The sequence below is a fragment of the Tachypleus tridentatus genome, chromosome 8 (genome assembly GCF_004210375.1).
Source record: "Tachypleus tridentatus isolate NWPU-2018 chromosome 8, ASM421037v1, whole genome shotgun sequence".
In the NCBI taxonomy this organism is placed as follows: Eukaryota; Metazoa; Arthropoda; class Merostomata; order Xiphosura; family Limulidae; genus Tachypleus; species Tachypleus tridentatus.
In genome coordinates, this window is record NC_134832.1 from 55703191 (window position 1) to 55847369 (window position 144179).

General features: G+C 35.4%; 1 protein-coding gene across 2 annotated transcripts; it reads left to right on the forward strand.

Moving 5' to 3' along the window:
• The first annotated feature begins 6253 nt into the window (after positions 1-6253).
• Positions 6254-114134, forward strand: LOC143222425 (lachesin-like). 2 transcript variants are annotated; one of them, XM_076448927.1, is made up of 9 exons: positions 6256-6539; positions 89064-89179; positions 90487-90694; positions 95073-95243; positions 95910-96038; positions 100502-100789; positions 102322-102387; positions 108303-108383; positions 111836-114134. In XM_076448927.1, exons 1-9 carry the CDS (start codon positions 6461-6463, stop codon positions 111931-111933), a joined length of 1236 nt encoding a protein of 411 aa, XP_076305042.1. In that variant the 5' UTR covers positions 6256-6460; the 3' UTR covers positions 111934-114134. The 2 variants fall into 2 exon arrangements, with proteins under 2 accessions (XP_076305043.1, XP_076305042.1); XM_076448928.1 differs by lacking the exon at positions 102322-102387 and having other exon boundaries at positions 6254-6539.
• Positions 114135-144179: the final 30045 nt, after the last annotated feature.

A 144179-nucleotide genomic window follows, 5' to 3' on the forward strand; every position in this document is an offset into this window, starting at 1 on the left:
AGAGTCAGATGATCGTGTACAAGGAAGAGAATTTGCCAACCACCTACTTTCGTAAACTACATTTTAGTCTTTTTTACATATTTACACGATTAATATTTGGAAGTCCTAAAAGACGTAAAACCAATTCTTATTCAATAAAAAAACAATCCTAATGGTACTCATAAACTTCCAGAGGACACAATAATGGTAAATGAAACAATAAAAGAAAAAAAAAGCACTCGTGTTGTTTTACTGTGATAGAGACATTAGAAACACTATTTAGTAAATAGAGCACGTTAGTTTAATACTGTATGTACAATCTGCGATCTAAGTTATAACGCTGCCACTAAATATTGAGTCATGCCTAAATGTAGCATGTTCTAATTTTGATTGATTTGACTTTGTTAACTTCCGATTGCGTGAATGGTGAAAAAACGCCAGAATATCAAAACACTCGAATTCGTTAAATATGCTAGCGAGAGTTTCCTGTGTAGTTAATATGAGTAAAAGAGCCTGGCGGTAACCAAAGAGAAAGTGGTTAAACAGTAATCAAAGCTGTTAAAACAGAGCCCACGAATACTTATAACTCGAAGTAATTAGGTCTTTTATATTTCGTAGTGTGTTGGCGTGTTGTGATACGAAAGTAACAAAGAATCATTGTTTGAATATATATATATATATATGTATATTTCTATCTTTCTCTCGTAACACCTGTGTTGTCCTGACTTCCTTCAAGTTCTGTTTTATAGTCCCTTCCAATGGTCTTTCTTTAGGTACATCAGTAATTGCTTGATGCGGATAGATTACATTTTCATTTGCAGAAGAAAAACTGAATGATTTTCGTGTTATATAATCATGTTATTGATTCATGTGATGAGACAACACATTATGACTATTTGAAAAATCATTTTTCAACACATGGACGTCTTGGTCATTATATAAAATCACCTTTCAACACATTAATGCCTTGACCCTTCTCTAAAATCATTTTTCAAAACATAGACGTCTTGGTCATTATATAAAATTACCTTTCAACACATTGATACCTTGTCCCTTCTCTAATATCATTTTTCAACACATAGACTTCTTGGTCATTATTTAAAATTACCTTTCAACACATTAATGCCTTGTCGTTTGTCTAAAATCATTTTTCAAAACATAGACGTCTTGGTCATTATTTAAAATTACCTTTCAACTCATTAATGCCTTGACCCTTCTCTAAAATCATTTTTCAAAACATAGACGTCTTGTTCATTATATAAAATTACCTTTCAACACATTAATGCGTTGTCCTTTGTCTAAAATCATTTTTCAACACATAAACGTCTTGGTCATTATTTAAAATTACCTTTCAACACATTAATGCCTTGTTCTTTTCTAAAACCATTTTTCAACACATGGATGCCTTGGTTATTCTCTATAATAATCTTTCAACACATTAATGTCTCAATAATGTTTTAAAAATTCATCCATCAAAGACGTTTCTGTTGAGGAAATTCTTCGAAACCACATGTTAAATTCATCGTACGTTATGCGTTACTGAGAGATCATCTTACAATAATTTACGTCTCAGTCAACCTGTGTTACCATTTTACAAGAGATATAGACAGTAATTATGTCATATCTGTTCATACAACTGTTAAGTTGTTATTAACGGTAGATTTCACATTGAAATGACAACCACAAAATTAAATAGCCAAACGTCCTAAAATATATTACACACTTTGTAGTTTATAATTAGCCACAATAATAATTTTTTACTAGTTAAAAGTGTGTTTTATTTCAAGTTTGGTTTGAATTTCGTGCAAGGCTACACGAGGGCTATCTGCGCTAGCCGTCCTTAATTTAGCAGTGTAAGACTAGAGGAAAGGCAGCTAGTCATCACCACCCACCGCCAACTCTTGGGCTACTCTTTTACCGACGAATAGTGGGATTGACTATCACATTATTATAATGCACCCACAGGATGAAAGGGCGAGCAGGTTTGGAGTGATGGGGATTCGAACCCGCCACCCTCGGACTACAAGTCGGGTGCTTTAACCACCTTCGTTTGGTTGATGTAAAGCTAAAATGGGTTCTTTATGTAATCTACTTCCTGTCTCCTATTCTAGAAAAAGTCTTAATTTTTGATTGACAGATTCATCGTGCGTTTCACTTGTATTAAAATTCCAAAATATACTCTCCCCACTGGCACAGCGACATATCTCTAGACGTACAACACCAGAATCCGAGTTTCGATACCTGTGGTGAGCAGAGGACAGATAAGCCCATTGTATTGCTTTGTGTTCAACTTCAAAACAAACAAACAAACGTCCCGGCATGACAAGCGTGTTAAGGCGTGCGACTCGAAATCTGAGGGTCACGGGTTCGCATCCCCGTCGCGCCAAATATGCTCGCCCTTTCAGCCATGGAGGCGTTATAATGTGATGGTCAATCCCACTATTCGTTGGTAAAATTAGGGACGGCTAGCAGAGATAGCCCTCGAGTAGCTTTGTGCGAAATTAAAAAACAAACAAACTAAATTTTGGTTGGAATTTAAATTTACTTAAAATAATAGTAAAAATATTCTTATTGTTTAAACTGAAGCAAGGAAACTCGGGAATATTTTGTGTCTCTTACTAGTTCATGTCCACTATTGGTATGGCAGAATGTATGCGGACTCATTCCACTGGAAACCAGGTTTAGATACTCGTGATGAGTATACCACAGATTATTATGTATATTTGTGCTTTTATTACAAACAAACATATACTAGTTCGAAAATCTGTTTTTGATCATTTGGAGGTGACAAATATTTAGAGAAAAACATTTCTGTGTACTCATGAGAAGATATGGAATACGACATGACCAGTTGCCTTCCCTCTAGACTTACAATACTAAATTAGTTACAGCCAGCGCAAATAGCCCTCGTGTCACTTTGAGCGAAATTCAAAACAAGCAACTAAAACACGGCCAGGTTTTTGAATACCCGTCACACCAAACATGCTCGCCCTTTCAGCCTGGGGCGTTATAATGTAACGTTCAATCCCACTATTCGTTGGTAAAAGAGTAGCCCAAGAGTTGGCGGTGGGTGGTGATGACTAGCTGCCTTATCTCTAGTCGTCCACCGTTAAAGTAGGGACGGCTAGCACAGATAGCCCTCGAGTAGCTTTGCGCGAAATTCAAAACAAACCAAACCTTTAAGACAAAGAACAATAGTTCTTACAATACGAAGTTAGCAACTGTTTTAGTTATAAGTTCAAAATTCTCAAAAAAAAACCTTCACATTACGTATATGAATATCTGTAGTTTAAGATAAAATACTTGTTACTTTTCCTTTAAACAAATGACGCAAATCTTTAAAAAAGCTATTTAACTTTTTAATCTGAAACAATTATCTTACAAAGTGTGGGTTTTCGTCCGCCTATAACTGTCAAACTCTTTACTCAACTGTCACTAAACCTGGCACGTCACTTAAAAACTACGAGGACTGACAAAAAAAAAGTTGGCCTTTAGATCCGATCTTCTCCATGTCACCCACGCATCCCCTGGGGACTCCTTTGTTTTCTCAGAGTGTTAAACAAGTGTGTTAGTTAATTATAAATAAAATAAAAATGTTTCAAAAGAAGAAAAAAATTTAACTGGTTGAAATAAGTGTCTTAGTTTTAATGTCCTGTAGGTCCGGCAAGGCTAAGCGTGTTAAGGCGTGCGACTCGTAATCTGAGGATCGCGGGTTCGCATCCCCGTCGCGCCAAACATGCTCGCTCTTTTAGCCGTGGGGGCGTTAAAAGTGGCGGTCAATCCCACTATTCGTTGATAAAAGAGTAGCCTAAGAGTTGGCGGTGGGTGGTGATGACCAGCTGCCTTCCCTCTAGTCTTACACTGCTAAATTAGGAATGGCTAGCACAGACAGTCCTCGAGTAGTTTTGTGCGAAATTCAATACGAACAATGTCCTGTATTGCTAAAGTTTCAGGAAAGCAATTGTCCTAGAAGCTGCTAGTTCGTACTAGCAAACTAATGTTGTCAAAAATTAAAACACTGTTTCCCCAAGTACTTATAAAAATAAGTTTTAACCATATAACTCTTGAAAATGTATTTTATAGCCTTGAATAATGGAATCACTTAAGCCTAAAAAGAACTTTAAGCTCAGGAAGTTTCAGACTCACTCATTTTTCTTAAGATAAAGGCTCTCCGATGTTATTGTTGTTTTGAATTAAGCACAAAGCTACACAATGGGCTATCTGTGCTCTGCCCACCACAGGTATCGAAACCCGGTTTTTAGCGTTGGAAATCCGCAGACAAACCGCTGAGCCACTGGGGGGCAAGACTCTCCGCAACGAATATTTTGATTAGGATTTGAAAAAAAAATTGTTTTTGTATCGGTTTTAAAGATAATTAAAAATATTGCTTCCAACTATAAGCAGAACGAACGTTAGCGATTAACTTGGAGCAGTTTAAACATTTCTCATCATAAAACAAAAGAAAATTAGAGATGATTTTGTCATAAAAGTATCCTATGAAAATTTTTTACTTGGAAAACTGTCAGATGTGAGAGACAAGGGCTCTATCATTCGTTCCTCTTTTCCCGTGTTTTCCTCTTGTTAACTTCCTTTAGCTTTTTAAGTAAGATCGAACTGATAATTATTCCAAAATGACATCTCTCTCCATCATTCCCGTGGGTTGTTTAGGTGTAGCGAGTGCATTTATCTGGATTCGAGGCTTAAAGGACAAAGCCTGATAGGAGATGTAACCCCAGTGGTGATTACACGTCCGAGTTAATCCTAGTATATAAAGAACTGGTGAGAAGCTCCGTAACTTGAGTGGAAAAAAAATTCTCTGGCTGAGAACATATCAAACAAGAGTTGAGGATGCGCCGTAGAAAAGAGGATATTAAATTTAGGTCAATTGAGACACAGGAATAAATAAATCCATTATATAGAACAGTATTACTTCTTTGTTTTTGTTTTCTGACGGATTAACGGTAAGTTTACAAGCTTATAACGCTGAAACCCAGGGTTTCATTTTTTGTAGTGGACAGAGTGCAGATAGCTCATTGAAAATAGCAACGGCTCTTCTTTAACTTTATCCTCTTACGGACAATACAGTCTGGGGAAAGTTTATCTTTATACTTATATCACTTCCTAAAAAACTTTAATATTCGCGACTGTTTTGCGCCAGATATGGTCAGTTTAACTCAAGAGAAGTGCATTGTATAAACATCCCATCCTGAAACTTACCATGTGGGTCCGGCATGGCCAGGTGGGTTAAGACGTGGGACTAGTAATCTGAGGGTCGCGGGTCCGCATCCCCGTCGCGCCAAACATGCTCACCTTTTCAGCAGTGGGGGCGTTATAATGTGGCGGTCAATCCCACTATTCGTTGGTAAAAGAGTAGCCCAAGAGTTGGCGGTGGGTGGTGATGACTAGCTGTCTTCCCTCTTGGCTTACATACACTGCTACATTAGGGACGGCTAGCACAGATAGCCCTCGAGTAGCTTAGCGCGAAATTAAAAAAACAACAACAAAAAGCTTACGCTGTGTATAACTAACATGCTATGTTTTGTGATTTTGCCATAAATTTACTCGAAATTTATTCCATACTGATAGATTAATCATAGGCATGTTTCTTACTTGAAATTACACAGAATTTCTTTCTAAGCTTCAACCTGTTTTGGGTCGCGAACAGAGGACTCGGACTTACATCTGCATCCTTTGTAATTGATAGCGATAGCCTATTCCGACATATATTATATTTATACTCATCATAATAGTTCTCCCCTTTAGAAAATAATGCTTTCATTCTATTAGAAAAAGTAAACTTATATCTTAGGCCTTGCCTCGTACCGATTATACAGAAATTAAAACTTGTCCTCCAATTCTGTGTCTGTATTCCAGAGATACTAACACAGCTTTCACAAACTTGGCCTTTAAAGAAGTGTAAAGAGATTCACTGTTAAACTTCTAAGATTAATTAATATCCTTACTATCAAAGTCTGATCACCTGGTTTTTACTTGGTTTGAATTCTTCAACTAGACTAATTGAAGGTTTTTTAAATTTATATTTTAACATATAAACAGATATGGTAGAGAGGTTTATCTTACACGATTTTATTGGTAAAGAGATTAAAAAAAAAAGGATTTATTGATTGAGAAACAGTCTTCAGTGTTTGGAAAGAAATAACGCATTCTTGTTCCCGCCCTCTCGTGGTGTGCTCTAGTACTAGGGAAGCTTCCTTATAACATAAACTGACATATCAAATTCTCATAAATCATTACCAGCCAGCAAGACTTAAGATAGAACGAACGTCACCAGATTTGATAGTGATGTCACTGCACTCGGTGGCGCCTGATATAAATAACGGATACACGAGAGGGCAGTTCACTTTGTGGCGGCCCATTGATTCAACGAATGTGCTTGGATTGAAAGCGCATATATATATCGACAAATCGCGTGAGCACGAGGTTAGCACACCTTCCATAATCTCAGAGACAGAAGTAAATCATGGGATCTCAACTATGGAAAGTTGTCTTGCTGCTAGGAACCTCTTTTCAACCCATAAAGACTGCTGTTAGGACCCCTGGTGAGTGATTCTATTTAATAACTATCACTTTGTTAGACTTCTAAACAGTTCTTTTCCAAGTCCGACAAATCATCGAGCAGTAAATATTCCAAATCAAGTGACAAAGTGATATAAATACATTCTTATTCACTCCTCACTGGACTTCGAAATTAGTCCTTCAAAAGTTCCATTAGCGATTTATAGTTTCCAATCTAAAGTTGATTTGTTTAGCAGTATATTTAATATATTATTATCTTCGAAATATCACTTTATTTTTGTCGTTTTCGTGGAATTGCCATAGTTGAAAAGTCTGTAATAAAATTCCAGTACAATATTTTATAAAGAGTTTGATAAAGTTAAGTGGTTTCCGCTATAGTTTGTAGTTTTTTATTTCTTATAGCGATAACTCTCGAGTTTCTTTTTCAACATGGTCTTATCAGTCGGGGGACATACACAATCAAATAAAGAAAAACACACTTTTCTATTTGCTAAATAAAAATAAACGCAACATACTGAATAATTACAACTATTATGTTGCATTAGTAACTTGATTTTATGTCCAACAAGATCAGTGAAACAAATCTTAAACCACAGGTGGAAAATACGCACGTAAGTCACGTCTTTTAATTAATTAGAGCCCAAATGACTTAAAATATTTTATCAAAATAACTGTCTTCGTCACAACGGTCAAGTTTTAAAAATTGCAAAAGCATAATCCGTTATCTAGAATCAGTCAGGTATAGAAACAAACACTCCGCTTACAGTAATTTCAGGCTCCCCAGTGGCTCAGCGGTATGTCTGCGGACTTATACCTCTAAAAACCGGGTTTCGATACCCGTGGTGGGCACAGCACAAATAGCCCATTGCGTAGCTTTGTGCTTGATTCAACAACAACAACAGTAATATCAGGGCATTTAACGTTAAAATGTGCTAATTAGTTGTTAAAAAAAAAAACTGAATCTAGTGGTTTGCCAGATAACGTGGAACGTTTCTTGGCATTATGTAAAACCTAAATAGTGATTTGTCATTGAAATGTGAAAACTAAAAGTGAGTGAAAATAGGAAGAGCATAATAAAATGTAAAAGGAAAATATGTTCATAATATGATGTGTAATATGATAAGAAAATAATTTGCATAGCAATTTAAAGTTTGTCTTAGCATCTGGCACTATAAGGATAACTAAAGTATCAGTGAGCGTTAAAATGTTTAATCTCTACTGTTGGTTGAACTTCGCACAAAGCTATTCGGGAGTTATCTGCGCTAGCCGTCCCTAATTTAACAGTGTAAATCTTGGGCTACTCTTTTACCAACGAATAGTGGAATTGACCGAAACTTTATAACGCCCTCACGGCTGAAAGGGCGAGCATGTTTGGTGTGATTGGGATTCAAACCCACGACCCTCGGATTACGAGTCGAGTACCTTAACCACATGGCCATGCCGGGCCCCTTACGTTAGTAAATTTGAACATGTGTTTAATAACTAGTGCGAACACGGTTTATAATGTGCTGTAGACAGTTTTTTTTTTTTTTTTGCAATTGAGAATAACTATATGCATGTTAGTGGCTTATAAGAAAGCCTTTAACAATTAGAGTTTACTTTGTTCGTGTGCGTTACAAAAAGCCTTTAACACCTACTGTTTAGTTAGTTTGTTTTAGCGAGTTACAAAAGCCTTTAATAACTACAGTTTACTTTGTTTGTGTGCATTACAAAGAGCCTTTAACGACTACACTTTACTTTGTTTTTGTGTGTTACGAAAAGCCTTTAACAGCTGCTGTTTGGTTAGTTTTTGCGAGTTATAAAAAAACCTTTAACAACTACCGTTTAATATGTTTGTACGTGTTACAAAAAGCCTTTAACAGCTACTTTTTAGTTGGTTCGTTTTAGCGAGTCACAAAAGTCTTTAAAAACTACAACTTATTTTGTTTATGTGTGTTACAAATGGCTTTTAACAGCTATTGTTCAGTTGGTTTGTTTTACGAATTACAAAAAGCCTTTAACAACTACAATTTACTTTGTTTGTACGTGTTACAAAAAAACCTTTAACAGTTACTGATTAGTTGGTTTGTTTCAGCGAGTTACAAAATGCTTTTTAAAAACTATAGTTTACTTTGTTTGTGTGCGTTACAAAAAGTCTTTAACAACTACTGTTTAGTTGATTTGGTTAAGTGAGTTATAAAATGCTTTTAAAAACTACAGTTTACTTTGTTTGTGTGTGTTACAAAAAAACCTTTAACAGGTACTGTTCAGTTGATTCGTTTTAGCGAGTTATAGAAAGCCTGTAGCAACTATAGTTGCTAAAAAATACACTTAAGCATATTTTTCCATTGTAAGTTATAGCATATGCTTAAGTGTTTTTCCATTGTAAGTTATAGAACATGTTTAAGTGCATTTTCCATTGTGAGTTATAGTATATGTTTCAAATTCTTCCGTGGTCAATCTATGCGAAATAAATACGTTTAAAAACGTCAAGTTTCGCAGATGTTTGCTGTGTAATAAAATGTTTTTGACACATTCGATGCTTTGTTTAGTTCTGAGAATTCTATCAACAAGTAGAGAAACAGGTGACGCGAGTATTCTCAGTATAAATTTTGTCTGTGTTAGTTTTTACTTGTACAATAACCCTCAGAACGACGGTCAAGTATTTGGTTTTATACCGTTAGATAAGAATGCAAACTGAGTGAAACACAATAATTCTATATATATATATATTCTGTGTAAGTGCTACGTATCCTATTAGTAAACTACGGGGTGTTCGGAAAGTCACTGTACACTTATATATTTATTAACAGACATGTTTCAATATAGAATACAGGAGGTAAATATGAATGACAATTATAAACAATGTTGAAAGTGACCCCGTTAGCATCAATACAGGCCTGGATCCTTCTTATTTTGTTTCTAAACACCGCTATCAGTTGCTGGTTCGAAATAGACTGAATAAAATATGATTACAAAACTGCACAGTGACTTTCGGAACACCCTGTATATTCTAATTCTAGAATTTAGCTAACGGTATTTTATAGTTACTTCAAAATTAAAACACGTGAGTTGGACTTCTTTGCATAGTTTATGTCAGCAAAGAATTTCGCACTCTTTGATTAGACGACTCGGTGTTAACTTCTCAGTTTTTCTTTCTTCTGCAATCAGCAGAAGTAGAAAGGAAGAGATCCAAGATAAAAAAAAAACAAAACAAAACTGTGGCTACACGTTTACAGAGTATTCTCAAAGCAGGTTGTTCCGATACAAAACGTTACAAGCTTTATAGAAGAGACTACACATATAGAAAGTAGTGAATATGGTCAAGACATATATATCTTTTGGTACGTTCATATGTTCTCGCATAATGAATTTGTTCCTTTGATCGATTACAGGTAAACATTTCTAATTCCTATTTCTATGTAAATCGGATAAATATTACCAAATCAAGAAGCTTACTGAATCTACGATTTTCTACATAAGTCTTAAAACGTAGTTAAGGAGCCATTTTGTATAACTTTCTTAACGTTGACTCGCGAAATAATTCGAATTTCTCCACGTGGATGAGCTACAAATATTGTCAATACGACTCCTATGAACAAAAAGTTTCAATTCATTTCAGTGCACGTGGTTAGGGAGAACCCTATTCATTCTGCGTACACGTTCCTTTGGAGGTATAATTTCATATAACTTACGCCATCTATTCGACAGTTTTTTTTTTCATTCGCATCTCCTGCAAAATATCAGTAGTATATTAAATTTGTAAAGCAGAATCATAACCTCTCTTTAGAATTTGCCAATATTGGAAACTGAGCAGAAGAGAAAAAAAGCTTGTTTTTGAATTTCGCGCAAAGCTACACGAGGTCTGTCTGCGCTAGCCGTCCCTAATTTATCAGTTAAGAGTAGAGGGTTTGGTTTGTTTTGAATTTCGCTCAAAGCTACACGAGGCCAATCCGTGCTAGCCGTCCCTAATTTATCAGTGTAAGACGAGAGGGAGGGCAGCTAATCATCACCACCCACCGCCAACAATTGGGCTACTCTTTTACCAACAAATAGTGGGATTGACTGTCACATTATAATGACCCCATGGCTGAAAGGGCGCGAATGTTTGGTGCGACGGGTATATGAACCCGGGATCCTCGGATTACGAGTCGAGTGCCCTAACCACCTAAGAAAAAAACACAAATGAATGAAATAGAAACGCAGTAATTATTACACTGTTTGCTGCATCTCCTTGAGTGGAAATGTTTCTAAAATATCGTTTGAAATTAAATAAGTGCCTGAAATAAAGAAATTTGTCAATGGTGTGTGGTCATCAATGTGGAGTGCACGTATGGTGTGTGGTCATCAATGTGGAGTGCACGCGTGGTGTGTGGTCATCAGTGTGGAGTGCACGTATGGTGTGTGGTCATCAATGTGGAGTGCATGTATGGTGTGTGGTCATCAGTGTGGAGTGCACGTATGGTGTGTGGTCATCAATGTGGAGTGCACGCGTGGTGTGTGGTCATCAGTGTGGAGTGCACGTATGGTGTGTGGTCATCAATGTGGAGTGCACGTATGGTGTGTGGTCATCAATGTGGAGTGCACGTATGGTGTGTGGTCATCAGTGTGGAGTGAACGTATGGTGTGTGGTCATCAATGTGGAGTGCACGTATGGTGTGTGGTCATCAGTGTGGAGTGCACGTATGTGTGGTCATCAATGTGGAGTGCACGCGTGTGGTCATCAGTGTGGAGTGTACGTATGGTGTGTGGTCATCAATGTGGAGTGCACGTATGGTGTGTGGTCATCAATGTGGAGTGCACGTATGATGTGTGGTCATCAGTGTGGAGTGAACGTATGGTGTGTGGTCATCAATGTGGAGTGCACGTATGGTGTGTGGTCATCAGTGTGGAGTGTACGTATGGTGTGTGGTCATCAGTGTGGAGTGCACGTATGGTGTGTGGTCATCAGTGTAGAGTGCACATTTTTGGTTTATTTTTTCAAGTCCTTAAAAAAAAAACTCTTGCTTTTCTAACTTCGAACTACAAAATCTCAAAACGTTTATCAATATGGAACCAGAAATCGGTCCAACATGAGCCCACTAAAGATCTTTCTTACTCAATTAGAGTGGAGCAGTTTGGAAACATAACCAAACACGGCGTGAATCGTAATGGTCGATCAATATACTTGATGTACCCTATTTAAGAGTCAGGCTATTATTCAACCAAACTGCACCGTGCAGATTTTTGTTGGGTATCGATGTAGCTGTATGGGATACAGCTAGAGTTGTCCTTCACGAGGTTAGTTTGTAGAGCGCTCATTTGGTTTGCTTCAAAAATGTATTTTCTACAGCAAGACAGAAATTTAGTCAGTTTGCATTTCTTTCGGTGTCTTTAAAAAATCGTAAACCGTACAGTCATATCTATTCTAATCTATATTCATCAGGTTTGAGTGAAAGTGTATTGCATTCCTTCAGATGTTTGCGGCGCCTAATAGAGGGGCATTCATGGGGTCTTATATAGGGGCATTTGAGTTCTTACTTTGTTTAGACTAGGATTAAGAGAAGAAGGCGTCAGTTGAATTTCATCGAGACAACCAGACTGACGCCTTTTGACCTTTAACGATTTGAATGTGCGTATAAGGTCATTATGTGACATTTGGGAAACTTTCAGTTTTAATTAACTTCTCCGTTATACTGAATATAAGATATTAAATAATGGTCAGTAAATATTTTATTCTTAAGTTCAACATAACTAAAAGCAGTACATAGAATAACAAATGATCTGTAGGCATTGTTTGTAACTTTTCAGTATGGAAATCTTCAACTTGCTAAACATCTCTGTATCGGGTTTTCAACGCTACTAGCAAGGTGTTTGTTGAGATGGTTTTCGTATTTGGTTTTACTTAACAAGCAATTTCTGACTCAGCGGCAGCAAAAATTGAAGGGCACTTTCTTGGAACCATGTCCAGTTTATTTGGTTTCATTTGTTTAAAGCTACAGGAATATACATTATTTTATTAGGAACCCAGAGATATACGCAAATCTATAACTGGATAACTTATATAGAAGTCCTTATTAGTTTTTGTCAGTGCAGTTGGGAGATCTTTTACCGTAGTTTCAAATAAATAGCTGTGACACATTTTCTATAGAACTTTCACCATTACCGAACATGTTTCTGTAAGGAACTGTTGAGTCAATGGTCTAGTTCTCTGCGAACTCTGGAAACGAGGTAGGAGATTCAAAGTTAACCTGAAAATTTAACTTAATATTTGAGATGCTATAGGTGTAACAGGTGTGAATGTGTTTACGATGACACGTCACTTTCTCAAAAAGTCAACAGTAAGACAAGCTTCGGCGGAGGGAGAGGCGCTGTAGTGGATTCATAACGAAGTGCGCCTGCGTACAGGAGTGTTAAACTTGAGGAGGTGTCCAACGACCTGCCCACAGCTGGGGATGACAACATGAGGAATACATTTCGAGATCAGGTGAGTACGAACAATGTTTCTCAGTGAAGTGCAGCAGTTTCACATGATCAAAGGAAAGTGTATTAATAAGAATGTTAGAAATAACCAACTGAAAACAAACAAACAAAAACAGTTTACCAAAATGATCCCTGAATACAGATCACTACATGTTGACTTTAGGCTTCCGGATTTCCAGATTTGAAGAGATATCACACCTATAATACAGTCGTATTTGTTTCATTGTTTCTTTGTTTTTTTTTAATTTCGCGCAAAGCTACTCGAGGGCTATCTGCACTAGCTGACCATAATTTAGCAGTGTAAGACTAGAGGGAAGGCAGCTAGTCATCACCACCCACCGCCAACTCTTGGACTACTCTGTTTACCAACAAATGGTGGGATTAACCGTCATATAATAACGCCCCTACGGCGGAAAGAGTAAGAATGTTGGGTGTGACGGGGATTCAAATCCGCGACCCTCAAATTAGGAGCTAGAAATGTTTTGTTTTTACACTGTTTGTAGTTTCAACACCAAATTCTTTGGTTGCGATGCTGGAGCTATTACGTATGGGTTAAGTATTTCTTGTCTTTCGTGGTGTTCAGTGTAAATGTGTTTGAAACAAAATAATTTGAAATAATTCACACAAGGGTCTTTTTATTTTTTTGGGAGTGGGGTGTGGGGCTTTGATCAATCTTCGTATTATTTATGCTCAATATAATTCCAAGCGAATGTCCCCCGCTGGTACAGCGGTAAGTCTATGAACTTACACCGCTAAAATCAGGGGTTCGATTCCCCTCCGTGGACTCAGTAGATAGCCTAATGCGACTTTGCTATAAGAAAATACCCAGATGTACACACACTCCATGTGAATACTTTTCTGGAGGCGCTTCAGTTTGCGCGGTGATCAAGTTCTTGGTCGCTTCCAAGACAAGCGATTTTATCATTGTATCTTGATTCCACTCGAAAAACCCACTGGGTAATTGGTATTGATTGTGGTTCGACGATAAAAGGACTTTACATTGATGATAATGGCTCGTGACATCACGCGCATACTACACTAAGAAACCAAAAACAAATAGAGGGGGTAGCCTTTCATGAAAATAATTTTTTAATTTATTTCAAAAGTTAAAATTCCATTTTTGTATTATCTACGTGAGACCAATAGAATCATGGGTGATAAAAGACGTAAAATAGGTTAAACTAGGTTAGATCCTTTCCATAGAGGTGTATTAGAGCAAACATTTTTAGAATGTTATCAATTGCTTTTATTAAAACAGCATTTATCTATCTCAATGACATATCCACCTTTTTCCACTAATATGTAAAGAACTTAGAAGCTTTTATATATAAAAGGTAACAACGTATAATTTATATTCAAGGATAAAACCTTTGACAGTTCTTTAAGTTGGAGATGAACGACACCAGCGAATGTCTTGGTTTTATTATAAGATACCAGGAAATTCAGCTGATATTATGTAAGTTTGCAATATTTATCTAAATCTCTGATTAGCAATATTTATCTTTTACAGATCCTTGATGTGTATCTATACTTATAATTGACATCTTAAGACTTACAACTTAAAATGACTCTTTTCATCACACGTATACGCTTTCGACCTGCGAGTAAATAGCCGTTATTTTGAACGATAAAACTCGAAACAATGACGTCAAGTCCCTAAGGTTAATTATAAAACCAGCGACTAGGGTGCTTGGCTCGAAATTTGCATTTCGTGGGATTATAACTCTATACAGAACATCCTCACGATTTCAGGCATGGAGACGTTATAATGTAACGACAAATCCCACTATTCGTTGATAAAGAGTTGTCCAAGAGTTGGCGGTGGGTGATGCTGACTAACTAATTGCCTCTTCTATACTCTTTCATTTCAAAATTAGAGGCTACTAGCGCAGATAGCTCTCGAATAGCTTCGCATATCGCATAGAACCCAACAACAACAACAACAAACAATAACCAGCTATTATCACAGAGTCTGGTATGGCCAGGTGGTTAAGGCACTCGACTCGTAATCAAAGGGTCGCAGGTTTGAATCTCCTTCACACCAAACATGCTCGTGGGGGCGTTATAATGTTACGGCCAATCCCACTATTCTTTGGTAAAAGAGTAGCCCAAGAGTTGGCGGTGAGTGGTGATGACCTGTTGCCTTCCCTCAATTCTTACACTGCTAAATTAGGGACGGCTATCGCAGATAGCCCTCGAGTAGCTTCGCGCGAAATTCAAAACAAACCAATTATCACAGATAAACCAATAACTCGTTTTATTGCTTACGATAATCAAAATAATCTCATACGGCCCTTTAAGTATCATATGGAAAGATATGAACCTCTCCTTCCTTATTTAAATTAATTAACAGAACTGACAATTAGCAATTAGCAGAACTGACAGCAAAACTTAAAGGTCCAGCGGGGCCTCCAGGACAAGGCAAACGTGGCCGTCCGGGTCCTCCAGGATTACAGAGACCACCAGGTATTAGATCATCTGACTGTATGCTTCTTCTTACGTAACATGTTTCTCTTCCATTTGCTTGGGCTACAAGGTAGTAATTAAACTATAGTGACTATGTTAGAGATGTAATGTGTGTACATGTTTGAATGACTGAACTCCCAGATAATACTGTTATTTTCGTCTCCCTGTCATGAAGTAAAAGTCATTGCTTACAGATAGCCAGATATCTCAATAATTTAACTAATTAATGCCAGTGCCACTAGATGAGTATTCATATATACCTTTATCGTCACATTTTTTGAAGAAAGTATTCACTTGAATATTGCCTGTTGGTGGATATATATGTATAACTATCAACTAAATTTAGTGATGTCGAGAAAACCCACTTGTAGAGAAATATATATGCGAAAACAGCTCGTTTGGGTTGAGAAAATATTTTACATAGAAGAGCGAATAACGTTTCGACCTTCTTCGGTCATCATCAGGTTCACACGACAATGATATGATATGAACCTGACGATGACCAAAGAAGGTCGAAACGTTGTTCGCTCTTCTATGTAAAATATTTTCTCAACCCAAACGAGCTGTTTTTGCATGTATATTTATCAACTAGATTCATTTTTCAATTCAAATCCCAATTAAATAAGTTGCTATTAAATATAAATTTCCACTCAGAGTTAAAGCATGTGTTGTTACACATTTATCAAGGAGTGCTGTCATTGCTGAATGGTATGAACTTTAAAAGTCTTCCATATCTACATCTAGTTTCTTTTTCATTTTTGTGTGTTTACATTAGTGTTTTATCAACATTTTATCAACACGAAAAAACTTAAAAAGTTTGGTTAAAAAATTAGTTTACCCTGAAAACAATCTTGCTTTCTAAATCTATAAAGCTTAACACCATTTTAATATTACTATATATCAGTTTAAAACAGCTTTTCTGTGTGATTTTTCCAAGGCCTAATATGTAATGTATACTACTTTATCTCTCATTTCTGTTACACACCTTGAAAGAACCTTGCTTGGTGATCATCCACAGCCTAACATGATTTAACTACTCTTAACTCTTAGTTTTATATTAAACAATTTGAAATAGCCTTGCTAATTGGTTCTTTAAGGCTTGGTGTAATCCTAACTTTTTAAACTATATGTTTGAAAGAACTTCACTAACTCTGAAGCTTCCTAAGATTTTAACTTCTTCAGGTGCATGTTTTATCTTTCCTTTGCAGCTTAAATAGGAACTTAACTAGAATGGTAGTAATGCTAACTCTGCTTAAGATGCTGAAAATTCTGTTACTGTACTAAAGAATATAATCAACTCAAGAAAAAAACCTTCTCTTCATGGAAGACCCGGATGAACAAGTGTGTCTGCCATATGGATATTACTGTCGCTGCTAAGTCTAACATAACAGTGAATTCTTGTGGTTGTTTTCTTCCTATGTTCCCCACAGAAAGGATGGATGAGCTAATCAGGGACCTAAGAGGTCCCCCAGGGTTCCCCGGCTATGGACGACTGGGAGCTTCGGGGCGACCTGGACACCAAGGAATCCCAGGTTGTTAACATTGCTTGCTGATCTATCATTCACTCTGTCATTGCCCTTTTCTAAATTTAAAACTTATAAATTTAAGCAAAAATTGTTATTGCATAGATATTAAATATCTATGATATTTAGATAAAAAGATATGAACCTCTCTTTCCTTATTTAAATTAATTTGAAGTCTCTTATGTAATAAACATACGATTTATTTACTTTAACTGAGTGTTATCAAGTCTTCGAGGATAAAATATATTTATCGGGTTATGCAAGCCCATGAACGTTATTTAAATTGCGGAGATAAAAAAAGAAGGTGTTTTCCGTTATATAAATTCATAATATATTTGATTAATTTTCAATGTTCAGTTTCTTCATCTTATTAAAATTTCAAAGCGTCCCCAAGCGGCTATATTTGCATTTCAAGCCTTAGAATGCAGTAGTCTTCACGGTTAAGCCTATTTTATTCCAGGACTGAGACGATGAGATTCAAATTACACGTTGAACACCCAGTTAAGCCCAGGCAAATTACGTGGCGTAACGAAATGACAGTGATAATCGTGCAGTAAGAAGGGAAGAAGCTGGGTGGTGCTGAGATACAGTCTTAAGGTGGTCACCACACCTTGCATGCATGTCGATCTACCGGCTGACATGTCGTGTAGCAAATTATTAAACAGTCTGATACTTGACACTTGCCGTTCATTTATTGTCTTATCTCGAGTGGTTTGCCACCACAACAATAAAACAAAATTGTAATAGCTGTGTTCTAAATATTTAGTTTTTACTAATGACCGTGAACTCCCGAGTTCGACAAATTGATTCTTATTTCGTTACAAAATTCAAACGTATAAATACGTACATATACAGGCTTCTGATACATCGGACTAGTTATAATTAGAATACAAACGATTTTTTTTTGTTTCTTTTGAATTTCGCGCAAAGCTACTCAAGGGCTATCTGCGCTAGCCGTCCCTAATTTTACAGTGTAAGACTAGAGGGAAAGCAGCTAGTCATCACCACCCACCGCCAACTCTTGGGCTACTCCTTTACCAACGAATAGTGAAATTGACCGTAACATTATAATGCCCCCACGGCTGAAAGGGCGAGCATGTTTGGTGCGACGTGGGTGAGCACAAACAAACAAACACTGACTTGCGTCTGCGTAAAACACATTAAAACAGGTTTTTTTTTTGGTGTGTATGGAAAATATGCAGTAAAATCAAAAGTATTCATTTAACGTATGGGAGTCAAACATGGATGACATATTTATGTTTTTAAAGTATTTCCAATCAACAATGATGTAATCTAAAAGAATTTAAGCGTATGAATAACGTTAGGCTTAGCTCTAGTTATTCCATATCATACAGTAGACCAACTATGTAATGATTATCTATATGTTACATATTCCCTTCTCACCAACGGTAAAATTGAAAAGAGACACCATGACGTCGAGACCTAATGCTCTCCTTGACTCGCCAGCAGAAACTACGGTTTCGCCTGTTCAAGGCTCATCAGAACAGCTCAATCAGGAAATCAATAATATAGAATAATGATTCAGGCACAACTCATAAAATTATTCACATATCTAAGTAATTTTAGGTAACTTCGTTGGTGGAATGGAAAGGGCTAAAAACCCACACATCTTATATAGGAATCGTTATTATAACAAGCCCAGGCACGTTTCTTTGGTTTGCTGGCCAAAGGTCGTACTGATAAGCAATAGCTAGGCGAAACTACAGCCCACAGCAGAGAGAATATCCAAGTGGGAAATGTATCAGGGTTCTGCGTAACAACGGTATGTCTGCAAACTTACAAAGTTAGAAACTGGGTTTCGATACCCGTTGTGGACAGAATACAGATAGTCTATTGTGTAGCTTTTCTGCTTACTTACAAACAAACACAGATTTTATTTTCAGTTTTACCTTCGGTGAAAAATAAAAGAAACTTGAAACATACAGACAATGTAAGTGAAGTTTGTTAAACAATGGAGAATTAAAAACTGTAATTGGACATGAGTGGATGTAAGGATGTAAAGTTATGGGCTGACCAGCCTCTAAGTCAAACATGTATGTCTTGATAAAACAAATTTAGTACCTATACAAGACGATAGGAGGACAACATTAGACATAGGACCGTGAGAAGACAACAAAATATATTTTCAGCATGTGTCAACACTGTAAAAACGAAATCAATATTTCAGAGACATTAGCTTCCGTCATAAGAATGTCTCCTAACATAAACATAATGCTCGCTATCATGTGTTTGCCTCTTACCTGTGGCCGAACAAAAACATGCCACAGACTACACCTGCACTTTGATACACTGAGAGAGCATTAGGACCAAAATCCACAATAACTAAACAAATACAACATAAACACGCGAGATAAAAAGTAGATTGAAATGAAACTGAGAGTACCTAATAAATGGAAAACAAACTGTGTTTTTGTGGATTTCGCACAAAGCTACTCGAGGGCTATCTGTGCTAACTGTAAGACGAGAGGAAAGGCAGCTAGTCATCACCACCCACCGCCAACTCTTGGACTACTCTTTTACCAACGAATAGTGGGATTGACCGTCACATTATAACGCCTCCACGGCTAAAAGGGCGAACATGTTTAGTGCGATCAGGATTCGAACCCGCGACCCTCGGATTACGAGTCGAACGCCTTAACTCACTTGGCCATGCCGGGCCCGGAAACCAAACTACCCGAAGAACTCCATACAAAAATAACATAACTCACAGATACATTCATCAAAGAAAGATATCTAGAACATCATTATAAAACTAAGGAGAGATACACAAGCGAACGTAAGGAAACAACCAATCAAACGTGTTCATACATTTCGTAGGAAAATTATTGGAAGCAAATTATAAAACTAAATCTCTAAAAAAATACAGTTATATATATATATACATACGTAGTAGAAAAATGCTTCATAAACTCGATTTGTTGTTGAATAATATTTAAAGAAACATTTGTCGAAATAATCCAAATTAAAAATGATTTATTGTTGTCTTTTATCCACAATCTTTAAGCCACAAAATTTAGAAGTAACGTTAGCTATTTATTTAAAAAAAGTAGATATGAGTTGTATAAATATTGTTAAGAATTCTTACAAGAACTATATAGATTTCCTATCGACACGAGTTTTCCGAGCTCGGGTTTTTATACAGTTTGTTTCACTCACGTGGAGCCGTTGTATTGTTCCTATTGTCACGATTGTTAAGGTTCAAACTAGATACACGATGAATCAAGTCGGTTAAACTGAGACGTCAAAATGCTTTTATTACCAAAAATAAAATAATCGTCAGCAGCTGATTTCTTCTCGAAGGAAATTTTTAACTACATCATTATTAATAAAAGAATCTTTAGTTTGTTTGTTTTGAATTTCGCACAAAGCTACACGAGGACTATCTGCCCTAGCCGTCTCTAATTTAGTAGTGTAAGACTAGAGGGAAGGCAGCTAGTCATCACCACCCACCGCCAACTCTTGGGCTACTCTTTTACCGACGAATAGTGTGATTGATCGTAACATTATAACGCTCCCACGGCTGAAAGGGCGAGCATGTTTTGTGCGACGGGGATGCGAATCCGCGACCCTCAGATTATGAGATTATTTTATTGCAAAATGATCAACAAATGTTCATATTTCAGAGCTTGTAAGATTTTATCCGAGTGTTTATACTCAGTAGTACGTTATTATTGGTATGTTTAACACAAATATAAATGTGCCAAACAAGACGAATTTCTTATTACAATTCCAGCAGTTATTCTTTGAACTATTTATTAACCTGTTCTGTGCCGTAGACGAGATAACTCGTCCAAGCCGATCAGTAACAAAGTGCCACGGACGAGTTAATTCATTCTCAATAATACATAACTTCAACGCTAGATGTCAGCACTATGCATTTATTTGACCTACTTACAAATTGTTCCACTTTCGATCCAAAATGGCGTCACGAGAAAGTTACAAAATGAAGAAGCATTAGAGTTGTATTGTGGCAGATGAAATAGATGGCAGTCAACAAATTAAACAACAACGTAATTTGGTTATTAAATCCACATATTTTGTTATTGTTTGTCACCGTTAAAAGCCATTTCGAGTCTATAAGCTATTTATACATTAGTCGGTTTGTTTTTATGTTAAAAAATTGCTTTTTTTTAATTTAGCTTAAACCTACACGAGGGCTATCTGCTCTAGCCATCCTTAATTTAGCAGTGTAAGACGAGAGGGTTGTTGTTGTTGTTTTGAACTAAGCACAAAGCTACACAATTGGCTATCTGTGCTCTGCCCACCACGGGTATCGAAACTCGATTTTTAGCGTTGTAAGTCCGCAGACTTACCGCTGAGCCACTGGAGGGCTAAGAAAAGAGGGAAAGTGGCTATTTAGAATCATCCACCGCTAACTTTGGGCTACTATTTTACCAACGAATAGTGAGATTGACTGTAACATTATAACGCACCCACGACTAAAAGTGTGAGCACGTGTGGTGTAATGCCGGTTCAAAGCCATGACCCTCAGATTGTGAGTCGTGCTGGGCAAAAATATGTACAGTGTATGCATAAAACTGACTTGTAATGCGTAAATATTCGTACTGATGAAAATATATCTCCCGGATTAAGTGTACTAATTCCCTTAATTTAGCATTGTATTCGATCCTATCTTTGGTCCAGTGGTTAAAATGCCGAGCTGTGTCTCTGAGGCCCTAAGGTTTATATTTTGTTACCATAAAAATAAAAAAAATTGCGGGGCTACAGCTTAGAACCACAAGTGCGTTATAAGTGTGACGGTCACCTACCATTATTTGATCCGGTAAAAATCATTATGAGAGTTGGCGGTAGGCGATGTTCACTTGATATCTTCCTCTATCCTATCAGGTCAAAATTAGGGACAACTAGTATAGTATATTATTGACTATCTTAAGGTGATTATAGGAAAAAAAAGAGAGTAAAGAATACCCTAACTTCGTAAGCCTAACATATGAATCGACCCCAGTTTATGACGCTAAAAATTGAGGTTTGATATCCGTGGTAGATACAGCGCTGACAGTTCAATGGCCAGTTTTATGTTTAAACTACAACCTAACAAACGTATTAACTAGATTATGTTTTAGGTTACAACAACAAACAAAGATCCGATAGCTCAAGTAGTAACCTTTGCTGCTTAGAACTAGAGAGAACTGTATGAATGCAGATATTCAAAATGTATTTTGAAGAAAACAAATGCAAAGGAACAATGTTGGTAAACTGGTGGACATGTTTGATGAATCACAATTTTACGTCGTATCTATTTGCGGTACTGCTAACTGGTGTCACAGGGCTCAACATACGTTCCGATTAAATGTTCGAGTTTTGTTAAATAATTAATGATAACTCACTTTTTCTTACTACGGGCAGCTCTTGAGGTGTGAAATATTTTAACGGAAGATGTTGGAACATCTACAGAAAATATTCACGAACTTATTTAGTCTATTCGCCCAGTTGAGGTAGTTACAACGCCAAAATTCTGGTTTCGATTACTGCAGATAGCCCACTGGGTAGCTTTGTGTTTGGCCCGGCATGGCCAAGCGTGTTAAGGCGTGCGACTCGTAATCTAAGGGTCGCGGGTTCGCATCCCGGTCGCGCCAAACATGCTCGCCCTTTCAGCCGTGGGGGCGTTATAATGTTACGGTCAATCGCACTATTCGTTGGTAAAAGAGCAGCCCAAGAGTTGGCGGTGGGTGGTGATGAGTAACTGCCTTCCCTCTAGTCTTACACTGCTAAATTAGGGACGGCTAGCACAGATAGCTCTCGTGTAGCTTTGTGCGAAATTCCAAAACAAACAAAAGCTTTGTGTTTAACAATGAAAACAAACAAACACTAATGAGATCCCACGTGCTTCACTGGAATTTATGATGTAATTTACATTTTCATGTATTAAGAAAAAATGAATTGAGTCAGTGGTTAACATTCGAAAGATGGCGTTTTTGGTTAAAAACGAACAATTGATGCTGTCACGTGTATGCAACCTCACCAAACTTTTCGTACCTTGGAAACAAACTGAATTTTAAAGCGATGTGACAAAGAAAACTGGATAATGCTCATATTTTTATCGCTTTTGTTTTACAAGAAAACTGTGGTAAAAATGTTTATAAGCGATTTTCACAGTTTGAATACGCAGTTATTTCAACGATCAAAGGATTTTTCGCGATGTCGCAGTAGAGTTATTTTAACGGCTAAAGCGTTTTTTTTTCTTATCTTTCGCAGTTCATTTAACGGTTAAGACATTTTCTATAGTGCGACTGCATATTGCAAGCTGATTGGTTGGTTTCACATTCAAATTTTTTTTTTTTTTTTTTTACAGCACAAGTATATAGTTACTTTTACTTAGGCCTGACATGGTCAGGTGTGTTAAGGCGTTCGACTTGTAATCTGAGGGTCGTGAGTTCGAATCCCCCTCACACCAAACGTGCTCGCCCTTTCAGCCGTGGGTGCGTTATAATCCCACTATTCGTTGATAAAAGAGTAGACTAAGAGTTGTCGGTGGATGGTGATGACTAGCTGCCTTCCTTCTAGTCTTACACCACTAAATTAGGGACGACTAGCGCAGATAGCCCTCGTGTAGCTTTGCGCGAAATTCAAAACACAAACAAACAAACAAACAAATTTTAATTTATAATTGAGCACTAAACTGATTTTAAACATTTAATGTTACACATTGATGGTACCACATTAGGGATACGGGTGATATGATGTGTGTTCCTATTTTCTTTCCTCTTGTCACACTTTATTGGATATCAAAATATGATATATACTAAGCTATGATATGAAGCTCCAATGCACTGTCGAATCGGACAATAAAAATGTATAACGCACCCTGAAAGGTCAATACGTTGTTGGTTATACCATAAACCAATACTTAGAACTATCAGATATATCTAAAAATTCTGAATATAACATTATACACATTAAGTTATACCTTCGTAGAAGACTTCAAAGCTGTTTTGACATTGTTAAATGAATTCGTAATTTCTAGGAGTAAGAGATAATTATAAATTTGCATGTAATACATTCGGTTTTTTTATTCCAATGTAAGCCACTATTGATCTTGGTACATAAATTCGGATTTCGTTTCAGAGAAACCCCGTACATGAGGGAGTGCAGTAACTGTGGTACTGATGATATAAGATAGTTTCGAGGGTGGGGCTTCACAAAGACTGAAAATGTAGAAATCACGTGGAAGATAGTCCCTTTCGCAACCAGTTACACACATGTTTAGACAGCAGCTTCGATGTCATTAGCTGGGAATTGTCCTCGTTGCGTGCCGAGGAAGACGAACGTATGTGGTTGAAAGTTGTGGAAAGTTATCTTTCACTTCTTCCCACTTCCACCAGGTTTCTTGTCACGCAACTTCGAGCACAGAAGACACACGCAGCTGCTTTGTACTTGACTTCATTTCCAAACCTTTACAAGAAACAGTTCACGAATTAGTCGGTGACGTAACGGTTACAATCTGCGGAACAAACTTTGTGCTTCGAAGAAGCCATTTTCGCCATAAGAGTACGTGTTACTGACTTCTAATTTACCTAATGAAATTGACCAGTTGCTAAAGCATTAAGTTAGCAGAGAGTCAGTTGGTTCCATTAAATGTTCTGGAAACTAAATAATATATTAAAAACGGACAAATTTCTCGACTGTACTTCACAAAGATCAACATTCATTATCTTGTAGGATGTTTTATTATCTTCCTTTGTGAATAATACGTATTTAATACGCAACGTTGTTATTTAGCGTTAGTAAGCTTCGTGGATGTTCCTTATTTTGTCTGTTCAATCGACTTTCACAAGAGATACAAAATCATCAGTAGACGAAAAAAATTATTGTTTTCACAAGCTGTTATGCTCCTTCAAAACGCTTTCTGTTTGGACAAGATAAACTCAATATCTGTGATAAAGGAGTTCATTGTATTTATTAGAATTAATATATATTTAGTATGGTTTCTGTTTGGACAAGATAAACTAAATATCTGTGATAAAGGAGTTTATTGTATTTATTAGAATTAATATATATTTAGTATGGTTTCTGTTTGGACAAGATAAACTCAATATCTGTGATAAAGGAGTTTATTGTATTTATTAGAATTAAGAGATCTTGACTGGGCTTTCTGTTTGGCCAAGGTAAACACAATATCTAAGATTAAGGAGTTTATTGTACTTATTAGAATTAATAGATCTCCAAGAGGTTTCTTGATCTTCAAAGGGTAATTTTATTTTATGATGTTTTTATAAGAGTCGGGGAGGGAAAAAGTAAATTAGCAGAGAGTCAGTTACTGACAACATTCAGCAATATCAGGGAGCTTAACTGTGGAGCTGAATGTTGTCCAGTAATATCAGGGAGCTTGACTGTAGAGCTGAATGTTGTCCAGTAATATCAGAGAGCTTGATTGTGGAGCTGAATGTTGTCTAGTAATATCAGGGAGCTTGACTGTGGAGCTGAATGTTGTCCAGTAATATCAGAGAGCTTGACTGTGGAGCTGAATGTTGTCCAGTAATATCAGGGAGCTTGACTGTGGAGCTGAATGTTGTCCAGGGAGCTTGACTGTGGAGCTGAATGTTGTCCAGTAATATCAGGGAGCTTGACTGTGGAGCTGAATGTTGTCCAGTAATATCAGGGAGCTTGACTGTGGAGCTGAATGTTGTCCAGTAATATCAGGGAGCTTGACTGTGGAGCTGAAATTTGCGCCTCGTTTCCATCTCCACCCTCACCCCAACCCCAAAAATCAATCTCCAAGCTTTAGGGCCTTAGGTTAGTTTTAAAAATATGGGTGAAATCCCATTATTCAATTTGTGTAACCTTCGATTTGGTGATGGGTGAACTTGACTTGCCGCCTTCTCTCTGGTTTACCAGTTAAAACAAATTTGCGCTTTGCGCGAAATAAAAACAACAACAATAATCCTCACAGTGTCGTGTTAATGAGATCTTTGGTTGTCAGAAATGACTTAATTATGATTTATTTGGCAAGCGCCAGACGTTACTTTTAATTATTTCGTAAATTAGAATATGGATAATGAAATCATTCACATAAATTCTAACAAAAAAGGGAAAGAAAACAAGACAGGCATCATTTACACTTGTTTAAACAGATAATAGAACTTTGATATCTTCTACTTGTTGTCCAAAAACGGAAGCTCAATACATTTTAATGAAATACGCCACACAAGGATGTGTAAGGTGTTTCCTTATCAATCCCCGATAGTACAGCGGTATGTCTCCGCATTTACAACGTTAAAGTCAAGGGTTCGATTCCGCTCGGTGAGCTCAGCAGATAGCCCAATGTGACTTTACTATAAGAAAACAAACAAACAAATTTTAAGCCCCCAGTAGTTCAGCGGTATGTCTGCGGACTTCCAACGCTAAAAACTGGGTTTCGATACCCGTGGTGGGCAGAGCACAGATAGCTCATTGTGTAGCTTTGTGCTTAATTCAAAAGAACAACAACAATAATTTGTCCCCCAGTACCTCAGCGGTATGTCTGCGGACTTACAACGCTAAAAAACGGGTTTCGATACCTGTGATGGGCAGAGCGCAAATAGCCCATTATGTAGCTTTGTGTTTAATTCAAAACAATATTTCCTTATCTTTAATTTTCTTTAAATGCTCAAAGGCATTTCGAGCATGTTAAAATTCAATTGTTTAGACTTGAGGGTAGGTGGCCAAGTGACAAGTGCAAAATTTAAAGATAAGAATGCACAGTTTTTTTTTTTTTAGCATAACGTGGGGACAACATGTCGACTTCTTGCTGTACTAATTTCTCTCTTGGAATTCCAATATTGTCCTTCTCTGGTTCACCCTGTAAACATCTTCGTGTTTTAAATTATGGAAACTATTTTCTTAACCCTATTTCGAAAGCTCTCGGGTTATCGGGTAATGAACACCCTATAATTCTCTAAAGACAGTACTAGAATAAATATTAATATATGAAATATTTATACTATTTACTAACTACTGTAGCGTTAGCAAATATATATTTATTATAGATATAAAAGCAACAGGTGTGATTCAATTTAGCAACTGTTAATCGCCTAAGTCATTGTTAAGATACTAATAAAAACATTTTGACACTAAAGGTATTAAAATCAAAGAATCTTTGCAAATCCAGCCATAGAGTGAGTGAAAGTTTTTATTTTAATGACACTAATTGGTATCAAAATCAAATAATCTTTGCAAATTCAGCCATAGAGTGAGTGAAAGTTTTTATTTTAATGACACTAATTGGTATTAAAATTAAAGAATCTTTGCAAATCTAGCCACAGAGTGTGTGAAAGTTATTTTAATGACACTAATTGGTATTAAAATTAAAGAATCTTTGCAAATCTAGCCATAGAGTGTGTGAAAGTTTTTGTTTTAATGACACTAATTGGTATTAAAATCAAAGAGTATTTGCCATAGGGTGCGAAAGTAATTAAGAAAATAGCTTATGAAATAGCACCGATCATAGAAATCCAAAAATCTTTCGTCAAACAATAACCTTAACTAAATCAAATATCCATTTTTCATATCACGTTAAATAGTGTGTGTGTGTCTTTCTTTACAGCAAAGCCAAATTCACTGAGGGAAATCGAGCCACTAATTTTAGCGCTGTTAATCCGAAGAGTTAAATTTGTCCCACCGAAAGACAGCGTTAATGAGATTTTAAACAAGATAATCTCAGCGACTGTATTTTTCGTCTTCCAAAAGTTAACCGGAATTTATTATTCCTGCTCTTGGAACTACTTTTTTCGTTGTGATCGTGCTCAGCCGGATGTAACCTGATTACGCACTAATATTTAACTCCGCAATTTTCATTATAACAAACTTATGCGGAGGATGGTCACGTCAATATTAAACTATACGCCTTAGTCAATGCTTCACAGGTCCTAGCTGTGCATCGTCGTCGACTTCAAGACCGCATTGAAGTCAATTAAATGCACATAATTTAATGGGCGTGCAGTTAGGTTTATTTCATAGATGTATTAGAGATGGGAATAGAATGAATGTGGTTTCTTTCATGGAACCGATACTGTGGCCTTAAACGAATGACTTGACGCTTCATTCTGATATGGTAATACCTTCTCGGTGTCCTGGTCACATTGCGCAGAAACTTTCCCTTTTGCTTTACTGTGTACTTTGTAAACCTTAGGATTTTCCATTATGTAAAACAAACAAACAAACAACAAAAACACAAAAAATCTCGGTAACCATAAAGCTCTAAGAGAAAAAACAACCTTCCTTTACACTTAGCACACTTACTATACACTTAGCACACTTACTATGTTGGATACTTCTGTTTCTTCTTCCAAACTTTGAAGTACACCGAGTCCTCGCTTATTATAACAACTGTTTATTTCTTACGTACAACGTAAAGTACACCGAGTCCTCGTTTGTTGTAACAATGTTTCATTTCTTATGTACAAGGTAAAGTACACCGAGTCCTCGCTTATTTTAACAACTTTTCATTTCTTATGTACAAGGTGAAGTACACCGAGTCCTCGTTTATTGTAACAATGTTTCATTTCTTATGTACAAGGTAAAGTACACCGAATCCTCGTTTATTGGTAACAATGTTTCATTTCTTACGTACAAGGTAAAGTACACCGAATCCTCGTTTATTGGTAACAATGTTTCATTTCTTACGTACAAGGTAAAGTACACCGAATCCTCGTTTATTGTAACAATGTTTCATTTCTTACGTACAAGGTAAAGTACACCGAATCCTCGTTTATTGTAACAATGTTTCATTTTTTATGTACAAGGTAAAGTACACCGAGTCCTCGCTTATTTTAACAACTTTTTATTTCTTATGTACAAGGTAAAGCACACCGAGTCCTCGAAAATAATCTCCCACTTACACCAACGCACCTGTGGAATAACTTGTATATTAGTAGTGGTATATGTTTCCTTAGGATTGTTGATTGGAATTGTTGCATATTAAGGGCATTCACTTTATGGATATTAATGGTATTGAAAACCAATCTGCAAGTTCTGGCTATGATAACTTATTTCTTCATTTGTTGTTATCAACATTCGGTTTCTTGGCGTTGAGGGTACTGAAAACCTCTTAGCAAATCCTAATCATGGTAGTTTAATTGTTGTTATTTGCATTCAGTTTCTTGGTAGTGGTGGTTGTGAGGGTATTGTAGGCCTGTCAGTAAACTTTGGTTATGAGAGTTTGTTTGTTTATTTGTTGTTATTAACATTCGGTTTCTTGGTGTTGAGGGTACTGGAAACCTTTTAGCAAACTCTGACCATGGTAGTTTGGACCATGGTAGTTTGGACCATGGTAGTTTGTTTGTTTATTTGTTGTTAAGTGCAAAGGTACACAATGTTCACCATAGCAGGGAAAACCCTGAATATTACCGTTATAAGTCCTCAACTTGCTGCCAAGCTGATGCAGAGAGAAACAACTGGATGAGTTAGTTATGGTAGCAACAGTGTGTGTGTGTGTGTGTGTAGAATAACTAGTGTTTGTGTAGTTACATGTTGTTTAATTGTTGTTAACAACAACATGTTTTATTCATTATGTAATAGAAATCATGCATTTACGATATGTATATACGAATATGATGCCTTGTAGATATCTCCTGACATAGATTCACCTGCTTCCAAGAATTGCAGTATCAAATGTTCGGAAATTATTCTTGAACCATTAGTTCATACAAAGCACTATGACTCAAAGAATAACCTGTGTTGTGTAACGTCTAACGAAATGTTAGAATGCGACATATAGATATTCCAAACATACAATCCTTAATAGTGGTATATAAGAGAACTTCAAAGGGGAACACGCGATGAAGTATTCTGTACACCACAAGGGGTTGAAACGCTCAACTTCACTTACATTATGTAGTATTAATCCGCATAAAGGAAAGCCGTGATAAGAATGCAATTTAGCTAAGCATATTACTAAACACTTCTTACAAAAAACCTTAGAGCCATCTTTGCTTTCTTAATATGTGTAGACGAGTCTGTAATATTCAAACTTTGATTTTCATTATCAGACTCCAGATGACTGGATAACACTCCATCCTCTCTATCAGATAGGATTGTGATGGTCAGATATCAATATAAATCGCTGTCATAGCTAATAGCCTAGATTAATTTCATTATTAGACTCCAGATGACTGGATAACAGGCCATCCTCTGTATCATGATAGGGTTGTGATGGTCAGATATCAATACCAATTGCTGTCATGGCTAATAGCCTAGATTAATTTCATTATTAGACTCTAGATGACTGGATAACAGGCCATCCTCTGTATCATGATAGGGTTGTGATGGTCAGATATCAATACCAATCGCTGTCATGGCTAATAGCCTAGATTAATTTCATTATTAGACTCCAGATGACTGGATAACACGCCATCCTCTCTATCAGGATAGGATTGTGAGGGTCAGATATCAATATAAATCGCTGTCATAGCTAATAGCCTAGATTAATTTCATTATTAGACTCCAGATGACTGGATAACAGGCCATCCTCTCTATCAGGATAGGATTGTGAGGGTCAGATATCAATATAAATCGCTGTCATAGCTAATAGCCTAGATTAATTTCATTATTAGACTCCAGATGACTGGATAACACGCCATCCTCTCTATCAAGAAGATCCAGAATCGAATTCCGTTTGCTACGATTACAGAAAAAAATAATTTTTCTTAGGACCTCATTGAAGAAGGCAGCAGATTAGCCACCGAAGCTTAGGATAAATTCTGGTTTGTAATCAGTATCTAGTAATTAATAAAAAACAGTAACTATTTCGTAGTAGACCGAGGCTACGATTATGCATGAATAAATATATATTATACTATAAAATATTCAAGTTATAAACCAAAACACATTAACATGAATTTTGTAATTAATTTATGTTAAAAAATGCGCTGCACATTAAAAAGAGGGGATCCTGGGATAAAAGCTACAACGTGGGATTATAAAATGTATCCTAGATTTTGGAGGTGAGTGAGAAAGTAGGACCTACATTGCGGTGGGGATACACCGTCTATCAGTATTAACTTCCAATTCGCTGGTCTCACATAAGAAAATTAGAAATTAGGAGAACAAGATATTTCACATTTATATCACCCTTCACTGCCTGTAGACACTCGTGGGAAGGTGTCTGTTCTCCCAAGTTAGAATAAGAAAAAGATGAACATAAAAAGATGGAAAAAATTAAAAAAATGAGATAAATAAATAAATAAAAACGAAAATAAGGTACTACTATTCCCTTGGCTGTTATTTAGCTAATGTTTATATGTTTTGGTTTATGGCTTGAATATTTTGTGGTTATAATATAATTAATCAGAGTTTGGGATTTACTGTTTTTATTGTAGTCCTTACTCACGATTTTGTTTATTGAGTTAACTTCATTTAGATATAAATTATTTAATTTCACAATATATACATATATATAATGTTTGGTTATTTACGAAACAGAATATTTATTTGTGATTTATAACTCACAATGCTTATGTTTTCTTTCAATTTTCGGATTCTACACTCGTTTTTCGTTGTAGCATCTTGTTGCCGGCTAGACGATTAACGTCGCGATAAACCTTGTGGTGTTTTTCGTTATTCCCAGTGAAGAAGATTTATTGGTTGTGTTAGCTGGTAATTCTGTGATATGAAATACTGTCTGTCGAGAATAACATACATCTGTCCGGTCTTCTGCTAACTAGATACTGATTTGTTTGTTGTTTTTTGAAACCATTTTGAAGATGAGTCTAGAGCAGTGTACGAACATTTTGTCAAGTTGGAAAGTCTGTCTTCAGAGGTACGACATGAGACAAGAAACTACATTAGCTTGCCATACAGCTGCACATATTTGTAAGTGGACGGACACCAATTTCTTATACGAATCTGTAGAAGGATTTTGCGATTATTCTTTTGATAAGTAAGTCGTTTGGCGATAAATCTTACGGTGGACTAACCAACTAACCCGAGACAAACTTCCCGCCTTCTACTTTGATTTATTGCTACATTGGACAAGGAGCTAACATGTCCTCTTTATCGCGACGCGTTTCGGGTAGAATAGAACTGTGCTAGTAGTTCTCAGGCTGGTTGATGGTTGAGTCACGTTTCTAGTGGCGACACAGCAGAGTTGGGCTCTGGCGTCATTCAGTGAGAAATAACATGTCTTGAAGAAAGGACGTAAATAACATAAAAACGTAACTAATTACTTTCAATTGATATCTTACATCTCATAAATAAGATAAATCTTCATTCACGAAAAAGAGTCGTAATTCGTGTAAAAACTAGCAATTACACTTCTTCATTCAGCGTCCATCTTTTTTGGTTCAAATTGCTTTTATGATACGTAAAGATTCTGGTTTACTTCCAAGATTTCGCCTTGATTTGGTTTGTTTTGAATTTCGCGCAAAGTTACACGAGAATTATCTGCGCTAGTCGTCCCTAATTTAGCAGTGTAAGTCTAGAGGGAAGGCAGCTAGTCATCACCACCCGCCGCCAACTCTTGGTTTACTCTTTTACCAACGAATAGTGAGATTGGCCGTCACATTATAACTCTTCCACGGCCGAAAGGGCAAGCATGTTAGGTGTGACGGGGCCCGGCATGGCCTAGCGCGTAAGGCGTGCGACTCGTAATCCGAGGGTCGCGGGTTCGAGCCCGCGTCGCGCTAAACATGCTCGCCCTCCCAGCCGTGAGGGCGTATAATGTGACGGTCAATCCCACTATTCGTTGGTAGAAGAGTAGCTCAAGAGTTGTTGGTGGGTGGTGATGACTAGCTGCCTTCCCTCTAGTCTTACACTGCTAAATTAGGGACGGCTAGCACAGATAGCCTTCGAGTAGCTTTGTGCGAAATTCCCAAAAAAACAAACAAACAAAAGGTGTGACGGGGATTCGAACCCGCGACCCTGGGATTACGAGTCGAGTACCTTAATCATCTGCCCATGCTGGGCCAAGTACGTTTTGTAAATTCATATGCTCGAGTACCATTGACGTCTACTCAGTGTTCAATAGTCATAACTTGTAGTGGCAAGTTTGCTTCGAAAATTTTAAAAAGTATTAAATTTATACCCGAAATTATCTTGACAATCACATGTATTGCTTAAAATCAATATATTGTACTCAGTACCGTTCCGTTCCAGGTTCATGTCGACATAATACCACAGATTTACTATAGATACGCTCCCTTTTTATGAGTTCCTAATCAAGAATAATTATTACGATGAATAATTATGTTTTAAAGCAGCCGTTTCCTCATCAATTATGAATTATTTCAGGCCTGATGCGTTGAAAAAAGTTGTATGTGATATCTAATGGGTTATACAACTTACACTATACTCTTACAGACTAATTAGTGAAAGGATGTGGATGAATCAATACACTCGAGGTGAATCGGACGATGTATTTGAAGCTCCGAGGAAAAAAAAACGCCGACCAGAAAATACACATATAATGTGAAATTTGATTACAGATATATATATATCTATCACACTATGAATGCACGTGCAATTAAACTGACATCTTTGCCATGCTAGCAAAGAGGACTGCAACTTCTAGAATAAACACCCAGCACTTTGCTGTGGAGTTCAAAGGTAAACCAGTGATTCAAAAAAGCACCAGTGGGCGAACCCGCCACACAAAGTTACTTATATAGCTACCCCAAAGTGATGTACACTCTAAACAATCCACATCAGGACGATTGCCTTTGGTGTTTTGTTTACGATAATTTGTTTTTCGGGGTATGAATACAGTTTCAAAACTGGCACTCTCAGCAACATGAAGAGACCAAAAACACAAAATTTGACGCCAAATTCTAATTCAGCAACCCTAGGAACCTACTTCTGCACCTCCATCCATCATATCTGAGTGACCTTTCGAACGCGTTTTTGGATTCGTTTTTGGAGGACTCCATCATTAAGGTATACGACTTAGCCTCACACACTTAACCCGTTAGCTCCCAAAACTGTGAATCCCCCGAAAGTGGCACAGCGGTATCTTTGCGGACTCGTAAGCTAAAATCATGGTTTCGATACCCATTCGGGCATATCACAGATATCCTTTCGTGTAGCTTTTGCCGAATATTAAACAGCAACAAAAACTGTAGGGGGAATTCGCGGATGAACAAAGAAATTCACAAACACACACCGTGAAATAATATATTTTTTCCTTTCTTACTTTTATTAGGTTTAACGATTAAAATCAATTGCACATTGTTTATACGACAATTTTCTCACGATGATGAAGATAATGGAAATTGCGTGTAAGATAACGAATACTGTAAAAAGCTTATGTATAATAACACAAAGCATTTCAAGCATTTTCCCCACTCTTCTCGTTAAGCCTAATTTTACACACATGTTGATTTATTACTGAGTTTCGGTTTTTGGAAAAAAAGTTTTAATAAAAGCTGCATTAGTACTCTTTAACTTGGCGCATTAATACACTTATTTTCACTTATAGATGTTATTAGTCTGCGTTTTAAATTCCTCTGAAAAAAGAAAGTTAAGACAATGCAAAAATGATTTTGTTTTTTAGAAATTCCTATGATATTAACACACTGAAAAACTATATATATATATATATAAACACACACACGGGCTGGATATACTGTCAGATATACTTCTAAATACCCATAAATATATATATATACTTAAAATGAATATTTTTTTAAATTTTAAATACAAAATTGTATTAAGGGCTATCTATGCTGCTGTCACCGAATGAAAGGAACGCCAAGTGTTGTAAGTCCTCAAGCTGACTGATGACCTATTTAAGGACATTGAAAAAATTAAGTTGGGGTTGATCTTTACTAGAATTCTGTTTAACATATTTAATTATTAAGCTGGTAGTAAACAACAATATAAAAACGTATAGCTTGCCCTATGGCAAAAGTACAATTGTAAACAGTATTTGTCCAATTTTGTTTCATAATTTTGATTATTATAATAATTATTAACGAAACTGTTGGTAGAGTTAAATCACTGTTTAGGATAAATAACTGATCTTTCTAGCTAAAACTGTTCAGTTGCATAAATCAGCTAAAAATGTGCAATTTTGCATATAACGTTATTAATTAATTGTAAGAACTAATTACTGATTACTTACAAGAAATTCTGGTTTTCGAACGAGGGTGCCACCTGGTGGCTCAGCGGTAAGTATCAAATGGCTTACAACGTAAGACAAAGCAGTACAGCTGACTTGTCATTATTCTCTGCAAAATGCTTGTCGTAAAATACTGTAAATAGATAAGAAGTCAGAGAGGATTGAGGAGATAATTCACTCAGTGATTAATCGTTGAAAGAGATATTCTTTATATATATTATGCAACTATCTCGCATTAATTTCTTTAGTAATCTCCTACAAGTTTGTGATAAGAATCACGTAAACTGAAGACTTTTTGACATTCGTATTAATTTATTGCTTTTGGTTTGTTTTGAATTTAGCGCAAAGCTACACGAAGGCTATCTGCGTTAGCCGTCCCTAATTTTGCAGTGTAAGACTAGAGGGAAGGCAGCTAGCTATCGCAACTCACCGCCAACTCTTGGGCTACTCTGTTACTAACGAATATTGGGATTGACCGTCACATTATAACGCCCCCACGGTTGAAAGGGCGAGCATGTTTAGTGTGACAGGGATTCGAACCCGCGGCCATCGGATTACGAGTCGAGTGCTTTAACCACCCGGCCATGCAGGGGCCCTATCACCATTCAAAATAATAGGTATGAGAGGAATAGCATTTCAGATCCATATTTTGTTTGCTACAAGTTTCTGTTCAATAAGCGCTTCGGGCAGTGAAAGATCCCATCACTTGAACTTGTTGATGAAAGACAAAAGATTTTTTGAAACACAATTTATGTATGCAGTATAATACTTTGAAAAAATATGGTCTAAACTTCAAAAGGCAGTGAAACATTCAAAAGCTAAGCAACTAGCCAAACAGTTGTTATAAAAGTAAGTTAACTGCAGGTATTTTTAAAGATTTCTTTTTAGATTTGTCCATTCCGTCTCGAAACCATAGGTGTTTGTTTCCTATAAGCATTATACCACAAAATTAATAGTATTTTATTTATATACTTTGTTTCCTATAAGCTTTATACCACATACTTAATAACATTTGAAAAAAATCTCTCATTTCTCATCATTCGCCCCATCTGACGAGTTATGGTAGTGAGGAAAGGTTATTGGGCAGTGAAATAGGGAAAAAAGAAGACAAAGGCTTTTTCGTGTTGTTGTTTTTTTAGAGCAAAGCCACATTGGGCTATATGTTGAGTTCACGGAGGGGAATCGAACCCCTGATTTTAGTAGCGTTATATATCCATAGGCTTACCGCTGTACTAGCGGAAGAGGGTCTGAAAAGAAAGGTGAATGAAACATTTACAATCAAGTCGTTTTTATAAACATTTTAGGCTTACGGTTTTTCAATATTTCAATGGCTTTCGGGGTTTAAATCTCAATGTTTCTTCTTAATTAGTTACGAATGTTTTGACGAATTTCGAAATATATTTAAATATGTCAACATCGATCAATTTACTTACACTATGTAGAATATTCTACCCGATTATGAATACAAAGTTAGACTTATGCCCTGTTGCTATAGTAGTTAACATTTGGTAGGCCTATTATAAGTTAAGCCTTTATAGTTTTACTCGCAATATACGTAGTTAAAAACATTAAAATTTTTCGTAATTTTTAACCATTGGCATAGCAGCTCATAGAATGGCTATGAGTTTCTCAAGTACAAACTTTTAGCTCATAGCTCAGTTATTTCTTGACCGATTGGAGATCTGATTGCAGTTTTATGATTAAGAAAGCCAAATCCTTTCGATTAATGTTCTTTCTCACGCCAAAGGTCCCACAGCGTAACTTACTCTAATCCTATCCAAAAGAATTTCGATTTCAGGGTGGGCTTGTAGAGATTCTGATGAGGCCCGGCATGGCCAGGTGGGTTAAGGCGTTCGACTCGTAATCTGAGGGTTGCAGGTTCGAATCCCCATCCAACCAAATATGCTCGCCCTTTCAGCCGTTGGGGCGTTGTAAAGTGACGGTCAATAACTATTCGTTGGTAAAAGAGTAGCCCAAGAGTTGGCGGTGGGTTGTGACGACTAACTGCCTTCTCTCTACTCTTACACTGTTAAATTAGGGACGGCTAGCGCTGATAGTCCCCGAGTAGCTTTTTGCGAAATTGAAACAAACAAACAAGTTTCTGATGAGTAATAAAATCGAATCGGGTACACTTGAACCCCACGCTTGGTACTGTTGGCGCACAAAATTATTCCGACAAAAAAAAGTCTCATAGTTTACTTTACTCTATCACTGTCCAAAAGAATTTCAAGTCTGTTGAGAATTCCCTCTTGTTTTATAAATATTATAATTCACTTTAAGTTATTTTAATAATTTTAAAGTGAGATTAATTTTAGTTTGTACAGTTACGAACCAGGTCATCGATATTATAATGCAGATGTGTTTGTTTGCTCTGATGCTGTATTATCGAGCAGTAATTAACACTCTTGGTATACATTTCTTTATATTAATTACAACGCAATTCGTTGTTATTTAAATTGAAAACTTGATGCAACTCACATGCGACATAACGGTAAAGAATTACCAAATAAACTAAACATTGATTAATCAATAAATACTATTTAAGAAAATAAAGGCTGTTGCCAACTGGCTGTCTCACGAACGTTCGAAGAAAAGAACGGTGCCACACTGCTTGGACGATGCACTAATAAATGTGATTCAACAGGACCTTAATATTGAAGAAAGGAGAGAGCGTATGTGTTAACCGGTTATAAGTCCTTCTCCAACGGATACCCACACTTATAATACCATTGGATCTCTCGTAATTCCAAATTTATATCGTAAGTTTTGATAAAAAGTGCAACGTATTTACTTTCACACATTTAGTTTAATATCAGTGTTTGTTTCAGTTTGAGGTATGTGGGTTGCACAAGTCCTGCCTTTTCTCTAAATCTGTAAAAGATTCTCTGGAGAAAACACTAGCGTATCTCCGAATATTGTTGAACTTTCGAGAATTTCGCTTGATGAATATAAAGCACGTCATCGCAAGACGCCGAGAGACACTAATAGAATATTGTTGGTCAGCCACAGTCACTATACTCTAAGTCTGGGAAAGTGTAATGGTGATTAACGCTTATTAATGGAACAAATACAGAATTTGATCAGAAATGTTCATAGATATCGAACATTACGAACCGTTCAACTTCAGAATATTAGCTCCGGGCGTTCGATTCGTAATCCGAGGGTCGCGGGTTCGAATCCCGGTCGCACCAAACATGCTCGCCATTTGAGCCGTGAGGGCGTTATAATGTTATGGTCAATCCCTATTCATTGGTAAAAGAGTAGCCCAAGAGTTGACGGTGGGTGGTGATGACTAACTGCCTTCCCTCTAGTCTTACACTGCTAAATTAGGGACGGCTAACACAGATAGCCCTCGAGTAGCTTTGCGCGAAATTAAAAAAAAACAAAACAAACAATGATCTTCCCTGCTTACTATAGTGACTTATGACTTATAAATAAATTTCTAGAACTCGATATGGTAAGAAATTTTCATGTTAATATCAATGGGAAATATGTTTTCTTATTAATAAAATATTAGAAACTAGCTGGAGTAAACGGCCGCTGGACGAAAGTTTTATAAATTCATGATTGATGGATGGTTATCTTAGGTTATCTTATATTGAATAATAAAAACAAAACTTGCAAAACAAAAAAATATTAAATCGTAATTTTCCGTGTATCTCTGCATGAACTCAACATCTCTTTACGTTTGTTGAAGATTTATCAACAGGTGCCAAATCAATGAAAAAAACCCAACAAACTGCAAAATACAAAACTGAAAATTTGTATGTATCTCTCCACGGACCCAATGAACCTTCATATTAGTTTTAATGAAGGTCCAATCCGTACCTTGCGAAGTAATTACATGGACATACAACAGACCACGGACAGTACTATTATACTGATTTCGATAAACACTATCATTAGAAAAAAAGTTAAATAACCTCTTTCTCTTACAAATCCAAGACAAATCCAACTTTTTTTACTACTGTTTTTATGATTTATTTTTGAAATATATTTCAAGAAATTCTTAACATTTTGAACGATTTCCAAACTAGATTCATTCCATTATTCCCAAAGGCAGCAGAGCCGGGTGGATAAAGCACTCGACTTATAATCTGATGAGGCTCGCGGGTTTAACTCCCCGTCACACCAAACAGGTCCACACGTTCAGCCGTAGTGCGTTACAATTTTGCGATCAATCCCACTATTCGTTACAAAGAGAGTAGCTCAAAATTTGGCGGTATCTTCCCTCTAGTCATTCTCTGCTAAATTACGGATAGCTAGCGCAGATAGCCCTCGTTTAGCGAAATTCAAATCGTTATTTCCACCACAAAATACATTGGTGAATGACACATGAAGATTGCCCTGATAGGGGCCTGAGCAAGTGGGGGTAACTCTGGCCCTCATGTAATACTTATCCATACATTAAACAGTTAAGATAAACAAAGTAAAGGAAGGAGGAAGAGGTCAAGTGCAACTGACCTTTCTGGGTATATAAATACCCAAACAAAGAGAGAGATTTTCACCACAAGTGTCTGATCCCTTTGAGAGGAAACATATCTTGAACTCAATAGACTAGTGAATGAAGGCACTTCCAGTATCGAAATCAATTTAAAGTAATAAAATTTATCGTTTCAATGACGACGCTTGATTGCATTATTATGTACACTGTATGGAATATTATAATCCATTTGTGTCCAACAACTCATCATGGAAGTAAGTGGTACAACAAGATCTTACAAATAGTTTTGAAAGACGTTCCTTTTTCTCTCACTTAATTACATTTAACGTTAATATTTTATATTTTATAACATTATTGATTCTTTTTAAATGTGAGTTTAACATCATTTTGAAGGTAAGAAATTTATATGACGTGAGACGTTTCATGAAAGACAAGTTGGTTTGGTTTGAATTTCATGCAAAGCTACACAAGGGCTATCTGCGCTAGCCATCCCTAATTTAGCAGTGTAAGACTAGAGGGAAGGCAGCTAGTCAACACCACTTTATAAATCAGTTACAGAACATCTTATAGAATTATCTAGAGAATTAACCTTTTATGATCAGTTAAAGAACGTATTACAAGATAACCTACAGGGCTATAACCTCAGTTACTGAGTGTTTTATAGGACTTTCCACAGGATTAACCTTTTACATCTTTTGATAATACAGCTAATGTTTTATTGTCATCCAGTTAAATTCGAGATCAAATCTTAAAACGTGCAGATGTTGGAATGTCATGCAGCTATAGGTTTAACACAACTGTGGTTTGGGATCCTTTTAGATTTCTTTTCTGTTGTTGATAAAATTACGTTTAATCTGTAAAAGTTTCAATTTTCAGCGTAACATTAAAGTAGTGTATTTTTACTTTACTTCGATAACACTGTTTTTGTTAAAGCGATTCTATCAATTCTGAAATGCATGAATGACAAAACAAATCAATTTCTGGTGATTTTTTTTTATTATAACAGAGCTTGGTTTGTTTTGTTTTTGAATTTTGCGCTAGATATCCCTAATTTAGCAGTGTAAGACTAGAGGGAAGGCAGCTAGTCATCACCACCCACCGCCAACGCTTGGACTACTCTTTTACCAACGAATGGTGGGATTGACCATAACATTATAACGCCCTCATGGCTGTAAGAGCGAGCAGGTTTGGAGTGAATGGGATTCGAACCCGTGACTCTAGGATTACCAGTTGAGTGCCTTATCTACCTGGCCATGCTGGGCCAAGACAAGTTTTGTGACGATTTTGCAGTTGTTGAAAGACGAAAAAAGTAAGTTGTGTAATTTGCAATAATATACAACGTTGTATCCATGATATCTCTAACACTCGCGTGTGTGTGTTGTTTTTGTTTCTTTTGTTCTGAATTTTGCACAAAGCTACTCGAGGGCTATCTGCGTTAGCCGTCCCTAATTTAGTAGTGTAAGACCAGAGGGAAAGAACCAATCATCGCCGCCCACTGCCAACTGTTGGGCTACTCTTTTATCAACGATTAGTGGGATTGACCGTACCTTTATAACGTTCCCACGGCTGAAAGAGCGAACATGTTTTGTGTAAATGGCCACCTGGCCATGCCGAGCTTGTTCCCGTGATATCTCTAACCCTTGTATGTTTGTTTTGCTCTTTGATAACGGAGTACTCACGTTATCGGAATAATGTGATATGATCGTGTGGCATAAATTCACGCTTAACACTTATTTTAGATTCATTTCATGTATTTGATAATAAACGAATTCATTTAGTAGTAGAAGATATAACCGTTTATTATTCGACCTAATAGCGCCACCTGGTGAAAATAACCTAATATTCACGATAACCGCCATTAACGAATATTATAATTATTTTGTATTTGTTCTCTACTATGTATACGTAGATCTATCTAAAGACAAGTAACCATTTTTTTCGAAATGGTTATAACAACAGCAGTCTGTTGTTAAAGACAAAGGAAATGAATAGGACACTTTCAGTCGATAAAACAAAATATTCTGAGTGCGTCACTGATTATACTTGTTACTTTGATAATAACACATTGTCTTAACGCAGTGTAGAAATACATAGTGTAATGGCCCACGAAAAATTTCGCACAGTATCTCCTGTCTACTATTTCAGGTGGACAGGTTCGTCACGACATTCAGATATTTAGTTCTTGGGGGCGGTCACTGCGCACGCTCTGGTTGTATGGACGTAAAAAAATAGTTTGACAGAACCTCCTTCTTGAGATAGTAAAACGAACAATACATCTATATAAAGAGTTAACCCTAGTTGGTCTCCACTCAGTCACCAAGAAAACCTAGCGTTGAAGTTACCATAACACTAATTTTGACGTTTAAGATTTTAGTATTAAATAACAACTGCGTATTTATTTTTCACACAGAAGAATTTTGTTTCAACCGTTACGCTATTCAATAAAGCGAATATGTTACTGAAATGGTGATACATCTCACCAAACGTGATATCTAGGAGAAAAAAAATGACAGTTAATTATTTAAAGTACAAATATTCTAAAATGTGAAAATTACGTTGATATACAAAAGATACGAACGTAAAAAAGTACAGGTAGTGTAGTGAATCACTGTTATACGAAGTTTCCATGGAAACAGTTTATTACAAGCATTAAGAATTACTAAGAACTTTATAGTTCCACGAGCCACACTCTCAGAGATCAATAACCCTTAGTTTAGATTATTATCAATCATATACTTGAAGATCTTTATATATTAAAATCATTCATAGTGTAAGCGATCATTGAAAGTTAATCTGTATTTTCATCAGTTACAGTATTAAGGATAACTAAAAACTCTTGTGTATTTTCATCAGTTATAGTGTTAAGGACAACTAAGAATTGTTCTGTATTTCCATCAGTTACAGTGTTAACGATAACTAAGAACAGCTATGTATTTTCATCAGTTATGGTGTTAAGGACAACTAAGAACTGTTCTGTATTTCCATCGGTTATAGTGTTAAGGACAACTAAGAATTGTTCTGTATTTCCATCAGTTACAGTGTTAACGATAACTAAAAACTCTTGTGTATTTTCATCAGTTATAGTGTTAAGGACAACTAAGAACTGTTCTGTATTTCCATCAGTTACAGTGTTAACGATAACTAAGAACAGCTATGTATTTTCATCAGTTATGGTGTTAAGGATAACTAAGAACTGTTCTGTATTTCCATCGGTTATAGTGTTAAGGACAACTAAGAATTGTTCTGTATTTCCATCAGTTACAGTGTTAACGATAACTAAGAACAGCTATGTATTTTCATCAGTTATGGTGTTAAGGACAACTAAGAACTGTTCTGTATTTCCATCGGTTATAGTGTTAAGGACAACTAAGAATTGTTCTGTATTTCCATCAGTTACAGTGTTAACGATAACTAAGAACAGCTATGTATTTTCATCAGTTATGGTGTTAAGGACAACTAAGAACTGTTCTGTATTTTTATCAGTTATAGTGTTAAAAATAACTATCAACTGTTCTTATCCCCATCAGTGATAGTGTTAAGAATAACTAAGAACTGTTCTGTATCTCGATCAGTTATGGTGTTAAGAATAACCATCAACTGTTCTTATCTCCATCAGTTATGGTGTTAAGGGTAACTAAGAACTGTTCTGTATCTCCATTAGTTATGGTGTTAAGGGTAACTAAGAACTGTTCTGTATCTCGATCAGTTATGGTGTTAAGAATAACCATCAACTGTTCTTATCTCTATCAGTTATGGTGTTAAGGGTAACTAAGAACTGTTCTGTATCTCCATCAGTTATGGTGTTAAGGATAACTAAGAACTGTTCTGTATCTCGATCAGTTATGGTGTTAAGAATAACCATCAACTGTTCTTATCTCCATCAGTTATGGTGTTAAGGGTAACTAAGAACTGTTCTGTATCTCCATTAGTTATGGTGTTAAGAATAACCATCAACTGTTCTTATCTCCATCAGTTATGGTGTTAAGGATAACTAAGAACTGTTCTGTATTTTCATCGGCCTTATTGTTAATGACAGTTATGTACTATCCTGTAATTCTACTGTTAAGATATTAAGGCTACAAGGTTATTCTTATCTTTAAGTTGATAGTGATAAAAATCGCCATATTTGTTCTACTGTTAAATACTCGTAATGTTAAGGGTTAATAAGAATCGTATGTTAAAAGTAATTCATTTACATAATCATGAATAATACTGTGATTGTTCTATTGTCATATAATTTGCCTTTATAAGTTAATTGTAAAAATAGCTTTTGTTATAAGTGCAAATAACATTTACAACTCTGTATGAAAAGCTATATAATTCTGACGATAGTGGGTTTATATATTGCGGAATGACACAATAGTTGTATATGATTGTAATTAATGTAAACTGTGCTTTATATGCCACAAGTAACTATGGTGTCATAAATAACATACATTACCTGACAATAAGTGCATATTATTATATCTCAGAACGACTAGTATGGGTATTAACACTTTTACTAATAAAGCAGAGAACAACGTTTCGACCTTTAAGGGTGATCTTCAGGTTAGCCTAGTAAAAGTGTTAATACCCATACTAGCCGTTCTGAGATACATGTTTGTTTCAAGTGGGTTTCACGTCATCAGGAACTGTATATTGTTTTTATGCCCAACATAAAAATGTGTAACCAATGGTATATTTATGTGTAATTACGCATGTTTATGAAAATTCAGTATTTTTTATTCCGTTTGTCTTTGGCTGTACTTTAGTCTGATGGATAGAGTGTTGGAATACGGATGAAATGTCCAAGGTTTGAGCCCAGTTGAGTTTGTGAGTGATAGTCTATTCTGTGTATACTGTATGTAGTGTTGACTGGTTGCGCTCTCTATGGTATGAAATAGAGCTTCGGGCTCTTTAACTTGCAGTTATACCTTTTACAACGCCATTAAGGTGAAAAACGCCAAATATAACTTTGATTTTTGTTCAACTTCTAATAATACTTTACCAGTGAGAAGCCTGTCAAATTATACTTTGTTTGTTTGTTTTTGAATTTCACGCAAAGCTACACGAGGGCTATCTCTACCAGCTATCCCTAATTTTGCAGTGTAAGATTAAAAGGGAATGCAGGTAGTCATCGCCAACTCTTGGTCTACTCTTTTTTTTTTTTGTTACGAAAGAATATAGGGATTAGCCATCACATTACAATACCTCCACGGTTGAGAAAGCGAGGATGTTAGGTGTGACGGGGTTCGAACTCGCGACCTTCAGATCACGAGTTTAGCGCCCTAACCACCTGACCAAGCTGAGCTCTATACTTTGCATATAGATACAATTGTTAGATACGTAGATAAAAAAAATATGAAGGAAGAAACACGGGGATAGAAATAAACAAAAATATAGTTTTTTCTCTAATAAACCTCCGTACTGAAAAATAATTGTTATATTACATAATCTGATCTCTATGTGCTTCATCAATCATGTCCGTTCGAAACAAGCACAGAAACTGACTTTATTCTTTAAATATTGTTTTATATGGTAAATAGAATTTACGAAACTGCTTAACGCCCTTCATAACTGAGAGTGTATTTCTTAGAAACATCTCAAGATCTTTCAGAATCGATCATTAAACATTTCCATTCCAATCACATCGAAGACAAAAGTACAAACAAGTTATTTAAGCGTTACGAGGTTTGTTTGTGCAGCGATACTGTTGTCTTTCATAAGACTTCAAACATCCTTTTTTTGAGCCAAAGGATTATAAAAGGTTTCGCTGTTAAAAGTTTCTTATTTTATTTTCTTTGTGACGAAGTACAATGAGTCATGTATTCGATCGTTGAAATTTTCCAGTCACTTCCTTTGTAAAAGTGTCTCTTCCGTCAATTAGTATTCAAAGAAACTGTCACGAGTGACCTGATATACGAGGAGTGTTTTTTTTTACTCTGATAATACACTCGAAACAAAGGTTTTTGAAAAATCACGAGCAACCCAAAGTACACATATCTGTCTTGCAAAGGTTTCAGAAACGTAATCTCGTTTGTAACTTTGCTTTCGATGAACAGTGAGATGTGTCTGACTGTGAAACTGACAAACATAAGCAGAAAGTATGGATGATACTGTGTCTTTGTTTCTGTTGACGAAAGTACATTTCGCTAAACATGCGAATAAAGCAGCGCCTCCTCGATTTTTCATTTTTGAAAAGGCTAAGGAAATTTAGGTTATTTTATATTTTTTCACCTGTTACCGAATTCACAAAGCCAGAGAATTAAGTAGCACGTGGATTTTGCATTTTTGGAAAGGCTGAGGTGAGCTAGATACATTTTGTTTCTTCTTAGGTTGAACATTTTTATAACTCATTGATTGTTGTTTAGGATAAACCGTCTATATTAGAAAATATAATTAGATGTGAATTGTTTGTTTGTTTTGGAATTTCGCACAAAGCTACTCGAGGGCTATCTGTGCTAGCCGTCCCTAATTTAGCAGTGTAAGACTAGAGGGAAGGCAGCTAGTCATCACCACCCACCGCCAACTCTTGAGCTACTCTTTTACCAACGAATAGTGGGAGTGACTGTCACATTATAACGCCCATACGGCTGAAAGGGCGAGCATGTTTGGCGCGACGGGGATGCGAACCCGTGACCCTCAGATTACGAGTTGCACGCCTTAACACGCTTGGCCATGCCGGGCTCTCTTTATGAAATACAGACCTAGAAAGAGCAGCTGTTTTTACGAACAAAATAATTTAAGTATTTCTTCAGGAACAAATAACATTAAATTTATTAGTGCGTATCTTCAAAACGATCACATATCTAATACCATTACCGTAATTTATCTCTAAAACAATGTAGTATTCATTGATCTATACATTTGTATACATAGAGGTATCTGCCATTCATTCATTAACTGAATATTTCATTATGGTACCATTTGGCTTAGTTTAATCGAAATATTACGGTAAACACTCGAAGTGAAACGCGATTTAAATTCAAAACGACAATTTCACTCGTTTAGTTTCGAATTCTAGTTTCTTCAGAAATCGTTATTCGGTTTATTTTCTCTAACAGTAATGGTTGTCATCATTCCAATTTGTAGGAAGTTACTTTATCTTTCGTACTGTTTTTACTTAGAAATATAGCTGAGAATGCGGCGGGCATTTTATAAACATTAGACTTGAAGAAACGAGTAAAATCAAATCAGAATATTCAATGACGCTACTCATGAAAGGCCCAACATGGCCAGGTGGCTAGGGCGAACGACTCGTATTCTATGGGTCCAGGGTTCGAATCCCCGTCACACCAAACATGCCCACACTTTCAGCCGTGGGGGCGTTATAATGTGGCGGTCAATCTCACTATTCATTGGTAAAAGAGTAGTCAAGAATTGGCGGTGGGTGGTGATGACTAGTTGCTTTCCCTCTAGTCTTACACTGCTAAATGGGCCCGGCATGGCCAAGCGTGTTAAGCCGTTTGACTCGTAATTCGAGGGTTGCGGGTTTGAATCCCGGTCGCATCAAACATGTTCGCCCTTTCAGCCGTGGGGTCGTTATAATGTGACGGTCAATCCCACTATTCCTTGGTAAACGAGTAGCCCAAGAGTTAGCGGTGGGTGGTGATGACTAGCTGCCTTCCCTCTAGTCTTTCACTGATAAATTAGGGACGGCTAGCGTAGATAGGCCTCGTGTAGCTTTTCGCAGAATTCAAAACAAAACAAACCATTAGAATCCCATGTGGCCTAGTGGATGGAATACTTGGCTTTCACCTATGAGATTCGGCATGGGAAGTTTCATTGGCCCAGCATGGCCAGGTGGTTAAAGCAGTTGACTCGTAATTCGAGGGTCGCGGGTTCGAATACCCGTCGCAGCAAACATGCTCGCCCTTTCAGTTGTGGGGGCGTTATAATGTGATAGTTAATCCCACTATTCGTTGGTAAAAAGTCTTATACTGCTAAGTTAGGGACGGATAGCGCAGGTAGTCCTCGTGTAGCTTTGCAACAAATTCAATAACAAACAAACAATACTCATGGAGGTCATGAATATTTAGATGAACTTTAAGGTAACACTTTTATGTAGCTGTTTTGTACTCTTCAGTGAACACTACAAATGATTCTGGCTTACGTTTTCGACAGATCTGGGAACGATCTCAACAATATAAGGTTTTCCATCATTACGCCTTGTTAAGTCGTATTAATGGGTATTTTCGATTTAGACCCTCAAGTCCTCTATTAACTCAGGGGTAAGTAAGAGGCCCTATATTACTAAAATTCAGGTTTTGAAGGGCAAATAGTCCATGAAGTATCTTTGGACTTAACAACAGTTAAACTAATCAAAAGTTGAACGTCTAAGGAATCTTCAAGATTTCCAAAGTGTTAAAATTCAAAGATGCAACTGTGTATGTGATTCTATCCTTAAGATGATGCAGGTTGTGCATTTTGCTGAATAATGTTTCGACTTCACTCTCGTAAGCTTAGCGACATAACTGTTGCGTTAGGGCGGCACAAACCTGAAACAGAAAGAAAGAAACGTAAAATTAATACAAAATGTTTCATATAAAAGTAGCTCACATTAATTTCAGACTTTATGGACGCTCTGTACAGGTTCGAATCCCCGTCATACCAAACATGCTCGTCGTTTAAGCCGTGGGAGCGTTATAATGTGACGGTCAATCCCACTATTCTTTGGTATAAGAGTAGCCTAAGAGTTAGCGGTGGGTAGTGACGACTAGCTACCTTTCCTCTAGTCTTACAATTAGGGACGGCTAGTGCAGATATCCCTTGTGTAGCTTTGCGCGAGATTCAAAACAAACCAATCTGTACATGATAGACATTTCTTCTTCTTGCAGAGAAGGTTCTGCTGGTCACTCCTATTGGTCAGTGCAGCCTAACAAGAGTTAGCTTTAATTTTACTAACAACAGATTTAGTATCATCACTATTAGTATTTGAAACGACTTTTTTATGATTGTTAATTTTGGAAGAAAATAAACACAAATCTCCACAACGAACTCCCACTAGGTGGCGTCACTTCGAACTTTAGCACCGTGTTTGCTTTCAATGCTATATGTATCACATTTTGAGAAGTGGACAGCTGTAACTTTTGAATTATTCGAGAGTATTCTAATACCAATTCTTTGACTTTATGTAAAATATCTTTGAGCTAAAGTGTAAGTCTCTACCTCGTGTAATCCAAAGTTACGCTATTTACATTAAAATTTTAATAGAATATCAGTTCAGGTTTTTTTTTCAACACTCCAAATGTTGCCATCTTTGCAAATGTGTTTGAGAACTAATGGTGTGAAAACTTATGAAAAGAACAGCTACGACTTACAGTCCGCAGTTCTGAGAACCCATTCGAAGGTGCGTTTGATGAACTAGAAGAGTCAAATTCAAATTAATGGTCTGTAAGTTTCAAATAGCTCAGAAAATTTTTATATAAATAAACCTCAATACAATTGTCTGTAAATTTCAAATATCTCAGTACTTTTCTTTATAAAGAAACCTCAATATGTCTGTCTGTGTGTCTGTTCTTTAAACATTTCCACATTTCTTGAATAATCAGAAGGAAACTTGATACAATGATACAGAATGATATAAGAAAGGTTATGAGAGAAGGGGTGGAACTCCTATCTAATTTCGAAAAAACTGCTAGTGTCGTATATCCCTCACTATTTGAATCAACTGCGTAACCAGGGTTGTTAGAATTTTTGGAAAAGGTTGTCTTTTGATTCTTCATTATTGGTACTTTATCTCTCCTTATAGTAAATTTTATGTTTATCCTGTCAAGAAAGAAAATAGAAGCAGATTTTATTTTTTGTTATATGGGCCCGGCATGGTTAAGGGTGTTAAGGTGTTCGACTCGTAATCCGAGAGTCATGGGTTCGAATCCCGGTCGCACCAAACATGCTCGCCCTCCAAGCCGTGGGGGCGTTATAATGTGACGGTCAATCCTTCTATTCGTTGGGAAAAGAGTAGCCCAAGAGTTGGCGGTGGGTGGTGATGACTAACTGCCTTCCCTCTAGTCTTACACTACTAAATTAGGGACGACTAGCGCAGATAGCCCTCGTATAGCTTTGCGCGAAATTCAAAATAAAAACAAGCTTTTGAATTTTTTTTCAGAATCTTTATGGTTCAAACATTCTCCACTAGAAATGTTTTAACTAATAAATTTTTGGATTTTGTAAAAAATGGCATATTTATAAGTATCGTAGCAGTAGTCTACTTTTTATCATATTGCGTTAAAGACTCCATTATTAGCAGAAAAAGATTGGAAGTGAAATATTCAACTCGAACGACACCTAATTTTGATGCGCAGATGGGCTAAACGGCAGATCACAGACCCTATAATGGTTCCCAAGTTTTATATACCTCATTTGTAATTTGTCTGAACGTCACTAGGTTACAGACTTCTATAGGTGTATTCGTTTCTAATTTTATCTATTAACAAGAGCTCATAGAACTGAGAATCTCTTCTTGTAGAGATAGTATCAAGTATTTTTGGAACTGAGAATCTTTCTTGTAGAGATAGCATCAAATATTTTTGGAACTGAGAATCTTTCTTGTAGAGATAGCATCAAATATTTTTGGAACTGAGAATCTTTCTTGTAGAGATAGCATCAAATATTTTTGGAACTGAGAATCTTTCTTGTAGAGATGACATCAAATATTTTTGGAACTGAGGATCTTTCTTATAGAGATAGCATCAAATATTTTTGGAACTGAGAATCTCTTCTTGTAGAGATAGCATCAAATATTTTTAAAACTGTAAATAACATCTTGTAGAAATAACACTAAAGACCTTGGAACTAAAAACTTCCCATGTCATTGAAGATTTTGAAACTGAGATTTTCTACTTGTAGAGATATCTCTTAAGAGTTTGGAAGTGAGAAGCTCTTCTCTTCGATATGACATTGAAGATTTTACAAGTTATAGAGATAATATAGAAGACTTTGGAAATGGGGATCTATTCTTGAAGGTATTAGCTATATACAGACTAAGGAAGTATCACGTCCTTCTGGTTCTAATAAGAACTGTTTACAATTTAGAACTTTTTTTTTTCATGCTCATATGGATGAACGTGAACAAACACCTTGTAACAGCTTTGGACGTGCGAGGACCAGAGGGAGCTATTTGTTACAGAGGCTTAACAAGACAGACACTCCGGTGGGACGGAATTAATTTGTCCACAGCTCAAGTAGCGGTGATTCGTACATCGGATCAGACACAAGACACGATCGATTGTCACAGAAGGGCAATTACTTCTTCAGTGATGAGACCAGTGTCCACCAGGCTCTGTCATGAAGCAGAGCAATCTATCAAGGCTGTTTTCATACAAACGTCCTTTATCCATTAAAAAAAAAAGACTTCTTCCTGTAAGATCCGTTTATCTTCTTGCATTTGCTACAATATTTTCAATCTAATTTTAATGAAATTTCAGTGATTTGTCGATCAGAGTGACACGCTTATCTATCACGCGTCGGCTCTTCCCTCCTACCTTAAAATAAAATGTACAACAGCGATAGTTCTGTCATACCTGTAAGAGAACTGGAACCCAATAATCGGTTATTACCAAGTATTATAATGATAAAGTGAAGTTTAAATACCCGTACAAGATCTTTAAAAATTGTGCCTGTAAGTTTGTGAATCAAATGTAAAAATGGAGTCGTTTCATAGATTTGACTACATTTCGGAATTAGGATTGAAAAAAAAAAAGCTAAAAACGAATAGGTTTTTAACAGAATCTCTCGAATGAATTTGATTTTGCTATATAGTACGGAGGCATGCTTAGTGTACATCATTTCAAGCGTTTAAGTAACTCAGTAGAATCTTTCTTAAAATCCATCCAAGATATGACTAGTTCCTTAGGTCAACGTAATTGTTTATGTACGGCTGAAATGTGTGCGTCTTTAACGTACTCAGTGTAGTCTGACAGAAGACATGACAGAAGTTTCATAAACGCAATTTTCCCCTGTCTTTGTTCTTTGACTGCTCGAATAATTCTTGTCAGTTGTGCCTTCAAGCAAGTCAAGCTTCCACTAGACAAAATCTCCACCTGACGGGCGATACACTGTACAGAACTGATATACTTATATATATATATATATATTTTTTAGTGTGCCGTTTTGTAAAATTAAGTTTTCTTGTTTGTTTTTAGATTTTGAAAACAGAATTTTCTCTCAGACGTAATATGGAGCTAGGAATGAACTAAGCCGCAAAACAATCTTATCTATATATATACACATGTGCCTACACATTATTTGCCAATTTTATTTTTTTCTGCATTTTCTGACAATTGATTGTTTATTTACCTCTGTTTAACTAAAACTTCAGTTCTCTTACAAGTGGCCTGGCATGGCCGAGCGCGTTGCGACTATCCGACTAAACATGCTCGCCCTCCCAGCCGTGGGGGTGACGGTCAATCCCACTATTCGTTGGTAAAAGAGTAGCCCAAGAGTTAGCGGTGGGTGGTGATGACTAGCTGCCTTCCCTCTAGTCTTACACTGCTAAATTAGGGACGGCTAGCACAGATAGCCCTCGAGTATCTTTGTGTGAAATTCCAAAACAAACAAACAAAACAAACTCTTACAAGTAGTAAGTTAGAAGAAACCTTGTTTTATTAGTGGCTCAGCATAGCCATGTGGTTAGGGCGCTCAGTTTGTAACCTATGAGTTACGGCTCTGAATCTCTGTTACACCAAACATGCTCTCCCTTTCAGCCGTGGGGGCACTATAATGTGACGGTCAATCCCACTATTCGTTGGTAAAAGAATAGCCCATGCAAGAGTTGGCAGTGGGTGGTGATGACTAGCTGCCTTCCATCTAATCTTACACTGCTAAATTAGGACGGCTAGCACAGATAAACTTCGCGTAGCTTTGCAAGAAATTCAAAACAAACATATTTTCTTAATATTTAAGAGAAAAACGTAGATTTTGTGTGGATTTAAGGAGTATTAAACTCTATATAACATGTTATATTATTCAAGAGGCCTAATGAGGCCTAACAAACTAAAAGATTTGTTCCTGAATTTCTCTGTTCTTAAAAGAGCCTGAGAAAGTTACTTAGATAAATAGGAGAAAAAAACTAGCATTTCAGAGTAATTACCAAAAAGTTTGTTGTTGTTTTGTTAAGATAAAAATTATGCGTCTGCAAGCAAAACATTGTTACGGTTGGTGTCAGTTTTTATGTCTGATATCTGGTCCGGCATGGCCAGGTTGTTAGGGAGCTCTACTCGTAATCTGAGGGTCGCGGGTTCGAATCTCCGTCCCACCAAACATGCTCGCCCTTTCAGCTGTGGGGGCGTTATAATGTGACGGTCAATCCCAATTTTCGTTGGAGTAGACCAAGAGTTGGCGGTGGGTGGTGATGACTAGCTGCCTTACCTCTAGTCTTACATTGCTAAATTAGGGAAGGCTAACGCTGATAACCCTGGTGTAGCTTTGTGCGAAAGTAAAACAAACAAACAAACAAACAAACAATCTGATATATCAAAACATTGTTTTCTAATGTAAAGTTTAATCATATGGTAAACTTATAAGGGTGTAATGCTGTTATGCCTCTGATTGTCTTAATATATTCCGTAAAAGGTTGTATGTAGCACAACCAGAGGAATAAGCGCAGGTTAGGCTTAAAAAAATACGTAATAGTGGCACGTATGTGTAACCAAGTGGTTCCTACATGTATTAAAGACTTGTGCTAACGTTAATGTTAAGTTTGTGGTCTGTTATAGATGTTATTCAACGAAGTGTTTTAACACCATTTGCGTTGCCTAGTAACACAGCAATCAGCTTACTATCAAGAAAGTTTCATAATGGTTAGTCTATAAATCAATGACAAGGTGTAGTTGTAGAAATGTAGAAATCACGTTTGCAATTATCGAGGGTGGTGATTGATATAAAACGGAATTATGGCTTTTAAAAAGAAATCTGTTTTCAAAACGGGTACAAGTTATCTAAGCCCATTGCTGTGGCACGTTAAAGATACAAAACGTAAAAGAATTGGTGAATTATGGTATTCATTGCCATCAGGGCCACCTTCGAGTTCGAATACACTGTGGTCAACAATTCAGCTATTAAACTTTAAAACACAATTACAATACTATATTGTTGATGTCATGTAAATGAATCAAGACCATATAACCTGAGCGCTTTAGAAAGGTGGACATTTTTCTTCAACTGTATTGTTAATGTGAGACTGGTATAACAAAAACATTTAATCTGCTCACTTTCTGCGTTATAGCTAGAGATTTTTAGGTTTCGCCTCATCTGGGAAACATTTCTCAATTTTTATGGTCGTAAATCTCAGAGAAAATTAAACAAATACAAAATACATAACAAATTCTGATTTCCTTGACGTGGAGAAATCTTTACGAAATGTAAGATTTTTTTTTTTTAAGTTGAAGAAGTCGATGACAAAAAAAAATTATGGTTCACAAACACAAAGGGAAAATTTATCATTGTTGTTTAGCTTGTGCCTCTCTTTTGCCGCGTTTTGTGCTCATTTAAAACGTTTGCTACTGACTTACTTAAAGTCAAACAAAAGATATATTTTAAGTTGTATAAGCGGAACATCCATAGTCGGAAGTAACTTCCCATTTATTATCTACTCTATACAATACAATAATATTACAGTAAGCACCCTGAACTTTTATATGGATAGTTCACGTGCTTTTTAATTTTTTTTATCTTGTATTTGAAGACGTTGCGTGAGTATCTTTTTATTCATTTACATATACCTAAAGCAGCCATTCAGTGGAGTGAGCGCCTTTGTCCTTTCGTGCAATCGATGGCAACTGAAAATGGAGTTTCTGCTGGAGTTAAGTGTATAGCAGGTAGGTAGCATGACTTGGAACGACCGCGTGACTGATGACTGGATTCAATGTTGAACACCAAGGCAGATTGTTGTAACCATTAGGCTGGAACTAAGTATAGAAACACCCACAGCTCTTAACATCCCATCAGAAATGATTAGTCGACCGTGCAGTTTCGTACTATCTAATTTATGACCGAAACAACCTAACAAAGTCTATATGCAAGTGGAGTTTAGTGAAAAGAGAAACGAATATTGAGAGCACTAACCACAACTCAGTATCGAGAAAATTGTAAGTTTTTTTCTTTGCGTGTGAGAAGATATAAATATATATATATGATTTTAAATTAGATATACTTTCTGAAGGCTCTCCGGAAGTGTTCTGTTTTAAAGTAAATAAAACCCAAATTAAGAGTAGTAAGCATTTAAATTTCTTGCTTTTCAAGTTCATATATTATGCGGTGTTCTAACCTACAGAGTGCATAATTCTTCTCGTGATTCATGGCATGCGCAGCTTTTTGTTGACATTAGGACAGTAGAAATCGCGACGTTAAAGAGTTCCTTTTGTGACGTCATTTTCGTGTTCACTAGCTGTCTGTCAGTCAGCTGACTGTCTGACTGACAAACAACACACTACGAGTGGAAGTGGTTAAAATAGGTGTCTCCTCCACGCGGCCTTCGGCACCCTTTTCGGGGGAAAATTAACACTAATCGTAAAAAATTCACAAAGTATTTATATATCACAACAATATTTTGATGTTATGTTTTAGCTGGAAAACATCAAGTTAAACACTAGGTTGTTTCTTACACTTTCACTCCATTTCGATAAACGTGGTGAGCAGAGCACAGGTAGTCCATTGAGTAAATTAGTGCTTAACTACAAACAAAGAAACAAACAAACAAAACACTTAAGTTTTAGCTAACGAATTTTTAAAATTATCTTACCTTGTCATGTTTAAGTTAGAGAAACAAACAAACTCACTGCACATAAGTGATGAAATGCTTTCACTGACGAGTCTGTTGTTTGTTAAAAGCATTTCATCCGTATATATGTTTACTGAACAAATGTAGTGTTGTTTTTAAAAATCTCAGTGATCGCTCGATGTTAAATTATCCTGTAAATTATTAGGTTACGTAACTGAAAAAGTACTTCAAATAATAACATTTTTTTTTTTCTCTTTGAAGCACTTTGACGGAGAGAGTTGTTTAAAATGTTTCGTCCACTACATTGGAAGCCAGTACTACAATTGAAAGATTAGACAGATCTGATAGTTAAGTTTGTTTTTGAATTTCGTGCAAAGCTACACGAGGGCTATCTGCGCTAGTCGTCCCTAATTTAACAGCGTAAGACTAGATGGAAGGCAGCTAGTCATCACAACTCACAGCCAATTCTTGGGCTACTCTTTTACCAACGAATAGTGGGAGTGACTGTCACATTATAACGCCCATACGGCTGAAAGGGAAAGCATGTTTGTTGCGACGGGGATTCGAACCCACTACTCTCAGATTACGAATCGAGCACTTCAACCACCTAGCCACGCCAGACTTGTATGTAAGAGTCACTGACACGGTTCTGTAAAAATGTTCAATGTTACGTACCTTTGTTTACGGCCAATTAATTGTTTGTATTAAGAAGAACAACGAAAACAGCCAGATGTTCTATAAAGATACATTGTTGTTTATTACTACTTTTTGACGTGATATATAAGTAAAAATAAATGACACAACCTATGACATTATTTCGATGGCCTAATATGTTCTAAACTATGAATATTTGTAAAATAAATATTCACCCCATGTCTTTATACGAACCTAGAGTATTGTATCAGTGCCATCCGTAATTGTTGATGGCTGAGTCATAGGGTTTCCTAGGAAAATGCTTACATTGGTAGGTTTAATGATGTTTAAACAATTTCTTAATTGGCTGTTAACACTATAAATGAGGCTTAACATGTCTTAGATTGTGACGTGGTTAGGGAGAGCAGAAGAAACTAAGTTTACACAATCTGTCAGCAGCAAATGTTTCGATACACAGCTCTCCCACTATCACGTGATTAGTGCTCTGTATACATCATCACAGAGGTTAAAGTAACGAAATGAGTTTAGAGTCTACCTTCCTTAATATTTATCCATCTTTGCATGTGTTATATAGCCCTTCGTGTTTTAATAGATCCATTCAATAAATCCATTTCTAGGACTTCTTGCATAACTGTGTTCTGTACGATACATAAGTGCCTGATGTAAAATCACGTTTTATTGCTAGAAACAAACGACCTCGGAAAACCAAATTTACTGTTTTTATTTATTTGAGTACTCAACGTTTCGCTTTGCATCTTCTTCAGGAGCGTTTCTCTGAAACATAAACTGTGACTGAGAGTAAAAAGCTTCAAATTTTTTAAATAATAAATTCTAACAGAAACTGTTTCCATTTAAAGCTTTAAACAGGTTTAAACTGGTTTTAAACCGCTTCAGTTGCGGTTTATGTTTTAGTGAACGTTCCTAAAGAAGCTGTAAAGCGAAACGTTGAGTGAACAATTATGTAAAACCGACAAACACGCTGTTATAAAGTCGTTTATTTCGACTATTTAAATGTCGTTTATTTACCAATATGGACTAAACAAATTAAATAATGAGTAAAATATTTCTCTGATTTGTCAGAGTTTTATTTGCGTTCCACGAAACTGAGTTAATGTGTTTGGCAGGTGGATACAAGACTACTACACTATAAATTAAATTTCTCTCTGATCGGTCAGAGTCCCACTTACTTTCCCCCAAAACTGAGCTAATGTGTTCTCTCTGATCAGTCAGAATTTTATTTACGTTCCACCGAAAATATTTGTTTTTGAATTTCGCCAAAACTACACGAGCTAGCTGTCCCTAATTTAGCAGTGTAAGACTAGAGGGAAGGCAGCTAGTCATCACAACCCACTACCAACTCTTGAGCTACTCTTTTACCAACAAATAGTAGGGTTGACCGTCACATTATAACGCCCCCACAGCTGAAAGGGCGAACATGTTTGGTGTGACTGGGATTTGAACCAGTGACCCTTAGATCACGAGTCGAACGCCTTAATCCACCTGGCCATACCGGGCCCCACCGAAAGTGAGCTGATGTGTCAGACAGGTAGACATGCGAATGCCACAATATAATTTTTTTTTTTTAATGTATTAATTCAAAATAATTTTTAATCTAAGGTTGCTGTTAGAATAAGTTAGGGTCTTTCCTATGGGGAGCTTATATGAGAGATTTAATTTTAATAGCGTTTACCTAACACGGCAATTTTTCGCGTGTATCTGTTGTTAAATGGTCCATACAGCTATTAAAATAATAATTCATACATTTCTCCACTACAGTTAACCAACAAGGCGTCAAAAATATTTTATGTTTTGTAATAAATTTCAAAGTTTAAAGTGGCGAAAGTTTAATGTATTTCTTTTGCAAATTTTTCAAAGAAAAACCTATTGTAATCTAGAATTTCAACAAGAAGGAAATATCCATTCTTTAACATATCTTATTTAAAGAGTCGCGATATTTGCCATTTACAATATATACGTAAATGTAAAACGTTTTTCTTCCTTCCTTTCCAAGTGGGTTAATAGTAAGTTTATATCTCTGAAATCCCGGGCTCGATTCCCCACCGGTGTACTCAGCGCAGACAGTCCATTATGTAAATTTACGCTGAAACAAACAAATAATCATTATAAGGGGATCTGTTACGTGAATTTACATTTGAACAATGTAAGTAAATAAAGAATTATATTAAGGGGAAGGAAGAAACAAATAACTTATCGTTGTCTTGGAAACAGAGAAAATATATATATATATACATATATATATATACAAATATAGAGAGAGAGAAAATGGAATTTTTTATACAAAACACAAATAACCTACCCCCCCAGGTCACGAACATTGACCCCTCTAGACGTCACGCCAAATTTTGAAATATCATGTCCCAGAAAGCGCTAATTGGTAGAAATAAACTACTTGACTCCACAATTTAGAATATTTTTTCTTTCGATTTGAAATTCACGAAGTCTGGCAATAGGTACAGCTGTGTGTAAACCTAAAGGTAAGTACCATCTACAAACACCATAGTCTCCTATCTTGACATGTTTATGTTCCTGGCATTTTGCAAATTTCACTTAGGAGTATGTTGTTGTTTTTTTCCGATCAGGATAGGAAGCATTTTTAAACTGTATTATTGAATTATGGTTACGTGGTCTGGCGCCTCCAATCCGTTTATCGGCTTTGTTGTTTCTTTCTCTTAATTTCGCGACCTGAGATCATAAAATAAAATATATCTTTAGGTCTGTGTGGAAAATAGCAACTGACTGATGGTATAAAATGCTTTCCATTAATTTTAAGGAGGTGACCTATTGGCCACGAATATTTCATATAACGTCCATTACAAAAATAATTAAAATACATTTTTCCATTATTTCTTCTGTTTTCTGAATTTCGCGCAAAGCTACTCGAGGGTTATCTGCACTAGCCGTCCCTAATTTAGCAGTGTAAGACCAGCTAGTCACCACCACCCACTGCCAACTCTTGGGCTAAGCTTTTACTAACGAATAGTGGGATTGACCTACGGCTGAAAGGGCGAGCATGTTTGGTGTGATGGGGATTCGAACCCGCGACTCTCGGATTACGAGTCTAGTGCTTTAACCACCTGGCCATCCCAGGCCTACAAATCTATAGAAATAATAGTTTAATCCCATTCAATACCATTTTAATGATGGAGATATAAAAGGTGTTAAACATGAGTTTTGTGAGTCTCAGTCAGTAGGCGTGCTTTGTACATATTTAACATCTGTAATTATAAGTCCATTTTGAGTGTTAGTGTTAGCTAGTACAAGTTATTATTGTATTGATGACACTTCTTTCTTGGGTCAACAACAAATACAATTGGTTTCACTGAAAGAACTTTCTGTGGAAAGTTTTAAAGGGCATTTAGGTTTCTATGATGAGGCCTTTTTTACAAGTTATAAATGACTTAAGCAAGCTTGCATGGACGAATTTTCGACAAAAGTTAGGTCTCTGCGATAAAGTCTTTCTTTACGTTGTAGATGTTTTAAACAGGCCTGTGTGGATGGTGCTTGGAAAAGGACTAGGCCTCCAAGATAAAGGATTTAAACTGTAAGTGTCTTAAGCAGGCTTGAGTGAATGTTTTTTGGACAAGGTTTTCTTCGAAAAAATACTTCTTTAAGCAGGCATGGGTAAACGGTCTTTGGATAAAGTTTATAATTCTCATAAGTCTGCTTAAAACATTTACATGTCCTAAACTTTCTTCAGAAAATGAAGTACAGACTGTTCATGGAATGTTTACCATTATTACGTTTGAAAACGTTATTCGTAAAGTTTATTCGTTTCATTAAAAATATCGTTTAAACTGATTTCTAGTGTCACTAATACAGTAGAGATATTGTTTAGTTTACTAGTATACAGGCTGTTTAAACGGATTTCTAGTGTCAGTAATACAGTAGAGATATTGTTTTGTTTACTAGTATACAGGCTGTTTAAACGGATTTCTAGTGTCACTAATACAGTAGAGATATTGTTTTGTTTACTAGTATACAGGCTGTTTAAACGGATTTCTAGTGTCACTAATACAGTAGAGATATTGTTTTGTTTACTAGTATACAGGCTGTTTAAACGGATTTCTAGTGTCACTAATACAGTAGAGATATTGTTTTGTTTACTAGTATACAGGCTGTTTAAACGGATTTCTAGTGTCACTAATACAGTAGAGATATTGTTTTGTTTACTAGTATACAGGCTGTTTAAACGGATTTCTAGTGTCACTAATACAGTAGAGATATTGTTTTGTTTACTAGTATACAGGCTGTTTAAACGGATTTCTAGTGTCACTAATACAGTAGAGATATTGTTTAGTTTACTAGTATACAGGCTGTTTAAACGGATTTCTAGTGTCACTAATACAGTAGAGATATTGTTTTGTTTACTAGTATACAGGCTGTTTAAACGGATTTCTAGTGTCACTAATACAGTAGAGATATTGCTTAGTTTACTAGTATGCACGCTGTTTAAACGGATTTCTAGTGTCACTAATACAGTAGAGATATTGTTTTGTTTACTAGTATGCAGGCTGTTTAAACGGATTTCTAGTGTCACTAATACAGTAGAGATATTGTTTTGTTTACTAGTATACAGGCTGTTTAAACGGATTTCTAGTGTCACTACTACAGTAGAGATATTGTTTTGTTTACTAGTATGCAGGCTGTTTAAACGGATTTCTAGTGTCACTAATACAGTAGAGATATTGTTTTGTTTACTAGTATACAGGCTGTTTAAACGGATTTCTAGTCTCACTAATACAGTAGAGATATTGTTTAGTTTACTAGTATACAGGCTGTTTAAACGGATTTCTAGTGTCACTAATACAGTAGAGATATTGTTTTGTTTACTAGTATACAGGCTGTTTAAACGGATTTCTAGTGTCACTAATACAGTAGAGATATTGTTTAGTTTACTAGTATACAGGCTGTTTAAACGGATTTCTAGTGTCACTAATACAGTAGAGATATTGTTTAGTTTACTAGTATACAGGCTGTTTAAACGGATTTCTAGTGTCACTAATACAGTAGAGATATTGTTTAGTTTACTAGTATACAGGCTGTTTAAACGGATTTCTAGTGTCACTACTACAGTAGAGATATTGTTTTGTTTACTAGTATGCAGGCTGTTTAAACGGATTTCTAGTGTCACTAATACAGTAGAGATATTGTTTTGTTTACTAGTATACAGGCTGTTTAAACGGATTTCTAGTGTCACTAATACAGTAGAGATATTGTTTAGTTTACTAGTATACAGGCTGTTTAAATGGATTTCTAGTGTCAGTAATACAGTAGAGATATTGTTTAGTTTACTAGTATACAGGCTGTTTAAACGGACAGGCTGTTTAAACGGATTTCTAGTGTCACTAATACAGTAGAGATATTGTTTAGTTTACTAGTATACAGGCTGTTTAAACGGATTTCTAGTGTCACTAATACAGTAGAGATATTGTTTAGTTTACTAGTATACAGGCTGTTTAAACGGATTTCTAGTGTCACTAATACAGTAGAGATATTGTTTTGTTTACTAGTATGCAGGCTGTTTAAACGGATTTCTAGTGTCACTAATACAGTAGAGATATTGTTTTGTTTACTAGTATACAGGCTGTTTAAACGGATTTCTAGTGTCACTAATACAGTAGAGATATTGTTTTGTTTACTAGTATACAGGCTGTTTAAAACACTAATACAGTAGGATTTCTAGTGTCGGATTTCTAGTGTCACTAATACAGTAGAGATATTGTTTTAGTTTACTAGTATACAGGCTGTTTAAACGGATTTCTAGTGTCACTAATACAGTAGAGATATTGTTTAGTTTACTAGTATACAGGCTGTTTAAACGGATTTCTAGTGTCACTAATACAGTAGAGATATTGTTTTGTTTACTAGTATACAGGCTGTTTAAACGGATTTCTAGTGTCACTAATACAGTAGAGATATTGTTTTGTTTACTAGTATACAGGCTGTTTAAACGGATTTCTAGTGTCACTAATACAGTAGAGATATTGTTTTGTTTACTAGTATGCAGGCTGTTTAAACGGATTTCTAGTGTCACTAATACAGTAGAGATATTGTTTTGTTTACTAGTATGCAGGCTGTTTAAACGGATTTCTAGTGTCACTAATACAGTAGAGATATTGTTTAGTTTACTAGTATACAGGCTGTTTAAACGGATTTCTAGTGTCACTAATACAGTAGAGATATTGTTTTGTTTACTAGTATACAGGCTGTTTAAACGGATTTCTAGTGTCACTAATACAGTAGAGATATTGTTTTGTTTACTAGTATACAGGCTGTTTAAACGGATTTCTAGTGTCACTAATACAGTAGAGATATTGTTTTGTTTACTAGTATACAGGCTGTTTAAACGGATTTCTAGTGTCACTAATACAGTAGAGATATTGTTTTGTTTACTAGTATACAGGCTGTTTAAACGGATTTCTAGTGTCACTAATACAGTAGAGATATTGTTTTGTTTACTAGTATACAGGCTGTTTAAACGGATTTCTAGTGTCACTAATACAGTAGAGATATTGTTTAGTTTACTAGTATACAGGCTGTTTAAACGGATTTCTAGTGTCACTAATACAGTAGAGATATTGTTTTGTTTACTAGTATACAGGCTGTTTAAACGGATTTCTAGTGTCACTAATACAGTAGAGATATTGTTTTGTTTACTAGTATACAGGCTGTTTAAACGGATTTCTAGTGTCACTAATACAGTAGAGATATTGTTTTGTTTACTAGTATACAGGCTGTTTAAACGGATTTCTAGTGTCACTAATACAGTAGAGATATTGTTTTGTTTACTAGTATTGTTTAAACGGATTTCTAGTGTCACTAATACAGTAGAGATATTGTTTGTTTAAACGGTTTCTAGTGTCACTAATACAGTAGAGATATTGTTTGTTTACTAGTATACAGGCTGTTTAAACGGATTTCTAGTGTCACTAATACAGTAGAGATATTGTTTTGTTTACTAGTATACAGGCTGTTTAAACGGATTTCTAGTGTCACTAATACAGTAGAGATATTGTTTTGTTTACTAGTATACAGGCTGTTTAAACGGATTTCTAGTGTCACTAATACAGTAGAGATATTGTTTAGTTTACTAGTATACAGGCTGTTTAAACGGATTTCTAGTGTCACTAATACAGTAGAGATATTGTTTAGTTTACTAGTATACAGGCTGTTTAAACGGATTTCTAGTGTCACTAATACAGTAGAGATATTGTTTTGTTTACTAGTATACAGGCTGTTTAAACGGATTTCTAGTGTCACTAATACAGTAGAGATATTGTTTAGTTTACTAGTATACAGGCTGTTTAAACGGATTTCTAGTGTCACTAATACAGTAGAGATATTGTTTTGTTTACTAGTATACAGGCTGTTTAAACGGATTTCTAGTGTCACTAATACAGTAGAGATATTGTTTAGTTTACTAGTATACAGGCTGTTTAAACGGATTTCTAGTGTCACTAATACAGTAGAGATATTGTTTGTTTACTAGTATACAGGCTGTTTAAACGGATTTCTAGTGTCACTAATACAGTAGAGATATTGTTTTGTTTACTAGTATACAGGCTGTTTAAACGGATTTCTAGTGTCACTAATACAGTAGAGATATTGTTTTGTTTACTAGTATACAGGCTGTTTAAAACTAGGTCACTAATACAGTTTCTAGTGTCACTAATACAGTAGAGATATTGTTTAGTTTACTAGTATACAGGCTGTTTAAACGGATTTCTAGTGTCACTAATACAGTAGAGATATTGTTTAGTTTACTAGTATACAGGCTGTTTAAACGGATTTCTAGTGTCACTAATACAGTAGAGATATTGTTTTGTTTACTAGTATACAGGCTGTTTAAACGGATTTCTAGTGTCACTAATACAGTAGAGATATTGTTTAGTTTACTAGTATACAGGCTGTTTAAACGGATTTCTAGTGTCACTAATACAGTAGAGATATTGTTTTGTTTACTAGTATACAGGCTGTTTAAACGGATTTCTAGTGTCACTAATACAGTAGAGATATTGTTTTGTTTACTAGTATACAGGCTGTTTAAACGGATTTCTAGTGTCACTAATACAGTAGAGATATTGTTTTGTTTACTAGTATACAGGCTGTTTAAACGGATTTCTAGTGTCACTAATACAGTAGAGATATTGTTTTGTTTACTAGTATACAGGCTGTTTAAACGGATTTCTAGTGTCACTAATACAGTAGAGATATTGTTTTGTTTACTAGTATACAGGCTGTTTAAACGGATTTCTAGTGTCACTAATACAGTAGAGATATTGTTTTGTTTACTAGTATACAGGCTGTTTAAACGGATTTCTAGTGTCACTAATACAGTAGAGATATTGTTTTGTTTACTAGTATACAGGCTGTTTAAACGGATTTCTAGTGTCACTAATACAGTAGAGAGATATATTGTTTACAGGCTGTTTACTAGTGTCACTAATACAGTAGAGATATACTGTTTAGTAGGCTGTTTAAACGGATTTCTAGTGTCACTAATACAGTAGAGATATTGTTTTGTTTACTAGTATACAGGCTGTTTAAACGGATTTCTAGTGTCACTAATACAGTAGAGATATTGTTTTGTTTACTAGTATACAGGCTGTTTAAACGGATTTCTAGTGTCACTAATACAGTAGAGATATTGTTTTGTTTACTAGTATACAGGCTGTTTAAACGGATTTCTAGTGTCACTAATACAGTAGAGATATTGTTTAGTTTACTAGTATACAGGCTGTTTAAACGGATTTCTAGTGTCACTAATACAGTAGAGATATTGTTTAGTTTACTAGTATACAGGCTGTTTAAACGGATTTCTAGTGTCACTAATACAGTAGAGATATTGTTTTAGTTTACTAGTATACAGGCTGTTTAAACGGATTTCTAGTGTCACTAATACAGTAGAGATATTGTTTTGTTTACTAGTATACAGGCTGTTTAAACGGATTTCTAGTGTCACTAATACAGTAGAGATATTGTTTTGTTTACTAGTATACAGGCTGTTTAAACGGATTTCTAGTGTCACTAATACAGTAGAGATATTGTTTTGTTTACTAGTATACAGGCTGTTTAAACGGATTTCTAGTGTCACTAATACAGTAGAGATATTGTTTAGTTTACTAGTATACAGGCTGTTTAAACGGATTTCTAGTGTCACTAATACAGTAGAGATATTGTTTTGTTTACTAGTATACAGGCTGTTTAAACGGATTTCTAGTGTCACTAATACAGTAGAGATATTGTTTTGTTTACTAGTATACAGGCTGTTTAAACGGATTTCTAGTGTCACTAATACAGTAGAGATATTGTTTTGTTTACTAGTATACAGGCTGTTTAAACGGATTTCTAGTGTCACTAATACAGTAGAGATATTGTTTTGTTTACTAGTATACAGGCTGTTTAAACGGATTTCTAGTGTCACTAATACAGTAGAGATATTGTTTTGTTTACTAGTATACAGGCTGTTTAAACGGATTTCTAGTGTCACTAATACAGTAGAGATATTGTTTTGTTTACTAGTATACAGGCTGTTTAAACGGATTTCTAGTGTCACTAATACAGTAGAGATATTGTTTAGTTTACTAGTATACAGGCTGTTTAAACGGATTTCTAGTGTCACTAATACAGTAGAGATATTGTTTTGTTTACTAGTATACAGGCTGTTTAAACGGATTTCTAGTGTCACTAATACAGTAGAGATATTGTTTAGTTTACTAGTATACAGGCTGTTTAAACGGATTTCTAGTGTCACTAATACAGTAGAGATATTGTTTTGTTTACTAGTATACAGGCTGTTTAAACGGATTTCTAGTGTCACTAATACAGTAGAGATATTGTTTTGTTTACTAGTATACAGGCTGTTTAAACGGATTTCTAGTGTCACTAATACAGTAGAGATATTGTTTTGTTTACTAGTATACAGGCTGTTTAAACGGATTTCTAGTGTCACTAATACAGTAGAGATATTGTTTTGTTTACTAGTATACAGGCTGTTTAAACGGATTTCTAGTGTCACTAATACAGTAGAGATATTGTTTTGTTTACTAGTATACAGGCTGTTTAAACGGATTTCTAGTGTCACTAATACAGTAGAGATATTGTTTTGTTTACTAGTATACAGGCTGTTTAAACGGATTTCTAGTGTCACTAATACAGTAGAGATATTGTTTTGTTTACTAGTATACAGGCTGTTTAAACGGATTTCTAGTGTCACTAATACAGTAGAGATATTGTTTTGTTTACTAGTATACAGGCTGTTTAAACGGATTTCTAGTGTCACTAATACAGTAGAGATATTGTTTTGTTTACTAGTATACAGGCTGTTTAAACGGATTTCTAGTGTCACTAATACGTTTACTAGTATACAGGCTGTTTAAACGGATTTCTAGTGTCACTAATACAGTAGAGATATTGTTTTGTTTACTAGTATACAGGCTGTTTAGAGATATTGTTTTGTTTACTAGTATGTCACTAATACTGTTTACTAGTAACGGGATTTCTAGTGTCACTAATACAGTAGAGATATTGTTTTGTTTACTAGTATACAGGCTGTTTAAACGGATTTCTAGTGTCACTAATACAGTAGAGATATTGTTTTGTTTACTAGTATACAGGCTGTTTAAACGGATTTCTAGTGTCACTAATACAGTAGAGATATTGTTTTGTTTACTAGTATACAGGCTGTTTAAACGGATTTCTAGTGTCACTAATACAGTAGAGATATTGTTTTGTTTACTAGTATACAGGCTGTTTAAACGGATTTCTAGTGTCACTAATACAGTAGAGATATTGTTTTGTTTACTAGTATACAGGCTAGTGTTAATACAGTAGAGATATTGTTTTGTTTCTAGTGTCACTAATACAGTAGAGATATTGTTTTGTTTACTAGTATACAGGCTGTTTAAACGGATTTCTAGTGTCACTAATACAGTAGAGATATTGTTTTGTTTACTAGTATACAGGCTGTTTAAACGGATTTCTAGTGTCACTAATACAGTAGAGATATTGTTTTGTTTACTAGTATACAGGCTGTTTAAACGGATTTCTAGTGTCACTAATACAGTAGAGATATTGTTTTGTTTACTAGTATACAGGCTGTTTAAACGGATTTCTAGTGTCACTAATACAGTAGAGATATTGTTTGTTTACTAGTATACAGGCTGTTTAAACGGATTTCTAGTGTCACTAATACAGTAGAGATATTGTTTTGTTTACTAGTATACAGGCTGTTTAAACGGATTTCTAGTGTCACTAATACAGTAGAGATATTGTTTTGTTTACTAGTATAGTGATTTCTAGTGTCTAATACAGTAGAGATATTGTTTTGTTTACTAGTATACAGGCTGTTTAAACGGATTTCTAGTGTCACTAATACAGTAGAGATATTGTTTTGTTTACTAGTATACAGGCTGTTTAAACGGATTTCTAGTGTCACTAATACAGTAGAGATATTGTTTTGTTTACTAGTATACAGGCTGTTTAAACGGATTTCTAGTGTCACTAATACAGTAGAGATATTGTTTTGTTTACTAGTATACAGGCTGTTTAAACGGATTTCTAGTGTCACTAATACAGTAGAGATATTGTTTAGTTTACTAGTATACAGGCTGTTTAAACGGATTTCTAGTGTCACTAATACAGTAGAGATATTGTTTTGTTTACTAGTATACAGGCTGTTTAAACGGATTTCTAGTGTCACTAATACAGTAGAGATATTGTTTTGTTTACTAGTATACAGGCTGTTTAAACGGATTTCTAGTGTCACTAATACAGTAGAGATATTGTTTTGTTTACTAGTATACAGGCTGTTTAAACGGATTTCTAGTGTCACTAATACAGTAGAGATATTGTTTAGTTTACTAGTATACAGGCTGTTTAAACGGATTTCTAGTGTCACTAATACAGTAGAGATATTGTTTTGTTTACTAGTATACAGGCTGTTTAAACGGATTTCTAGTGTCACTAATACAGTAGAGATATTGTTTTGTTTACTAGTATACAGGCTGTTTAAACGGATTTCTAGTGTCACTAATACAGTAGAGATATTGTTTTGTTTACTAGTATACAGGCTGTTTAAACGGATTTCTAGTGTCACTAATACAGTAGAGATATTGTTTTGTTTACTAGTATACAGGCTGTTTAAACGGATTTCTAGTGTCACTAATACAGTAGAGATATTGTTTTGTTTACTAGTATACAGGCTGTTTAAACGGATTTCTAGTGTCACTAATACAGTAGAGATATTGTTTTGTTTACTAGTATACAGGCTGTTTAAACGGATTTCTAGTGTCACTAATACAGTAGAGATATTGTTTTGTTTACTAGTATACAGGCTGTTTAAACGGATTTCTAGTGTCACTAATACAGTAGAGATATTGTTTTGTTTACTAGTATACAGGCTGTTTAAACGGATTTCTAGTGTCACTAATACAGTAGAGATATTGTTTTGTTTACTAGTATACAGGCTGTTTAAACGGATTTCTAGTGTCACTAATACAGTAGAGATATTGTTTTGTTTACTAGTATACAGGCTGTTTAAACGGATTTCTAGTGTCACTAATACAGTAGAGATATTGTTTTGTTTACTAGTATACAGGCTGTTTAAACGGATTTCTAGTGTCACTAATACAGTAGAGATATTGTTTTGTTTACTAGTATACAGGCTGTTTAAACGGATTTCTAGTGTCACTAATACAGTAGAGATATTGTTTAGTTTACTAGTATACAGGCTGTTTAAACGGATTTCTAGTGTCACTAATACAGTAGAGATATTGTTTTGTTTACTAGTATACAGGCTGTTTAAACGGATTTCTAGTGTCACTAATACAGTAGAGATATTGTTTTGTTTACTAGTATACAGGCTGTTTAAACGGATTTCTAGTGTCACTAATACAGTAGAGATATTGTTTTGTTTACTAGTATACAGGCTGTTTAAACGGATTTCTAGTGTCACTAATACAGTAGAGATATTGTTTTGTTTACTAGTATACAGGCTGTTTAAACGGATTTCTAGTGTCACTAATACAGTAGAGATATTGTTTAGTTTACTAGTATACAGGCTGTTTAAACGGATTTCTAGTGTCACTAATACAGTAGAGATATTGTTTTGTTTACTAGTATACAGGCTGTTTAAACGGATTTCTAGTGTCACTAATACAGTAGAGATATTGTTTTGTTTACTAGTATACAGGCTGTTTAAACGGATTTCTAGTGTCACTAATACAGTAGAGATATTGTTTTGTTTACTAGTATACAGGCTGTTTAAACGGATTTCTAGTGTCACTAATACAGTAGAGATATTGTTTTGTTTACTAGTATACAGGCTGTTTAAACGGATTTCTAGTGTCACTAATACAGTAGAGATATTGTTTTGTTTACTAGTATACAGGCTGTTTAAACGGATTTCTAGTGTCACTAATACAGTAGAGATATTGTTTTGTTTACTAGTATACAGGCTGTTTAAACGGATTTCTAGTGTCACTAATACAGTAGAGATATTGTTTTGTTTACTAGTATACAGGCTGTTTAAACGGATTTCTAGTGTCACTAATACAGTAGAGATATTGTTTTGTTTACTAGTATACAGGCTGTTTAAACGGATTTCTAGTGTCACTAATACAGTAGAGATATTGTTTTGTTTACTAGTATACAGGCTGTTTAAACGGATTTCTAGTGTCACTAATACAGTAGAGATATTGTTTTGTTTACTAGTATACAGGCTGTTTAAACGGATTTCTAGTGTCACTAATACAGTAGAGATATTGTTTTGTTTACTAGTATACAGGCTGTTTAAACGGATTTCTAGTGTCACTAATACAGTAGAGATATTGTTTTGTTTACTAGTATACAGGCTGTTTAAACGGATTTCTAGTGTCACTAATACAGTAGAGATATTGTTTAGTTTACTAGTATACAGGCTGTTTAAACGGATTTCTAGTGTCACTAATACAGTAGAGATATTGTTTTGTTTACTAGTATACAGGCTGTTTAAACGGATTTCTAGTGTCACTAATACAGTAGAGATATTGTTTAGTTTACTAGTATACAGGCTGTTTAAACGGATTTCTAGTGTCACTAATACAGTAGAGATATTGTTTTGTTTACTAGTATACAGGCTGTTTAAACGGATTTCTAGTGTCACTAATACAGTAGAGATATTGTTTTGTTTACTAGTATACAGGCTGTTTAAACGGATTTCTAGTGTCACTAATACAGTAGAGATATTGTTTTGTTTACTAGTATACAGGCTGTTTAAACGGATTTCTAGTGTCACTAATACAGTAGAGATATTGTTTTGTTTACTAGTATACAGGCTGTTTAAACGGATTTCTAGTGTCACTAATACAGTAGAGATATTGTTTTGTTTACTAGTATACAGGCTGTTTAAACGGATTTCTAGTGTCACTAATACAGTAGAGATATTGTTTTGTTTACTAGTATACAGGCTGTTTAAACGGATTTCTAGTGTCACTAATACAGTAGAGATATTGTTTTGTTTACTAGTATACAGGCTGTTTAAACGGATTTCTAGTGTCACTAATACAGTAGAGATATTGTTTTGTTTACTAGTATACAGGCTGTTTAAACGGATTTCTAGTGTCACTAATACAGTAGAGATATTGTTTTGTTTACTAGTATACAGTAGAGATATTGATATTTTTGTTTACTAGTATACAGGCTGTTTAAACGGATTTCTAGTGTCACTAATACAGTAGAGATATTGTTTTGTTTACTAGTATACAGGCTGTTTAAACGGATTTCTAGTGTCACTAATACAGTAGAGATATTGTTTTGTTTACTAGTATACAGGCTGTTTAAACGGATTTCTAGTGTCACTAATACAGTAGAGATATTGTTTTGTTTACTAGTATACAGGCTGTTTAAACGGATTTCTAGTGTCACTAATACAGTAGAGATATTGTTTTGTTTACTAGTATACAGGCTGTTTAAACGGATTTCTAGTGTCACTAATACAGTAGAGATATTGTTTTGTTTACTAGTATACAGGCTGTTTAAACGGATTTCTAGTGTCACTAATACAGTAGAGATATTGTTTTGTTTACTAGTATACAGGCTGTTTAAACGGATTTCTAGTGTCACTAATACAGTAGAGATATTGTTTTGTTTACTAGTATACAGGCTGTTTAAACGGATTTCTAGTGTCACTAATACAGTAGAGATATTGTTTAGTTTACTAGTATACAGGCTGTTTAAACGGATTTCTAGTGTCACTAATACAGTAGAGATATTGTTTTGTTTACTAGTATACAGGCTGTTTAAACGGATTTCTAGTGTCACTAATACAGTAGAGATATTGTTTTAGTTTACTAGTATACAGGCTGTTTAAACGGATTTCTAGTGTCACTAATACAGTAGAGATATTGTTTTGTTTACTAGTATACAGGCTGTTTAAACGGATTTCTAGTGTCACTAATACAGTAGAGATATTGTTTTGTTTACTAGTATACAGGCTGTTTAAACGGATTTCTAGTGTCACTAATACAGTAGAGATATTGTTTTGTTTACTAGTATACAGGCTGTTTAAACGGATTTCTAGTGTCACTAATACAGTAGAGATATTGTTTTGTTTACTAGTATACAGGCTGTTTAAACGGATTTCTAGTGTCACTAATACAGTAGAGATATTGTTTTGTTTACTAGTATGCAGGCTGTTTAAACGGATTTCTAGTGTCACTAATACAGTAGAGATATTGTTTTGTTTACTAGTATACAGGCTGTTTAAACGGATTTCTAGTGTCACTAATACAGTAGAGATATTGTTTTGTTTACTAGTATACAGGCTGTTTAAACGGATTTCTAGTGTCACTAATACAGTAGAGATATTGTTTTGTTTACTAGTATACAGGCTGTTTAAACGGATTTCTAGTGTCACTACTACAGTAGAGATATTGTTTTGTTTACTAGTATGCAGGCTTTTTAAACGGATTTCTAGTGTCACTAATACAGTAGAGATATTGTTTTGTTTACTAGTATACAGGCTGTTTAAACGGATTTCTAGTCTCACTAATACAGTAGAGATATTGTTTAGTTTACTAGTATACAGGCTGTTTAAACGGATTTCTAGTGTCACTAATACAGTAGATATATTGTTTTGTTTACAGATACAGGTTGTTTAAATGGATTTCTAGTGTCAGTAATACAGTAGAGATATTGTTTTGTTTACTGGTATGCAGGCTGTTTAAACGGATTTCTAGTGTCACTAATACAGTAGAGATATTGTTTAGTTTACTAGTATACAGGCTGTTTAAACGGATTTCTAGTGTCACTAATACAGTAGAGATATTGTTTTGTTTACTGGTATGCAGGCTGTTTAAACGGATTTCTAGTGTCACTAATACAGTAGAGATATTGTTTAGTTTACTATTATACAGGCTGTTTAAACGGATTTCTAGTGTCACTACTACAGTAGAGATATTGTTTAGTTTACAGTAGAGATATTGTTTTGTTTACTAGTATGCATGCAGGCTGTTTAAACGGATTTCTAGTGTCACTAATACAGTAGAGATATTGTTTTGTTTACTAGCATACAGGCTGTTTAAACGGATTTCTAGTGTCACTAATACAGTAGAGATATTGTTTAGTTTACTAGTATACAGGCTGTTTAAACGGATTTCTAGTGTCACTAATACAGTAGAGATATTGTTTTGTTTACTAGTATACAGGCTGTTTAAACAGATTTCTAGTGTCACTAATACAGTAGAGATATTGTTTAGTTTACTAGTATGCAGGCTGTTTAAACGGATTTCTAGTGTCACTAATACAGTAGAGATATTGTTTTGTTTACTAGTATGCAGGCTGTTTAAACGGATTTCTAGTGTCACTAATACAGTAGAGATATTGTTTAGTTTACTAGTATACAGGCTGTTTAAACGGATTTCTAGTGTCACTAATACAGTAGAGATATTGTTTTGTTTACTAGTATACAGGCTGTTTAAACGGATTTCTAGTGTCACTAAGACAGTAGAGATATTGTTTTGTTTACTAGTATGCAGGCTGTTTAAACGGATTTCTAGTGTCAGTAATACAGTAGAGATATTGTTTTGTTTACTAGTATGCAGGCTGTTTAAACGGATTTCTAGTGTCACTAATACAGTATATATATTATTTAGTTTACTAGTTAACAAGTGTATTAGTATATTAAACAATGAGCTGTTTAGCCACATTTCTAGTGTAATTAATGCAGTGGAGATATTATTTAAACAGTTTGCTAGTATATTTACCTAAACTGTTAAAGGGATTTCTTGTGCCAGCAATACAATAGAATATTACTTAAACATTTTTACTAGCATATTTAACTAGACTGTTAAAACAGATTTCTAGTGTCAGTAATACAGTAGACACATTACTTAAGCAGTTAACTAGTATATTTAACTGGAGTGTTTAAACAGATTTTTAGTGTCAGTAATACAGTAGACACGTTACTTAAACAGTTAACTAGTGTAGTTAACGAGATTGTTTAAACAGACTTCTAGTGTCAGTAATATAGTAGAGACATTACTTAAACGGTTTACTAGCACACTTAGCTTGATTGTTTAAACAGGTTTCGAGTGTCAGTAATATAGTAGAGACATTATTTAAACAGTTTATTAATATATTAAACAACAGACTGTTTAATCGAATTTATAGTGTCAGTAATACAATGCAGAATTTTAGATGTATTGCGAAAACCATTAAGAAGAGAATGTTTAACCAGATTTTGGTGTCGAAGTTTACTAGGAAATCCAAGATCGAGATTATGATTTACACTAACGATGAATGGAGTCGTTTCGTGCGCAGGATGATAATACGTATTTATTATTATTTACAGTAAATATTATGAACCAGTACTGGATATTCTTGTATAGTTTTAAAGTGTAGAACACATAAAGACGCATCATCTGTAGGTAGTTAGTATAAACTATTTAACATTAATTTCTTGGAAGTTATAAAATATAGTAAAAACTAAATTATTAAACATTTTTTTTCGTATCAACTTTTTATTAAAAATAAAAGTATTTATTTAATACTTCGTATTAAAGTTGTTTTTTTTATTTAAAGCTAACCACAAAGCTTCACGATGGAATATCTGTGCCCTGCCACTACGGGTATCAAAAGCAGGATTCTAGCCTTTATGTCCAGAGACATTCCATTGTGATAGTTGGTGGTTAACAGTGAAATGAGACATTATACATACTGTTAGTCAACCCTAAGCTGTTGTGCGGGTTTTCTTTCTTTCTGCGTAACTCAGCAATTAAATGATAGAAACTGGCGAAATTAATAACTGAAACAGTTATTTTTGAACAGTTGTGAAAATGAGTTAGGGTTCTTCCTTCAGCCATCTTTGTGTTATTTGTTGCGTGACAGCATTTCGTACTGAAACTTACTACCACGTGACACCAACTTATTGTTTGAAAACTATTCTTGAGTGCATCATTTCTAGTTCATAGTCCGAATAAAGTTTTCTTCATTTGGCCTATAGCGTTAATAATAAAGGCACGCTAATTGTATGCACATATCACTGTTCTGTCAATTTCAGTTCACAATGCTTACACTAGAGGGCGCTGGTATCTTTCAAGAGTGTTTTTATTATTACTATTACTAAACTTCGAAAGACTTGGATTATTTGTTTGTTTTGAAGTTAAACACAAAGCAACGGGATGTGCTGTCTGTACTCTGCCAACCACTGGTATCGAAACACGAATTCTAGCGTTGTAATTCCGCAAACACACTGCTGTACCGCTGGATGGCCATCGAAAGACAGTAAAATTATAATCAGTGATGTCGAGAAACCCACTTGTTGAGAGCCGTTTTTGCATATAAACAGTAAAATTATATTTTTTTTCGAAATAACTGAGTTACAAAGAGAGTACTAAGCATTTCTAAGGTGACTAATATTTATCCTTAGTAATACCGAAACCATTCGAAATACATTACTGTATCGAATAATGTATTCGCAAAAAGTAATTCAATATTTGTATTCGTGTAAGAATTTTCTGTTGTAGAATAAGCAACAGGATATTACTTCGCTTGGAAGGACCGAAGTATGACACTCGACAAGAAGTAAAAAGTTTGATTTCTTCCAAAAAATTGGAAAATGTTCGCTTGTCAAGCAGAACGGAAAGTTGGAATTTGTCTTCAAGAATGAGTGCTGATATGTATAAAAAAAAAATGCAAACAACTTGATTCGTGTTTTTCAAGAAATTGAAAAGTTTTGGCTTGACGTAAGAAGTTCGCGATATGATTTTTCTTAAGAATGTTATACGATTTTGTGTTATTTAAGATACAGGAAGTTTAGGCTAACCCTGAAATTTGAGCATGCAAGAATTACGGAAATACGTAAGAAAAATTGGTGGATTACATTCTTTTAGAGAGATAAGTGTGGGAACTTGAAACTTTCTTTGTAAAGGTCAAAACGATATTCGGAAAATAAGAAAATTTGGGCTTTGGATTCAGCAGCAAGATTTAACGATGCTTGAAATTTGCAAAAACAAAGAAACTGACAATTTGTAGGATTATAAATCTTCGATATTCGTTGATTTTGTGCAAAACTACTCGAAGGCCATTTGCGCTAGTAGTCCTCAATTTTGAGGTGATCGGGGGCCAAGAAAGTTAGAATCACTTAATGTTTGGTCAATAAATAGTGGGATCTACCGTCACTTTGACGCCTCCGTGGTTGAAAGGGCGTCATGTTCAGAAATGGAACTCACGCTTACGACTCCTAGATTGAGAATCGAGTGCCTTAACCAACTATGTCAAGCCTCTCGATAGGTCTAACCAACTGGACGTACCAGGCCTCTTTATAGGCCTAACCGTCAGGGCATGCCAAACCTCTCGTTAGCACTAACCAACAGATCATGCCAAGCCTCTCGATAGGCCTAACCGACAGGCATGCTAGGCCTCTCAATAGACATTGAAAGAAGCATGAGACCATTAAGAAAACAAGCTTATATAAGATGCACCAGGCAAAAAATAAGGTTGTTGTTTTCTAAGTGTATCGCGCGGAATCGAACCTCAGATTTTAGCATTTCGAGTCCGTAAATTTATCTCCGACACATCGAGGGACAAAATATAAATTTAATAACATCTACTTATCGTTTGAAAATGGATTTAAAAGTACTCATACAGCACCATTTCGTTAGAGTTATTCTGTGATACTTATCTGATATTTTATGTTTTTGTTACAAGTATTAGTGAAGTTAAGCTCATAAAGTGATTATTTATAAACTGCTGTTCTATCCAATGGTCGTTTATAGTATTTAGTTAATATACCACTGAATAATAAAAAATAATTCGTTTGTTTCTTAAAACTCAATAAATAAGTGACTTGTAGCATCCATTATAATTTGTTCTAGAAAACACTTTATAACCCTGGCCATCTACCATTACAAATCATAATTCAAACAGAATAACTTATTGAGTGCATTAAATAGTTGGAGTTGCTTTAGTCTTAGGAATGAAACGCATCCCGTTTCTTTTAATGTAATAATAATTTTTACACTATTTAACGACCGACGTAATTTTTTTGTTGACAGAACCAAGTATTGACGAAAAAAAACACAATAAAATAGACCATAATCTTAACAGTATTTATTTCTTTGCTGCGAAACAAATTAAACTTAAAAAACAAATAATTTTATTTTCAATAAATCATGCTTTTTATGATATACGCCTCCACTTCTTCTCCATATCAGAATCAACTTTATGTGAAAAAAAATCTAACAGTTCTCAAATCGTTATTATGACAAAATTGTCTTTATGTACGTTGTAAATTTTACTCAAATTGTAGTTCCAGAAATAAATGCTGCATAAGTTTATATATATATACGTAACATGAAATACATGGCCTAGCGCGTTAAGGCGTGCGCTTCGTAATCTGAGGGTCGCGGGTTCGCGCCCGAGTCGCGCCAAACATGCTCGCCCTCCCAGCCGTGGGGGCGTTATAATGTTAGGTCAATCCCACTTTTCGTTGGCAAAAAAGTAGCCCAAGAGTTGGCGGTGGGTGGTGATGACTAGCTGCCTTCCCTCTAGTCTTACACTGCTAAATTAGGGACGGCTAGCACAGATAGCCCTCGAGTAGCTTGTGCGAAATTCCCAAACAATCCAATCCAAACATGAAATACGTTTCTACACTTGCTGTTTCGTAATTCAAAGTATTAAACTACAGTTGGTTACAGTTGTTGTTGTTGTTTTGAATTAAGTACAAAGCTACACAATGGGCTATCTGTGCTCTGTCCACCACGGGTATCGAAATCCGATTTTTAGCATTGTAAATCTGCAAACATACCGCTAATCCACTGGGGGCGTTGGTTACAGTAAAGTTACTTTTAATACAGTGTAGGAAGTGTTTGTTTTTGAATTTCGTGCAAAGCTACATGAGGACAGTCTGCGCTAGCCGTCCTTAATTTAGCAGTGTAAGACTAGAGGGAAGGCAGCAGGTCATCACCACCCACCGCCAATTCTTGGGCTACTCTTTCACCAACGAATCACTATTGATCGTTAAGTTATAACGACACACGACTGAAAGGGCAAGCATGTTTGGTGCGACGGGGACTCGAACCTACGACCATCGGATTCTGATCCTGATGAGTAATTAAATCGAATTTGATATACCACGATCTGCGCTTGATATTACTAGCGCTCAAACAAACAGCTAATAAAAGGGGGAGAGGTATGGGGGGGAGGTCTCGTAGATTAATTTATTTTAACCCTACCTAAAAGAATTTCAATTGCCGCAGCTATTGTGCAGTTAGGTTTCTACTAAAACAATACATGTGTTTACTTTAAACTATTTTCTTATTAATAATACATATTTTCTTTTCTTTCTCTTTGTGTTTATTAATAATTTTAGCTTCATCTGATTGGTTTATAATTCTGTTTAGATTAGTTACAACTATCCTATCTATTCCCTTCAATTGCCATTTGAATATTAGTACTAGAGCACTTATCTCGGAAAAAAACCAGGCCCCGCATAACCAGCTGGTTAGGTTACTCTACAAACAATCTGAGGATCACTTTCCCACTAAATGTGATCGCCCTTTCAGACATGGGGTCGTTCTAATGTAATACTTAATTCCAGTATTCGTTAATAAATGAGTAGCTCGAGATTTGGCTACCTTTTCTCTAGTTTTACACTGGTAAATGAGAGACTGCATCTCTCGTGTAGGCTTAGCACGAAATTCAAAATCACAAACAAATATAAAAACCATGTTTTCCGCAACAGTCCTCATTATTATGCAATCTCTATTCGCTTATTCGCGATAAACTCTTTGTTGTTCGCACACTTATGGTTACTAACCATTTTAACACATTTACTCTGAAAACCAATTGCTATGTAAGAAAGCTAGGCTCTCGTTTCTATGTTTTTTTAACCTATTTCTTCGAAGGGTCTACAAGGTCTACAACTCGCTATTCTGGTTATTATAATTATTGACATCTTAATTATGTATGAACTAAGGTACCCCAACGCTGCCACAAACTGAGGTTTTCGTTATAACGTTTGGCAGCCTTAGACTAAGTAATAATCATAAACTCCTTCGCGTTAACTGAAGTTCATGTGTCATTAACCACCGTTAGCAGTTAGTTTTCGAGTAGGCGTTTACACGCGGACGTTGCGTTATTAACGATACACATTGATTTTAGCCTATTACACTGCCGCTACTAAGCCCACAGATTCCACGTGGCGTGCAGATTACAGCATCACTGCTTCTAGCCAGAAATAAAAAGTCATAATTGAGTTGCTACTTTATTATAACCCCTGTCATTATTCCATAAACAGACCTGCATACCTTCATTTATACCAGACGTCGTATGAAACAGTCATTACTGAAAGTGTAGTCAATTTCATGTGCCAAATAGTAGGAAAACTTACTTTTTACAGTGGTTGCTATTAAATATTGTATTTTATAATTGTCAAAACGGAAGTGAACGTGTTTAAAAGTCTACATTATGTTCACGAAACAGCTGATGTAAAATGTCAGTCTTAATATGACAAAGTATGCCAGATTTGATATAATTTTTCACGGTTATGTTGTTAAACAGTGTGTCGTGGGAAATAAGGCACTCGCTAACCTAAAGAGTTCCTATTCAATCAGACAATTTTTTTCAAACATTTTTGTCTAATTCATTTTATTCGTAAGTTTTTTTTTGTGTGTGGTTTTAATTTCGCGCCAAGCTTCACGAGGGCTATCTGCGCTAGCCGTCCCTAATTTACTGGTGTAAGACTACAGGGAAGGCAACTAGTCATCACCACCCAACGTCAACTCTTGGGCTACTGTTTTACCAACTGTGATCGACTTTTACGTAATAACGCCTCTGGTGCTCAAAGGGCGAGCATGTTTGGTGGAACGGGGATCCGACCGCGCGTCCCTCAAATTGGGGGTCAAGTGCCCTAACCATCTGGCCATGCCGGGTAGTTAACGTTAGAATAATGAATAAATTATCTTAATTCTGCATCTTTTACATCAAGTGATCTCGCTGGTTTTCACATCAAACTTTAAAATGTTTATTTTTAAGCATATTTGACTTTTCCTCATAGGATCGCCCTCCGCTAGTACAGTGGGAAGTCTACGGATTTACAACGCTTAAATCAGAGGTTTAATTTCCTTCGGTGGACTCAGTAGATAGCCCGGCATGACTTTGCTATAAGATGAAACACACACACACACTCTTAGGATTAAATTTATGTTACGTCTACGGATTTACAACGCTAAAATCCTGGGTTTGATTCCCCTCGGTGGACTCAGTATATACCCCGATGTGGCTTTGCTATAAGATAACACACACCCTCTTAGGATTAAATTTATGTTTGAAGTAACTCGGTACATTGATCAAAACAATTACGTGATAAATGGGGATTTCTTTATTTTGTTTTATGGCTAAGCACAATTACTGTTATTGGATAATGCTTTGGCTTCTCTGCTACCTCCTTCTCTCAAGTCAAGTTTTATATAAACAAAATGTTAAGTAACTGGTCAGTATGTACCTTGCAGAGGATATAAAATATCGGACATATACTTTGGCCTCTGTTAACAATTAACAATATAGGCTTGACATTTTTCTTTGTGCAGTTGTAATTTCATTTTGGAACTCAATGTTAACAAGTTACGTGTTTCAGAAAAACACATCAACAGATACGGCTAGTTGTTACCCAGTGATGAGGCAGGGGTCGTGTGTCCAGGGTTTGAGACGTTGTACAGCTGACCGTTCTCCGTTCTTTCTGCTGTTGACCCACAATAATATCGTTATTGGTTCAAAAAGCTGAACAAAGCCTCGTGGGGTGCTGCTAGCTAGCTGTATTTCCTCTGCTCAGTTGTTAAAGATTAAGGACAGACATTCTTATCAGTGAGTGGTCATAAGGTCATTGTTATTCAGGTCAAAAATTCTTATTCCAGTAGTGCGCCGAAGTCATGTAGAGCACGTACATAATAGTAGAAGCAACGGATCACGAAAAATGTGTCGACAATATTTCATGGCTTTGACCTTAGAAGAGTTTTTGTTATCCTGCTTATTAAAGGCTGGCGTTGGGGTGTTATAATGTGACGGTCAATCCCACTATTCTTTGGCGAAAGAGTAGCTTAAGAGTTGGCGGTGGGTGGTGATGATTAGTTGTCTGCCCTGTAGTCTTACAATGTTAAATTAGGGACGGCTAGAGCAGATAGCCCTCGGGTAGCTTTGCGTGAAATTCAAAAACAAACAAAGAAACTCTATTCTTGCTTATTGCGCCAAAACATAAGCCTCGTGAGACGTAAACACGAGCGCTAGATGGTTTCAAATGTTATTGGTAAACTTTGCACGAAGCAGGTCTTATTTCGAAAATATGAGATCGAGCTGCAGATTTCTGATTAATATAGAAAGTAAAGCTTTTGAAGACAGCCTTCTGTGACGTCTTTACTGTTCGTTTTCAATTACTTTTATTAAAATTAATCAAAGATAACATCTCTATTTTCTCCCCACAATTTCTCTAATTATCGCATGAGTGTCCTTCATGTATTTATTGATATTTCAATTGAAATATAATCACTTTTTTTGGCATAAAAGATACTAAGATTAATTAGACTTGTCTTGAGACCTTACATTTAGAACTATTACACATTTTAATACTGTATTCCTTACCTATACTTTAGTGCTTTTTTAAGTATTTGAAAAGTGTATAATAATTGCATTTCAACCTCACTGTGTTCGTGATATTCATCGTTGGAGGAGACGCATTTTGCCACATCCAGAGCTCATGAAGCCTGCAGGGACAGAGAAACCACTGTAGTGGTTAGGACGATATTTATATTTGTTACAATAACAACTTGTTGTAACAAACGGTTTTTTTTTTTTTTATAAATAGTGCACAGATTACTAAAGTAATTCTTGTATGCAAGTCGGCCTGAAGACCTTTAGACTGAAAGAAACGTATTGTCGGCAGTGGATATAGTAATCATAGTGTGATAAAATACTATCTTTATACACTCTTCTGGTCCTTGAAAATCCCTAATTGAGTAAAATGAAATGTTAAAATATAATATATCTAATATAGATGTCTTGTGACAAGTAGAATTGACTGCATTCATGTTTCGCTAGCTTGGAAAAGGTATTCAAACCATAACAATTAATGATGCAGTCACTTGTTCGGTGCACGTACATTTTATGAAATACAGAACAACTATAAACAATCAAATCTTTAAACTTTACAAAATATATAATAATGAAGTTCAGCATTAATATCTGTATTGTAGTTTTTTAATAAAAAACTAATAAAACAATTATCTTTATGCAACACGAAGGTTTCTTCTTTGTTTGAAGTTAAGCAAAAAGTAACACAATGGACTATCTGTGCTCTGCCCATCACAGGTTTCGAAATCCGGGTTATAGCGTTGTAAGTCTTCAGACAATACCGCTGTGCCACTGGCAGGAGAGGCAAAATGAATCATTAAAAAGAAGTCAAATGAATAATTAAATTAGGGATACATTTGCAAGACTGAAAAGAACGAAACAAAAAAAAATATTTAATTTCGAATTCAAGTAAAAATTACTTGTTAAAATTGGAATTGTTAAACGGTGAAGAGGTTGTATGTACATCAGAGTGTTTCACCACTCATTTCTGCAACGTGAGGCTGGTTGGTTGGTTTCTGAATTTCGCACAAAAGTGCACGAGGGCTATCTGCGCTAGCCGTCCCTAATTTAGCAGTGTAAGACTATAGGGAAAACAGCTAGTCATCACCACCCACCGCCAACTCTTGGGCTACTCTTTTACCTACGAATAGTGGAATTGACTGTCACATTATAACGCCCCCACGGCTGTAAGGGCGAGCATGTTTGGTGTGACGGGGATTCGAACCCGCAATCCTCAAATTACGAGTCAACGCCGTAACCGGGCCAATTCTGGTTGTAATGACGTTTATTCACGTAAGGACAGTTTCTGTTGTCTTAAGTTCCTCTCGTTATTTCATATTAACTGTTTAGTTTACCATAGGGCCCAGAATGGCCAAATGGGTTAAGTCGTTTGACCCGTAAGCTGAGGATTGCGAGTTCGAATTCCCGTTACACCAAACATGCTCGCCCTTTCAGCTATGAGGGAGTTATAATATGACGGTCAATCCCTCTATTCTTTGGTGAAAGAGTAGTCCAAGAGTTGGCGGTGGACGATGGCTAACTGCCTTCCTTCTGCTCTTACACAGCTAAATTAGAGAAGACTAGCGCAGATAGCATTCGTGCGGCTTTGCGCGAAATTCAAAAACAAATAAACGAAACTTTACTATAAGATAATGAACATTCCATTTTGGTGACGTCCGTTTCCTTTCATCAAATTTCGACCCATTTTTAAAAACAGTATTAATAAGAATTATGCCTATACACTTTTTTAAACTTTTATATAATTCTAAAAGTTCCCGCCAGGGTAACATTGTTTTAATTCGCGATAATTGTTTGTTTGTTTTTCAATCTTGGATGTATCCTTAAAATTTAATATAATTTCTCATCCAGTTATCCCCTTTCAGACGTCTCAGAAAACTTTGTTTATTGTCGGATAAACAGTGAATTATTCACACAGTACAACGTTTCACCAGGTTAATCTGCAGCTATCAGGGACAGAAACAACAAAAGTTATATTAGTAACCTAGGAAACAAAAGCTACGAATACGAACATTAGTCGCTGATTGGCTGGAGAAGCAAATAAAAACAAAACATAGTTGTAAAATAAAATATCGATTTTTTTAACTGTATTTGCCCAACTAGCGCATGAAAGAGAGCCAATCACAATAAATAATCTGCACAACACAAAATATAAAAACCTGGAATAATGGGAAAATAAAAATATTAAGTAGGCTTAGATCTTAATGGTACACGTTGTGTTTGTTTTTTGTTTGTTTGTTTTTGAGTTTCGCACAAAGCTACTCGAGGGCTATCTGCGCTAGCCGTCCCTAATTTAGCAGTGTAAGACTAGAGGGAAGGCAGCTAGTCATCACCATCCACCGCCAACTTTTGGACTACTCTTTTACCAACGAATAGAGGGATTGACCGTCACATAATAACGTCCCCACGGCTGAAAGGGCGAGCATGTTTGGTGCGAACGGGATTCGAACCCGCGACCCTCGGATTACGAGTCGAACGCCTTAACACACTTGGCCGTGAAGGGCTTAACATGCAATAACGGGAACACACAAATATTAAGTAGGCTTAGAGCTTAATGGTGTACGTTGTGTTTGTTTTTTTTATTTGATTTGTACGTTAGATTATTTATCACGAGGTAATATATTGTATCCACAAGCTGAATAAACACTCATATAGCGATGGTTTCATGGTTCACCAATGAATTAAACACCAATGTGATCACTTTTCTAAGTTACTTATTGTAGTTGTTGTATGTAACGTATTGTATGTAACAATACCAGTGGCGAAACGTTGCAACAGGTAAATAATACAGTGTTTACCCGATGACAATCATGTTTTTCAGTTATATGATAGAGCTCTCATAATTAAGTACTATCCTCATCAGTGCAGAGGAGATTTTCGTGACAAGTTACGCACTCGTGGAATTCAAATAATGTGAGAAGTTACCAATTTAAAAAAAAAAATCCTTAACAGATTAAAATATTAAGAGCTTGTTGAAAAGAAAATACCTGACTATGTATGTGTTGAATAAACTGAGGTTTTAAAGTTAAATTTGTTACGAACGGTAACAAAAAAAAAAATTAGCAAATTTATTTTTATCGGAAAATGCGTCATTATCTTTATACCAATATGTAGTTCGGCCCCTTTAATAAGCCGCTATTTCGGCGAGGACTACGTTTGAAACTACGCTGTGTTAGTATTTATTTTTAATATTTTGTTGGCCAGGTGGCGCTTGACTCACAATCTAAGAAACTTGCAGGTTCGAATCTCCGTCCTACCAAACATGTTCGCCTTTCCAGCAGTGGGAGCGTTATAATGTGACGGTTAATTTCACTATTCATTGTGGTAATGACCAGCTGCCTTCCCTCTAGTCTTACGCCACTAAATTAGGGATGGCTAGAGTAGGTAGCCCTCGTGTGGCTATGCGCGAAATTAAAGAAAAAGATAGAAAGATAGAGTAATCCGTAGGTGGTGATGGTTATCTGTCTTTCTTCTAGTTTGTCAGTGCTAAATTAGGGACGACTATGGCAGGTAGCTTTCGTGTAGCTTTGTGCTAAATAACAACAAACAAACATTTATTTGTGGTTCAAGATGCCATCTGACAATTGTTACATACAGATTAGAAACGGATTACACATGTTGAGTTTCTTACAGCTTCGTCTGCTGTTTTTTTTTTTTTCTTGATTTAAAGACAACGTTTCAGACTTGACGCTGGAAACTTCATCGGGGCTTCATTTTGTGCAAAAAAGGAAAGACAAAATGCATTGGTGATGAAAGAGTCCCGAAACTTTGTCTTGAAATCAATAAAACAGAAGTCCACGGAGAACTCAATGCACGTGGTTAACGCACGGTCTGAATTCGTTTCAAATGTGAATGTGCTATATACGAATCTTTGTTAAACAATTTGAGTACATTTACGATGAAGTGTAATAACTAACTCATGAGAAATGTTCATGTGTAATTTTTCAAAACAAAGGTGAGTAACGTCCATCTCTGGACCTGGTGATTCACGTTTAGACTGAAGTGTGCCCTTAACCTTAAGGTCAATAAATAGTTCTATTCTGTTTTTTCTTGATAAACGTCCCTTAAACTTGCTCTTTCGGCCTCCCTGCATTGAATTACTTTAGTTTCTCGCTAGTAATATGTAAGTGACATTTTAGTTTTTGCCTGTACCATTTGTACCTTATCTCGATAGTTACAAAACGAAAGGAAGCGAAACTTTAACGAAACTTTTTTATACGATAAGAAGAAATTGAATATTCAACAACAATTATGTACAAGTGTTTGAGTTGGACCTTTCTATGTGCAACTATATCTGTATGGTTCATTTTTTTATTGACAATTATTTGTGCGTGCTTTCTTATAGCAAAGCCACATTGGGCTATCTGCTGAGCCCTCCGAGGGGAATCGAATCCCTTATTTCAGTGTTGTAAATCCGTAGACTCACCAATTTACCAGAGCTACGCAATTAGCTATCTATGTCGTGGCCGTGGTGCATATCAAAACCTGATTTTTTAGCGTGGTAAGTTCTCAAACTTACATTTGAACTACTGAGTTGACAAAACGTTCAATAATACACTAAGAAGATCAACATGGCTCGGCATGGCCAGGTGGTTAAGGCACTCGACTCGTAATCCAAGGGTTGCAGGTTCGAATCCCTTTCACACGAAATGTGCTTGCCCTTTCAGTCGTGATGATGTTATAAGTGACGGTCAATCACGCTATTCGTTCGTAAACGAGTAGCCCTCTAGTCTTACACTGCTAAATTAGGGACGGCTAGCTCAGATAACTCTCGTGTAACTTTGCGCGAAATTCAAAGTCAAAACAATCCAAGATCAACATAAGGTGTTTAGATTCTATGCCTGATAAGTTAAAAAAGAAAAAAAGGCCATGCGTGACTTGGTGGTTAAAAAGCCTGGACTGTGTATCCTATGGTTCGTTTATCATTATCATAAGATACATTTGACGTTTTGGGACTAATGGTCAAATCGTATTATGCCACCCAGTACGTTGCTAAGCGATAAGTCTTAAAGCTTACAGCGCTAAAATCGGATTTTGATACCTGTGGTGAGAAGAGCACAGATAATTTGTTGTGTGCCTTTGTTCTAACAAAAAACCAAACAAAACAACAGTCCTGTTGTTCGGTAAGACAATGTTGACTAGCTGACTTTCCTATCGTATATCAACTCAAAATTAGGGACGACTTTGTGCATGTAACCCTTATGTGGTTTTGCGTGATATATTTAAAATTACCAAAATAACTCATAAAGACTATTAAGATGCTAACATAGTTCCATTTGCTGAATTGGAATACGCACATTCTATGAAAATTAGCAAGTGTTATGAGGATATTTAACCTGACGTTAATGAATAAAAATCCTATTTCCAGAGCACTTTCGAAAGGTGGACCTCTCTTCTGCAGGGGGAAATTTAGAATTGTGGTGTAATCGAATGAGTTCAGTAATATTATGAATGCCATCCGGTTTCCTAGAAAGCGTCTTTCTCTAAGTACTGTCGAAAGAGTCTCATTTACGTCACAGTTTAACCGATGGCAAGAGCACATATGAAAAGGTGTGCCGATGGCGAGAGTATATATGAAAAGGTGTGCCGATGGCGAGTATATATGAAAAGGTGTGCCGATGGCGAGAGTATATATGTCTACCCATAAGTCTGGGTAGATTATTCGGCGCCCAGGCCATGAAAGTGGGTTTTCTTGGGGTACTCCCGTTTCCCCCCACAGCAAAATCTCTGGCATCGGACCTGTAGGTCCCAGCCTCATTCTGAAAAGGGCCGTTTACCCAGTCACAGGGCATCAAATTAATCATAGTAAATTTTAAAAATCAATTCGCCAGCTGCCAGTGTACTCCGTCCTCGAGCCAAGATCTGGCTCACTTCACTTTCGCTGCTCTCGTCCAGTTCTCCCGTCCTTCCTCTCACTCACAAATACCCCACTCCATTTTTGAAATACTAAAAATAAAGTAAAAATTCCACGGATATTTTAAAAAAATTCTCATGTAAGGGGACGAAGAGGAACCACAACGTCTCTGAACACCCCAGTTGGAGAGAGAACTCTTCTGATTTCTCTCTCTCTAAACTAAACCCCTGCCACGTTAGTTTGCGTTTTAGAGTATATGTGAAAAGGTGTGCCGATGGCGAAAGCACATATGAAAAGGTGTCAGGGGTATTTCAATTTAGAAATGGCTATATATATGTTAAAACTATACTTAGGTGCTTGAGTAAAGTAAAGACGACATCTGGAGACTGATTGAAAAAATATATTAATCAATTTATAAAAAACACGTATGGAAAATTATCTTAAACAAATAGGAGAAAGTAAGCAAAGAATAAAAATATTTTTTTCTGATAGAGATGAAACTAATGAACGAAAATCAATCATTACAGTATGTAGTTCGAATCCCCGTTACACCAAACATGCTCGCTCTTTCAGCCGTGGGGTCATTATAATGTGACAGTCAAGCTCACTATTCGTTGGTAAAAAAGTAGCCCAAGAGTTGGCGGTGGGTGGTGATGACTAGTTATCTGCCTTGGTTCGGCATGGCCAGGTGAGTTAAGACGTGCGACTCGTAATATGAGGGTCGCGGGTTCGCATCCCCGTCGCACCAAACATGCTCGCCCTTTCAGTCGTGGGGACGTTATTATGTGACGGTCAATCCCACTATTGTTAAAAGAGTTGGCGATGTGTGGTGATGACTATCTGCCTTCCCTCTAGTCTTACACTGCTAAATTAGGGACGACTAGCGCAGATAGCCCTCGTGTAGCTTTGCGCGAAACTAAGAAACGAACAAACCAGTATCTAGATTAATTCTGAAAGGTTGAACAGTTTAGATTAGCAATCCAATAAGCTTCTTATATTTCTCTATCTGCTTTAGTTTTGAATTCTGTTTCAATGCTAATGAAAGCAACATCGTTAACGGAGTAATTAGACTGGTTAAAGTATTGAGCAACAGGGAAATCTTTTTCGGTGTTAATAGCATATTTGAGGTTACTGAAACGTTCTGTAAGAGTTCTTTGTGTATAGTCTACATCAAGGGTCGGCAACGTTCACCCTTAAGTTAACTTATGCAACTAATGATAAAAATGTAAGCAATAACTAATCATATAAAATCAGAACACTGATTATGCTTTAAAAGCTGCTTTTGTAGGAAGTAGAGAAACAAAGCTGTTATAAACAACCTACGTTAGAACATTAAGTTATATTTCAAGGTTGAAATGGTCTCCAGTTATGGATCTTAAGAATCTTTAGGAGTTTGAAAAATAATATTATATTTCGAGTAAGTACAATGAAAGTTATTAACGTAATACATAGGGCATCCGAGTGTCATTTATTCCTGTTCCCCGTTGCTATAGCGATCAATCTACTCTAAAATCGGGGGTTCGATTCCTCTCGGTGGACACAGCAGCTAGTCCGATGTGGCTTTGCTATAAGAAAACACACACACACAGAGTACACACTCGTTTGTGTTTAATAATGAATTTTGTCATCGAATTAAGACTGAAGAAGTCTTCCCCTCACCATGTAGCTAGAAGTTGGATTTCAATACCCGTGGTGGGCACCGTACAGATAATCCATTGTGTAGCTTTGTGGTTAACTGCAAACAAACGAATACTGTAGGAATAAGACATAAATTAAAATATTGTTTTATTTTATTAAGGAGTTCAGACCAATTAATATACGTTGTTCTTTTTTAAATGTTACAGTTCTGATTTCGGTTTTTATAAACTCATTTTATAGCTCTTTGTTCTAGATTTGAAAATGCACTACCGTTTCTTATTGTTTAAATATTCTACTAATATGATTGGATAAATGTGTTCGTTTTCTAAGAAGAACGAGTCAATGTGAGTTGATATGTAACAGAAATTTCATTTCTTTGTTTTTATCTTGTGTTTTTTTTTTTAAGTTCATAAATTAATCAACTTAGTTCTTTTGGCAGAGGTGACAGCTAACTGTGGTTAACAAGGTTCTACTGATTAAATTCGTCTTGCTTTCTAAATTCATAAAAAGATACGTTACTTCTTCAGGCAAGAGTGACAGGTTTAGCGAGGTCTTGCTGGCTTAGTCCTATTTTGTTGTTTAAACAGCTCATAAATGAACCAACTTGTATCTTTTGGCAGAGGTGACAGCCCCCAGTGACTTACCAGGTTTCGCTGATGTAATTCCGAATGTGACAGTGGCCCTGGGAAGAGATGCAGAGATTCCATGTGTGGTGGATAATTTGGGCTCGTATAGGGTAAGTGTGTGTTTAAAAGTCGGTAATTACCAGATGTACAAAGTAACTTAAAAATTTGTTTTAGGGCGTGAGCGCCTTTTAGAAGCTGGCGAAGCGTGATATAACTAATTATATTTATCACATAACGTTATGCTAGGCCTGTTACACTTTTTAACACTGCTATCCTAATATAGTCCATTGTGGATTTAAAAAAAAATAAAAAAATGGTAAATATATGTTCACAAGATGTACAAAGTGACTTAAATGTTTAGTTTCACATAACAAATGTGGATTACTTGTTTAATGGATTACAGCGTTTATGTAGCAAAAGTAGACAGTTTGTAACGAATTCTAACAACCATATCTTTTAACAGAGTAATTTATTCGAGTAGTGTTATGTTCAGAAAAGTCCCCCAATGGCTCGACGATATGTCTGTGGACTTACAACGCTAAAATCTGGGTTTCGATAACCGTGGTGGGCAGAGCACAGATAGCACCATTGTGCAGATTTGTGCTTAATGCAAAACAACGTTCAGAAAATAACCTATTTATAAAAAATATTACCAAGAGAGTTGCCACCAATTTACGCCTGGTAATCTGAGGGTCGCGGGTTCGAATCCCGGTCGCATTAAACACGCTCGCCCTTTCAGCCTTGGGAACGTTATAAAGTTACAGTCAATCCCACTGTTCGTTAATAAAAGAGTAGCCCAAAAGTTGACGGTGGATGGTGGTGACTAGCTGCTCTCCCTCTAGTCTTAGACTGCCAAATTAGGTACGGCTAGCGGAAATAGCCCTCGTGTAGTTTTACTCTTGAATTATACTCTGAATAATAATAATAATAAAAACACTGAATAAAAGAGCTCAGAATTAAAGATGGAAACTTTCGAATACGATTTTTGATAAAGTAAAAATTACAAAAAGAGAAAGGTAAGAAAAATCACTTGAGTGTTTGACGTAACTCAAAGAGATTCCAAGTTCCATAACTTTTTATTGGATGTTTGGTTGATTATATTTGGTCTTAAATATATCTGAGATGGTTTTGGTTTTCTTTTTTCGTCTGACTTTATATTTTAATACAATTTAGTTCTCGATGTTGATAAATTTTATCTGTGTCGAAAAATAATTCGAGTCAATCGGATAAAACGCTACGTTTCATTTTTGTTGGTGCAAGGTGTACTTGGCTTACAGACGAAGAAATATTTACATGGTCAAGAAAGAAACATAAGGTTGTTCAACACGAGAAGATCACAATGTCTAAACCTACATACACTGATAGCTTAAGGTGAACGTCGTATAACATTTAGTAAAATAACCCTATTTTGTTTCAGACTGCTTGGATAAAAGTGGAGACCAAGGCCATACTAACTATTTATCGTCACGTGATCACCAGGAATTATCGATATAGTCTCAAAGAAAGTGACGGCAGAAACTTCGTATTACACATCACAGATGTTCAAGAATCCGATAGAGGGGGCTACATGTGTCAGATTAACACTGTACCGATGTTGAGTCAAGTCGGTTATCTTGATGTCCTCAGTGAGAAAATTATTATTATTATTATTAATGAACTGGGTTACTCCAACCCATATTTTAGTATTGTACCAAAAGTTGAACAATGTTTATTTATTTTCTATAATAATCTCATGTATTTTGATTGTAATACGATTTGAATACTAGTTGTTGTTCGATTTTAAGCAGGGTACAGAGTAAATGGGAGAGGTTGGTATTGGTACAGATTTTACCAGCATATTATATATGAAATAGTTCAGACTTACTTTCTGTACCAACTATAATATTCTAAAAACCAACATTTATTACGGGACTTTTAGAAATAGCGAAATAATTATGTTTTGATGTTTGACAATTATTTCAGAAAAATGTGTGTGTTTTTTTCATACAGCAAAGCCACATTGGGCTATCTGCTCAGTACACCGAAGGGAATCGAACTCCTCATCCATAGACTTACCGCTGTACGAGCGGGGAACTTTAGAAAAATAATCACATTAATTAATACGAGTTTTGAATAGCCCCTCCCTTCACAGTGGCACAGCGGTATATCTGCTAGAAACCGGGTGTCGATACCCGTGATGGGCAGAGCACAAATAGCCCTTTGCATAGCTTTGTGCTTAAACACAAACTAAAACAAACAAAATCTTTTAATAAAATAGTTGCTTTAAAGCTCGACCTTGTGGTTGTTGTGCTTGGACTACGAATCCGAGATTTCAGAGTTTGCTACAAAATCGCACTCCGCCTATTGGACAAACCGTAATATTGACGGTCAAACGAATTACGCAATAAGTGAAGAAAAACCTAGAAGTTGACGTTCAATATACTGTTAAGTGTTTCTCCTAGTCTATCGGGTAAAACTGATTAGGTTTTAAACGAAGAGAATCAACACTATAATTGTCCCCCCGCGAGCACAGCGGTAAGTTTACGACGATTTACGACGATTGCCCTCGGTGGACTCATCAGATAGCCCGATGGAGCTTTGCCATGAGAAAATACACAGATTATAATTAATGTTTATAACAATGTCCAAGAAGAAGACGTCAGCTGAAACATTTGAAGATAGCTACTCAGAGAAGACTACTGTGAAACAAATTACACCTTTAACGATTTTGTTGCTAGTGTAAAAATAGAAATATGTAATATAAAATAGGAAAACTCAAAAACTTGTTGTTTTTTGTCCTGCAAATTAACTAAACTATGTTTCATCTCATATTGAGGAATTGGAAAATTGAATTGAATATCGTTATTGTGTAGAAAACGTAATAAAAGGAAAACGTGTAAGCAGTTTTGAACAATGTCATGTCATAGACTATTTTATTTATCGAATATTGTTTCTTAAGATCATCATTAGTTTAAACAAAAAAAGCCTCATCTGAACTACTATATAATTTTTAATATATTCAGCTCCACCTATTCTCGTCCTTGAACGGCCAGGTGGTTAAGGTGCTTAATTTGTAAGATTTAGGGTCGAGGGTTCGAATCCCGGTTACAACAAACATGTTCGACCTTTTCAGCCGTTGTAATTTTACGGTTAATCCCACTCTTCGTTGGATAAATTAGTAGCTCAAGAGTTGGCGGTGGGTGGTGATGACTTGCTGGCCTTCTCTCTAGTCTTACACTGCTAAATTAGGGAAGGCTAGCGCAGATAGCCCTCGTGTAACTTTGCGCGAAATTCAAAAACAAACAAACCCTTCATATAAACATATTTCCTCTCTCTTAGGGCCCGACATGGTCAGGCGTGTTAAGGAGTGCGACTCGTACTCTAAGGGTCGCGGGTTCGCATCCCCATCGCGCCAAACATGCTCGCCCTTTCAGCCATCGGGCGTTATAATGTGGCGGTCAATCTCACTATTCGTTGGTAAAAGAGTAGCCCAAGAGTTGGCGGTGGATGGTGATGACTAGCTGCCTTCCCTCTAGTCTTACACTGCTAAATTAGAGAAGGCTAGCGCAGATAGCCCTCGTGTAACTTTGCGCGAAATTCAAAAACAAACAAACCCTTCATATAAACATATTTCCTCTCTCTTAGGGCCCGACATGGTCAGGCGTGTTAAGGAGTGCGACTCGTACTCTAAGGGTCGCGGGTTCGCATCCCCATCGCGCCAAACATGCTCGCCCTTTCAGCCGTCGGGCGTTATAATGTGGCGGTCAATCTCACTATTCGTTGGTAAAAGAGTAGCCCAAGAGTTGGCGGTGGATGGTGATGACTAGCTGCCTTCCCTCTAGTCTTACACTGCTAAATTAGGGACGGTTGGTACAGATAGCTCTCGAGTAGCTTTGTGCGAAATTCAAAAAACAAAACAAACAAACAAACAATTTCCTCTCTTCGCAAGAAATTTCGGGCTGTGTACCGTTTACATTCATGTTTATTACAGTTTGTTAAGATAACAATTATCTCGTTGATTAAATTGAGTGTCCTAGTTAATTTTCTCTGTAACGCATGCTACTAGTATCTGTGTAACTGTATCGCAAACCCAACTACAAGTTTACAAAATTAAATAAAGGTCTTACGTTAACTTAAACAAGTTATCGACTCGTTTGCTCACTAGCAAACATTGTCTCAATAATTTACCGACTTCGGTGACTAAAAGACACTTTTTAATGACACGCTGACTTCGCGACCGAGTCAACTATTCATAATTTATCTACTTTAGACTAAATTACAGTTTATACTGTTCAAACGGGTTTGAAACTGTTGATAAATTCCAGATCATGTGCATTAAATTTTAACATCACCGAACAACAATAAAACTTCGATAAACGTGTTCATTTAAAAAAATACTAGGTTAGAATGTGACGTTTAAACGAAGTCATTTAAGAAAATGTTAGGTTTAAACAACATATTTAAAACAAGTAATTTAAAGAACGCACACATACAGATATATATATATATACATATACAGTCTAGTAAAACATTGTTACCCGTTTACTCTTTGGATGCTTAGAATGTAGATCTTTTGTTTGTTTGGAAATTTCGCACAAAGCTACTCGAGGGCTATTTGTGCTAGCCGTCCTTAATTTAGCAGTGTAAGACTAGAGGGAAGGCAGCTAGTCATCACCACCCACCGCCAACTCTTGGGCTACTCTTTACCAACGAATAGTGGGATTGACCGTCACATTATACACCCCCACGGCTGGGAGGGCGAGCATGTTTAGCGCGACGCGGGCGCGAACCCGCGACCCTGGGATTACGAGTCGCACGCCTTACGCGCTAGGCCATGCCGGGCGAAATGTAGATCTACCGAACTAAAGTTAAAGAAATTTGAATCTGGTTCACGACTCGTATATGGATTAGCTATTATATTTAATTTAACTTTGAAAGAAATATTTTCTTAATGACAGAGTCATACAATAGGTTATGGGTTCTCTGTCCATTGCGGGTATCGAAACTCAATTTGTAACGTTAAAAATTTCATACTTACAGAAATATCTCCAGAGGGAGAGGGGCGTAGTTTAGACAACCTGGTTAACGCTTGTATGGATTCATTCCCTAATTTCATAAAGTTTCGAAACAATTGGTCAGTATTGGTTTACAATTTGATTTGGTATTGGCCAAGAGAATAGCCATTTCGTCGGTGAGGACTGTTACATTCTGAAACAATGTAAGAATACAACCGTATTAATAACATATAAATGAAAATATTAAAACGACTGAGAAAATATAATGTTCAAAAGGACTCATTGACTGAAAGGGCTGTAGACTGGACGTTCGTCGCTTTACGCCTTCTTTACTTGTCGTCTTTTCGAATCACATATTTCTGGAATTGTGGTTTGTTACCTAACATTGTAATGAGTTCTCAACGTGACAAAAAATGGTACTTCTCAGGACCTTAATTTTAGTTATTACCATGAATTCGAACTTCGTACTAGGAAGTCGAACAATAAAAGAATAAAATTTAAGTCTAATGCCTAAAATAAAAAAGAAAGAACTCTGACAGAGAGAATATATTCACCGATCAAACTACGACATACGTTTAAAATAACTCTATATTTATAGCACTTAAATATGTAAAAATATTATGCTACTGCAATTCTAGAACTTTCCAATTTGTCATTACTTGTGGCTCGGTTTCTGTAGTAACACATGTTTTTTCTTGTGTGTGTTGACAACAATTTCACTAGTTTTTAAGAGATCTAAACTACCTATAAACATACCTTAGAAACAATTTAAGGGTAAAAAAGAATATAAATCAAACTATTTGCAACTAAATATATTCATAGTTTTCTTTCTGAAGTGCTCTTTAACCTGATATACAGTCGATTAAGAGTATTAATTTCAAATTGTAGATGAACAATGATTTCAATAACAGAGTTTTCCAAGAAACTGGGCACTGTCTATTATTTACGAATCAAGCATGAATTTTACAAGCTTTCTGTTACATTTTAACTTTTTTCTATTGAATTAAAGTACCGCCTGACATCATTGTCGACAAGAGTACCTCAGACTTGGTAACTCGGGAAGGCTCTAATGTGACTTTGGAATGCAAGGCCAAAGGGTATCCAGAACCAAACATTACATGGAGGAGGGAAGACGGTGAACCAATCCCCATGTCTCAGGAAGGTGGACATAAAGTTATAAGTACGCTGATTTCAATATTTTCTTATATCTTTCTTTTATCGTAGACTCCAATAACTAATAAAATTATTTGCAGAAAAAAATACGTTCATTAAGAAAGCTGAACTGATGTAACAACAGATAATCGTGTTTCCAAACAACATGAGACGATTTCGAGAATTTAGTACGCATAAAACTTATGACTGAGAGCACTGAAGAAGGTAATCATATGCCACCCACGCTATATCCAGTACCGATTAGGCCTTTCGTTTAATACCGAGATTCGTCAGGTTGGAAAAATATAACATTTGAAATTTACCGAGTTGAAGCAAAAGGTTAGTTATTTAAAAAAAATGGACACTTTGTGTAGGCTACTATTTTTATATATATATATCCTTTAAAAACAATTCAAATAACTGACGTTGAAGAAAACCAAACAACTTGCTAACAAACGAATTCAAAGCGTGTCAGAGACGTACTTGGATACTTGGAGATTTGTTACACGCTCGCTCACTTAACTTATCTACTTACGTATTATGATACTCATAGAGCGTCTAGTAAGTTGATAAATGTATTTCTTTATTTTTTACAAAATGTATGTTAAAATTTTAACTGTTTTTCAGATTTTCGTGGCTGTAATAATGTTATCACTTTACCGGTTACTCATTGATGTTTTTCTGACTTATCCAGAATTAAGACACGAAGGGGAGCACCTGATCATAACACGTGTTACCAGATTACACATGGGAGCCTATCTATGTATAGCCTCAAATGGTGTCCCACCATCGGTCAGTCGAAGAATTCTACTCCATGTCCACTGTAGGTTGTTCAAAGTTTTCACTTTTCTTTATCCTTAAAGTAACGTCCGTTTTTGTTTGAAGTAATTTTGTTTCACAAAAGAACTGCGAAATGTGATTTAATGTTTTTAAAACTTTTGTAGCATGAAAATAGAAACGACAATAAAGAGATTAATTGTGAGATATGATATATAGCATACTACTAATAAGCAGAACTTAAAATATGTCTCAGAATATATATATGTTGTATGTTTCTTACAAAATGGCGGCCCGGCATGGCCAGGTGGTTAAGGCACTCGACTCGTAATCCGAGGGTCACGCTTTCGATTCCACATCACGCAAAACATGCTTGCCCTTTCAGCCTTGGTAACGTTATAAAGTTACAGTCAATCCCACTATTCGTTAATAAAAAAGTAGCCGAAGAGTTGGCGGTTGGTGATGATGACCAGCTGCCTTCCCTCTAGTTTTACACTGCTAAATTAGGAACGGCTAGCGCAGATAGCTCTCGTGTAGCTTTGCGAGAAAATCAAAAGAAAACAAACTTACACAATGGAGTTAATATTTTATGGAATTAAAAAAAAAGTTACCAATTACGATTCTCCTCAATAATTCGCAGTCATTTATCCAAGATTACTCATTTTAAATATAATATCGTAATATTTAACAGAAGCATAATTAATTATTAATCAAATGGCACGTGTGCAACTGTGTGATTAATTGAAATGCATCAAAGACATGATGTTTTATATTTTTTTTCATGTTTATCAGTTTCGTATTGTTGATACCACTATAATGAATAACGTTATCGATCAAATCCGTTATCAAGAATGTAACTAAGTCGCTGTACCGAAACTACATCTTCAGTGTTCACCACGTTTTCAGAAGCTACACTTTGTTTTTTTGTTTTTTTTATCCGCATTAAAGATTTCATCACGTGCTCAGTTGTCGCATCGTGTAATCAAAAGAGTAAGTTTAACCCGCTTTCGATACCGGTGCTTTGTAGATGTTTCTTGATTAATAGCAGAAACAGAACAGATAGTCAATCTATTAGAATTACAGGAAAGGGAATAATGGAAATTTTATTAAAGTTTTAAACCCGCGATTTTTAAAATAACAATAGCGTCTCTGGCGGAACGTTTTTATTACGATAAACCTATCACATTTTCAAAGGTTAAATTGACTACCTGCGATTAATTAAATGGAAAAAAACAAAGTCACTTTTTTCCCATGAATATTTTCAACGTCAATAAAATCTCTTGTATCCATAAAAACGTTTTTTCATTCATGTATTTAATTGTCTATGGTATAAATTTTTTTTTACCAATTTTAAACGTATTGTTTACTTGTTTTTGTATTTCGCGTAAAGCTACGCGAGGGCTATCTGCGCTAGCTGTCCGTAATTTAGCAGTGTAAAACTAGCGGGAAGGTAGCTAGTAATCATCACCCACCGCCAACTCTTCGGCTACTCTTTTAACAACGAATAGTGGGATTGATCTTAACATTGTAACGTCCCCGCGACTGAAAGAGCGAACATGTTTGGTGTGACGGTGATTCGAACCCGCGACCCTCAGATTACATTTTAAATGTATGTTTGACTTAGTATTTTTTTTCGAACATTCGGCGACACTTGATTAGAATGCTTTTTAACCTCTTGTGTCGGATATATTTTTTATGCAACATAGTTCCAATTTTAAACGCACCAGAAGTTTTAACTGTATTATTTTCCAATCAAGTCACTCCCCTCGCTTTCTTGTAGCCAGGCATGGACAGGTAGTTAAGGCATTCGACTTGTAATCTGAGGGTCGTGGTTTCGAATTCCCGTCACACCAAACATGCTCGCTCTTTCAGCCTTGAAGGTATTATAATATGACGGTCAATCCCACTATTCGTTGGTAAAAGAGTGGCCCAAGAATTGGCGGTGAGTAATGACTAGCTGCCTTCCCTCTAGTCTTACACTGCTAATTTAGGGACGGCTAGCACAGATAGCCATCATGTAGCTTTGCGCGAACTTCGAAACAAACCAAACTCTCCTTGTAACTCGGAGACATTTCTGGAGAGTGACAAACTTACAAAGTCAAATTTCAATCCGAGGGTCGCGGGTTCGCATCCCCGTCGCACCAGACATGCTCGCCCTTTCAGCCGTGGGGGCATTATAATGTTACGCTCAATCCCACTATTCGTTGGTAAAAGAGTAGCTTAAGAGTTGGCGGTGGGTGGTGATGACTAGCTGCCTTCCCTCTAGCCTTACACTGCAAAATTAGGGACGGCTAGCAAAGATAGCCCTCGAGTAGCTTTGTGCGAAATTCTAAAACAAACAAACAATCAAAATTCAATACCCGCAATGGATACAGCACAGATAGCCCATTGCTGAACTACGTATATACACACACAAAAAAAATAATAATACGTAAAGTACGTGAATAACAGTTTTAAAGAGAGAACATGATAACATGAAATAATCATTTTCATGTCTACAGCTAATCATTTTAATACAAGTAGGAGTACAAGGTTTGTGTTGTGTATATCGTCGGGAATTAAACCTCCGATGCTAGTAATGTAAGTCCGTCAACGTAACGGAGAAGCGAATGTATAAAACGCTCATGCTGGGCAAATTAGCTGAATAAAATTGTATAACCTGCTTTAATGTTCATTACCAAGTGCGTTAAGGTTTTGGAGAGTAATGTATTAATGTAACTACATATCATTAAATGTTACTTCACGAAATCAAACATCTGAACCTTTAATACCTTTTGTTTACAACTTATCCTGTATTTCTTTGTATGGTTTGTTTGTGCTAATTGTTAGAACGCCTAGCATGAACGTCGTACGATTTATGGTGATGGTCAAATCTCACTTTTTTATTATTTAAGTGTATCTAAAGAATTGGTGGTGGGCGCTCTTGACTTTAGTTTAGTCTGTCAACTGAAGTTTAAGGACATTATGGCTGGCCCTTCGTGTTGCCTTCCGTGAAACTTCTTGACTAAAGAAACTTTTCTAATGAATTACATTTCTCTAATTGAGAGACAAAATATTTCTTTATAATATGTTAGTTTAAAAGGTTATTTCACAGAGAACTTTGGTGACTCAGTGCTCAGAGTGCTTGAAGTTAGCACAAAGCTGCAACACGGGCCACCTGTGGTCTGCCTACCATGGGTACTGAAATCAAGTTTTTAGCGTTTTAAGTTCGTAGATGTACCGCTATAGCACTGGGAGGGGGGGCTTCTCAGTTGTTGTTTCTTTGAAGAACAAAGTTACACAAAGGGCTACCTGTGCTCTGCCTACCACGGGTACTGAAATCAAGTTTTTAGCGTTTACAGTTCAAAGATGTACCCCTATAGCACTGGGATGGGGGTTTCAGTTGTTTGTTAGGAGCACAAAGTTACACAAAGGACTATCTGTGCTCTACTGAAGCCAAGTTTACTGGTTTGTATAAGAATGTCAAACTTGTACTGACTCTTAAAAACGACAAATCGAATACAACTCTGTTCGTTCAAACATCTAAAATAATCGTGTTTAAGGCAAAAAAAAGTTCAGTACTGCTGTGATGTATCGAGAGATTTAGAAATCGACGAATGATCGAAATTTGATAGGGTGGTTTCTTGCAGAAAGTTTTCTCTTTCAGTTGAAACGGTTCTTTGAAAAAAAAATGTACATGCATCATTTGTCTTCAAGGACGTCAGGAAATTTGAGCCCAATATTTTTACCAACCAGTGTTATTTTTTAACCGTGCTATGCTGCAGCGTTCTCCAGTTCTGTTTCCACGTATTTATTTTGTTTTAGAGATAAAGTGAATCAAAAAACGAGAACTAGATGGTGCTGTAATCGATACATCTGCCCTTTGTGAACCATGGGTTCCGTTAAAAAGCGTTGCTTGAATGTTGCATTCATGTTTGTTTGTTTGTTTGTTTGTTTGTAGAATTTCGCGCATAGCTATACAAGGACTACCTGCGCTAGCCGTACTTAATTTAGCAGTGTAAGACTAGAGGGAAGGCAACTAGTCATCACTCTTCACCGCCAACTCCTGGGCCACTCTTTTACTAACGAATAGTGTGATTGATCGTAACAATATAACAACCCCACGGCTGTAAGGGCGAGAATGTTTGGTTTGACGGGGATTCGAACCCACGATGCTCAGATTACGAGTCGAGCGCCCTAATCACTTGGCCATGCCTTGTATTAATGAAGAAAATAATGCCTATATCCACCCACCCACCCACAAAAACAAACAAACAAACAAACAAAAAGCAAACTTGTGTGTCAAAATCAACGAAATTGTCAATAGAAAAGATTAAAACATTCAAAACGAAAATTCGTTACTTTATATTAATCAATAGCATTACAACGAGATTTGAAATCACGAAACATAACGAATCACCTAAAATTCAGAATGGAAGTAAAGACAGAACTCTCGAACTTGTAGCTTATGTAATATGTCATAATAATGTTTATTTTATAAGTAGAGTAACCTGTGATATTATCCTTTAGTCCCTCCAGTTCTGTGGGTCCCTAGTCAGCTCGTTGGAGCTCAGCCTTGGCAAGAGGTTACCCTAGACTGCCATGCCGAAGCCTATCCACAATCTTTCAACTACTGGAAACGAGAAGATGGCAAGATGATCATGTCAAACGACAAATACAAAGTCCGTTTAAAACAGAAGTCGTACAAGGTCCACATGAGGTTAACGATCCGGAACATCCAGAAGGAAGACTTTGGCTCATACAGCTGTTTGACAAGAAATTCGCTAGGGATGACAGAAGGATTGATCAAACTTTATGGTCGGTGTTCAGTCGCTCGTGCGAACAGTTATACTCTAATAGACACTGAATTACAGCTGTCCAGATATTTCTGTTGGCTAATGTGAATCGAATTAATTTTAAATTGGGTATTAACACGATTTATTCAACCAGGCATGGAACTAAAGTGAATCATCAGTTTAAAAGCGCTAGATGACATATAGATGCTTTGACACAATAATTATTTATAATTTCTGAGATATGACAAACCTTTACTTTCTCTTACTTAGAGCGCTTGAATATGTGAGTTGTAATGAGAGAAGGTGATGTTTAAGGCTTGGAACAATTCATCTGTTTTTAAAACGTTTAAAGTATTAATTTGTTGTTAATTAACGAACACTTGTACTATTTGTAAAGAACAATATAACTCGTAAAAATGGTTTCGTTAACTAATTATTTGAATCATTTGTTATAAACATCACAAGACTATACAGTGTTTTAATACAAAACTTGATAGCATTTAAGTTACCTATTTAACATGTTATATATTCCGTATACAAATTGCACTTAAGTGACAATTATGCTCAAATATATTAGACAGCATGACTGAGATTGTTCCAGCTTATTCTAGTGTGTTATAAATACCGCTTTCTGATTACTTCTGAGCGTTTAGCTGCTTAAGTTGAGACTATTAAGGAAATACGAATCACCATATAAGCAAATTAAAGATATGATTTATCGTTAATCTATGTGATTGTTCTATTATCTAGGCATGGCCAAGCGTGTTAAGGCGTTCGACTCGTAATCCGAGGGTCGCGGGTTCGAATCCCGGTCGCACCAAACATACTCGCCCTTTCGGCTGTGGGGGCATTATAATGTTACGGTCAATCCCACTTGGTAAAAGAGTAGCCCAAGAGTTGGCGGTGGATGGTAATGACAAGCTGCCTTCCCTCTAGTCTTACACTACTAAATTAGGGACGGCTAGCACAGATAATCCTCGTGTAGCTTTGCGCAAAATTCAAAACAAACAATCTATTATCTAAAGAAAGATATTGTTGGTTGTCAGTGAAGGATATACTTGTAAATGTTTCTTTGAAAACATGTTATTGTTGAAACATAATATCAATGGTAAACCTGTATTCCTAAACGTAACACATCTCTCAGTCAAGTCAGATTAGAGACATTGAACAAAATCTCGTAACATAAAACATAATTTTTCTCTTATTGCTTATAAATACGTATTCGTGTGCAAATTATTATTTTGATCTGTGTACATTTTTTCACGGTTTTTTAATTGCTATGGTTTCCTATTTGGATTTTGTATTATAATTTATTTTATTCATAGAATTAATACAAATAATAATGTTTTATGTAACTGTAACTGTATGGCGCTGACCAAAAGAAAATAGAGCATGCGCTGTGTGCCTTTTATTTTTATTCGGATTGTGGCCTTTGAAGTTGTCAAAGGTTAAAGGTTCCTTCGATTAAATTATTAAAAACATTATTCAATATCTTACCATCTGCCTATCAACCTTCCTACTTTAAAAATTTTTCTTTTTCTCTCTAATTCTTAGAACTTTCGCCGCCGACGTCTGCTGTTTCAAATGACGCAGCCGGTGGTTTTAACTTAATAAACGGCGGTAAGTCATGTGTATTACTACAGAAACTTAAATATTTTAATATTTAAAGACCTTGTTCTAAATACCTCTTATAATAATTCAATTCCACCTGTATTTTGTAATAAAAGCTACGTTTGTTCCTTCTGTCTAATTTAATTAGAAATAGGAGGTCTTCAGGTTTTCTGTACCAGTCGAAACCGGTTACGATATAGAATGGATGGAACTTGCGACGTGAGTAAAAACGACAGAATATTTAAACATCAATACCCAAAAGCGTTCTTAAGAAATCTGATATAAGGCATACTTATACAACTTTCGTATATTACCACATACATTTATTGCTAGAACATGCTACCCTTAAATAAAAAAATTTGAAAGTTTGACCAGATGAGACAATCTAATATTTCAGAATAGTTATCCCAACTTTTAGTGGGTTTGTAAGTAACAAAGGAAAGATATAGGTACAAATCAGTAAGATAAAAATGGTTAAATTAGACATCACATCCATTAACAAGCATGCTAATCAGATTATTAACTGAAATACCTTGGTTTAATACAGCTCACACAGTTATGAATATCTATTGTACACTAATATGTTTTTCAACATGAAAACAATTATAGAATTCTGCATATATATGCTTCTTTAACCTCGGCTATGCTGTTAAGTATTTGAAACTAGTCCGATAAAGGCAGGAATGTATACAGAAAATTTCGAAAACGCATATCCACACGAAAAGAAACAAATGACTGATTTCAAAATAAAAGAACAGATACGAAGAGAATGTTCACAGTTGGAAAAAATTCCGAACAGATCATATCCAGGAATCAGATTGTCTGATAATTTAATGTTTATCAGTGCCACTGCAGGCTAGTTTACATTGTTTTATTTCCTGGTGATATCTTACTGTTTCAAGCCCAGCATGGCCAGGTGGGGTTAAAGCGTTCGACTTGTAGTCTGAGGGTCGCGGGTTTGAATCCCCGTCACACCAAACATGCTTGCTCCTTTAGCCGTGGGGGCGTTATAATGTGTCAGTCAATCCCACTATTCTTTGGTAAACGAGTAGCCCAAGAGTTGGCAGTGGGTGGTGATGACTAGCTGCCTTCCCTCTAGTCTTACACTGCTAAATTAGGGACGGCTAGCGTAGATAGCCTTTGCATAGTTTTGCGCAAAATTCAAAAACAAAGAAACTTGCTGTTTCTTTCTCAGTGTTACGAGTGTAACCACCTCGTGTAGTAAATACAAATAATCCGTATTAATACTGGTGGCTTAATACAATTTTTTTAAAATGTTGCTATGGAATATATCAAATAGGTTTTTTTTCAGCAATGTCTAATCTTTTCTCTATTGATCTTTCACTAATTAGAAATAAGATGACGTATTTAATTCTGTTTTAATTATCCACAAATCTTTTCCATTGTATTGAGTTTGCAAGTAACTCATTATTTCTAGGCCTCATGTAACGTTACTAACACTGCTATCTGATATCCACATGTAACGTTACTAACACTGCTATCTGATATCCACATGTAACGTTACTAACACTGCTATCTGATATCCACATGTAACGTTACTAACACTGCCATCTGATATCCACATGTAACGTTACTAACACTGCCATCTGATATCCACATGTAACGTTACTAACACTGCCATCTGATATCCACATGTAACGTTACTAACACTGCCATCTGATATCCACATGTAACGTTACTAACACTACCATCTGATATCCACATGTAACGTTACTAACACTGCCATCTGATATCCACATGTAACGTTACTAACACTGCCATCTGATATCCACATGTAACGTTACTAACACTGCTATCTGATATCCACATGTGACGTTACTAACACTGCTATCTGATATCCACATGTAACGTTACTAACACTGCTATCTGATATCCACATGTAACTTTACTAACACTGCCATCTGATATCCACATGTAACGTTACTAACACTGCTATCTGATATCCACATGTAACGTTACTAACACTGCTATCTGATATCCACATGTAACGTTACTGACACTGCTATCTGATATCCACATGTAACGTTACTAACACTGCTATCTGATATCCACATGTAACGTTACTAACACTGCTATCTGATATCCACATGTAACGTTACTAACACTGCCATCTGATATCCACATGTAACGTTACTAACACTGCCATCTGATATCCACATGTAACGTTACTAACACTGCCATCTGATATCCACATGTAACGTTACTAACACTGCCATCTGATATCCACATGTAACGTTACTAACACTGCCATCTGATATCCACATGTAACGTTACTAACACTGCCATCTGATATCCACATGTAACGTTACTAACACTGCCATCTGATATCCACATGTAACGTTACTAACACTGCTATCTGATATCCACATGTAACGTTACTAACACTGCCATCTGATATCCACATGTAACGTTACTAACACCGCCATCTGATGTCCACAAATGCTATTTTAGCTCTACTTGTTTTCAGTAGTTTTAAACATCACTATCTTTACAAGTTTTGTGTGAAGTCCAAACACTTACTTTAACTATAGTCATTAACATAATTTATCTTTGTTATCACTCCAAGGTTTATCTCAGTATTTATCATTAGTAGCAATTCTTAGCTGTTTCGAAATTCGACGCTCCACAACTGTTTCACTGTTCGCCTTTAAACAGTTTTACCACTTTGTTATCTTCATTAGCTGTGTTTCAAAACGTATCGAGGAACACAAGTGAAATTTATGTTGCAGTTAAAAACATGCCTGCTTGATCACTTCACTTATTTACTCCAGTGATACATTCTATAGCATAAAGGAATTTAAGATCAGTTTTTCTAATCGTGTATTTGTTCGGAGGGGTAATCATATATCGCTTTCAACAGGAATTCAAAACATCTTATATTTAGCTGATGGGCCTTGCCTCGTTGTATTGAGTTTAATCTAACCATTATTATCCCTCAATACAAATCTCTTCGTCAGTAACTGTCACTCATTTTATGAGTTGTACGTTTAACCGTTAAGATTAATAATGCTATGTAGGTCTTAATTGTTTACGGCACCGGAAAAGGGAAATAATCGAGGAAAACATTGCCTATCATACAGTCCCATCGATGATCTTACATGATATCTATTGTATCAGCTTTTCCTACACAATGGGTGTTTGTAACTACACAGCGCCTGGAACAGAATGAGTCAGCTTCAGGAAATAAATTCTGGTTGAATCATTGAAGGCTTGAGACGGATTTGCCGCTTCAACTGTTAGCTTTAGACGGATAAAGCTCCTGTTCTCTTGTTCCTCTCCTGGTGATAAAGTTACTACTAGAAACACTCCTTATTGTGTACATAAAGTCAAGGTTCTTCATACATGAGGAACAGCATTTGTTGTGATCCCATTTAATGTGTAAAACGATCGAAGATTTATTACTCTAATCATTGAAAGGAAATAGATTAAAACGGCTTTTAAATGAGCTTGTCATGTTTTACGTGATTGTTTTGCTATATTAGAATAAACATTGAAATATTCCAAAAAACTACAACTTTGTCATAATTATATATATTATTTTTCGTATACTACGATAAACATTAAAACTTTAAGAGACTCTATCTTTGTTATAATTATATTTGATGTTTTACGTAATTATTTTTTTACTCTATGATACACACTAAAACTTTAAGAGACTCAATCTTTGCTTTAATTATATTTGGTGTTTCGTGTATTTGCTTTCAATACTATAATAAGCACTCTAGCTTAAAGAGACCGAAACCTGGATATATAGACATTATATCACAGTATAAACAAATAAAAGAGTAATTTTTACAAAGATTGTTTGTATTGATACATATCTAGAAGATTTTAAAAATAGCATAGTTTTATGTTAGGTGTTAAAACAGCATAATTTTATGTCAGGTGTTAAAACAGCATAATTTTATGTCAGGTGTTAAAAATAGCATAGTTTTATGTCAGGTGTTAAAAATAGCATAGTCTTATGTCTGGTGTTAAAAATAGCATAGTCTTATGTCTGGTGTTAAAATAGCATAGTTTTATGTCAGGTGTTAAAATAGCATAGTTTTATGTCAGGTGTAAAATAGCATAGTTTTATGTCAGATGTTAAAATAGCATAGTTTTATGTCAGGTGTTAAAATAGCATAGTTTTATGTCAGGTGTTAAAATAGCATAGTTTTATGTCAGGTGTTAAAATAGCACAGTTTTATGTCAGGTGTTAAAATAGCAGTAAACGGTGGAAAAAGAGTAAATGCAAAAAAAAACTAGAGTTAAAACTAGAGTTTAACAAAATTATAAAATTAAATGAATAATCTGTTCCCTTCTAAAGAAAATATGGTGTTAAAATATATTTTTAGCTTCTCTTATACGTATTGTTTGCAGGTGTTAACACGGTATATTTCTGGATGTGAATTCCAGTGGTGTTCAGAATACAGATGCCCATTTTATGGCTTTGCATTAACAAATAATATCTTAAGTTCTTAAGTACCACTGTTTTAAGTTCAGCCACTTTTTCTATAACAATATTAGTATAGAGAATGTAAAAGCCGAGTAACAAGATGACTGAGCGTAGCCCAGGTGTTAACGTGCCTCGATTGTTAATCCGAGAATTCAAGGCTCGAGAACCACTTATCTCTCTTCCATCCGTCTCTTCTACCAGCTCTCGGGCCCATGTGGTTAGGGTACTCGACACGCACTCACAGGGTCGCGGGCTCAAGTCCCCGTCACACCAAGCATGCTCGCCCTTTCAACCGTGGAGGCGTTATAGTGATGCGATCAGTTACACTATTCGTTGGTAAAATAGTAGCTCAAGAGTTGTCGGTGGGTGTTGGTGATTAGCTGCTTTCCCTTTAGTTTTACAGTGCTGAATTATTGACGGCTAGCGCAAATAACCCTCGTGAGGAGTTGCTTGAAATTAAAATAAAACAAACAAATCTTCCAGATCAAACTTATTATGGAAACCTGTAGATAAATAATTTCACGCGTAGATTTGTGTATAAATCTCAAACAAGAGGCTCGGTAATGGCCAGGCAGTTAAGACACTCGACTCGTAATCCGAGGGTCGCGGGTTCGAATCTCTGTCACACTAAACATGCTCGCCCTTTCAGCCGTGGGGGCGTAATAAGTGACGGTTAATTGTACTATTCGTTGACAAAAGAGTAACCCAAGTGTTGGCGGTAGGTGGTGGTAGCTGCCTTCCCTATAGTATTACACTGTTAAATTAGAGACGGCTAGCGCAGATAGCAGATAGTCCTCAAGTAGCTTTACCCGAAATTCGTAACAAACCAAACCAATCTCAAACGAACAAAAACTTAGAAGTATAACCGTTTTTTTTTTCCATTCGACAAAGTAAGCCAAGAATCCAGTTGTTGTTTTTACATCTTGCAATCAGAAGGTGTTAAATAAATGTGGGTTAAGTAAAACGTTATTTACAGTTCAAGAAGTAAAAACACGACGTGGACACAATAAAAGTTAAGATTTTCTGTAAAATTCTTGTATGAGAAAGAAAAGATTTTCGGTTTCATCTACTGGTCGTATTTTTGTTTTGTTTTATACAAACAAATACGGAGAAGTTTGTAATTTAAGTTTTTTTGTTTGTTATTTCGGAGGCCAATTCATCAGAGTGAAATTGTTGGAATATAGCCAATAGCTCTTTCCAGAAAAAATTAACTATGTTCATATATCTACGTCATTAGGCTTAGAAAGCTGATTCTTTCTTAGAGAGCTTTGCGAGTCATATTATACAATAGATGGATATTGATTACAGAGGCCTTCATAGGAGAGTGGTTAGAAAAATAAGCACCCTGAATTTCTTTGTTTTCACACTATGTATTTCACTATTTCCTATTATTTAGCTCCAACAATATGAACGAATATCACTCGTAGACTCTCACAATGTTTTGTTCTGTTCTACTTCATTATAGATTTTCCGAAGCATCAAAGTCTGGGCTCTGAGAAGTCCTCCGAGGGATTCCAGAACAGTAACAGTATTCCAGGACCTCAAGGTACACTCCATGATGGAGTGACAGGTCAAGCTGACAGTCAAAACAATTGACAGTTTCATTTGTCACTGCATATTTGTCTTTTATATTTCTATAACGTTACCAACAGATTCATAAAGATCTATCCAGCTGTATATTAATATCTTTATCTACGTATCTATTTATTTAGCTATCTATCTTTATTTGTATCTGTGTATCTTATTATCTATCTACCTACGTATATTTATTTCTATCTATATATTTATCCAGCTATTCGTGTCTCTTTCTATATATGTTTCTTTCTATGTGTGTTTCTTTCTATCTATATATTTTTTAACCACGGCACTAAACATTGTATGTTATTTAAAAGCTTTTGGTATTTTAATATACATGTTAGTTCGATAAATATAACAAATATTTGAATAACTTAAGTAACTCCTACCGTTTCGCCTTATGGAAATAAATTAAAGTGTATTTGTTTTGTTTGTTTTTGCTTTTTTGAATTTCTCGAAAAGCTACTCGATCTGCAATAGCTGTCCCTAATTTTGCAGTGAAAGATTAGAAAGAAGGCAGCTAGTCATCATCACCCACCGCCAACTTTTGGGCCACTCTTTTACCAATGAATAGCGGGACTGACTGCCATTTTATAACGCCCCCACGGCTAAAAGGAGGAGCATGTTTGGTGTGACCGAGATTCGAACCCACGACTCTCAGATTACGAGTCGAACGCTTTGATCTGACAGCCCATGCGAGTCTTAAACGTATTTAATTGCGTAATATGCTATGCAGATTCGGTTTCTGTAAAAAATGTTGTTGTCTAAATCAAATATAACTAATTCTAGTCTCTCTCTTGTTTTATAAAAATACTCAAATACAAGGGAAAAAATAAACGCTTGTTTTTTTTATCAGATCTTGCCGTGTACTGAAAACATTATTTAAAACAAAATGTTTCAGTAATAACGAATAGAAGAATACTTTCGCGAAATAACGTTTTGTTTCTCTTTTGAATTTCGCACAAAACTACGTGAGAGCTATCTACGATAGCTGTATCTAATTTTGCAGTGAAAGATTAAAGTGAAGGCAGCTAGCCATCGCAACCCACCGCCAATGTTCGGGCTATTCTTTTACCAACAAATTGAATGTCACGTTATAACGTCCCCCGCTGGTACAGCGGTAAGCCTACGGATTTACAACCCTAAAATCAGGAGTACGATTCCCCTCGGTGGACTAAGCAGATAGCCCACTATGGCTTTACTATAAAAAAAACACAAACACATTATAACGCCCCCACGGCTGAAAAAGCGAGCACGTTTGGTGTGGAAGGGATTTGAACCTGCGACTCTCAGATTACGAGTTAAGCGCTCTAACCAATTGGACGTGCCTGTCTTTATAATTAAATCCTTTGGTTTAATTCCCGTTGATTGGTGGAAACACAATATAGTTAAGAACATCCATTGGACTACAGCTAGTCCCCTAATTGTGACGTATTAGCTCCAAAATTGTGGATTTGTCGCACAAATAAACAAATTACAAATTCCCAAGCACACATTACGAATTAATATTCATTGAGATATCAGTGGTTATTTTATTTCTGTGTGTGTGTGCATCTCATAAGTGGAATTAATCACAATATTTGTGGTGGTTTATTTTTTCAATGCTTATAATACTATGAACCCACTTGTAATATGGTGTATAAATAGTTTTAAAAACACTTATGAGGTGACATCCATTGGTCATTCTAAAGTTGAAGAAATTAATAATTAACGTCAAACTTTACCATTTAATTAATGAAATAAACTTTACTTACATTTCACATCCGAACTTTGTTTTAAAAGTCAAATTATATCATTTTAAGAATTTATGGTTCGGCTTAAACATTTTGTGTTTTCTATCTGATGCCTTCAGTGCACTAAACTTGGAATAGTAAATACGTGAAATAATAAAACTGTGTTTGTAGAATCACGTCCGGGATTAGACTGCATAGGAAGTTGGAGTGTGCATTGGTTTTGTTAAAAGTACCTGAAGTATCTTCAGACTTTTCCCGTCACATTAAACATGCTCGCCCTTTCAGCGGTGGGGATGTTGTTAGGTCACGGTCAATCCCAATATTTGTTGGTAAAAGAGTAGCCCAAGTGTTGGAGGTGGATAGTGATGACTAGCTGTCTTCCCTTTAGTCTTACACTGTTAAATTAGGAACGGCTAGCGCAGACAGCTCTCGTGTAGCTTTGTGCGAAATTCAAAACAAATCAAATTAGTCTCTAGACTTTTCCCTGACACCTAGTGGGCCCGGCATAACCAAGCGTGTTAAGGCGTGAAACTCGTAATCTGAGTTTCGCGGATTCGAATCCCGGTCGCACCAAACATGCTTGCCCTTTCAGCCATTGGGGCGTTATAATGTTACGGTCAATCCCACTATTCGTTGGTACAGGAGTAGCCCAAGCGTTGGCGGTGGGTGGTGATGACTAGCTGCCTTCCCTCTAGTCTTACACTACTAAATTAAGGACGGCTAGCGCAGATAGCCCTCGAGTAGCTTTGCGCGAAATTCAAAACAAATCAAACCAGTCTCTAGACTTTTCCTTGACACCTAGTGGGTCAGCCGTAAACTTGTAAAGTTCAATTCCAGGGCGCAAACATTGCGTCGGCCACAGTACAGATCGTCCGTGTGCAGCTTCCTGATTAACAAACTTCCCGCAGTGTTACGTCTATTCATGGGTGGGTTGTTTCGTTTCTTATATTAGTCCTGTGAAAATCTTATGGAAAGCACGGAGAACCTGTAATCCTAAACGTAACACATCTCTCAGTCAAGTCCGATTAGAGACATTGAACAAAATCTCGTAACATAAAACATAAATACGTATTCGTGTGCAAATTATTATTTTGATCTGTGTACATTTTTTCACGGTTTTTTAATTGCTATCATTGTATTTGTAGACGAACTATTACAATAATTATTTGAATTTTTATTTCATATTTTGTTCAAGGCTGTAACGAGTACCAATACAATTTTTACTTGATTTATTAACAACTGTGTATTTGCATTCTTTAAGGCGTAGCTCAATATTTTACTTAGTTTCAGTTGGAATTTTTTGTCACAGCTGAAGAAAAGACGAGAGCGTTTCTTACAAAATGTGACGATCAACACTGCCCTCTGTTGAGTTGTTGGAAGAACGTTTTTTTTTTATCATTCACTAAACAAAATACTAGAAATTGACACCTATTAATAAAGACGCGCATCATTTAACTTTGATTTTTTAAATTTTCACTTTCTAATAAATCATCATTGATAATTTGATAAACTTAAAAACTAGAATATCCAAGGGTCATACCTAACTGTGAAAATAGTGACGCGAATCTGAAATGGACATGCATAAAAAAGCTACGAAAGAGGGAATGTTTATATATATCTCTATTTTGAACTTATTTTTAGCTGGGTGAAAACATGTATCCTCATGGTATTTATTTATTGTTTACTTTAGTAGGAACAAGTGGTTCAGTGACAACCGGGTTTCAACGTCTCTTGCTCCTTTTCTTTGTAATCAGGACAATGGCTAACGACCTCTGGACAATCACATGATTTTCACATGGTGTCCATTACAGAGGCTGCGGTAAGATACAGGGACAGCTTATTCTACAGTGATAGTCGCAGTTTTGTTTTGTTTTTTCTTATTCAGTGGACAAGTACAAAGACAACCCGTTCGTGCTCAAAAATGTAGGTGGTACTATACGTTAGACCTAGCCTCCGGCCATTATTTATCATTGACAAGAATGGATATGTTCGAGATCATTATACATCGGCCAGCAAGCAGGAGTCAAGATAAAGCAAAGTACAGAGAAATTCCACTAACCAAGATGAATATTTATATGTTAGTATTACCAATGAAGAAGCGTCAAAGTAAAAAAAAACACAAAGAAACAGAACAAAGACAATGAATGATCATATAACTAGGGTTCAAGAAAAAGTATATAAATACATGTTTAAGGAAGATTCTTTCTTCAAATTAAATGTATTATTTTGTGTATTAAATCATCGATAGTTAGACCATGGATTGAAACTAACTTTACTGTGTTAAATTTGATCAATGTAAGTTAACATCTATTCAATTATTCTATTAAATTATAATACATAAATATCCTATTTCAAGGTGTCTCGGATATCACAATAAAACTTATTACAGGGTTGTCTATTGCTAAACATTGTAGTTTCTATGTGGTATCTCCCAAAAGTCGTTTCGAAATATGTTATTAGGATAATGTAAGTGTAGTTCTATTTCATAAAGTAATTATTAGTGTAAATAATGACTTGCGCATTGACGAAATGACGTCACAATTAGTTCGTACTGGTTAACGAGAGGTCCAATAGTGAGCGTTTAAGAATCGGCACGTGCATTGATGGAAGTAACGACATTCGTGTACTAAAATATGTTTACGTATTGGTTATAATGAACGATAAGTGGGCGTATAAATTATTATTTTCTGACGAATAAATGGATTTTTAAATTACAAGAGAAATTAGGTAAGTAAATACAAAGGAAACTACAAATTAATACGAGTTTAATTGGAGTGTAACACACTGTGGAATGTGATGGTTGATTCACAACGTGCTAATTGGTGCATATTGACTGTTTGTAACATATTAATTGGTTTGTACTGATTATATTGTAAAGTATTACTCGCTGGGCACTGACTAGCTTGTAACATATTACTCGCTAGGTACTGATTAGCTTGTAACACACTGAGTAATGAAGAACGTCTGATACTATATTACTTAACAGAGAGTGAGCTGACAAACTGCTAGATCACTACACATATGTGTGTACACGATCTGTGGTCACTTTCATACAGTACTTGCATTTTTATTTGTTGGCTCCTATTTTTTCAAATACGTTCTACGTGTCAGGTGGTTTTTGAAGATACTGGCTAGCTTCAGTAATGCGTAGTAGTATTGTAACAGTGGCTGAGACAAAAACCCATTTTTCGATGGGTTTTATCACACTTTCATAAGTAACAACAGTGTGATTAGAATCTAAAGAACGCGCTGACTTTATCTGAAGAAGTCAACTGTAATGACATCATTACGAATAACGGAAGTTAGGGTTAAGTGTTTCCACTCACAAGTACCACGTTTTTCTCCACTGACCCAGAGTATATTTACATTTATTGGGAACGTAATGGAACGCATAAAAGGGTTAAGGAATAGTATAATCGCCAATGATAGAAATCTGGATTTTCTGTGTTGATTTGACAAGCGTTGGGAATCGAAACATTCATGTTTGGTTATAAATATATCTTTTATATTACTACCACTTCTATTATAATAATCTTGTACTAGTGTGCTGTCAGTAGAAGGAAGTTATTTAATGGGAACAACGTATAGTCTCTGTAGTGCATTACGTTTCTTAAACTAAAAAATACGAAGTAGCAATGAATCAGTGGGCATTATAGGGCATGCAATGCTGTGTAGTAAAAGCTATCTCTTTGTAGAGAGACGTTTTAAGCTTTTGAAATAAGACTACATAGCTCTAAACGTTTAAATATTTACAAAGCTTCTGAACACTTTAACACATTAAAAATGTTTATGTGTTTGTATTAAATATATATATGGATTATATGATGGGTAAAACATTTCTAATGGATGATATTACAACATAAAGAATTCTGAGAAGATCTTAAGGGTAGTTGAGAAAGTGTTTGTATCAGGGCAGTTAATATTCATGAATTAGCCTGTACTAGTGTTCAATGTTAGGCTTTAGTGAAATAAAGTTTACTTTTTTGGCAGGTCCTTTGAGAAATCGGTTTATTGAAATATATATATGTTGCTATAGTAACGAAACTTTTAATTTTCAACTTTAAGTTGCTGATCATTAAGTGAGATGAGTAACTGCAGTTATAATACAGTTGTAATCTTACACCCATGAGATATTTGGTTTACAAGACTACTGCTTTATGTCCGATCAAATTACTAAACATTTAAAGAATAATGAAACTGGTCGTTTTTGATTATACATATTTATAAATGTTTCTTCAACTTTCTTGGTCTTTCTTATTTGTTTTCTCTCGAGACAAATTAGAAGCTTTCTAAATATAGTATCACCATCTTTGTATGCAGTTCTAAAGTTATACCTGTGATTTCGTCAAACTTCGATACCGAAGCTTTTCCATTACACTACCAAAAGAATAGTTTGTTCGAATTACGCGAGTGCTATCCGTTCTTAATATACCAGTTAAAGACAAGTTTGAAGGCAGTTAGTTATCATCACCCACCGCCAACTCTTGGGATACTCTTATACAAATGAACAGTGAGATTTGCTGTAACATAATAACGACCCTTACGGTTGAAAGGGCGAGCACGTTTGATGTGACGGGGTTTCGAACTTATGACCCTCAGGTTACGAGTCGAAGGCCTGAACCACCTGGCCCTGCTGGATTTCTTCTTTTGAGTCAGAATTGAAACTAAATCACTTTCCTATAGATTATATCACATTAATAGCGATATATTTAGAGCTTAAAATAAAAATTCCTTTCCTGTAGATTATGTCACATTAATAGCGATATATTTAGAGCTTAAAATAAAAATTCCTTTCCTGTAGATTATGTCACATTAATAGCGATATATTTAGAGCTTAAAATAAAAATTCAGGAGTAAGAAATGACGAATGAATTTGTTTTAAAAAGGTTTTTAAATAAAATATATATAATAGTGTACCTATGATGTTTTATATAACGTAGAACGTTTAAAGTGTTAAAATCGCTGACGTGGTCGAAACGTAAAGATATTTAGAACGTATAATTTTGCTGGGTGTTGGATACACTGCGAATCTTTGAGGTGTAATTGATTCAAACAAAAACAACACGTTAACATAACAGGAGTAAACGACATGTTACCTGTTTGGGTAAACGATCTTCTCATGACTGCACTTATCAACAATTCAGTAAAAAGAGTAGAGAAACTTATTATAAATCTGGTGTCGAATTTAAAAGTTCTTCTTCTCTTGTTTTGCTTCTTCCTTGGCAGTAATGTTCCTTCTGATAACTGCATTTCTATTCTCCGTTTTCGCGCATCCAACCGAAACGCCAGTGAAATCGTTGAGAGAAGTTGAACATTCGATTATCGTCTACTGCGATTAGAGATTGATTTCAATATCTCTCTTTTCTTTTGTTAATATAAACATCTTTAGAAAGTGATGGCTTGACGAGTTATACAGTGAATTTTTGCTGTTGTTTTTATATACAATCATTTTTATTTTGCAGTATAAAACTGACAATTAGAATTTTACATTTCTCGAACAGTTGCTACAAATTCATCCGAAAGCGTAATATCCATTCTTTGTATTTAATGATCACTTCAATATATTTTTCTTTGCAAGAAAAACACAAGTGTTATAGAAACTTCGTGTTACAATATTTGAAGGAAGACAAAGACAGAAGGCTTTCGGCCCGGCATGGCCAAGTGGTTAAGGCACTCGACTCGTGATCCGATGGCCGCGGGTTCGAATTCCCGTCGCACCAAACATCCTCGCCCTTTCAGCTGTGGGGGGCATTATAATGTGATGGTCAATCCCACTATTCATGGCTAAAAGAATAGCCCAAGAGTTGGCGGTGGGTGGTGATAACTAGCTATTTTCTCTCTACTCTTACACTACTAAATTAGGGATAACTAGCGCAGATAGCTGTTGTGTAGCTTTACGCGAAATTCAAGAAGCAAACGAACAGAAGTTTTCAAACGTCTTCCACATCAGTTGTTGTTATGTGAAACTCATCTAGAACATTATTTGTACTTGGTATCTTTAAAAAAATTGTATATCATAACACATATCTCTTGCATTCTTCTCTTTATTTTTCTTAATTAATTATTTTAAATTATTTTCGCTTTATACTTAAAATAATTGACCATGTTTCTGCCTCAGGCATAGCCAAGTGGCGAGAGCATTCGACTCGCAATCTGAGGGGGCTGCGGATTCGAATCCCTGTTACACCAAATATACTAGCATTTTCAGCCACAGGAGCGTTATAATGTCACGATAAATCCCACTATTCGTTGGTAAAAAAGTAGCCCAAGAGTTGGTGGTGGATGTTGATGACTAGCTGCATTATCTCTAGGCTTACACTGCTAAATAAGGAACGGCTAGCACAGACAGCCCTCGTGAAGCTTTACGCGAAATTCAAAGCAAACAATATATTTTTAATATACAAATCAACCGATTAGTGTAGAAGTGGCTAATAGATTCCAAAACCATTTAAAACAGGTACAGACGATAATGAAATATATGGAATTTTATTAACCAAATCATGTAGTTATTTGACAAACAATTCGACGAAAACTGCTAGAGTTGTAATAAGAAATTCGTCTTTGCGCGAAATTTAAAACAAACAATGGCACTGATTCTACGGTTTTATAAATGTTATTACTATGATCTTAGGGTTAACAAAATTCTTTGACAGATTGTTTAGGCAGATTATTCATCGTAACATTTAGTTGAATGGACGACAAAAAGAGCATTATTGAGGACAGCATTTCAAAAGTCTTCAGATCAAAATTAACGACTAAAGCGAAGGACTTCAGAAATGCCGTCCTATGTGCTAATGTTTTCTACTATAGAGAGTTACCATCTATTCAACTACATTTTATTAAGATTTAAAATGTTTAATTACGTGATATACGCAATGTTTACCTGTGGATATTACCTTCTAGATATATTTACCTTTTATCAATTGATCATTTTATTTATATTGTTTTTTTTCCCCTTATTTAGATATTTAAAGCAGTAAAATAGCGTATTTTATTAATAAATAATAAAATTATTTATCTATAGCACCAATTAGATTCAGTAACGTTTTTTTTATAACGTTACATATAATTCAAACTTCAAGACTTTTTAAAACAACTTCTACTGTTGGTTGACCCGGTATGGCGAAATGGTTAGGACGTTCGACTCGTAATATGAGGATAGCGGGTTCGAATCACATTCGTACCAAACATGCTCCACTTTTCAGCCTTCACGACATGGCCAGGTGGGTTGAGGCGTTTGACTCGTAATCTGATGGTCCCGGGTTTGAATCCCCGCCGCACCAAACATACTCGCCCTTTCACCGCTAAATTAGGGACGGCTAGCGCAGATAGCCCTCGTGTAGCTTTGCGCGAAATTCAAAATAAAACCAATCATAAACTCATAAGTAAGAGTTCGTTTGTAATACCGCTAAAAATATATATAAAAATTATACCTTTATATTCACATCACCGCCGTGTTTTTAGCTCAGTTCTACTTCTATTATATTTAACAATGAAAACAAAAGAAAAACAGTTAGGAGTGCACACAGAACGGAAAGGTTATTGGTGGAACTTAAAGCAAATATTTAAAAATCTAACATGCAACTGGATAAAGGAATCTTTTAAAAGCGTTTCTCTTATCTAGGTAATTGAATATCGATCTAATTGGAAGCCAGTTTTCTTTGATGGTTCAGACATCTCTTCTGTGTTCGTCAAGAGACGGTAACAAAGGTGTAAAAAAGATTTGACCTTCGTGAGCTGTTTTTCAGTAGACAAGATAAGAATAGTTATCTTCATGGGTTTTATCTTCATCTTTCAGCTTTCAAGTGTTATTTTTTTCTATGTTTCACATCCAAATTACGTTTCATCCTCCTCTTTTGGCGACTTAGTCATCTCATCTGAACCATTTCTTTGGATCGAGAAAGTTAATTGCCTGGTGTTAAATTACAAACCCTTTACTTCTTCCTGTGTTTACTTGGGTGTGAAATACGCCGAAGGCACCTGAGTTACAAATAATGGGATTTAAAGCCTATTTAACATAACATTTTTAAATGGAATGTAATCTATTTAATATTAAACCATATTTTCTTCTAATTAACTAGCTTCAAGTTTTAGATCATTTCAGTGTATTTATAACGTGAAACATGTACTCGAGACCCTTGTAAATATTGTCGGGTGTCTTTTAACGTTCCACAATTACTTCAAGCTACATTTTAACCTACTTTATATGTGATTACCATAAATGCATATACAACTTGTACTATGACAGACCTCGAAGTAAATCCTACTTGAAATGAAAGAAAACACTAACAATACGTCATAAATATTTCCTTAGAATTCAGTAATGTGATTTTTTTCTGATCGGTGTAAAGGGTACTGGTTTCGTTTTATTAATTTTTGCAATGTCCAGTTTTGAACAATATATTGTAAATACTGTTGATCATCGATTATATTAACAGAAGAATTAGGATTTAATGGAATCTGAAAGGAAATGCCTTAAATTAATGTTTAGAAAAGAAACGATTTGCATTGATAAATACCGTAATTATGGCCAAATAGCAACACTCATTAAATATTAGTGAAAACACTTTTATGACTGTATTGATCAAAGTTTCCTGCACGACAGGCTTAGCACGAAATATTTTATTATTCTGACAAGGTTTCTGTATCTATTATCATTCCTCGAACAAGCGACTACTCGGTGCCTGTAATAAACTCTATTGGGTATTCTTACCCGAGTACTTAATTAACTACGTAATTGATGAAGTAACAAGTTTCACGTCGTAACTAATGGGCAAAAATTTTATTTGAGAACCTCTAGCTTATTTTTTTATTTTGAATTTAGGGTTATCAGCACTAGCTGTCACTAACTTACCAGTCCAAGAGTAGAGAGAAGGCAGTTAGCTACCACCCACCGCCTACTCTTGGGGTACTTCTTACTAACGAATAGTGTGACTAATGGTTGAATTATAATGCCTCAACGGCTGAAAGGGCGAGCATATTTGGTGTAACAAAGATTTTAAGCTTGTGACCCTCAAATTACGAGTCAAGCGCCCTTAGAAAGAATTTTCCAATTTGAGAGTGTTTATTGTGGAGTCTGAAAATAGAGGTCAGTGCAGAACTGTTCTTCGTGCATACTACAGATAATTCACTAAATTACATATTCAATACGTTCTATCCAGCTCAGTAAATCAACAGCTCAGTGTTCGTCAATTACGTTAAGTTTAAAATGAGACATTTCTACCAAAACGCACGAGATGTTTCCTTCCAAATTTTCTTTGGATCTGTGATTAACTCTTTGATAAAGCCATGACCGTGAAACTATGAAGACAATAAGTCCTTCAAAAACGACTCCATTTTGAGGTCGAGCGTTGGCTGTTAAACACCTATAAAATTTTACTTACTTATCATGAAGTTAGGTGTGTTTGAAAATTGATAATTTTCACACTTGGTACTTCTATAAAATAATACAACAACACACCATCAGTCTTGGTACTGTCTACAAAATAATACAACAACACACCATCTGTCTTGGTACTGTCTATAAAATAATACTACAACACACCACCTGCTTGGGTACTGTCTATAAAATAATACAACAACACACCATCTGTCTTGGTACTGTCTATAAAATAATACTACAACACACCACCTGTTTGGGTACTGTCTATAAAATAATACAACAACACACCATCTGTCTTGGTACAGTCTAAAAAATAATACAACAACACACCATCTGTCTCGGTACTGCCTATAAAATAATACTACAACACACCACCTGTTTTGGTACTGTCTATAAAATAATACAACAACACACCACCTGTCTTGGTACTGTCTATGAAATAATACAACAACACACCATCTGTCTTGGTACTGTCTATAAAATAATTCTACAACACACCATCTGCCTTGGTACTGTCTATAAAATAATACTACAACACACCATCTGTCTTGGTACTGTCTATAAAATAATACAACAACACACCATCTGTCTTGGTACTGTCTATAAAATAATACAACAACACACCACCTGTGTTGGTACTGTCTATAAAATAATACAACAACACACCATCTGTCTTGGTACTGTCTATAAAATAATACAACAACACACCTCCTGTCTTGGTATTGTCTATAAAATAATACAACAACACACCATCTGTCTTGGTACTGTCTATAAAATAATACTACAACACACCATCTGTCTTGGTACTGTCTATAAAATAATACAACAACACACCATCTGTCTTGGTACTGTCTATAAAATAATACTACAACACACCATCTGTCTTGGTACTGTCTATAAAATAATACTACAACACACCACCTGTCTTGGTACTGTCTATAAAATAATACAACAACACACCATCTGTCTTGGTACTGTCTATAAAATAATACAACAACACACCATCTGTCTTGGTACTGTCTATAAAATAATACTACAACACACCATCTGTCTTGGTACTGTCTATAAAATAATACAACAACACACCACCTGTCTTGGTACTGTCTATAAAATAATACAACAACACACCATCTGTCTTGGTACTGTCTATAAAATAATACTACAACACACTTCCAGTCTTGGCACTGTCTATAAAATAATACTACAACACACCACCTGTCTTGGTACTGTCTATAAAATAATACTACAACACACCATCTGTCTTGGTACTGTCTATAAAATAATACAACAACACACCACCTGTCTTGGTACTGTCTATAAAATAATACAACAACACACCACCTGTCTTGGTACTGTCTATAAAATAATACAACAACACACCATCTGTCTTGGTACTGTCTATAAAATAATACTACAACACACCATCTGTCTTGGTACTGTCTATAAAATAATACTACAACACACCATCTGTCTTGGTACTGTCTATAAAATAATACAACAACACACCACCTGTCTTGGTACTGTCTATAAAATAATACAACAACACACCACCTGTCTTGGTACTGTCTATAAAATAATACAACAACACACCATCTGTCTTGGTACTGTCTATAAAATAATACTACAACACACCATCTGTCTTGGTACTGTCTATAAAATAATACAACAACACACCATCTGTCTTGGTACTGTCTATAAAATAATACTACAACACACCATCTGTCTTGGTACTGTCTATAAAATAATACTACAACACACCACCTGTCTTGGTACTGTCTATAAAATAATACTACAACACACCATCTGTCTTGGTATTGTCTATAAAATAATATTACAACACACCATCTGTCTTAGTACTGTCTATAAAATAATACAACAATACACCACTTGTCTTGGTACTGTCAATAAAATAATACTACAACACACCACCTGTCTTGGTATTGTCTATAAAATAATACTACAACACACCATCTGTCTTGGTACTGTCTATAAAATAATACTACAACACACCACCTGTCTTGGTACTGTCTATAAAATAATACAACAACACACCATCTGTCTTGGTACTGTCTATAAAATAATACTACAACACACCATCTGTCTTGGTACTGTCTATAAAATAATACTACAACACACCATCTGTCTTGGTGTTGATAAATAAAATAATACTACAACACACCACCTGTCTTGGTACTGTCTATAAAATAATACAACAACACACCACCTGTCTTGGTACTGCCTATGAAATAATACAACAACACACCATCTGTCTTGGTACTGTCTATAAAATAATACAACAACACACCATCTGTCTTGGTACTGTCTATAAAATAATACAACAACACACCACCTGTCTTGGTACTGTCTATAAAATAATACAACAACACACCATCTGTCTTGGTACTGTCTATAAAATAATACAACAACACACCATCTGTCTTGGTACTGTCTATAAAATAATACAACAACACACCACCTGTCTTGGTACTGTCTATAAAATAATACAACAACACACCATCTGTCTTGGTACTGTCTATAAAATAATACAACAACACACCATCTGTCTTTGGTACTGTCTATAAAATAATACAACAACACACCATCTGTCTTGGTACTGTCTATAAAATAATACATACAACACACCATCTGTCTTGGTACTGTCTATAAAATAATACTACAACACACTTCCAGTCTTGGCACTGTCTATAAAATAATACTACAACACACCATCTGTCTTGGTACTGTCTATAAAATAATACTACAACACACCATCTGTCTTGGTACTGTCTATAAAATAATACAACAACACACCACCTGTCTTGGTACTGTCTATAAAATAATACTACAACACACCATCTGTCTTGGTACTGTCTATAAAATAATACAACAACACACCATCTGTCTTGGTACTGTCTATAAAATAATACTACAACACACCATCTGTCTTGGTACTGTCTATAAAATAATACAACAACACACCACCTGTCTTGGTACTGTCTATAAAATAATACTACAACACACCACCTGTCTTGGTACTGTCTATAAAATAATACTACAACACACCATCTGTCTTGGTACTGTCTATAAAATAATACAACAACACACCATCTGTCTTGGTACTGTCTATAAAATAATACTACAACACACCATCTGTCTTGGTACTGTCTATAAAATAATACAACAACACACCACCTGTCTTGGTACTGTCTATAAAATAATACAACAACACACCACCTGTCTTGGTACTGTCTATAAAATAATACAACAACACACCATCTGTCTTGGTACTGTCTATAAAATAATACTACAACACACCATCTGTCTTGGTACTGTCTATAAAATAATACAACAACACACCATCTGTCTTGGTACTGTCTATAAAATAATACAACAACACACCATCTGTCTTGGTACTGTCTATAAAATAATACTACAACACACCACCTGTCTTGGTACTGTCTATAAAATAATACTACAACACACCATCTGTCTTGGTACTGTCTATAAAATAATACTACAACACACCATCTGTCTTGGTACTGTCTATAAAATAATACTACAACACACCATCTGTCTTGGTACTGTCTATAAAATAATACAACAACACACCATCTGTCTTGGTACTGTCTATAAAATAATACTACAACACACCATCTGTCTTGGTACTGTCTATAAAATAATACTACAACACACCATCTGTCTTGGTACTGTCTATAAAATAATACAACAACACACCATCTGTCTTGGTACTGTCTATAAAATAATACAACAACACACCATCTGTCTTGGTACTGTCTATAAAATAATACTACAACACACCACCTGTCTTGGTACTGTCTATAAAATAATACTACAACACACCATCTGTCTTGGTACTGTCTATAAAATAATACAACAACACACCATCTGTCTTGGTACTGTCTATAAAATAATACAACAACACACCATCTGTCTTGGTACTGTCTATAAAATAATACAACAACACACCATCTGTCTTGGTACTGTCTATAAAATAATACAACAACACACCATCTGTCTTGGTACTGTCTATAAAATAATACTACAACACACCATCTGTCTTGGTACTGTCTATAAAATAATACTACAACACACCATCTGTCTTGGTACTGTCTATAAAATAATACTACAACACACCATCTGTCTTGGTACTGTCTATAAAATAATACAACAACACACCATCTGTCTTGGTACTGTCTATAAAATAATACAACAACACACCATCTGTCTTGGTACTGTCTATAAAATAATACTACAACACACCATCTGTCTTGGTACTGTCTATAAAATAATACTACAACACACCATCTGTCTTGGTACTGTCTATAAAATAATAATACAACACACCACCTGTATTGGTACTGTCTATAAAATAATACAACAACACACAATCTGTCTTGGTACTGTCTATAAAATAATACAACAACACACCATCTGTCTTGGTACTGTCTATAAAATAATACAACAACACACCATCTGTCTTGGTACTGTCTATAAAATAATACTACAACACACCATCTGTCTTGGTACTGTCTATAAAATAATACAACAACACACCATCTGTCTTGGTACTGTCTATAAAATAATACTACAACACACCATCTGCCTTGGTACTGTCTATAAAATAATACTACAACACACCATCTGTCTTGGTACTGTCTATAAAATAATACTACAACACACCATCTGTCTTGGTACTGTCTATAAAATAATACTACAACACACCATCTGTCTTGGTACTGTCTATAAAATAATACTACAACACACCATCTGTCTTGGTACTGTCTATAAAATAATACAACACACCATCTGTCTTGGTACTGTCTATAAAATAATACTACAACACACCATCTGTCTTGGTACTGTCTATAAAATAATACTACAACACACCATCTGTCTTGGTACTGTCTATAAAATAATACAACAACACACCATCTGTCTTGGTACTGTCTATAAAATAATACTACAACACACCATCTGTCTTGGTCTATAAAATAATATCTGTCTTGGTACTGTCTATAAAATAATACTACAACACACCATCTGTCTTGGTACTGTCTATAAAATAATACTACAACACACCATCTGTCTTGGTACTGTCTATAAAATAATACTACAACACACCATCTGTCTGTCTTGGTACTGTCTATAAAATAATACTACAACACACCATCTGTCTTGGTACTGTCTATAAAATAATACAACAACACACCATCTGTCTTGGTACTGTCTATAAAATAATACTACAACACACCATCTGTCTTGGTACTGTCTATAAAATAATACAACAACACACCATCTGTCTTGGTACTGTCTATAAAATAATACAACAACACACCATCTGTCTTGGTACTGTCTATAAAATAATACTACAACACACCATCTGTCTTGGTACTGTCTATAAAATAATACTACAACACACATCTGTCTTGGTACCTATAAAATAATACAACAACACACCATCTGTCTTGGTACTGTCTATAAAATAATACAACAACACACCATCTGTCTTGGTACTGTCTATAAAAAATAATACAACAACACACCATCTGTCTTGGTACTGTCTATAAAATAATACAACAACACACCATCTGTCTTGGTACTGTCTATAAAATAATACTACAACACACCATCTGTCTTGGTACTGTCTATAAAATAATACTACAACACACCATCTGTCTTGGTACTGTCTATAAAATAATACAACAACACACCATCTGTCTTGGTACTGTCTATAAAATAATACAACACACACACTTGGTACTGTCTTGGTACTACAACACACCACTGTCTACTGTCTATAAAATAATACAACAACACACCATCTGTCTTGGTACTGTCTATAAAATAATACAACAACACACCATCTGTCTTGGTACTGTCTATAAAATAATACAACAACACACCATCTGTCTTGGTACTGTCTATAAAATAATACTACAACACACCATCTGTCTTGGTACTGTCTATAAAATAATACTACAACACACCATCTGTCTTGGTACTGTCTATAAAATAATACTACAACACACCATCTGTCTTGGTACTGTCTATAAAATAATACAACAACACACCATCTGTCTTGGTACTGTCTATAAAATAATACTACAACACACCATCTGTCTTGGTACTGTCTATACAAATAATTGGTACTGTCTATAAAATAATACTACAACACACCATCTGTCTTGGTACTGTCTATAAAATAATACAACAACACACCATCTGTCTTGGTACTGTCTATAAAATAATACTACAACACACCATCTGTCTTGGTACTGTCTATAAAATAATACAACAACACACCATCTGTCTTGGTACTGTCTATAAAATAATACTACAACACACCATCTGTCTTGGTACTGTCTATAAAATAATACTACAACACACCATCTGTCTTGGTACTGTCTATAAAATAATACTACAACACACCATCTGTCTTGGTACTGTCTATAAAATAATACTACAACACACCATCTGTCTTGGTACTGTCTATAAAATAATACAACAACACACCATCTGTCTTGGTACTGTCTATAAAATAATACTACAACACACCATCTGTCTTGGTACTGTCTATAAAATAATACTACAACACACCATCTGTCTTGGTACTGTCTATAAAATAATACTACAACACACCACCTGTCTTGGTACTCTCTATAAAATAATAATACAACACACCATCTGTCTTGGTACTGTCTATAAAATAATACAACAACACACCATCTGTCTTGGTACTGTCTATAAAATAATACTACAACACACCATCTGTCTTGGTACTGTCTATAAAATAATACAACAACACACCATCTGTCTTGGTACTGTCTATAAAATAATACAACAACACACCATCTGTCTTGGTACTGTCTATAAAATAATACTACAACACACCATCTGTCTTGGTACTGTCTATAAAATAATACTACAACACACCATCTGTCTTGGTACTGTCTATAAAATAATACAACAACACACCATCTGTCTTGGTACTGTCTATAAAATAATACAACAACACACCATCTGTCTTGGTACTGTCTATAAAATAATACTACAACACACAACACACCATCTGTCTTGGTACTGTCTATAAAATAATACTACAACACACCATCTGTCTTGGTACTGTCTATAAAATAATACTACAACACACCATCTGTCTTGGTAAAACTGTCTATAAAATAATACAACAACACACCATCTGTCTTGGTACTGTCTATAAAATAATACTACAACACACCATCTGTCTTGGTACTGTCTATAAAATAATACTACAACACACCATCTGTCTTGGTACTGTCTATAAAATAATACTACAACACACCATCTGTCTTGGTACTGTCTATAAAATAATACAACAACACACCATCTGTCTTGGTACTGTCTATAAAATAATACAACAACACACCATCTGTCTTGGTACTGTCTATAAAATAATACTACAACACACCATCTGTCTTGGTACTGTCTATAAAATAATACTACAACACACCATCTGTCTTGGTACTGTCTATAAAATAATACTACAACACACCATCTGTCTTGGTACTGTCTATAAAATAATACTACAACACACCATCTGTCTTGGTATCTGTCTGTCTATAAAATAATACTACAACACACCATCTGTCTTGGTACTGTCTATAAAATAATACTACAACACACCATCTGTCTTGGTACTGTCTATAAAATAATACAACAACACACCATCTGTCTTGGTACTGTCTATAAAATAATACTACAACACACCATCTGTCTTGGTACTGTCTATAAAATAATACACAACACACCATCTGTCTTGGTACTGTCTATAAAATAATACTACAACACACCATCTGTCTTGGTACTGTCTATAAAATAATACTACAACACACCATCTGTCTTGGTACTGTCTATAAAATAATACAACAACACACCATCTGTCTTGGTACTGTCTATAAAATAATACAACAACACACCATCTGTCTTGGTACTGTCTATAAAATAATACTACAACACACCATCTGTCTTGGTACTGTCTATAAAATAATACTACAACACACCATCTGTCTTGGTACTGTCTATAAAATAATACTACAACACACCATCTGTCTTGGTACTGTCTATAAAATAATACTACAACACACCATCTGTCTTGGTACTGTCTATAAAATAATACAACAACACACCATCTGTCTTGGTACTGTCTATAAAATAATACAACAACACACCATCTGTCTTGGTACTGTCTATAAAATAATACTACAACACACCATCTGTCTTGGTACTGTCTATAAAATAATACTACAACACACCATCTGTCTTGGTACTGTCTATAAAATAATACTACAACACACCATCTGTCTTGGTACTGTCTATAAAATAATACTACAACACACCATCTGTCTTGGTACTGTCTATAAAATAATACAACAACACACCATCTGTCTTGGTACTGTCTATAAAATAATACAACAACACACCATCTGTCTTGGTACTGTCTATAAAATAATACTACAACACACCATCTGTCTTGGTACTGTCTATAAAATAATACTACAACACACCATCTGTCTTGGTACTGTCTATAAAATAATACTACAACACACCATCTGTCTTGGTACTGTCTATAAAATAATACAACAACACACCATCTGTCTTGGTACTGTCTATAAAATAATACTACAACACACCATCTGTCTTGGTACTGTCTATAAAATAATACTACAACACACCATCTGTCTTGGTACTGTCTATAAAATAATACTACAACACACCATCTGTCTTGGTACTGTCTATAAAATAATACAACAACACACCATCTGTCTTGGTACTGTCTATAAAATAATACTACAACACACCATCTGTCTTGGTACTGTCTATAAAATAATACTACAACACACCATCTGTCTTGGTACTGTCTATAAAATAATACAACAACACACCATCTGTCTTGGTACTGTCTATAAAATAATACTACAACACACCATCTGTCTTGGTACTGTCTATAAAATAATATAATACAACACACCATCTGTCTTGGTACTGTCTATAAAATAATACTACAACACACCATCTGTCTTGGTACTGTCTATAAAATAATACTACAACACACCATCTGTCTTGGTACTGTCTATAAAATAATACTACAACACACCATCTGTCTTGGTACTGTCTATAAAATAATACTACAACACACCATCTGTCTTGGTACTGTCTATAAAATAATACAACAACACACCATCTGTCTTGGTACTGTCTATAAAATAATACTACAACACACCATCTGTCTTGGTACTGTCTATAAAATAATACTACAACACACCATCTGTCTTGGTACTGTCTATAAAATAATACTACAACACACCATCTGTCTTGGTACTGTCTATAAAATAATACAACAACACACCATCTGTCTTGGTACTGTCTATAAAATAATACTACAACACACCATCTGTCTTGGTACTGTCTATAAAATAATACTACAACACACCATCTGTCTTGGTACTGTCTATAAAATAATACAACAACACACCATCTGTCTTGGTACTGTCTATAAAATAATACAACAACACACCATCTGTCTTGGTACTGTCTATAAAATAATACTACAACACACCATCTGTCTTGGTACTGTCTATAAAATAATACTACAACACACCATCTGTCTTGGTACTGTCTATAAAATAATACAACAACACACCATCTGTCTTGGTACTGTCTATAAAATAATACTACAACACACCATCTGTCTTGGTACTGTCTATAAAATAATATAAAACAACACACCACACCTGTCTTGGTACTGTCTATAAAATAATACTACAACACACCATCTGTCTTGGTACTGTCTATAAAATAATACTACAACACACCATCTGTCTTGGTACTGTCTATAAAATAATACTACAACACACCATCTGTCTTGGTACTGTCTATAAAATAATACTACAACACACCATCTGTCTTGGTACTGTCTATAAAATAATACTACAACACACCATCTGTCTTGGTACTGTCTATAAAATAATACTACAACACACCATCTGTCTTGGTACTGTCTATAAAATAATACTACAACACACCATCTGTCTTGGTACTGTCTATAAAATAATACTACAACAACACACCATCTGTCTTGGTACTGTCTATAAAATAATACTACAACACACCATCTGTCTTGGTACTGTCTATAAAATAATACTACAACACACCATCTGTCTTGGTACTGTCTATAAAATAATACTACAACACACCATCTGTCTTGGTACTGTCTATAAAATAATACTACAACACACCATCTGTCTTGGTACTGTCTATAAAATAATACTACAACACACCATCTGTCTTGGTACTGTCTATAAAATAATACTACAACACACCATCTGTCTTGGTACTGTCTATAAAATAATACTACAACACACCATCTGTCTTGGTACTGTCTATAAAATAATACAACAACACACCATCTGTCTTGGTACTGTCTATAAAATAATACTACAACACACCATCTGTCTTGTCTATAAAATAATACTACAACACACCATCTGTACTGTCTATAAAATAATACAACAACACACCATCTGTCTTGGTACTGTCTATAAAATAATACTACAACACACCATCTGTCTTGGTACTGTCTATAAAATAATACATACAACACACCATCTGTCTTGGTACTGTCTATAAAATAATACTACAACACACCATCTGTCTTGGTACTGTCTATAAAATAATACTACAACACACCATCTGTCTTGGTACTGTCTATAAAATAATACTACAACACACCATCTGTCTTGGTACTGTCTATAAAATAATACTACAACACACCATCTGTCTTGGTACTGTCTATAAAATAATACAACAACACACCATCTGTCTTGGTACTGTCTATAAAATAATACTACAACACACCATCTGTCTTGGTACTGTCTATAAAATAATACTACAACACACCATCTGTCTTGGTACTGTCTATAAAATAATACAACAACACACCATCTGTCTTGGTACTGTCTATAAAATAATACAACAACACACCATCTGTCTTGGTACTGTCTATAAAATAATACTACAACACACCATCTGTCTTGGTACTGTCTATAAAATAATACTACAACACACCATCTGTCTTGGTACTGTCTATAAAATAATACTATAAAATAATACAACACACCATCTGTCTTGGTACTGTCTATAAAATAATACTACAACACACCATCTGTCTTGGTACTGTCTATAAAATAATACAACAACACACCATCTGTCTTGGTACTGTCTATAAAATAATACAACAACAACACACCATCTGTCTTGGTACTGTCTATAAAATAATACTACAACACACCATCTGTCTTGGTACTGTCTATAAAATAATACTACAACACACCATCTGTCTTGGTACTGTCTATAAAATAATACAACAACACACCATCTGTCTTGGTACTGTCTATAAAATAATACAACAACACACCATCTGTCTTGGTACTGTCTATAAAATAATACTACAACACACCATCTGTCTTGGTACTGTCTATAAAATAATACTACAACACACCATCTGTCTTGGTACTGTCTATAAAATAATACTACAACACACCATCTGTCTTGGTACTGTCTATAAAATAATACTACAACACACCATCTGTCTTGGTACTGTCTATAAAATAATACAACAACACACCATCTGTCTTCTGTCTTGGTACTGTCTATAAAATAATACTACAACACACCATCTGTCTTGGTACTGTCTATAAAATAATACTACAACACACCATCTGTCTTGGTACTGTCTATAAAATAATACTACAACACACCATCTGTCTTGGTACTGTCTATAAAATAATACAACAACACACCATCTGTCTTGGTACTGTCTATAAAATAATACTACAACACACCATCTGTCTTGGTACTGTCTATAAAATAATACTACAACACACCATCTGTCTTGGTACTGTCTATAAAATAATACTACAACACACCATCTGTCTTGGTACTGTCTATAAAATAATACTACAACACACCATCTGTCTTGGTACTGTCTATAAAATAATACTACAACACACCATCTGTCTTGGTACTGTCTATAAAATAATACTACAACACACCATCTGTCTTGGTACTGTCTATAAAATAATACTGTCTACAACACACCACCTGTCTTGGTACTGTCTATAAAATAATACTACAACACACCATCTGTCTTGGTACTGTCTATAAAATAATACTACAACACACCATCTGTCTTGGTACTGTCTATAAAATAATATACAACAACACACCATCTGTCTTGGTACTGTCTATAAAATAATACTACAACACACCATCTGTCTTGGTACTGTCTATAAAATAATACTACAACACACCACCTGTCTTGGTACTGTCTATAAAATAATACTACAACACACCATCTGTCTTGGTACTGTCTATAAAATAATACTACAACACACCATCTGTCTTGGTACTGTCTATAAAATAATACTACAACACACCATCTGTCTTGGTACTGTCTATAAAATAATACTACAACACACCATCTGTCTTGGTACTGTCTATAAAATAATACTACAACACACCATCTGTCTTGGTACTGTCTATAAAATAATACTACAACACACCATCTGTCTTGGTACTGTCTATAAAATAATACTACAACACACCATCTGTCTTGGTACTGTCTATAAAATAATACTACAACACACCATCTGTCTTGGTACTGTCTATAAAATAATACTACAACACACCATCTGTCTTGGTACTGTCTATAAAATAATACTACAACACACCATCTGTCTTGGTACTGTCTATAAAATAATACTACAACACACCATCTGTCTTGGTACTGTCTATAAAATAATACTACAACACACCATCTGTCTTGGTACTGTCTATAAAATAATACTACAACACACCATCTGTCTTGGTACTGTCTATAAAATAATACTACAACACACCATCTGTCTTGGTACTGTCTATAAAATAATACAACAACACACCATCTGTCTTGGTACTGTCTATAAAATAATACTACAACACACCATCTGTCTTGGTACTGTCTATAAAATAATACTACAACACACCATCTGTCTTGGTACTGTCTATAAAATAATACTACAACACACCATCTGTCTTGGTACTGTCTATAAAATAATATACTACAACACACCATCTGTCTTGGTACTGTCTATAAAATAATAACAACACACCATCTGTCTTGGTACTGTCTATAAAATAATACTACAACACACCATCTGTCTTGGTACTGTCTATAAAATAATACAACAACACACCATCTGTCTTGGTACTGTCTATAAAATAATACAACAACACACCATCTGTCTTGGTACTGTCTATAAAATAATACAACAACACACCATCTGTCTTGGTACTGTCTATAAAATAATACAACAACACACCATCTGTCTTGGTACTGTCTATAAAATAATACTACAACACACCATCTGTCTTGGTACTGTCTATAAAATAATATACAACACACCATACTGTCTATAAAATAATACTACAACACACCATCTGTCTTGGTACTGTCTATAAAATAATACAACAACACACCATCTGTCTTGGTACTGTCTATAAAATAATACTACAACACACCATCTGTCTTGGTACTGTCTATAAAATAATACTACAACACACCATCTGTCTTGGTACTGTCTATAAAATAATACAACAACACACCATCTGTCTTGGTACTGTCTATAAAATAATACTACAACACACCATCTGTCTTGGTACTGTCTATAAAATAATACTACAACACACCATCTGTCTTGGTACTGTCTATAAAATAATACTACAACACACCATCTGTCTTGGTACTGTCTATAAAATAATACTACAACACACCATCTGTCTTGGTACTGTCTATAAAATAATACAACAACACACCATCTGTCTTGGTACTGTCTATAAAATAATACTACAACACACCATCTGTCTTGGTACTGTCTATAAAATAATACTACAACACACCATCTGTCTTGGTACTGTCTATAAAATAATACTACAACACACCATCTGTCTTGGTACTGTCTATAAAATAATACTACAACACACCATCTGTCTTGGTACTGTCTATAAAATAATATACAACACACCATCTGTCTTGGTACTGTCTATAAAATAATACAACAACACACCATCTGTCTTGGTACTGTCTATAAAATAATACTACAACACACCATCTGTCTTGGTACTGTCTATAAAATAATACTACAACACACCATCTGTCTTGGTACTGTCTATAAAATAATACTACAACACACCATCTGTCTTGGTACTGTCTATAAAATAATACTACAACACAACACACCATCTGTCTTGGTACTGTCTATAAAATAATACTACAACACACCATCTGTCTTGGTACTGTCTATAAAATAATACTACAACACACCATCTGTCTTGGTACTGTCTATAAAATAATACTACAACACACCATCTGTCTTGGTACTGTCTATAAAATAATACTACAACACACCATCTGTCTTGGTACTGTCTATAAAATAATACTACAACACACCATCTGTCTTGGTACTGTCTATAAAATAATACTACAACACACCATCTGTCTTGGTACTGTCTATAAAATAATACTACAACACACCATCTGTCTTGGTACTGTCTATAAAATAATACTACAACACACCATCTGTCTTGGTACTGTCTATAAAATAATACAACAACACACCATCTGTCTTGGTACTGTCTATAAAATAATACTACAACACACCATCTGTCTTGGTACTGTCTATAAAATAATACTACAACACACCATCTGTCTTGGTACTGTCTATAAAATAATACAACAACACACCATCTGTCTTGGTACTGTCTATAAAATAATACTACAACACACCATCTGTCTTGGTACTGTCTATAAAATAATACTACAACACACCATCTGTCTTGGTACTGTCTATAAAATAATACTACAACACACCATCTGTCTTGGTACTGTCTATAAAATAATACTACAACACACCATCTGTCTTGGTACTGTCTATAAAATAATACTACAACACACCATCTGTCTTGGTACTGTCTATAAAATAATACTACAACAACACACCATCTGTCTTGGTACTGTCTATAAAATAATACTACAACACACCATCTGTCTTGGTACTGTCTATAAAATAATACTACAACACACCATCTGTCTTGGTACTGTCTATAAAATAATACTACAACACACCATCTGTCTTGGTACTGTCTATAAAATAATACTATAAACAACACACCATCTGTCTTGGTACTGTCTATAAAATAATACTACAACACACCATCTGTCTTGGTACTGTCTATAAAATAATACAACAACACACCATCTGTCTTGGTACTGTCTATAAAATAATACTACAACACACCATCTGTCTTGGTACTGTCTATAAAATAATACTACAACACACCATCTGTCTTGGTACTGTCTATAAAATAATACTACAACACACCATCTGTCTTGGTACTGTCTATAAAATAATACTACAACACACCATCTGTCTTGGTACTGTCTATAAAATAATACTACAACACACCATCTGTCTTGGTACTGTCTATAAAATAATACTACAACACACCATCTGTCTTGGTACTGTCTATAAAATAATACTACAACACACCATCTGTCTTGGTACTGTCTATAAAATAATACTACAACACACCATCTGTCTTGGTACAACACACCACTGTCTATATAAATAATACTACAACACACCATCTGTCTTGGTACTGTCTATAAAATAATACAACAACACACCATCTGTCTTGGTACTGTCTATAAAATAATACAACAACACACCATCTGTCTTGGTACTGTCTATAAAATAATACTACAACACACTGTCTTGGTACTGTCTTGGTACTGTCTATAAAATAATACTACAACACACCATCTGTCTTGGTACTGTCTATAAAATAATACTACAACACACCATCTGTCTTGGTACTGTCTATAAAATAATACAACAACACACCATCTGTCTTGGTACTGTCTATAAAATAATACAACAACACACCATCTGTCTTGGTACTGTCTATAAAATAATACTACAACACACCATCTGTCTTGGTACTGTCTATAAAATAATACTACAACACACCATCTGTCTTGGTACTGTCTATAAAATACTACAACACACCATCTGTCTTGGTACTGTCTATAAAATAATACACAACACACCATCTGTCTTGGTACTGTCTATAAAATAATACTACAACACACCATCTGTCTTGGTACTGTCTATAAAATAATACTACAACACACCATCTGTCTTGGTACTGTCTATAAAATAATACAACAACACACCATCTGTCTTGGTACTGTCTATAAAATAATACTACAACACACCATCTGTCTTGGTACTGTCTATAAAATAATACTACAACACACCATCTGTCTTGGTACTGTCTATAAAATAATACAACAACACACCATCTGTCTTGGTACTGTCTATAAAATAATACTACAACACACCATCTGTCTTGGTACTGTCTATAAAATAATACTACAACACACCATCTGTCTTGGTACTGTCTATAAAATAATACTACAACACACCATCTGTCTTGGTACTGTCTATAAAATAATACTACAACACACCATCTGTCTTGGTACTGTCTATAAAATAATACTACAACACACCATCTGTCTTGGTACTGTCTATAAAATAATACAACAACACACCATCTGTCTTGGTACTGTCTATAAAATAATACTACAACACACCATCTGTCTTGGTACTGTCTATAAAATAATACTACAACACACCATCTGTCTTGGTACTGTACAACAACACACCATCTGTCTTGGTACTGTCTATAAAATAATACTACAACACACCATCTGTCTTGGTACTGTCTATAAAATAATACTACAACACACCATCTGTCTTGGTACTGTCTATAAAATAATACTACAACACACCATCTGTCTTGGTACTGTCTATAAAATAATACTACAACACACCATCTGTCTTGGTACTGTCTATAAAATAATACAACAACACACCATCTGTCTTGGTACTGTCTATAAAATAATACTACAACACACCATCTGTCTTGGTACTGTCTATAAAATAATACTACAACACACCATCTGTCTTGGTACTGTCTATAAAATAATACTACAACACACCATCTGTCTTGGTACTGTCTATAAAATAATACAACAACACACCATCTGTCTTGGTACTGTCTATAAAATAATACAACAACACACCATCTGTCTTGGTACTGTCTATAAAATAATACTACAACACACCATCTGTCTTGGTACTGTCTATAAAATAATACTACAACACACCATCTGTCTTGGTACTGTCTATAAAATAATACTACAACACACCATCTGTCTTGGTACTGTCTATAAAATAATACTACAACACACCATCTGTCTTGGTACTGTCTATAAAATAATACTACAACACACCATCTGTCTTGGTACTGTCTATAAAATAATACTACAACACACCATCTGTCTTGGTACTGTCTATAAAATAATACTACAACACACCATCTGTCTTGGTACTGTCTATAAAATAATACTACAACACACCATCTGTCTTGGTACTGTCTATAAAATAATACTACAACACACCATCTGTCTTGGTACTGTCTATAAAATAATACTATAAAATAATACAACACACCATCTGTCTTGGTACTGTCTATAAAATAATACTACAACACACCATCTGTCTTGGTACTGTCTATAAAATAATACTACAACACACCATCTGTCTTGGTACTGTCTATAAAATAATACTACAACACACCATCTGTCTTGGTACTGTCTATAAAATAATACTACAACACACCATCTGTCTTGGTACTGTCTATAAAATAATACTACAACACACCATCTGTCTTGGTACTGTCTATAAAATAATACTACAACACACCATCTGTCTTGGTACTGTCTATAAAATAATACTACAACACACCATCTGTCTTGGTACTGTCTATAAAATAATACTACAACACACCATCTGTCTTGGTACTGTCTATAAAATAATACTACAACACACCATCTGTCTTGGTACTGTCTATAAAATAATACTACAACACACCATCTGTCTTGGTACTGTCTATAAAATAATACTACAACACACCATCTGTCTTGGTACTGTCTATAAAATAATATAATACTACAACACACCATCTGTCTTGGTACTGTCTATAAAATAATACTACAACACACCATCTGTCTTGGTACTGTCTATAAAATAATACTTGGTACAACACACCATCTGTCTTGGTACTGTCTATAAAATAATACTACAACACACCATCTGTCTTGGTACTGTCTATAAAATAATAAACAACACACCATCTGTCTTGGTACTGTCTATAAAATAATACTACAACACACCATCTGTCTTGGTACTGTCTATAAAATAATACTACAACACACCATCTGTCTTGGTACTGTCTATAAAATAATACTACAACACACCATCTGTCTTGGTACTGTCTATAAAATAATACTACAACACACCATCTGTCTTGGTACTGTCTATAAAATAATACTACAACACACCATCTGTCTTGGTACTGTCTATAAAATAATACTACAACACACCATCTGTCTTGGTACTGTCTATAAAATAATACTACAACACACCATCTGTCTTGGTACTGTCTATAAAATAATACTACAACACACCATCTGTCTTGGTACTGTCTATAAAATAATACTACAACACACCATCTGTCTTGGTACTGTCTATAAAATAATACTACAACACACCATCTGTCTTGGTACTGTCTATAAAATAATACTACAACACACCATCTGTCTTGGTACTGTCTATAAAATAATACTACAACACACCATCTGTCTTGGTACTGTCTATAAAATAATACAACAACACACCATCTGTAACTGTACTGTCTATAAAATAATACTACAACACACCATCTGTCTTGGTACTGTCTATAAAATAATACAACAACACACCATCTGTCTTGGTACTGTCTATAAAATAATACAACAACACACCATCTGTCTTGGTACTGTCTATAAAATAATACTACAACACACCATCTGTCTTGGTACTGTCTATAAAATAATACTACAACACACCATCTGTCTTGGTACTGTCTATAAAATAATACAACAACACACCATCTGTCTTGGTACTGTCTATAAAATAATACTACAACACACCATCTGTCTTGGTACTGTCTATAAAATAATACTACAACACACCATCTGTCTTGGTACTGTCTATAAAATAATACTACAACACACCATCTGTCTTGGTACTGTCTATAAAATAATACTACAACACACCATCTGTCTTGGTACTGTCTATAAAATAATACAACAACACACCATCTGTCTTGGTACTGTCTATAAAATAATACTATAAAATAATACAACAACACCATCTGTCTTGGTACTGTCTATAAAATAATACTACAACACACCATCTGTCTTGGTACTGTCTATAAAATAATACTACAACACACCATCTGTCTTGGTACTGTCTATAAAATAATACTACAACACACCATCTGTCTTGGTACTGTCTATAAAATAATACTACAACACACCATCTGTCTTGGTACTGTCTATAAAATAATACAACAAACACACCATCTGTCTTGGTACTGTCTATAAAATAATACAACAACACACCATCTGTCTTGGTACTGTCTATAAAATAATACTACAACACACCATCTGTCTTGGTACTGTCTATAAAATAATACTACAACACACCATCTGTCTTGGTACTGTCTATAAAATAATACTACAACACACCATCTGTCTTGGTACTGTCTATAAAATAATACTACAACACACCACCTGTCTTGGTACTGTCTATAAAATAATACTACAACACACCATCTGTCTTGGTACTGTCTATAAAATAATACTACAACACACCATCTGTCTTGGTACTGTCTATAAAATAATACTACAACACACCATCTGTCTTGGTACTGTCTATAAAATAATACTACAACACACCATCTGTCTTGGTACTGTCTATAAAATAATACTACAACACACCATCTGTCTTGGTACTGTCTATAAAATAATACTACAACACACCATCTGTCTTGGTACTGTCTATAAAATAATACTACAACACACCATCTGTCTTGGTACTGTCTATAAAATAATACTACAACACACCATCTGTCTTGGTACTGTCTATAAAATAATACTACAACACACCATCTGTCTTGGTACTGTCTATAAAATAATACTACAACACACCATCTGTCTTGGTACTGTCTATAAAATAATACTACAACACACCATCTGTCTTGGTACTGTCTATAAAATAATACTACAACACACCATCTGTCTTGGTACTGTCTATAAAATAATACTACAACACACCATCTGTCTTGGTACTGTCTATAAAATAATACAACAACACACCATCTGTCTTGGTACTGTCTATAAAATAATACTACAACACACCATCTGTCTTGGTACTGTCTATAAAATAATACTACAACACACCATCTGTCTTGGTACTGTCTATAAAATAATACTACAACACACCATCTGTCTTGGTACTGTCTATAAAATAATACTACAACACACCATCTGTCTTGGTACTGTCTATAAAATAATACTACAACACACCATCTGTCTTGGTACTGTCTATAAAATAATACTACAACACACCATCTGTCTTGGTACTGTCTATAAAATAAATAATACTGTCTATAAAATAATACAACAACACACCATCTGTCTTGGTACTGTCTATAAAATAATACTACAACACACCATCTGTCTTGGTACTGTCTATAAAATAATACTACAACACACCATCTGTCTTGGTACTGTCTATAAAATAATACTACAACACACCATCTGTCTTGGTACTGTCTATAAAATAATACAACAACACACCATACAACAACACACCTGTCTTGGTACTGTCTATAAAATAATACTACAACACACCACCTGTCTTGGTACTGTCTATAAAATAATACTACAACACACCATCTGTCTTGGTACTGTCTATAAAATAATACTACAACACACCATCTGTCTTGGTACTGTCTATAAAATAATACTACAACACACCATCTGTCTTGGTACTGTCTATAAAATAATACAACAACACACCATCTGTCTTGGTACTGTCTATAAAATAATACTACAACACACCATCTGTCTTGGTACTGTCTATAAAATAATACTACAACACACCATCTGTCTTGGTACTGTCTATAAAATAATACTACAACACACCATCTGTCTTGGTACTGTCTATAAAATAATACTACAACACACCATCTGTCTTGGTACTGTCTATAAAATAATACTACAACACACCATCTGTCTTGGTACTGTCTATAAAATAATACAACAACACACCATCTGTCTTGGTACTGTCTATAAAATAATACTACAACACACCATCTGTCTTGGTACTGTCTATAAAATAATACTACAACACACCATCTGTCTTGGTACTGTCTATAAAATAATACTACAACACACCATCTGTCTTGGTACTGTCTATAAAATAATACTACAACACACCATCTGTCTTGGTACTGTCTATAAAATAATACAACAACACACCATCTGTCTTGGTACTGTCTATAAAATAATACTACAACACACCATCTGTCTTGGTACTGTCTATAAAATAATACTACAACACACCATCTGTCTTGGTACTGTCTATAAAATAATACTACAACACACCATCTGTCTTGGTACTGTCTATAAAATAATACAACAACACACCATCTGTCTTGGTACTGTCTATAAAATAATACTACAACACACCATCTGTCTTGGTACTGTCTATAAAATAATAATACAACAACACACCATCTGTCTTGGTACTGTCTATAAAATAATACTACAACACACCATCTGTCTTGGTACTGTCTCTATAAAATACTGTCTATAATACAACAACACACCATCTGTCTTGGTACTGTCTATAAAATAATACTACAACACACCATCTGTCTTGGTACTGTCTATAAAATAATACTACAACACACCATCTGTCTTGGTACTGTCTATAAAATAATACTACAACACACCATCTGTCTTGGTACTGTCTATAAAATAATACTACAACACACCATCTGTCTTGGTACTGTCTATAAAATAATACTACAACACACCATCTGTCTTGGTACTGTCTATAAAATAATACAACAACACACCATCTGTCTTGGTACTGTCTATAAAATAATACTACAACACACCATCTGTCTTGGTACTGTCTATAAAATAATACTACAACACACCATCTGTCTTGGTACTGTCTATAAAATAATACTACAACACACCATCTGTCTTGGTACTGTCTATAAAATAATACTACAACACACCATCTGTCTTGGTACTGTCTATAAAATAATACTACAACACACCATCTGTCTTGGTACTGTCTATAAAATAATACTACAACACACCATCTGTCTTGGTACTGTCTAATATAAAATAATACTTGGTACAACACACCATCTGTCTTGGTACTGTCTATAAAATAATACTACAACACACCATCTGTCTTGGTACTGTCTATAAAATAATACTACAACACACCATCTGTCTTGGTACTGTCTATAAAATAATACTACAACACACCATCTGTCTTGGTACTGTCTATAAAATAATACTACAACACACCATCTGTCTTGGTACTGTCTATAAAATAATACAACAACACACCATCTGTCTTGGTACTGTCTATAAAATAATACTACAACACACCATCTGTCTTGGTACTGTCTATAAAATAATACTACAACACACCATCTGTCTTGGTACTGTCTATAAAATAATACTACAACACACCATCTGTCTTGGTACTGTCTATAAAATAATACTACAACACACCATCTGTCTTGGTACTGTCTATAAAATAATACTACTACAACACACCATCTGTCTTGGTACTGTCTATAAAATAATACAACAACACACCATCTGTCTTGGTACTGTCTATAAAATAATACTACAACACACCATCTGTCTTGGTACTGTCTATAAAATAATACTACAACACACCATCTGTCTTGGTACTGTCTATAAAATAATACTACAACACACCATCTGTCTTGGTACTGTCTATAAAATAATACTACAACACACCATCTGTCTTGGTACTGTCTATAAAATAATACTACAACACACCATCTGTCTTGGTACTGTCTATAAAATAATACTACAACACACCATCTGTCTTGGTACTGTCTATAAAATAATACTACAACACACCATCTGTCTTGGTACTGTCTATAAAATAATACTACAACACACCATCTGTCTTGGTACTGTCTATAAAATAATACTACAACACACCATCTGTCTTGGTACTGTCTATAAAATAATACTACAACACACCATCTGTCTTGGTACTGTCTATAAAATAATACTACAACACACCATCTGTCTTGGTACTGTCTATAAAATAATACTACAACACACCATCTGTCTTGGTACTGTCTATAAAATAATACTACAACACACCATCTGTCTTGGTACTGTCTATAAAATAATACAACAACACACCATCTGTCTTGGTACTGTCTATAAAATAATACTACAACACACCATCTGTCTTGGTACTGTCTATAAAATAATACTACAACACACCATCTGTCTTGGTACTGTCTATAAAATAATACTACAACACACCATCTGTCTTGGTACTGTCTATAAAATAATACTACAACACACCATCTGTCTTGGTACTGTCTATAAAATAATACTACAACACACCATCTGTCTTGGTACTGTCTATAAAATAATACAACAACACACCATCTGTCTTGGTACTGTCTATAAAATAATACTACAACACACCATCTGTCTTGGTACTGTCTATAAAATAATACAACAACACACCATCTGTCTTGGTACTGTCTATAAAATAATACTACAACACACCATCTGTCTTGGTACTGTCTATAAAATAATACAACAACACACCATCTGTCTTGGTACTGTCTATAAAATAATACTACAACACACCATCTGTCTTGGTACTGTCTATAAAATAATACTACAACACACCATCTGTCTTGGTACTGTCTATAAAATAATACAACAACACACCATCTGTCTTGGTACTGTCTATAAAATAATAATACAACACACCATCTGTCTTGGTACTGTCTATAAAATAATACAACAACACACCATCTGTCTTGGTACTGTCTATAAAATAATACTACAACACACCATCTGTCTTGGTACTGTCTATAAAATAATACTATACAAACACCATCTGTCTTGGTACTGTCTATAAATAATACTACAACACACCATCTGTCTTGGTACTGTCTATAAAATAATACTACAACACACCATCTGTCTTGGTACTGTCTATAAAATAATACTACAACACACCATCTGTCTTGGTACTGTCTATAAAATAATACTACAACACACCATCTGTCTTGGTACTGTCTATAAAATAATACTACAACACACCATCTGTCTTGGTACTGTCTATAAAATAATACTACAACACACCATCTGTCTTGGTACTGTCTATAAAATAATACTACAACACACCATCTGTCTTGGTACTGTCTATAAAATAATACTACAACACACCATCTGTCTTGGTACTGTCTATAAAATAATACAACAACACACCATCTGTCTTGGTAC

What these genes read in the sequence shown, in the direction of transcription:
- LOC143222425 (XM_076448927.1), top strand. Translation starts at nt 6,461, where the DNA reads ATGGGATCTCAACTATGGAAAGTTGTCTTGCTGCTAGGAACCTCTTTT. An exon ending in ATAATTTGGGCTCGTATAGG is followed by an intron (nt 89,180 to 90,486) that starts GTAAGTGTGTGT and finishes ATTTTGTTTCAG; the next exon opens with ACTGCTTGGATAAAAGTGGA. An exon ending in CAGTATTCCAGGACCTCAAG is followed by an intron (nt 108,384 to 111,835) that starts GTACACTCCATG and finishes TGTTTACTTTAG; the next exon opens with TAGGAACAAGTGGTTCAGTG.